The following is a 119,637-nucleotide window of genomic DNA, read 5'->3' as shown; positions in this document are numbered from 1 at the left end:
AAATTTGGATAAACATGTGATGATTTTTTGTGCACTTAGGCAATTTCTAGTGGAACTGTGAAGGTTCCTTTTTTGAACACTGTGCCCTGTGCTTTTAAAATGAACTGTTTGACTTCAAAGAACCGTGCTATTGGAACTTCAAAGAACTGACTCGGACTCTGGGGGAAAGGGTTACACTCTCCTGTAATATTAGGTTAAAATATTTTTTAAAAACCTTTCTTTGAATGTATGTAGAGTGTTGGATATTTACCAGATGCATGTAAGTCATCTGGTAAATATCATCTGGTGGCTGGTGGAGTTTTTTTCAGCTTATGAATGAAGGTGAGCTGTTGTACGTACCCCTCTTGGGGTTCAACAGGTTTCAGCTCTTTGGACCCTAGGCTTTTTCTTCACCTTGACTGAAGATATGGTATGGTGGTGGGTTCTGTTTTGATTGGAGTGTGATTTCAATTACTCCAATATTGACTGGGTAAATGTAACATCAGGGCAAGTTAGGGAGATAAAATTCCTTGATGAAATTAAGAACTGCTTTATGGAGCAGCTGGTTCAACAACCAACAAGAGGCAAAGTAATTATAGACCTACAATATAGACCTTAGTGGAGCTCATGGTTTGGTACAGGAGGTAATGGTGCTGGGCCACTTGATAACATGATCAAATCTGATATAATCCCTGGAGTAAATAAATACACACAGGAAATCCAATACAATAGCATTTAATTTTTTAAAAGGAGACTATGATAACATGAAGAAAAGGGTAAAAAAAAAAAAAAAGAAACTTAGAGGAGTAGCTGCAAAGGTCAAAAATTTACATCAGGCATGGATGTTATTCAATAATAATGTCCTGGAAACCCAGGCCAGATATATTCCATGTAATAACAAAGGAGCAATGAAAGCCCGAATGGCAGCCAAAAGACAGCTATTATCGCTAAAAGAAAATCTTTCAGAAAGTGGAAGAAGGATCCATGTGAAAATAAGGAAGCAGCATAAGGAATGGCAAGTCAAATGCAAGGCGTTGATAATGAAGTAATGGCCAAGTTTTGAGCGAAGAGTCAATGTTGTGCCTGCCTAGTTGAAGCATAATGATGACAGTATGCTATTTGTTGTCCCCTGTTTGATGGCTGGGTGACCATAGAATATTATGGAGTAATTATAGATTCTCATTTAGTTTTCTCTGATCAGGTCTCTGAAGTAGTAAAAAAGGGTTTTTACACACTTAGATCACCTATTCAATAATGTTTATGTTTATTAGTACTTATACACCACCCTTCGCAGTAACAGCAGAGCGGTTTACAAATTTAAAAACAAAAGAAAGGAACTCCATTAACAACAGGAAAGATAAAATAAATATAACCTCCTAAAAAATGAAGATCTGGAATCCCTCCCTAAGTTCCAATCCAAAAAGGTCTTATTACAGTAGGTAATAATAATCTTCTAAGAGTATGCTAAAAGAAAGGTTTTCAAAAGGTTTCTAAATTTAGTATAAGAAAGTTCAGTACGTAATTTGATAGGAAGAGAATTCCATAAATATGGCGTGTTCAAGTCAGTCTTGCCAAGTGATAATTTACATACATTGATACATGAGCTTTTATGTCAAAATTGGACTACTGCAATATTATTTATGCTGGCATTTCTAAATTTAATCTTAGATGTCTTCAAACCCTGCAAAATACAGCAATTAAGTTATTGGGGTTTAAAAATAAATTTGATCATGTCACTCCACTTTACTTGCATTATCATTGGTTACCGATTTTTTATAGAATTCAATTTAAATTCAGTTTAGAAGGCAATTGAAGAGCCATCTCTTTAACAAATTCATAGGCAATTAGATCTATTCATTCGGATTATTTCTGTATCCTTATTACTCTTTTGTGAACCATATAGAACTATTTGGTTATGCGATCTAGAAATTGATTTATTACATTGTATTGTATTAAGATTTTAATGTTGACACATAAATCATTTTATATTATGGAGCGCATTTATCTGAACTCTCTTACTATTCCATATAATCCAACACGAGTACTTAGATCATTTCAAGATAATTGATTTTATCTACAGTGCAGAGGACTAAATGGGAATTTACAAGATCTAAAGTTCTTGTTTTTTTAAAATCTAGCACCAAGTCTGTGGAATCAATTACCGAGTTAGATTCCTTTGGAGGCGAATTTTACTCATTTTTTTTTTTCCAATTATCTTGTGGAATGGAGTCTTCAACTACTGAAAACCAAAAAAAACCCTCTGTGGAGTGACAATGTTTCTAAATGGACTTTATTTGAAATTGTCAAAGTTCCAAAGGTACACTGAAATCATCCACATAAAATAATTCCATCCACATAAAAATAAATCATCCACATAAGAACCTTAAAGGACCTAGTCCACTAGGGATACAGGACCCAACATGGTTTGCGTTTCGACAAAAAGTCTTCTTCAGGGGTCCTATAAATAATGAGGGGTACATTAAAAATGCATGTAAGTTATGAATAGTAGTGGTGATAAAATGTGAACATGTGAATGATATCTGACATGCAAAGAGTATGAAAGACTTTTTGTCGAAACGCGGACCGTGTTGGGTCCTGTATCCCAGGATAGTGGGAAAGTGCCACCATTTAAGTAGTGAGGCTTCATTTCAGAAGTGGACAAAAACTACATGAGATTATGGAGAATGAATAACTCCCTTAATCCCCTATGTAAAGCCCTTGCCAAAAAAGCACTTTTGATACCTATATGTGCCATTGAGTGCGTGTAATACCCAATGTAAAACTTTTTCCCTGTACATTTATTCCCTTTGTGAAATGGGAAACAAACATGTAGATTTTAGTCCCACCCAAATCCTGCGTAAACCATATCCCCTTGAAATCTTTGTAAAGTGGTGATTTCCATGTATACATGGTGACTTTCTGAAATCTGTTTTTACATGTGGAAATTGCAAACAGGGCTTCTACAAATAACCTCCTTAAGGTTCTGTCATCCAGAGGCACTGTTGGTGCTGGTCCCTCCATTTCCTTCCTAGAAGACTAAACATGGCCTAGAGAGGAGGCCCAGCCCTTGGGTAACACTGAAAGCTGAAGAGGCGGCAGGTAAAATACTGTCAACAACCTGACTGACCCCTCACATAGACCATTCCTCTAAACAGGGCATGTGACTATACTATCCAGTGGGTTAGTTGTAGCACCTTGCAAAAATTTCTGTAGCACCTTGCAAAAATCAAGGCCTAAGGGTGAAGTTGGTTTCTTGGGGTCCCTCATAGAAACAGTTATTCCAGTGCTGTAGAACTGGAAGAGATACAAATAAGGGCAACCAAAATAATTAAGGAGATAGGACTCTCATATGAGAAAAGGTTAAAGAGGTTAGGGCTCTTCTGCTTGGAGAAGAGATGGCTGAGAGGAGATATGATAGAGGTCTACAGAATACAGATTGAAGTGAACAGGTAAATGTGAATCAATTGTTTACTCTTTTAAAAAGTACAAAACCTAGGGGACACTCCATGAAATTACATAGCATGTTTAAAACCAATGGAAGAAAATATGTGTTCACTCAGCATATAACTCATAGATAGGTTCTGAAACTTGTTGCCAGAGAATGTGGGAAAAGCAGTTTAGGAAAATTCCTGGAGACAAAGTCTATATACTGTTATTTAGGTAGACTTGGGGAAAGCCCCTGCATTGAATCTTGCTACTTTTGGGGACTTTTCAGTACTTGCAACTTGGATAGGCTACGGAAACAGGATACTGGGCTGGAAGGACCATTGGTTTGACCCAGAATGGCTATTCTTATGAGTTCCGTTCTAAAATATATTTCAACCATACCAGTTTTGTTCCACTTTTGGAATTTTGTCTTGCAATTGTCCAAAAATAGAATAAACCTGATTATTATTACTTTAGTACTTATAGAACACCCTAAAGCAATGTACCTGACAACACATTACATACTGGTACATGGAGTCCCTTCCCCAGAGACCATACAGTCTAATTGAATGCCTGTAGCAAAGAAAGGTAAACCCCTTTCAGATTGTAATTGGAGCTGGTCCAGATCATTATAATTTCAGACTAGAAAGTAAGGACAGAATATGGTAATACAGAGACTGTTGAAGTGTCTGAACTATCCCTCCCTTCCCAGTGTGATCCTTTCTTCCTTGGCTTTTCCAGGCTGATTGATGGCACCTGGAAGATTGCTCCTGGCTCATTCTGAGTCAGAGATTGGGCAACTGGGGCTGTGCTGGATCCATCTGCCTTCATTCTTCTCTCCTTAACAAGCTTGTTTCTCCTTGTCAGATGGACTGGGGTGGAGGCATCTAGTCAACATATCCAGTTTGAGGTGTGAGCTTGAATTCTGGATACTGGAATTCAGGGATAAAGGGAAGGCGAGGAGTGATGAGGAGCCCAATACAACCCTGTCATTAAACTCAATAAAAAGCTACACACAAAAAAATATTGCATGAAACTGAGTTATTAGAAGCCAGCCTATAGATAAACAGCATCATGTCCTATTACCAAAATTGGAACTAGGGGTGGATGAGAGGGGCAAGTGCCACAAATGTGGACTGACAGCAGATGAAGAGCCAGGAAGAGTGAAACTGTCCTCCTACCATCCTGGTTTGGGAGGAGCAGGAGAGAGTGTGTGGAAGGACTGGGATTCAGAATGGAGGAGCAAATACTGGTTAGTGGGTGCAAATACATTACAATTCATTAGTGACATCATTGCGTCACACCCGTGCAAGCTCGGAGGCCCTCCAAACGTGACTCCAAGCTCAAGAAGAGGAGGTTTGGGGACAGGATTGGGGCAGAACAGGGCATGACTTGGGGAGAACAGGGCAGGGCTAGGTGCAACAGGGTGGGGATGAGGGGTGGGGCCACATTTCTGGATTTTACTCATGAAAATCTGGTAACCCTACATGCACTACCTGTCTTGTATCAAATCTACCTCATGCATATTCATTGTGGGTATCCAAAAACCCTACCTGGCAAGGTGTGTCCTGAGAACTGGGTTGAGAATAGGGTTACCAGGTTTGTTCATGCAAAAAAGAGACCCCCGTGGCCCCGCCCATTCTGCCTCCAGTCCCGCCCTGTTCCACCTCCAGCCCTGCCCCCATTCTGCTCCCTGCCCCACCTGTACACAAACCTTGTATCTTCTTCCCTGAGTTGGGGCTGAATCTGGAGGGCCTTCGAGCATGCGTGGCTCTCCAGGTGTGGCCCCGAGCTCAGGGCCTTCCAAAACCCGGATAAACTGCCGGGTTTTGGAAATCTGTCTTTATAGATAGGGTTACCAGACGTCCGGATTTTCCCGGACGGCTTTTCAAAACCCGGCACTTTGTCCGGGTTTTGAAAAGCTTCTGGCAACAAGCAACATCGGGACGGCATACGCGCATGCGTGAATGCATCGCGGTCACATGCATGCATTTGACATTGCATCACACCAGTGCGTGCACGAATGCTGTCCGATGTCGCTCGTTGCTCATGTGGGTCAAGGGTGGCGGGGCGGGGCGTGGGGCGGTGATGCAGCAGAATGGGGTGTGGCTGGCCAGAATGGGGCGGGGCCTGGGCCATGGGTCTGGATTTTCCATTTGGTAAAGCTGGTAACCCTATTTATAGAGGTCTGCCCATGTTTTCCCAGACATCTGGTCACCCTAGTTGAGACCCCTTGGATTAAAGGAGGGGTGGGCAACATTTGACCCACTATTGAATTTTATGCAGCCTGATAGACCATGGGAAGTATATACAGAAAATGTCATTATCTAGAGTTTTGGTGATTTTAAGAAATACTGTATTTTGCAAATATTTTCAGAATAGCCATTCTAGCAGTTTGTTTCTAATGCTTTCAGTTAATTTATCTATCAAAGAAGGTCTATAAAGTTATGTGCATTTCTGGGTCCAGTATTACATAATATTGCAGTCCCTCAGGGATAGCACTGACATTTGTGCAGCATTCGGTGTATAGTGGTTGCCCACCCCTGGATTAAAGTGAGAAGGGACAACTTTTGACTGAGGGGCATCAGGTATGCTGTTTGGATCTGGAAGGTGAGCTCTGGTTACGTAAATTGTTGCTAATCAGCTTTTTCTTGTGAGCTGCTGTTGCCATGAGGAATTTTCATGGAACTAGAATGGGAAATAATCAGTGCAGGCTACAATTCCTGCTTGAGTCCTTCAGATAACAGGAACCAGTAATTCAGTAACCGTCATTAGAAAGCAGTAATTTTTGAAGACCTTCAGGCAAATTAGACCAAATGCAGGGAGGGAGAGGTTTCTGGGCAAGAAAGTCCCTGATCATCCCAGAACTGAAGCAACACGCCACATGTGTTTACACACCATATTCTAGCATCTGTGCTTAAACACCGTGCACTGCATGGTAGTATGCTTATATACTACAAAATGCTGCAAACAAGCAGTGAGACCCAGTTCCACTTTTCCAAAGTTTTTCGTGGCGACTGCTAGTAATATTTCTTCTGAACCTTCCATTAGTATAAATTCAACTCAGTATATAATTCATCTGATTAAAATTTTGGGAGTTATTTTAGACCAGCATTTTACAATGCACGCTCAGATAGATGCTGAAGTGCGTAAATGCCACTTCACGTTATGGAAATTGTGAACAATGAGATCTTATTTTGAATTTATTGCTTTTAGATTACTGGTTCAATTGTTACTACTAAGTCTTCTCGACTATTGTAATATTATCTATCTGACAGTCACCAAGAAAGAATTAGCAAGATTTACAATAATACAGAATACAGCGGTCAGAATAATTTATGGCCTGAAGAAATTTGATCACGTTACACCCTTTTATTGCGAATTGCATTGGCTGCCAATGGAGGCCCGGGTATTGTTTAAACCAGTGTTCTTCAACCACCGGTCCATGGACCAGTGCCGGTCCACAGAAATTTCCTGCCGGTCCACAGGGCCAGTCCATGATGTGATCGGTGCCTTGGCTTCCAGATGAGGCACAGGATGCGCAAGGAGCCACTGCCCACAGCTTTGTGTACTGCATCAGTGAGGAAGAGCGAGCCGGCCTGAAGATTATACCGGGGGCAGCATAAAATGGCCAGGCAGGAGCAGGCCAGAAGGTAAGGCATAGCATGGAAGGAGGGAGACAACAAAGGTAGGGGGAATTGATTTTATTTTTGAATTTAGCGATTGAATTATGTCAATTTTGAGAATTTACATCTGCTGTCACTGTGCTTTGTGTAGTTTAATTTTGTGGTTAACCATTATGTGTTGTTAATAAGATTATATTGTGTGTATCTATGAAAAATGAATGGAAAAATAGTTTACAATTAGTAGTATTATGGAGGCGGGATCTGGGGTGGAGATTGGGTAGAGATGGGCGGGGTCTGGCCCACGACTTAGCCCAGTGTTCTTCTACTGCTGGTCTGCGGACAGATGCCGGTCCACAAAATAATTATTTTATTTCTGCCGGTCCATAGGTGTAAAAAGATTGAAGAACATTGGTTTAAACTAGGCTGTTTCTGTTACAAGGCTGTTTATGGTACAGCTCCTTCTTACTTAGTCAATAGATTTTTTTTAGCATCATACAGACATAGTAGAAGAACTCATCCTTTGTTTAATTTTCCATCTGTCCAGGGTTGCAGGAGTAAGAAATTTCTGAATCATACTTTGGCATCTCAGGCAGCTCTTCATGACAACGAATTCCGAATATTGTTGCTTACTACCCATTCCTATGGCCATTTTAGAAAACTATTGAAGACCTATCTTTTTTTCTAAATATTTGACTGTTTAACAAATCATCTTATTTCATGTAACATGTTTACTTTTATAACTTTTTGTAAACCGCGTTGAACTTCTGGTTACGCGGTCAATAAGCACAATGTTATGTTATGCTGTGCATCAGGACTCGTTCACCTCTTCCGTCTTTCATCTCAGATCCCAGGAGCTCAGCAAGGCTGACAAGTGACCCTGAAAGCAGAGAGCACCAGACAGGTTTTGCTTGAACTGTTTATGATTTTCACATGGACTTTTATTTATTTAGGTATTTATATACCGCCTATCAAGGTTATCTAAGCGGTTTATAATCAGGTACTCAAGCATTTTCCCTATCTGTCCTGGTGGACTCACAATCTATCTAATGTACCTGGGGCAATGGAGGATTCAGTGACTTGCCCAGGGTCACAAGGAGTAGCACTAAATGCTAACATGTACTAAATCGGTTAGCACGCCTTAGTAAAAGAGGGACTGTATTTGCTAAAATCATCTTCGTGCAATTTCCTGCCCAGCTTATGGACTGGATACAATCTTTCAGAGGGTCAGTTTCCTATAGATTTTAGTGAAATAATTATAACTCCTGTATTAAAAGATTCAAAAGCTTCTATAGCATTACATTCTAATTATAGGACAATAGCTTCCATTCCCATTTATACAAAGATCATGGAAGGTTTAGTAGCACTGCATTTATCAAAATACCTGGAAGATCAGACTTTGTTGCATATTTCACAATCAGGGGTTTATGACAAATTATAATGCTGAGACCTTATTAGGGGCTTTGTTAGATACGGCTAGACCAGGTGTTTTAAAATCTGTCCTGGGGGACCCCCAGCCGGTCGAGTTTTCAAGATACCTCTCATGAATATGCATGAGGCAGATTTGCATGCTGCCGCCTCTATTATATGCAAATCTGCCTCATGCATATTCATGAGGGATGTCTTGAAAACCTGACTGGCTGGGGGTTCTCCAGGACAGGTTTACAAACCACTGCACTAGACAACTGTTGAGTGAAGGAAAGAAGATGCTGACACTTCAGTTTGATCTAAGTTCAGCTTTTGATTTGGTAGATCATGTTATTCTATTGCAAATATTAGAAGCAGGTAGGGTTTCTAGATGGTTTCAAGGATTTTTACAGGAGCAATCTTCCAGGTGCCATCCATCAGCCTGGAAAAGCCAAGGAAGAAAGGATCACACTGGGAAGGGAGGGATAGTTCAGACACTTCAACAGTCTCTGTATTACCATATTCTGTCCTTACTTTCTAGTCTGAAATTATAAGGATCTGGACCAGCTCCAATTACAATCTGAAAGGGGTTTACCTTTCTTTGCTACAGGCATTCAATTAGACTGTATGGTCTCTGGGGAAGGGACTCCATGTACCAGTATGTAATGTGTTGTCAGGTACATTGCTTTAGGGTGTTCTATAAGTACTAAAGTAATAATAATCAGGTTTATTCTATTTTTGGACAGTTGCAAGACAAAATTCCAAAAGTGGAACAAAACTGGTATGGTTGAAATATATTTTAGAACGGAACTCATAAGAATAGCCATTCTGGATCAAACCAAAGGTCCTTCCAGCCCAGTATCCTGTTTCCTGTTTCCGTAGCCTATCCAAGTTGCAAGTACTGAAAAGTCCCCAAAAGTAGCAAGATTCAATGCAGGGGCTTTCCCCAAGTCTACCTAAATAACAGTATATAGACTTTGTCTCCAGGAATTTTCCTAAACTGCTTTTCCCACATTCTCTGGCAACAAGTTCTAGAGCCTATCTATGAGTTATATGCTGAGTGAACACATATTTTCTTCCATTGGTTTTAAACATGCTAACTATGTAATTTCATGGAGTGTCCCTTAGGTTTTGTACTTTTTAAAAGAGTAAACAATTGATTCACATTTACCTGTTCATTTCAATCTGGATTCTGTAGACCTCTATCACATCTCCTCTCAGCCATCTCTTCTCCAAGCTGAAGAGCCCTAACCTCTTTAACCTTTTCTCATATGAGAGTTCTATCTCCTTAATTATTTTGGTTGCCCTTATTTGTACCTCTTCCAGTTCTACAGCACTGGAATAACTGTTTCTATGAGGGACCCCAAGAAACCAACTTCACCCTTAGGCCTTGATTTTTGCAAGGTGCTACAGAAATTTTGGGATCAACTAGCCCACTGGATAGTATAGCCACATGCCCTGTTAAGGGTCTATGTGAGGGGTCAGTCAGGTTGTTGGCAGTATTTCACCTGCCGCCTCTTCAGCTTTCAGTGTTACCCAAGAGCTGGGCCTCCTCTCTAGGCCATGTTTAGTCTTCTAGGAAGGAAATGGAGGGACCAGCACCAACAGTGCCTCTGGATGACAGAACCTTAAGGAGGTTATTTGTAGAAGCCCTGTTTGCAATTTCCACAGGTAAAAACAGATTTCAGAAAGTCACCATGTATACATGGAAATCACCATTTTACAAAGATTTCAAGGGGATATGGTTTACACGGGATTTGGGTGGGACTAAAATCTACATGTGTGTTTCCCATTTCACAAAGGGAATACATGTACAGGGAAAAAGTTTTACATTGGGTATTACACGCACTCAATGGCACATATAGGTATCAAAAGTGCTTTTTTGGCAAGGGCTTTACATAGGGGATTAAGGGAGTTATTCATTCTCCATAATCTCATGTAGTTTTTGTCCACTTCTGAAATGAAGCCTCACTACTTAAATGGTGGCACTTTCCCACTATCCTGGGATACAGGACCCAACACGGTCCGCATTTCGACAAAAAGTCTTTCATACTCTTTGCATGTCAGATATCATTCACATGTTCACATTTTATCACCACTACTATTCATAACTTACATGCATTTTTAATGTACCCCTCATTATTTATAGGACCCCTGAAGAAGACTTTTTGTCGAAACGCGGACCGTGTTGGGTCCTGTATCCCTAGTGGACTAGGTCCTTTAAGGCTCTTATGTGGATGATTTATTTTTATGTGGATGGAATTATTTTATGTGGATGATTTCAGTGTGCCTTTGGAACTTTGACACTTTCAAATAAAGTCCATTTACAAACTAGGACTTATCGAGTGAAAACTAAGGAAGAAGCATCAAAGATTTGGTCAAATTCTTGTGGTGTCCCTCAAGGCTCTCTACTATCACCAACGTTATTTAATGTACTGTCAAACCTTGGTTTGCGCTCATAATTCGTTCCAGAAGCATGCTTGTAATCCAAAGCACTCATATATCAAAGCAAATTTCCCCATAGGAAGTAATGGAAAATCAGACGATTCGCTCCACAACCCCAAAACCTTAATACAAAATACTATACATACTTGTATTGCAAGACCTCGCTCATTTAAAACAGTCACTACACTCCTGCAGCATCAGAGATGAAGAACCATCGGCTAAATTGTGACGCATGTATACTGTATGTACTCGTATTGCAAGACTTTGCTTGTTTAGAAAAGTCACTACAGTCTTGCAGTGTCAGAGAGAGAATAACCATTGGCTCAGTTGTGATGATGTGATGTGTATATATTGTATGTACTTGTATTGCAAGACATTGCTTGTATATAAAGTTAAAATTTAATAAAATGTTTTGCTTGACTTGCAAAACACTTGCAAACCAAGTTACTTGCAATCCAAGGTTTTACTGTATATCTAGCCTTCCCTTGGCTGCACCCTAGAGAAAATGGGCATAACTTTATATGACAACTAAGAAATTGCAAGAGATTTTTAAGATAATGCAAGCTTGGATGAAGGCACATGGGGTCGTTTTACTAAGGCTCGCTAGCCATTTTAGTACTCGCTAAATATTAGTGCACGCTAAACGCTAACGCATCCATTATATTCTATGGACGCGTTAGCACTTAGAGCGCGCTACATCGGCTAGCCCGCCTAAGTAAAAGAGGGGGATAGATTAAAATTTAAAACAGAAAAACAAAACTTCTATGGATGGAGGGAGACTGCCAGCCAGCATAGAAATTAATGCTGTAACTTATCCACTGGTGCCCTCATTAACCCCCCTCCCCCATTTATGAAACTGTAGCATGGTTTTTAGCGCTGGCCACAGTGGTAACAGCTCTGACGTTCGTAGAATTTCTATGAGCGTCGAAGCTGTTACTGCCGCGGCCGGTCGCTAAAAAAAATCACACTACAGTTTTTTAAAGGGGGAGGGGGTTAAAATTATCAGGGGTTATGATAGATAGATGTACTTTTCAGTTACAGATTAATAACGTTGAGGAAAAATCTTTTATGATGATGTGTAATGAGATATTTTTGGACGTTTTTCAAAGTGGAACAATTTCGTCTTTTAGTACAGTCTCTAATTCTGGGAATGGTGGGTTGCTGTAATATTGTGTATCTACCTTGTCCTGCGCCTTAAGACTGATTTTATCCTTGAATAAATATGATCGTGAATCTTCTGCTTATTTAAGAACACATTGGCTTCCTGTGCAGGCACAAATTTGATTTAAATTCTATTGCTTCCTATTTAAAATTTTGTATGGATTTGCTCCAATTTACCTGTTATGAAAAGAGTGAAAAGATCAAGGTGGGCTCAGAACCCATTTATATAACACCCCCCCCCCCCAATGAAAGAGATAAAGAGATTAAAAATGCTAGACAGATTGTCTTTTCAGGCAACAATATTAGACACAGATGCTATTAGAATCTTATTAACACACGGCGGCATTTCATCTTTTCTGTTACAGCTCCTCAAACATGGAATTCCCTCCCTATTTACTTAAGGGAAGAAAACAATTTGGATAAATTTAAGAGCAAACTAAAAAGCTTTTTTTTTTAAAGACGCATTTGATAATTAGAAAACTTGACTAGGAGTTTCATTCCAATCTCATAGCTTCTCTGAGGTTCATTGTTCTTTCCCTTCCTATTGTTTTTTTTACCATACACTTCTCCCTCCGGATTCGTGGGGGATAGGGGCAGAGCCGGACCGCGAATGGTGAAAAACCATGAATATCCGGCTCTGACCCACCCCCGCCTCCCTCCCGCCTTCCTGGCCTTACCTGGTGGTCTAGCGGGCTTTCGGGGCAGGAGCGATCTTCCTACACTCCTGCCCCATGCAGATCGCCATTAGGAAATGTCTGCTGTGAGTTCCCGTAGTCTCTCGAGACTACAATGGGAACTCCCTACAGCTATTTCCTAATGGCGATCTGCATGGGGGCAGGTGCGTAGAAAGATCGCTCCTGCCCCAAAAGCCTGCTAGACCACCAGGTAAGGCCGGGATCAATCAAATTTAAAATAAACTTGAAACTGTGTTAGATTATAAAATCTTTTGAAAGGAGATAAAAACTTTGGGGGTCTTTTACTATGGCACGCTAGCTGATTTAGCACGCGCTAAATGCTACTAAGTTCATAGAATATAATGGGTGCATTAGCATTTATTTGTGCGCCGCGAGCTAAATCAGTTAGTGCGCCTTAGTAAAAAGAACCCCCTTTGCTATTTAGGAAATATGTCAAGCTATGTTAATCTGATAACTGTTTGTACATTATGTTTTAGATTGTGAATTCACTGGAAGTGTTCAGTTTAATTTTTCTTATTATAATCCGCCTAGAACTGCAAGGTTGAGGCAGAATAGAAGTTAATAAAAGTAATGTTCTCTCAGGCCTTTTATTGACTTCTGGCCCATGCTCTCTGGGTGGCCTAGTACTTTGTGTATACGTGAGAAGGCTCTCCACAGTTGGGTGAAAGGCTGTGTGATTGTATATTGTTTGTAATTTTTGTGATGAACTGAGAATGTTCTTTATGAATGTCTCTCTGCTTTCCTTTATTTTGTTTGTAGTTCTTTTCTGGCTTTACATTTTTATTGCACATCGCTTTGATTTATGCTGTAAAAAAAAACAAAAAGAAGCAATTTTAACAAATGCAAACAACCATATCCATAAGCATAGCATTTGCTCAGAAATGAGCCTAAACATCTTTCTTCATTAAGAACCTACTTAAGATCTAAGCAAAGACAAGGGGACTGGATAGGCAGCTGCCTACCTAAAGCCTAGATCACTTTTTTTCACCTTCTAACCTCCTTACAGTGGGTCACAAGAAGTATTACACATTCATCTCCAATATGACAGGAATATTCTGCTCAGCCACACACCTCTGCAGGATGGATCTCTTCCCCCAATGTGACTGAGTGCAAACACTGAGGAGCCAGCTTGCTGACAGGCTACTTACTCTTCCTTCAAGGCACTTTGATTTATTGTAGATATTTCAGGAGGCAGGAATGATAATATTGCTAGGGGACAGATTAATCTACAGAGAATGAGCTGCAGGGAAAGCATTTGCTGCTGGTTCCCTGTATCCCTGCATGTATAATCATGCCCCAAAGTTTCACATCAAAGTGACTCTGTCACCCTGTCTCAGAGCAGAAACAGGTATATAGAGCAGTCTGGCAGCTGTTGATCCTTTCTGTCACTCAGACTCAAAGGAAATCAATGTCTTGTCTGTGTTTTCAGTGGAGCTTCCTTCCTTGTCATATGATTTCTTCATACCTTCAAATCCTGTCAGCGGAGAATTATTATATGGGCTGGGTTGTCACTGAAGATGATGAAGAACTGATCCATTTCCTCTTTTCACTTCCAGTCCTAGCTCCGTGATTGATCAAACAGAGATAAGATCTGTAAACTTTCTTCAGGCTTGTCTCTGGCTTTCTATCTTTAGTCTTCTCAATCACTTTTCCTTGTGGAAGGGTGTGATAGTGAAAGGTCACTTGGACACACAAAGTCAGAGGCGTGAAGAAAGTGCAAGAAATTTATTACGGTATACCGGACTCTAGTGGAGTTAATAGCCTGCCTACTAGAGTGTCAGAAACAGGAAATACACGGACTTTTATGCCCTTTTTGCAAACTAATATATGCAAAAACTACAATTTTCATTTGTTACTTCTATAACTTTTCTACAATTATTATTGGTCCTAAACTCACACTAGCAGGTCACTTATCTAACTCTTACAGTTCTAAATGTTGAATGTACAGAAGGGCAGAGTACATCATCTAATCTAATCTAATCTAAACCTTAAGTTTATATACCGCATCATCTCCATGAGAATGGAGCTCGACATGGTTTACAAGAACTTAAAATAGTGGGTAGAGAAGAAGAAAAAGGATTACATGAACTTATGTGTAGAAGGGGGGAGAGAAAGGGGGGTAGGATAGAGCTACAATTTGCTGAAAAGCCAGGTTTTCTGTTGTTTGCGGAATAACTGAAGGGAGCTCAGGTTCCGCAGCGGGGTGGTGAGGTCGTTCCAAAGACCTGTGATTTTGAAGAGAAGGGATTTTCCCAGTTTGCCTGAATAGTGGATGCCGCGTGGAGAGGGGAAGGCTAGTTTAAGCCTTTGGGCAGTTCTGGAGGAGTCGGGACTGGAGGAGTTGAAAGACAGTGGGATAAGAGGAGGCATGATTCCGTGAATGATCTTGAAAGCCAGGCAGGAACATTTGAAATGGATTCTGGAGATTATTGGGAGCCAATGAAGTTTGGCAAGGAGTGGGGAGGCATGGTCAGACTTGCGTTTTGAGAAGATCAGTTTGGCTGCAGTATTCTGGATTAGCTGGCTCAAACTCTTATCTATTCAGCTTACAATGTGGTAAGGTAGGGACATACATTTTAGGCAGATGAAGTCAATAGATTGTACACTTTCTTCAGCTATGTAGACCAGAGCAATATTTTAAACAACAGTTAACCATTTCATGACCCTACAATAGGACCAGAGTCCCTGTGATGTCTTATGAGAAGAAATAGGTTTGCAGATGGCTCCAGGGCTCACTAATGAATCTAAAAACATTTCTTATTTCTTCATTGAGAGGCTGATTCTATAAAGCAAGCATGTCTTCTGCTAATGGATAATTTCTCACTGGATCCTCGGGATCCAGAGTTACTCTAATGCCCAGGATCACTGCCAGGTATGAAGTGCCCTAGGCCAAAATTCAGCCATTTACTTTCAGACCCTAGGCATCTCCACCCCTAAATTTGATAATTAAACTCAACAATTATGATCTTCCTAATACCTCCCCACCCAGAACAATCATAAGAACTGCCATACTGGGACAGAGCGAAAGTCCATCAAGCCCAGTGTCCTGTTTCCAACAGTGGCCAACCCAGATCCCAAGTAGTAAAAATGAATAATTGGGCAACATACTTATAAATATTAAATGTTAACTTTAACTTGCAATTACTAAAATCCATTCATCCAAGCAAATGACCAATATCCAGTAAAATGGACTGTTAAGAACTTCTAGCTCACCCTATGGGCAAAAATACTCACTGAAGGGTCTTTGCATTTATGTGGCTTTTGGGACCTACAGGTACAAGTATTGTTTTGGGTTCTTCAGCGGCTGGCGGACAGAGGAGGCGTTAACTAGAGATCCGGCACCTGACACCCGACACCCGGCACCTGACAGGTACATACCCCTGGGCCACCCCTCGCCACTTCCTCGGCACCTTTTGGGTTCTGGAAAGAATTGTCAGCGTTGTCATTATGGCCTATGGGGAAAGTTGCTTTGATACTTTGGATTACCAGCATGCTTCTGGAATGAATTATGCGTAAACCAAGGTACCACTGTATAATGAATGAGGTCAAGTTAAAATCAGTAAACTGAAACATAATAATAGGACGACTATGAAGCAGCTTCAAATATATACATATAAACAGCACTGAAATTCAAATAAGAGAGATATAATACATATTAAAAGGGAGACATAATACTGTACTTAAGAAGCATCTAATAAATACAAATCAGAACATTCAAATAACATAGATAAGATGCTAAGGCTTTTCTATAATACAGCTTATCCTATAGCCAAGGGGTCAAATACAGATATTAGATGGGGACAAATGGGTTGTACAGTGTGGTTCAATTCTCAGTCTTTGTGAGCAATATGACGGAGGGGTTAGGAGGAAAAGTTTGTCTTTTTGTGACTGCTGCCAAGATCTGCAACAGAGCAGAGGCATCTGAGGGAGGAGGAAGTATAAGAAGTAATTTGAGAAAGGTCGCGAGGGGTCGGTGACTTGACAGCTACATTTCAGTACAAATAAATGCAGTTATGCATTTTGGAGTAATTTTACACTCGGTTGCATAAGTGGATATGGCCGGCATACAGTATGTATAAAAAGCATTTATATAAAGGGAAACTACACACCTCCCTCCTAGCTTAAACTGTATGTGCAATATATACCATACCATACCATATAGTTTCCCATAATTTTCAGCAAGGAATCATTGCAGCTTACAATAAGATTGGGATCAGTTATTACACTAGCAATTAGATTAAAGAGAGTGAGTTGGGTAGAGATCAGTCATTTTGAGGAGAAAAGATAAGTCTTTAACATTCTTCTGAAGCTGTAATAGGAGGGAACTTGACGTAAGTATAGGGGTAGTCTATTCCAGAGTTTAGGGCCCAGGGACTTGAATTGTTATTTTTTTTGTTTAACGTGTTGATATGAGGGGAGAGACAGCTTAAGACGTTGTGTCTTTCTTGTGTTATGGAATGAACGAGGAACCTTGATGTCTGATACTAGTCCGCCAGAGTAGTCACCATAAATCGCTTTATAGCCCATGCAGGCGATCTTGAAAAGAATCCTATTTTTCATTGATAGCCAGTGCAGTTTCCCCAACAGTGGGCTAGCCCTTACGAATTTGACGACTTCTAATATTAATCTGGCCACAGTATTCTGGAGTAGCTGCAATCTCTTGTGTTTCTTCTCAGTGATTGCCATTGGACAAGGAATTACAGTAGTCTATTTCTAAAATTAGCCTGGCTCAGAAGGGATCGTATTATTCTTAGTTGTCTTAGCCTGAAGAAGAATTTTTTGACCAGGGAATTGGTTTGATCATCAAAGGTTAGTTGGATTATACCTAGTATTTTCAAGGTTTTTTCAATTTTGAGAATCTTAGCAGATCTGTGCATGGTAGTGAGTTATAGTCTCCAAACCACAGCACTTTGGTTTGTGTTTATTAAGTTTAAGGAAGTTCTTTTGTGTCCACGTGCTCAGGTCCTCTATGGTCCTCAGGGTGGCCCCAAAAGTGTCTCTTGTTACATAAAGTAGGTATCATCCATGTAAGAAAATGTGTGGGTCTGAAGGGATGAGAATCTTTTTGCCGAGGCTCTTAAGTAGATGTTGAACAAGAAGGGAGACAGCAAGTATCCTTGAGTCACTCTGCAAAAAGCAGTCCATTTTTGGGACCTCTTGTTTCCTTTTCTTACCTTGTAGGTCCTATTTCCTAAAAATTTTGCAAACCATTTTAGGACTAATCCATCTGTTTACACCTACTCCAGAGAAGGCATAATTACATATATGTATGTCTGCTGGGTTTTACACAGTATCTGGGGAAAAAGAAACCCTTTACAAAGTTTCAAAATTTTTTTCAACTTTTTTAAACATTAGTATGTCCTATGAAAATTCATAATTCATCATTTATGTTCAAAGTGTCCTCCTTCAACCTTGACACATTTGTGAGGTCTTTGTTACCACTGAGCAGTTGGCTCAATAAATTCTGGGGTTTCATTAATTAAGAACTCAACTGTTTTGCCAGCTGAATTTGCTGGAGCTCCATCCTGAAGAATAAAGTACTCTGGAATGTCTTGAATTTCAGTCATGAATCCCTCCTCACCAAGAAAGGAGTCCTTCCAGGCACAAGTGCATATGGGCTAAGGATGCTACGGAAGACAGTTGAGGAAGAGGGAGGGCAACTTCTACATCAGCAAGTCCCACCCTCTGGGGCAGGTAACTCCAGCCCTACTTTTATTCCATCTCCACCATGCTGGGCCTGGTGGTCTCACTTTTATAGCTGGCTGGTGTGACTATTGGGGTATGAGTGTAAAGGCTCTGTTCCCTTTTCCCTACTGAACTAGATAACAGAATTGCTGGGAAGAAATCACCCCCACATTCCCCTAGAACAGTGGGGAAAGAGCCCTGGATAGGAATGCAGCGCAGGGCGCAGTAACACACACAGTGCTTAAACAAGGGTATATATCCAAAAACAATATCAGCTATCACGTTGGCCCCAATTCCTAAGGCCTTAGATGCAGAACTAGCTAAAGTTGAAAATTTCAGACCAGTGGCCAGAATACCATGGCCTCAGTGGCATAGTAAGGGAGATTAGACATCTCTCCCGCTTCGGGGTGGGGGGTGGGGTGGGGTGTGTCGGTTGGGTGGGAGAGATTTGGCATCTCTCCCGCTATCAAGGGGAATTGAGGAGGGGGGTGTTGGTTTTGGGGTGAGACACACTGGACATCTCTCCCCCTGCAGTGCAGGGTGTGTCAGCTGTGTGGGTTGTGGTGGTTGGATGGTGGTGGGGTGGGGGGTATTGTTTGGTGGCGGGAGACACTGGGCATCTCTCCCGCTGCTGGGGGGTGGGGGTTGGTCGCTTACGATAGCAGCCTGTCGGTTTTTTGAAAATCTAGGCCTGATTTTTTTTTACAGGTTTCTCTATTGCCTCTGATGTAATGGCAAAGGGGAGGTTGTGATGCATACTGTGTGGACTCCTCCCACTGCCAAGAGTAAAGAGTTACTATTGGCTCATTTGAAAGATTCGGAGTTTTTCAGTCTGAACACGGTGTATAGTTGGAGTTTGAAGGGGAAGGGGGCAGGAAGAAACAGTTGATCTCACTCTGGTTAATAGTTTTATGGGAGCTGGCTACCTCTAAACCAGTGGTCTCAAACTCAAAGCCTTTGCAGGGCCACATTTCGGATTTGTAGGTACTTGGAGGACCTCAGAAAAAAATAGTTAATGTCTTATTAAAGAAATGACAGTTTTGCATGAGGTAAAACAGGTTATAGTTTATAAATCTTTCCTTTTGGCTAAGTCTTAATAATAATATTGTAGTTTATAGCTAAAGAGACATATGATCAAGAAACGGTTTTATTTTACTTTTGTGATTATGATAAACATACTGAGGGCCTCAAAATAGTACCTGGCAGGCCTCATGTGGCCCCCGGGCTGCGGGTATGAGACCACTGCTCTAAACATATAGCTCAGGGAATCAGTGTCCCAGAAGCATTAATATACTTTTAAAAGGGGAATTTCTGTTTGTCCTGTTTACTCTCCTTTTACCTGATAGTATCCTTCTGGCCTGCCTCCTATGCACATAACCAGCCACAGGGTACCACAGGAGGCCAGGGGCTACAAATACACCCAATGGGACTGATCCTTAAGACTCACCCCCCCCTCCCCTCTTCCCTGTACTACCCTGCCCCTATGAATAGGGTTGCCAGACATCAGGATTTACCCGGACATGTCCTCTTTTTAGAGGGCTTTCCAGGCATCCGGACAGCTTTTAAAAACCCGGCACTTTGTTCGGGTTTTGAAAGGCTTCCAGCGCGGGACTGCGTCGGGAGGGCATCTGCACATGCACGGACGCAACGCAGTGATGTCACACATTGACATCATCGTGTCACACCTGCACATGGGCAGATGGCCTCCCAACGCGACTCTGAGCATGACAAGAGGTTTGGGGGCAGGGCTGGGGTAGAACAGGGGTGGGACTGGGGGCGGGGCCATGGGTCTGGCTTTTATGATTTTAACTCGCTGATTGTCCAGCTCTCTTCAATGTAAGCCGCCTAGAAGTCGCACGATTATGGCGGTTTAGAAGAATAAAGTTATTATTATTATTATTAAAGGCAGAGCCTAAGCCTAAGACTGTCCTGCCTATTCCCTGCTCTTTGCTACCATTAGCAAACGTGGAAGGTGGGTTTTTTTTAAAAGGAGACTCAGGCTCCACCCCTTTTCTCATTAATATGGCTTTGTCAGAAAAGTACTGAAATCATGATGCTGATAGAACTGTAGAGACTGAACAAATTACGATCACGTAAGACATACAAAAACTCAACATAAGACCATTGGGCATTCTGGTAAAGCAGAAGAATGGCATGATTAACAGAAGTAACAGTAGAAAGGGACTATTCTGGACATTCAGAAAGATCCTCATCAAGTTGCAAAAAAAGCAGAAGCCAAGAAAAAAAAAAAATTGTCCTGGTTATATTAGAGTGATGAAAAAGAACGTCTAAGTTTGATGGGCTCCTTAAATTGGAAAAGTTGAGATTGTGTCTAGTGTAACCAGCCCTATGAGTAAGGTTCATTTCTTCATGTATGTGCAAAACGAACCTGTTACCCTGAAGGAATTTCCTGAATGGGATTTGATGCATTTGGGCTGCTACTATAGATTTTGTTGATGTACTTGTGGTAGGTTTGGCTCTGTTGGGTTTCTGAGAAACATCCGCTAGACAGGTGGAGCTCAGGATTACAGGCCTTTTCCCCCCTCACATAGGAGCTAATTTTTCCAAACTTTTATCTCCATAGACACAGAATGAGAAAGAGAACCTGGAGTGAATCAGGTTAATGTTGATTATTATTGTTTAACTTTGCTGCTCCAGGAGGAGGAGGAGTAACTGGTTGACATTTGAAGGAAACTCCCAGGTAATTAAGAGAACTTGGAATCTTTATGTTCGCAGGCTCAGGGTGTATCCGCATGGCACGGTACTTTTTTGTCTCTGAATTTCTCACTGCTTTGCAGCTCTCCTGAGGCACCAGATCCCAAGTGTATTTTGAATATGAGAATTTCCTTGACCAAGGTCATTGATTCTGAAGATGGGCACTAGTTGATAAATCTCAATAGTTGAAATGACATTTGAACATCTTTGTCTATTTTAACATGTTTAAAAGTCTGACTAATCTGTGAAGGAACAAATCTGACCTCCAATCCTGGAAGCAGGAAACTCCATTTTCCACGATAAATGGGGGTGGGGCAAGGTTAAATAAGAGTGGTGGTTATAATACAAGTGTATAACTTTGATTCCTCAAAGATGGAATTCAAAATCTGGTAATAAAGTTCACTGAAAGGAGACAGCCAAGGCCAGCAAGAAAAGCTGGTAGATCTCCTGGTAACATGACCAGCTATGAGGAAGAGAGTTCATCGGTGGGGTCAGTCAGGACGTGAATCCTCCGTCCTGCTGTAGTGACATCACCTGTCTTTGTCTTTATTTTTTCTCACTGTTTCCAAGGCTGAGATGCTTTACCTTTAACCTGAGAGCAGACATCAGAAAAGGTACAAAACAGCTCCCCTGGCCTGAACACAGCTTCCAGTCGCAGGTTCTGTGCCTGCTCACGGCACAGTGAGTCATGCACGCCAGGAAGTGCTGTTTCACACTTTTTTTTTTTTGTCACTTGCACTCCATATGGTAATGGAGTGGCTGCTGGTGCTAATTGTGGAGCAGAGCCAGGAGCCCTGAACTCACCACCACAGCACTATGCTCCACTTCTGTCCAAAACAATATCAGCATCTCACTCAGGGCAAGATTCTCAAAACATTAACGCCGTCGCTAAACTGTTTTCCGGTGGTTTAGCCTGCATGCATTTTAGCGGTGGATTATCAAAATGGATTATCTCTGTCTTTAGTGAGGTTTCTAGCAGTCGCCGACAATAGCATGCAAATGTGCTCTTTAACGTTGAAATGAGCCCTCCGGTGGATTCTTAAAAATTGCTGAGGCATTTTCAAAGAGTGGCGTCAGCGTTTGGTGACAAAAAGCAGCGACTGGTCTGGGGGTGCCGTTACAGTGCCAACACTTGTGTTTTGACTGTGGCTAATGATAAAAAAAAATGTGTATCTATATATTTTTAGTGGAGGGTAGTAAAATCGTGCTTCTTTTGAGTTTTGGGGAGAAACAGGCATGTTTCATGCGCGCTTGTTAAAAGCCAACGTTTCTTCTTGAGGGTGTGTATGATACCTTTGTCGTGTGTGTTTCTGGCTGTGGGTCTTGATTAAATTTTACATTTAAAACAAATTACAAGATTTACCTTGAATTATACTCGTTTTTTGGAGAGAAAGGCATGTTTTATGCGCGATTGAAAAAAGTCAACGTTGCTTCTTCCCTCCTCTCCCTTCTATTTGTCCAATAGTGCAGCAGGAGAGTGATTTTTGGTTTGTTTGTTTTTTATGGCGTTTTTCTGCACATGTGTCCATCAGCGATGGGCACATGCAAATGTAAGAAATATTTGCATGTGCGATTTTTAAAGAATGTCTCGGGTTTTTAGATATGGTATCAAAACGGCTGTGGTAGCAGACTGTCACTTTTTAACATAGGTTTTTGAAAATCCTGACCTCAGTTCCAGTCCTGAGGCCCCTGCTGTTCCTTCCTAGGTCCTGTGATTGCACTGCCAACTCTGCCAGTCAGCGCCCCTCTACATTTTACTGCTGCCTGATAGAATTGGTTGTCATATATTTCATTGGTAATGGACAAATTAAAGATGTCATCACAGAGCTAGGAGAGAAGGGACATGGCATTAAGTCCAGTGTGTTTTTGTTGGCCTGGTAACTTATGGAAGGCAGAGAGAGAGGAGACTTTAGGGATTAAAGTAGAAAGACTGAAGGAATTGGTTCAATGGAGCATAGAAATGTGAATAAGGGGTGAAACTGGGTTTTGGAATGATGAGAGAGAAGTGTGGGACAAAAGGGGATTTTGGAAAACAGAGGGGGGTGTTTGCAGTGGCAAGAAAGGAAAAGAGGAGGAGTTAGAAAGAGAGAGGGGAGTAAACATAAAGGGGGAAAGGAGTGAAAGAGAGGGGAGGAATGATGGGTAGGCAAAATGAGGGAAGTTAGGGGCACAAGAAGAGAAGAGCAAAGAGATGGAGTCGGGATCGGAAGAGAAGGCAGTGGGGAGTGTAAGAGGGAAGAGAAAGGAGGTAAAGGGACATCAGGATAAGTAAAACGGGTGTTTGAGGTAAAAAATGGAAAGAAGGACAAAAGGTGAGATAAAGAAGAGGAAACTGATAAGCATAGTGTGAAGAGGGAAAGAGGGTTGGCAAGGGATATGGGTGATGTTTTGGTAGGGGTGGAAGGGGTTTTGTTGTGGGCTGCTGAGACTCTTGTCTCCATGAGGGGTGGGAAGTGTAATGTTAGGGCAGCTGAACTTCTCCGATCTCAATGGGGGAGGGGAGGGAAAATATTGTTGGAGTCGCTGAATCCATTTTGTTGTTTTATTTGGTGTGGGAGGTATGATGTTGAGGCTATTGACCACTCTCTTGTTATTTTAATTGAAGTGGGAGGTGTGGTGTTAGAGGTGATGATTTCCTTATGTTGTATTGGTTGCAGTGGGAAGTGGGATGTTGGGGCCGCCAACCCCCTCTTGTTATTTTAGTTGGACTGGAGGTATGGTATAGGGGCTGTTGAGCCCTTCTTGTCTCAGTTGGAGTCAGAGGTGTGATGTTGGGCCCACCAAACCCTCCGGTTCTTGAGCTGGAGTAGGAGCTGTAGAGTTAAAGCCGCCGATGCCTTCTTGTTAGGGTTACCATGTGGCTCCAGAAAAAGGAGGACGGATTGAGACATCCGGGTTTTACTTCCATTGCTTTCAATAGAAGTAAAGCCCAGGTAGATGTCTCTATCTGTCCTCCTTACTTCCATTGCTTTCAGTAGAAGTAAAATCCGGATGTCTCAATCCATCCTCATTTTTCTGGAGCCATATGGTAACCCTCCTTTCTTGTTATTTTAGCTGATGTGGGAGTTTTGGTGTTGGGGGCTGCTGATCCCCTGGTGGCATGGGAGGTATGATGTTGGGGCCACCCAACTTCTCTTGTTGTACGGTATATTAACTGAATCCCCTATGTTAGTGATTCCCAACCCTGTCCTGGAGGAACACCAGGCCAATCGGGTTTTCAGGCTAGCCCTAATGAATATGCATGAGAGAGATTTGCATATGATGGAAGTGATAGGTATGCAAATTTGCTTCATGCATATTCATTAGGGCTAGCCTGAAAACCCAATTGGCCTGTGTTCCTCCAGGACAGGGTTGGGAAGCACTGCCCTATGTAACTGACGAGAGATTCAGAAGCCCCCCCTCTCCATATAGAAGGGGTCAGGGTACCTGAACAAGTTTGTTTGCTTATTTACTGGAAACCTGCTGTCGGGTTTCTGCCTAGCTGCCCTTCATTTTAATTTCTACAGGGCATGTTCTGCAGCTCCTGCGTGAGGTTCCTCCCAAGCCACTGAAAGCCTGCAATACCCACAGCTAGAAGGCACCTGCAGCCCTTCCCCAGCACATCTTCTCTCCTTTGGAGCTTAATTATCTACCTTTGTTCACAGGGTGGAGGTGGGTCGCACCCTGACAACTGCCGCACACACACACACACACACACACAGAGTTTCTTTCTGTTATTTCTTTTTCCATAGATGGGAAAGACAGTGGGTGGAGTTGGAGCCTGCCTCTGGGTGGAAGGACATTACGATTCCAAAGAAATTCAAAATTCCAAAAGCCAGGATGTGCACTGTAGCTCATCACTCACGTGTGCTACAGTGCATGCACCCCCCTCCCACCCCCCACTAGCCCACTCACCTCGCAGCTTTCATCTAGTTTTCGAGACATCATTCTAGGTGACAATATTTAAGCTTGCTCTCATCTGCCACTGTAGAATGCAGCTCATAAGGTTGTTTATATGGCTTATAATGCCCCCAAACTCAAAGAACCTGAGATTGCTCGTGCAGTTTAAAATGCTAGAGTGCCCAGATTACAGCAGTGTGCTAAAGTTCAGCACCCAGTTGCCTAACACAAGTGGAATGCAAAATTCTCACTCCCCAGTGCTGTAGGCAGATAGTATGCAAGAAACGTGGGAGAGCACAGCGGACACACGCTCCTATGGGCCTGCATTAGGGCAACTGTGTCTTGCATACAAAATAATTGTATTAACACTTGTCAGGTTGCAGCTGCACGTATGCTATTCTTTTGGGGCTCTTTATACTATATTATTAAGACAAATCCTTTATATTTGTGTTCAGTTTTGGAGACCGTATCTGGCGAAAGATGTAAGAAGACTTGAGGCGGTCCAGAGGAGGGCGACGAAAATGATAGGAGGCTTGTGCCAGAAGACGTATGAGGAGAGACTGGAAGCCCTGAATATGTATACCCTAGAGGAAAGGAGAGACAGGGGAGATATGATTCAGACGTTCAAATACTTGAAGGGTATTAACGTAGAACAAAATCTTTTCCAGAGAAAGGAAAATGGTAAAACCAGAGGACATAATTTGAGGTTGAGGGGTGGTAGATTCAGGGGCAATGTTAGGAAATTCTACTTTACGGAGAGGGTAGTGGATGCCTGGAATGCGCTCCCGAGAGAGGTGGTGGAGAGTAAAACTGTGACTGAGTTCAAAGAAGCGTGGGATGAACACAGAAGATTTAGAATCAGAAAATAATATTAAATATTGAACTAGGCCAGTTACTGGGCAGACTTGCACGGTCTGTGTCTGTGTATGGCCGTTTGGTGGAGGATGGGCAGGGGAGGGCTTCAATGGCTGGGAGGGTGTAGATGGGCTGGAGTAAGTCTTAACAGAGATTTCGGCAGTTGGAACCCAAGCACAGAACCGGGTAAAGCTTTGGATTCTTGCCCAGAAATAGCTAAGAAGAAAAAATTAAAAAATTTAAATTGAATCAGGTTGGGCAGACTGGATGGACCATTCGGGTCTTTATCTGCCGTCATCTACAATGTTACTATGTTATTTTTAGGGCTGTGCAACTCATGTTTAAGAGATTATAAATGTGCTTTAAACGCCGCTGTTTATGCATAGAAAAAACTACACCAGTTAGGTGGCTACTATTATAATGAAAGAGCTTTTGCACTTCATTATTCTTGTATTGGTTTAATTTTTACACTACTACGTTTTTTGGAAAGGGCCTTCACCTTGAAAAAGCAATACATTGCGAAACATGTTGGTGATACCCGTCTCTGATTATGACCACATTTGAAAAGCTAAGTTCTAGCAAAGATTTATTGACTATTTAAGAATCTATATGGGCTTATTAATACTTTATATGAGGGTCATTTCATAAATAATGCACACTATTTTTTTTAATTTACATTTTTTTTTCCTAAGTATTTCTTTACAATCCTTCAATATAGTCTCCCTGCTTTGCAATGACCGAGTCCCAACGTCCGGGAAGCTTCATTCTTCCATCCAAGACACCGTTTTTGTTCAGTTGCCGAATGGCTCGGGTACCGGCAGAAAAAAGCTCTTCCACAGATGCAAAACGATGTCCACACATAGGTTGTTTCAACTTTGGAAAAAGGTTGAAGTCTGGTGGACTCATGTCTGGACTGTAGGGAGCATGAGGTAACACTTCCCAGCTTCTTTTGTGTAGTTTTTCAATGAGGAATGGAGAGCTCCATCTTCCCCACGGCCAAAAAAATTTTGACGAGCTCAATCAAAAGTCAAACAAATGATGATTTTTGCTTATGATCATGAAGGCATCATCATTACAAAGTTCTATGTGGAAGAAGTGTCACAGCAGTGTATTATTGTGATTTTTTTGCATAAAACCCAAAAAATGCACAAAATCTGACCTCAGTTGCTCTTGGCTGGCCATTCATTCTTCACGACAACGCTTGCCCACACATAGGGAATGTCGTCATTGAAAAACTACGCGAATAAGGCTGGGAGGTGTTACCTCATGCTCCCTACAGTCCAGACATGAGTCCACCAGACTTCGACCTTTTTCCAAAGTTGAAACAACCTACGCGTGGACATCGTTTTGCCTCTTTGGAAGAGCTTTCTTCCGCCGTTACCCGAGCCATTCGGCAATTGAACCAAAACGGTGTCTTGGATGGAACAATGAAACTTCCCGGACGTTGGGACTCTTGGAGACTATATTGAAAGATTGTAAAGAAATACTTGAAACAAAAAAAAAGTAAATTTAAAAATATAGTGTGCATTATTTATGAAATGACCCTCGTATGAGCTTAAAAAAAACACTTAACAGAGTCCTTTGACTAAGGCGCGCTAGCCGTTTTAGCGCGCTAAACATTAAAGCGTCCATTATATCCTATGGATGCGTTAGCGTTTAGCACACGCTGTAATGTCTAGCGCACCTTAAAGGACCCCTTAATGAAATAAAATTAAAACCAGATCCAGTGAACATGAGAACACCTAAATCTCTGTGCAATTAAATCTTATTGAGCACAGAGTGGCGTTACTGAGGATCGAAGAAGTTTAGAAGGGTGTTTTATCAGTGGGGCTACTTTATTGTAGTATTCTCAGCATTGCAGAAAAGCATTCCAGCAAGTGCGCAGATGGAACCCGACGAGTGCCAACAACCGTTTGTCAACAGTCCAGCGTGCTGCTCTTTCTTAAGCGCACCTCCCCTTCAGCTCTGTCTTTTTTTCTTTTTCGTACACGTGCTCTTCATGGACAGCAGCAAAAAGCTGCAGGGAAGAAGCAGGATGAAACCTTCACTAATGCTACTACAGAAGACCGAGCTAACTTTTTCCTCCTCCTCAGACCTTGTGTTTAAGCCCCAGCACTGCCTGTCTTCCCGTCTTCTCTGTATTCTAATCTAAGCAACATTATTAATAACTTTCATGAGCATGGGCTCAAAACTTTGTCCAAAATAAAAACTTGTTTCTATGTATGGATATTCAGCTTGCATATATTTATTTTTGTAAACAAAATTGTGCCATATGAGGCTTTTTTTTATCGCTGGCCACAGCGGTGTTAGCTCTGATGCTCACTATGAGCATCGGAGCTAATATCGCTGCGGCCGGTGATTTTAAAGGGGCAGGGGGTGTAAAGCTTAGTGAATTTTACTGCATCAGCATTGAGATCTGATGCAGAGATGCCATCCCAAAGAGTGAGATTTACCATGCCAAGGAGTGAGATTGAAGGCCAAAGAGTGAGATTTTTCAGACGATACATCCAGGGCATAAATCTAGAATAAGAACATAAGAATTGCCGCTGCTGGGTCAGTCCAGTGGTCCATCCTGCCCAGCAGTCCGCTCACGCGGCGGCCCCCAGGTCAATGACCAGTGCTCTAAAGGAGTCCAGCCTCACCTGTGTACGTTCCAGTTTTGCAGGAACTTGTCCAACTTTGTCTTGAAATCCTGGAGGGTGTTTTCCCCTATAACAGACTCCGGAAGAGCTTTCCAGTTTTCCACCACTCTCTGGGTGAAGAAGAATTTCCTTATGAATGATTTAAGTGTACTATTGCTTTGTAAATGAATCAAAGCAGCATTAAATCTATTTATTTATTTCTTGGGATTTATTAATTGCCTTTTCTTTGGAGCTTCTGAAAGAATGCAGACAAAGTGGGGAGTAATTTGAGACCTGAAAATGGTCTTCCACCCAGTAGTTAAAAGTATATATACACATCCCCCTCCATATTCGCGGGTTCAGAACTTGTGACTTCAGTTATTCATTTGGGTGACCCACCCCCACATCCTGGACCTCTCTACGTACTTGCTTTTTGAAACCTAGTGGTCTAGCAGTGAAGCAGGGCAGGAGCGATCTTTCTACACTCCTGCCCTGTGCAGAACTGAGAACAAAAATGGCTGCCATGAGTTTCCATGGTCTTGCGGAAGCTCACGGCAGCCATTTTTGTTCCCAGCTCTGCACGGGGCAGGAGCATAGGAAGATCGCTCCTGCCCCACTTCACTGTTATACCACCAGGCTTTAAAAAGTAACTACAGTGGATAGGTCCAGGAGGGAGGCGGGGATGGGTCGGAGTCGGCCCTAAAGTTATTCACAATTTTTCCATATTCGTGGTTCGGTTCTGCCCCTAACCCCCGCAAATATGGAGGGAGAAGTGTATATCAGTTTCAGAGCACATGTACTTGCAGTAAAGGGAAAAGGATAAGAGCAAGGAGGAAAGTGTGTTAGATTTCTTTTTACTGGTTGGAGCACTTGATTTACTTCTCTAAGGTTTCCCTCTGAGGGAAAGCAGTGATGAAGACAGCGCAGCAGTGCACTGGTCCTGAAGCTCTAATGTTTGAGAAATAGGGCTCAAAAAGTGTAAGAGTGAGAAAGTTTTCAAATGAGTGTGTCACTCACATTCTCAATGAGTGAGACTTGGCATCTCTGCTAATATTGCACATATCGTAATACAGAGCCTTATGTCAGCCACTCTGAAAGTCTTCAGCTGTTCGATTTTTCAGGCTGTATGAAATGTGCTCATTTCTTATGCATTTCTTTTCTGTTAATAATGTGACAGACACTTCAGCAAGGAGCCAACTGTGCAGCTTTCTGCCTCCCCAGTCTGAATCTTCTCCCCAGGGAGAATCAAGGCCCTCATACATTCTGGAATTGGGTGACTCAGGGCGTCAGGTGAAATGCAGATTTCAAAAGATCCCTGACCATGTTTTTCGTCTTCCCTTAGAAGAAGCCAGGCAAGGCCTGGCATGTTGAAATGAATTCTTTCAGCCCAATATCAACTTTGCTGCAGATGGGAGCAGTGTCCAGGGGTCTGGTTACCTCTTCCCTGCAGATCTCACGTTCCAGCCTCTGCTTCACTGACTTTGGGATCTGACTTGTAAGTTGGCCTGCTGAGCTCTGAAAGCTCAGGTAACTTTGAATCCCATCGCTCATTCTCGCCTGTTGGGAAACCACCAAGAATTTTTTTTTTTTTTTTGCTGTTATCACTTCTTCCAGATTGAGGAAACTTTAGTGGCCTGACAATTTTGTATATGTGTCACCAAAGTAATATATAATGTGGTTTTAACCCTTTAATTGGCAGATGGTAAAATGACTGCTTTAGGTAACTTGATGTTGAATGAGAGCAACAGTAATAAGTAAACAGGCATTTGGAGATGCAGATCTCTCATAAGAGCCTTAGAAGACACATTGCTTCTGAGCAATAATACCAAATAAAGGGCTACAGGAAGGAAAACCAAAATGAAAAAGTCCATAACAGTAGCAAAAACAGGAAGCGTGATGCCGCTGATATAGTTCATTGTCAAGAACCTGAAGGCTGTAAGGAATATTAAGAAATAACGTGAGGAATGATAGAAAAGCATACCAAACAAAATAAGAAAACAGAGTTTTTATTATATGTGCTCCCAGGACATAAAAATTTGCCCAATGTGGCTGTTATTTTGCCAAGATGGTTGCGTCAGGGGCAAGCGTACCAGCTGGTGAATGACACACTCAGAACCCCAAAGCTGCAAAATAGAAGTGCTGGAGGCCGTTGCAAATGTGTCATTCGCCAGCTGGTAAGCTTGCCCTTGACTCAGCCATCTTGGCGAATCGTGGCCACGTCAGCCATATTTTATGTCCCGGGAGTATGTCTAATGAAGACTATATTTTCTTATTTTGTTTGGTCTGCTCCTCTGTATTTCCTCACGGTTAGGGCTACCAGAAGTCTGGATTTACCCAGTCATGTCCTCTTTTTAGAGGGCATGTCCGGGCATCTAGACGGCTTTTCAAAACCCAGCTCTTTGGCTGGGTTTTGAAAAGCAGATTGCATCGGGAAGGGCATCCGTGCATGCCCTCCCAACTGAGGGGTTGGGGCTAGGGATGAGGCTGGAGCATGGCATGGATGGAAAGGGGTGGGGATGAGTGGAACAGGGTGGGCTTGAGGGCAGGTCTATGGGTCTGGATTTTCCATAAGTGAAATCTGGGAACCCTACTCACGGTGGATCTAGAAGACCGGCTGCCTTCTTGTTTTCTTACATTAAGAGATTTTATTGGACTTTTTTCTTTTCTTTTCTCCTTCGTATGTAAGCAATTGTTTATACAGGTGCTTTAGTCAGATTGTGAGCCCATCGGACAGTTTCCAACCACCTAATATTAGATATTTCATTGTTTGTGAACCGCTGTGAACTTCGAAGAGGTATTGAATGTTAAATGATCTTGGGGTCCTTCCATGCCAAATGCTGTTTATTTATATTTAACCCTGACAAGATCCCTCCCTTTTCCTCTTGTTTTAACCTTAGTTGTTCTTTTTTCTTTAAAAATGATATTTCTCCCTACTATCCCATTGTTTCCATGTAAATAATAATAATTTATTTCTTATATACCGCCAAAGCCGTGGTAGTTCGAGGCGGTTTACAACAAAGAAGGGCTGGACAATCAGCGAATATAGGTACAAACGGCTAGCAAAGATACAATTTGAATAGGTAAGTAGGATACAAGATACAATTTAAGTAGGAAGCAGGATACAGGTACAGTATATAGGGGCCATAATGAAAGGTGAGTAGGGGACAGGGGAGGGTTTAGAGGAATTGGGAAACAGGGTCGGGCATAGAGGTCTAGGTTACCAATCGGTTAAATAGGTTAGTTTTTAATAATTTTCTGAAGTTTAGGTAGGATGAGGGGTGTCAGGTCAAAAGCGCGCTGGGACAAAGGCGTGCGCAGACAATTGAGCCTAGTGCGGAGGCACGCGCCGCAGAAAATTATAGTTTTTACGGCTCTGGGGGGGGGGGCGTGGGGGGAACCCCCCACTTTACTTAATAGAGATCGCGCCGCGTTGTGGGGGTGTTGTGGGAAAAAGTTAAGTTTACAGTAAAATGTGGAGGGTTACAACCCCCCAAACCCCCCACAACGCCGGCGCTATCTCTATTAAGTAAACTGGGGGCCTCCCCAACAAAAACCCCCGTCGGAGCCCCTAAAAACTGTAATTTTCTTCGGCGCGCGCCTCCGTCTTGCGCTCAGTTGTCGGCGCACGCCTTTGTCTTTCGCGGGGTTGTCTATGAACCAGGATGAGGAGCGCGAGATAATAATAGCCAGCCAATCATTTAGTTGCCCAGCTTGGAAGGCAAGTGTTCTATTCAGGTATCTTTTGTAGCGGCAGGCCTTAAGAGTTGGATGGCTAAACAGGTGAGTTCTGCATGTGGGTCTGGATGGACAATCTAAGGTAAAATGGGGAACCAAGTATAAGGGGGTTGAACCAAAGATGGATTTGAAACAGAGACTGGCTTCCACGGGCTGCCAGTGGAGTTTTGGTAGTAGGGGGTTATGTGTTCCCATTTTTTTAAACCAAAGTTCAGACGGATTGCCGAATTTTGGATGATTCGGAGTCTTTGAATGTTTTTTTGAAGGAACCCAGATAGATGATGTTACAATATTCAAGTAAGCTTAGAATGGAGGATTGCACCAGTAAGCGGAATGGGTTGTGTCGAAGTACTTTCTGATGGTTCTTAGTTTCCACAAGGTGGAGAAGCATTTTCTGACCAGAAAGTCGGTGTGTGATTCAAGGGTAAGGTTGCGGTCTAGTGTCACTTCCAGGATTTTTATGGAATATGTGACAGGAAAGACTTGACCATTCAAGTTTGAAGCATCTTTGATTATGTCATTCGGACATGCCAAGAAGAATTTGTTTTTTTCTGATTTATTAATACTGTCGTGTCATTAATGAATCTGTTAATTGTCCCCCTTTTTAAATTTTTTAACTGTTAAACGCGTGAAGGGGCATAATAAAAAAAAAACATCTAAGTCCCTTTTGGCCTAAGGCCTTAAACATTGAAAGTAGAAGCAGGGAAAATGTCCATTATTAAAACAAACGTCCAAAAGAAGGTTTTTTTTAAATAATGGCCTGCCTCTACGTTCAGTTGTTTAAATGCCCAGACCACCACTACGTCTACACTAACACCATATAATCAACCTAAAAAAAGCCTAAGCCCCAAACGTCCAAAACAAGAGTTTTTAGGCGAAGGAAGAGCCAGTCCTTTGCCTAAAAGCTGGATTCTGTAACCGGTGTCTGTCAAAAACAACACTGATTACAGCAACCACCCCCTACAACGATCCGGGCAGGAGGGAGCCCAAGCCCTCCTGCCCCGCGGCACCCCCCGAACCCCCTGACATGATCAGGGTAGGAGGGAGCCCAAGCCCTTCTGCCCTGGTGAACCGTGACCCCCCTCCCCCCCTCCCCGCTGACATTGGGGCAAGAGGGAACCCAAGCCCTCCTGCCCTACTGAAAACCCATCCACCCAACACAATCAGGGCAGGAGGGAGCCCAAGCCCTCCTGTCCTGGCGAACTGCGACTACCCCGCTGACATCGGGGAAGGAGGGAGCCCAAGCCCTCCTGGCACGACCCCCCACCTGCCTGACACAATCGGGGCCAGGAGTGCATAGCCTGGTGACCCCCCTTTCCCCCACCCCTACTAAAATACGAACCCCCCGCCAACCCCACGACCCCCCCCACTCCCCCAACCTTTAAATCATTGGTCGGATGGACGGTTGCCAAGCCCATCCGTCCGACAGGCCAACCATCTGTTGAATGGCTGGCCTTAGGGCCTGATTGGCCCAGGCAGCTCAAATCCCACCCATAGGTGGGGCCTGAGACACCTGGACCAACCGGAATAGGCCCAGTAGACTTAGGCCCCTCCTGTGGGCGCAGCCTTAGGCACATGGGCCCAACCCATCGGGAGGAAACTTTCCATGCCAGTAAGACTGCATTAACGAGTCTTACCAGCACGGAAACCTGTTGGGCATCGGGGCCTTGCTCTTAAGTTTTGATTGGTAATTTATGTATGTTTATCTTATGGAAACCGCTTAGAATATAGGCGGTATATAAATTTTTTTAAATAAAGGCATGTATAGCAAGTTCTGATAAATAAATAATGACAGTTATAAAGCACCTGCATATTAGAATGGCACAGGCAAATGGTCACTCTCAAAGAGCCTAGGCCTTGCAGAATTTCCAGATCAACGTGAGCATAACTGACCACCTGCCGGTTTCTATAAGGCTTCCATTTTCTCCAAAACCAGCCCAAAGCTGTAAACCACTGTCTTTATTTGTATGTTTATAAAATGCAAAAAGCACAACATTTTCCAGAGCCTCAGAAAAGAGAGGACTTTCTGTCATTGAGACCCTGCCCATAACCTGCAATAGGAGGCTTCTGGTCCGAGAGAGAAGCTTAATAAATAGGGGTGGAGCAACCAATGAAGGAAAATCTTTCCTGGCCAGCATTTGGAAGGCCAGCCCTGAGAAGTCATTCACAGGTGTCAACGCACAGGGCAGACATAGAAGAAGGGACCTACAGTATGTTGTTTGTATCGTGCAGTTATTACAATCTTTTCTTGCTTTTGCTGGTCCTTTAAAAGGTGTCACCACCTCCAACGAAAGACACACCTGCACAAACGCTACTCGTGCACACTTGCTCACTGCATTGTGCACAGGTTTTGCGCATGCAGTCAAGAGGCACAAGTTCATGAGTATCCCTGGCATAGAAACAGCATTAACTTGATGTTCTGATTCTCTGCTGTACACAACACCGTGCCAGTGAATCATTGTTTAGATAAAGGGACTAGGAGAAATTAAACATGACAAAATGTGTTCTAAGCAACTCAAAGAATATTAAGGGTTGGGATTCCACCTCACCCATTTCAAGCAAACAGGCTGAGCCAAGCTGATGTGTTATCTCACTTTTCTTATATCTCCGCTCATACAATGGTGCCAGACCAGGACTGTGGTGACTCATTGGGTTGACCTCATTGGGGGCACTGATTTCATGGCCTTTCTGATACCAACTGGGAATGAAGGGTTCAGACCTGCTTGGTGAACTGAAGGTTGACCTGCTCGATGAGCTGACGGTTTTTCGAAGAGCCTGCACCAGTCTTGCTTGCCTCCACTTTGGAATGAATTGGCGTGTGAATTTTCAGAATAGCAGAAGTGGACCCACCTCTGCCATCTGGCCCAAAGCTAGGAATTTCTGCTCTGGTTTTCAGACTTGAGTGGCGGCATTAGAGCTCTAGGACACTCCAAGGAAACGTGCAAAGATGGAAAAGGGGCGTGACCATCTCTGAATGCCCCAAACTGTTCTAGAGACCTGATGATGCCTGCTGAGGGAGCCCTGCGCTCTGCTCAAGTCAATGCCGCTCAACGCGGAAAAATATAACAGAGTCTGAAACGCCTCCACGTGCAGGTTTCTTCATTCCCCCACCAGCAAAGGCGGCTACTCGGGCCACTCATTGTTTCTTGCTATGGTGTCCTAGTGTCATTGGCCCAAGAGGGGTAGGTGCCAAGATCAAACATGGCATATGCCCAGCTGTTGATGGCAAGCGTGATCGTCAGCACCCCAAGAATATTTAGAAGGAAACCTGCTTTAGCCTGCAAATGAAAAACAAGAGACAGAATCAGCACACAGTGGAATGGGTTTTGCTTTTCCTGCTGCACAGATATTTGGACACTTTAACCCCCAGCGGGGAAATGCTGCAGGCAACGAAAAAGGTTGTACTAATGCCTCACTGGTGGCACTGAGAAATGGCCTCTGTCCAAACACATATGGCCTGTGGCACTAGCAGAAAACAGGCACAGACCACAGGATGGTTGTGGCATGGTGGTAGAGGACAGACATTCTGGCATTGTGGTGGGAAATGGGAGCTAACCCAACACAGCAGTAGCAGGAAACAGGCAGAAATCCTAGGACAGGGACAAATAGTACACAATCAACAATATACCTCTCCCGAATCACCTTATTTATTAGATAGTAGAAAAATCCCATTTAATTGTAGACTGCTTGTTTCTGTGGGGAAAGCCTCAGAGCCCCACATGCCACCAGAACAAATCTTGTGGCAGTGCTAGAGAGGGACGTTACTTCATAAGCTCAAAACCTCTTCAGAATGTTGATCTTGAATTTTGGCAAAATGAATACTGTGAAAAATCCTTAACTGAACATTAATTCAAAAAGGAGCAGGAACCAGTGAACTTGTCTGGCTAAGCTGTGCTGCCGGGTACATGCTGCTGTGGTCCGTGCATACGATTTCAATCTCCCTTGCCAAGGAGTAACGGAGCAAGGGAGCCGAAGAGCAAGGGAGATTGAAATCGTATGCACGGACCACAGCAGCGTGTACCTGGCAGCACAACGTAGCCAGATAAGTTCACTGGTTCCTGCTTCTTTTTGAATTAATGTTCAGTGAAAGGTTTTTCACAGTATTCATTTTGCCAAAATTCAAGATTAACATTCTGAAGGGGTTTTGAGCCTATGAAGTAATGTCCCTCTTTAGCACTGCCACAAGATTCGTTCTGGTGGCGTGCGGGGATCTGAGGCTTTCCCCGCAGTAACAGTCTACAATTAAATGGGATTTTTCTACTATCTAATAAGTAAGGTGATTCGGGAGAGGTATATTGTTGAATTAGATTTTTCTCTTCCATTAAGACCTGTTTAAGGAAAGGGCAAATAGGTACACATCCCAGCACAGTACCAGAAAACAGGGACACGCCTTAGCGCAATGCTAGAAAACAAATACACGCTTCAACACAGTGCCAGAAAACCAATCCACACCCCAGTACAGTGCCCGAAAATACCCTGTTTCCCCGAAAATAAGACCTATCCCCAAAATAAGCCCTAGCATGATTTTAAAAGATGCTCCTAATATAAGCCCTACCCCAAAAATAAGCCCTAGTTCAGATCGACCCCCAAAGCCCCCCTAAATGTCCCTGACTCCATCCCTGCCCAATTTGCTGAAAAAAATCAGACTTGTCAATTCAGAGACCCCCCACCCCTGTGAGACCTGGCTTTCTAAAGCGGCAGCAGCTCTCTGAATGGCCTGCATCTCGGCCTTCCTCGCTGGAGTCTTCCCTCTGCTGTGTCACTGATGACATCATCAGTGATGCGGCAGAGGGAAGGCCACAAAGCAGTCCATTGCTGTTGCACTGTTGCTGCTGCTGTTTTTGGAGGCCTCAGAACAGAGGTATGTCAGTCTCACGGTGGGAGGGTCGATGGGGTTCTGCTGCACAGGGAGATGGGAGGGAGGGATAGAAAGGTGCTTCACAAGGGGATGGGTGAGAGGGGAGGAAAGATGCTGCACATAGGAGGGGGGAGAAAGGAAAGAGGAAGAATTAGGGTGGAGGAGAGGAAGGGAGAGATGATTGTTGTACATGAAAAAAATAAGACATCCCCTGAAAATAAGCCCTAATGCATTTTTGGACCCCAAATTAATATAAGACACTGTCTTATTTTCAGAGAAACACAGTAGGTACACACTTCAATGCAGTGCCAGAAAACTGGTGCACATCTCAACATAGTGCCAGAAAACAAGTACACCCTCTAATACCAAAGCAAAATAAAACAAGTGTGCATTCACCACAGTAACCTAAAATAGGTACACGTCCCAACACAGTGCCAGAAGACAGGTACACACCTCAGCACAGTGCCAGCAAAGAGGTACGCACTTTAATACAATGACAACAGGCACAGATCCCAAGCACAGAGGCAGAAAACTGGAACACACCCCATAAAAGTAGCAGCATACAAGTACACAGTTCAGCACAGTGCTAGAAAACAAGAACACACTCCAACATTGTAGCAGAAAACAAGTACACACTCCAACAGCGTAGCAGAAAACAAGTACACATTCCAACATCGTAGCAGAAAACAAGTACACACTCCAACAGCGAAGCAGAAAACAAGTACACACTCCAACATCGTAGCAGAAAACAAGTACACACTCCAACACTGTAGCAGAAAACAAGTACAAACTCCAACAGCGTAGCAGAAAACAAGTACACACTCCAACAGCGAAGCAGAAAACAAGTACACACTCCAACACTGTAGCAGAAAACAAGTACAAACTCCAACATCGTAGCAGAAAATAAGTACACACTCCAACAGCGAAGCAGAAAACAAGTACACACTCCAACACTGTAGCAGAAAACAAGTACAAACTCCAACAGCGTAGCAGAAAACAAGTATACACTCCAACAGCGTAGCAGAAAACAAGTACACACTCCAACAGCGAAGCAGAAAACAAGTACACACTCCAACACTGTAGCAGAAAACAAGTACAAACTCCAACAGCGTAGCAGAAAACAAGTATACACTCCAACAGCGTAGCAGAAAACAAGTACACACTCCAACAGCATAGCAGAAAACATGTACACATTCCAACACCGTAGCAGAAAACAAGTACACACTCCAAAAGCATAGCAGAAAACATGTACACACTCCAACATCGTAGCAGAAAACAAGTACACACTCCAAAAGCATAGCAGAAAACATGTACACACTCCAACATCGTAGCAGAAAACAAGTACACACTCCAACAGCATAGCAGAAAACATGTACACACTCCAACATCGTAGCAGAAAACAAGTACACACTCCAACAGCATAGCAGAAAACAAGTACACACTCCAACAGCATAGCAGAAAACATGTACACACTCCAACACCGTAGCAGAAAACAAGTACACACTCCAACAGCATAGCAGAAAACAGCACAGTGTCAGAAGATAGGTACAGATCTTAGCAGAGCAGCGGCAGGAAGTGGACAGAAACCCCAAAATAGTGGCATCAGAAATATCCTCAATGGTCATAGATCCCAGCAAGGTGGCAAGAAACCAGCATAGATACCAATATGGTGGCCCTGGGTAGAAATCCTGGTATGACGGGAGGAATGGGCACACACCCCAGTATGATGACAGCTTGCATTAGATGCGCTAGAGCTTACCATGTCAATGACCTTCAGTTGTCCAGAGGAGAAGACAATGGCGTTGGGTGGCGTGGCAACGGGCAGCATGAAAGCCAAGGATGCAGACAGCGTGCATGGCAGCATGATGTAGAGCGGATGCAGCTTTATGGCCTTAGCCTGCAAATCAGGGAACACAGGAAAGAGGAGAATGACTTCCTATGGAAAATAAGCATTTCTTTAATAAAATAAGGTGTTCGTGGAAACTTGCCACGCGTATTCATGGAGGCATAATTCAAAATAGCCACCTTGAAGTCGGTTCTCAATGCCATTAACCTGGGGAAATTGGTCTGTTTGCCTGCAAAATGCCCTCCTCAATCTGGTTAAATGTCCATGAAGTTGCCCATAACACAGGTGCTTTCAGTTAGACCAATGGCTTCAAACTTGCGGCCCGCCAGGTACTATTTTGAGGCCCTCGGTAAGTTTATCATAATCACAAAAGTAAAATAAAACAGTTTCTTGATCATATGTCTCTTTAGCTATAAATTACAATATTATTATTATTAAGATTTAGCCAAAAGGAAAGATTTATAAACTATAAAGAGTTTTACCTCATGCAAAATTGTCATTTCTTTAATAAGACATTAACTATTTTTTCCGAGGCCCTCCAAGTACCTACAAATCCAAAATGTGGCCCTGCAAAGGGTTTGAGTTGGAGACCACTGGCTTAACTGTAACCATGACATCCTGTTTGTCTTTGGGAAGCAGAGCTGAGCTTGTGATGTCATAATGCCTCATTCCACCAATAAGAGCCAACCTCATCAGTGATGTCACAATGGCTTGATTGTCCTGTTCTCCCCTCTGGCCTCCAACCCAGCCAGCAAATTAACCATTCCCCTTAACTCAGTGGTCTCAAACTCTTTAAAAAGACATTAACTATTTTTTCTACGGCCCTCCAAGTACCTACAAATCCAAAATGTGGCCCTGCAGAGGGTTTGAGTTTGAGACCACTGAGCTAGACTATGGAGAAGCTTTCCCAGACGTGCTTAGATTGGGGAGAGGGAGGTAGGGGAGAACAAAAGAATAGCCTTACCGGGTCAGACCAACGGTCCATCAAGCCCAGTAGCCTGTTCTCACGGTGGCCAATCCAGGTCACTAGTACCTGGCCAAAACCCAAGGAGTAGCAATATTCCATGCTACCGATCCAGGGCAAGCAGGAACACACAGTCCAAGCAGACTGGATTTTACAATGTATGCCTGTCATTTTCCACATCTCTTATGTTTTATTTCTTTCCTTTATTTATCACCACATTATTAGACTTGCTGTATATGGTTTAGCCATAGCCTCTATGTGATTATATATTACAATTGTCCTCCTCAACTTTTACTTATTTTAATGTATCTTTTTAGTGTAATATTTATTTTATTATAAGTTTTTTTATTATTATATGTATTTTTTATGGTTTTATATTTTTATGTATTTTTTATGGTTTTATATTTTTATGATTTATTAGACTCTTGATAAAGGCATAATTGCCAAAACACTGTCAGTGTCGCGTCCACATTCTGCTGCTACTGAAGAAAGGGGTCCTTTTACTAAGGCGTGCTAGCCGTTGCAGCGCACGCTAAACACTAATGCGTTCATAGACTATAATGGACACGTTAGCGTTTAGCGCACGCCAAAATGACAAGTGCGCCTTAGTAAAAGGACGCCAAGGTGTATCCTGAATAGTCCACTGCTGAGTGATCGACATGTTTTCCTCACGAGTCACGACTCCTTCATTTGGATTGTTGCTCCCATCGTAGAGGCCTTTCGGGCTTTCTCTTCAGTGCCTGTTAGTTTCACCAGAACAAAAATAAGATGCAAAGCCTGTAAGTACTTTGCAGCAGCGGATTGTTTTCTAAAGGAAGGTATGTATGGGCTGATTGAAAATGGCCTTCATTTTGTGCATAGTTTTCCTCAAAGGATTATTAAATTTGCATACTAATACTGGCTGGCCGGTCCGGAGTCTCATTGTTTTGAGTTCACTAGATATCAAGACTAGGGGCTCCTTTTAATAAGGTTCACTAGCGTTTTTAGCGCACGCAGCAGATTAGAATGCGCTAACCCCATGCTATGCGGCTAGAAGTAACGCCAGCTTAATGCTGTCGTTAGCGTCCAGTGCGCGGGGCATTGTAGCGTGTGCTATTCCGCGCATTAAAGCCCTAACGCAGGTTAGTAAAAGGAGCTCTAGAAGTATTACAGAGATAAAGTGTGCAAAGATAAGAAATATGCTACTCTGGCGTCCTCTGCTGGCCAAAGAGTGACACTAAGGGTGTGTCACAAAGAAGATGCTTTGTACAGCCCTGGGACCGGCAAAGATACCCTGAATCACCTGGATGCACTGTTTGGGGAGAGATATTGCCAAACGGTGAAAAATCAAAACAACAAAATAAAAGTGGCATTTATTCAGCCTGACATACTCTGTTTCCAGGAACTGAGATACTTTCCAAACTTTGGCTACCCTGCGGCTAGGGCTCTTCAGCTTGGAGAAGAGATGGCTCAGTGGTGATATATGATGAGTGGAGTAGAAAGGGTAGATGTGAATCGCTTGTTCACTCGTTCCAAAAATACTAGAACTAGGGGCATGCATGTAGTAGATTTAAAATAAACCAGAGAAGATATTTCTTTAGACAACATGTAATTAAACTCTGGAATTCGTTGCCAGAGAATGTGGTGAAATCAGTTCGCTTAGCGGGGTATTTAAAAAGTATGGATCATTTCCTAAAAGAGAAGTCCATAGACCATTACTGAGGTGGCTTGGGGAAATCCACTGCTTATTCCTCGGATATGCAGCTTCAGAAAGGATTGGGACAAATCTCACAGGATTACTTCTCAACCTTTCCGAAGCTGGAGAGGAGTGAGAAAAGCTCAGGATCGCCTCCTTGCTTCAGGAGACAAAAAGAGTGTGAGAGGTGATCTTGTCTTCCGGGATGTTTGCAGAATAATGGTTGTGCGCTATTAGTCCCCTGAAGAAGGCATCCATGGATGCTGAAACTGGGTTCCTAGTCGGGACCTTTTAAGAATGTGTGATTTTCTACTACAATAACGTAACTGTTTGGTGAATTTTGACATCTCGCGTGCCTCCTTTCTTTGTCTATCCTACAGGCTGGTATGTACTGTTTCATTCACATTTTGGAGGGTTGGAGGGGAGTCAGTGACCACTGGGAGAGTGTGTGTTGGGGGGTCATGTTTACATCCCTCCAGTGGTCATCTACGGTAGTCCAGTGGTTCCCAACCCTGTCCTGGAGGACCACCAGGCCAATCGGGTTTTCAGGATAGCCCTAATGAATATGCAAGGAGCGGATTTGCATGCCTCTCACTTCCATTATATGCAAATCTCTCTCAAGCATATTCATTAAGGCTAGCCTGAAAACCCAATTGGCCTTGTGGTCCTCCAGGACAGGGTTGGGAACCACTGATCTAGTCAGTCTGGGTACCTTTTTGGTACTTATTCATTATTAAAACAGGTCTAGCCCCAAATGTCCAAATTATGCCCTGGACGTATCCGTAAGTGTTTGATTATAGCAGAAAAATGTTCAACTCATAAAAGCACCCTAGTCCCACCCACACCACACCTCTAATACGCCTCCTTGAGACTTAGACCAGGGGTCTCAAAGTCCCTCCTTGAGGGCCGCAATCCAGTTGGGTTTTCAGGATTTCCCCAATGAATATGCATGAGATCTATGTGCATGCGCTGCTTTCATTGTATGCTAATAGATCGCATGCATATTCATTGGGGAAATCCTGAAAACCCGACTGGATTGCGGCCCTCAAGGAGGAACTTTGAGATCCCTGGTTTAGACGAACTACTGATCATCAGCATCGATATCTACCATCCCTAGGTTTTAAAAATAAGGCATTGGAAGGGGTTGGCAGGAAAAACATCCATCTGCCCCTTTATGCCACCTTTTGGAAGTTTTTCTCTTTTGAAAATGAGCCCCAAAACTGTGGCTATGGCACTTTGCAACTGTGCAGGTAGAATGAACTTTACTCCTCTTTTGTTTCCTGTAGTTATCCACTTTGTGGCTCTAGCAATAAAGTAGAAAATCTATAAGAACATAAGCAATGTCTCTGCTGGGTCAGACCTGAGGTCCATCGTGCCCAGCAGTCCACTCACGCGGCAGCCCAACAGGTCCAGGACCTGTGCAGTAATCCTCTATCTATACCCCTCTATCCCCTTTTCCAGCAGGAAATTGTCCAATCCTTTCTTGAACCCCAGTACCGTAATCTGCCCTATTACGCTCTCTGGAAGCGCATTCCAGGTGTCCACCACCCGTTGGGTAAAGAAGAACTTCCTAGCATTCGTTTTGAATCTGGAATAGAGACATGAATTGCGGATTGCAGAGCACATATTCGGGTGCATTACCTTATGACAGGGTGGTAGCCTGCAAGGACTTACCATTGAAGCCAGGATCGGCAGGAACAGAGTAGTAGTTGCTACGTTGCTGGTGCATTCAGTGAACGTGGCCACCAAGAGACACAATATTAAGGCGATAGCTGGTGGTGGGATACTTTCCAGTGGGGCCAGCTTCTCCCCCAGCCACTTAGACAAGCCTGATTCCTGGAGAGAGATTATGCCAGTAAGTTTTGCATTTTTGTCACTGCAAAACAACGAAGCTGTTCCATACATTTTAATAAGACTTCTATATAAGCACGTGACTTATTTATAATTTTCTAAATGAGCTCTTGGGGTATTGACTCCAAATGGGTTAGCTTTGTGTGTCACTAGAAAACTAATAAAAATAACAATGAACAAATCAACTATCAATCAAAAAATGTTATTAGCCGAGTGGTGGAAATGCTCACTGAAAAACCATTTCATTTAAAGTGGAGAAAAAGTCTCAACTTATTTAATATGCAGACGGCAACCCAATGAGTTTTTCAGCCGTTCTTATGGGCAAACAACTCCACTATTTTCCAAAATGTAATTTGGGACCAAATTAATAATTTATTAGAGAACCCAGTGGCATTATCCTATGATACTGTGATATTTGGTATGGATATGAGAGCATAAAGTCAGATTTCTGCGAATAACAATAAATTATTACTAATAATGACAGGGGTTGCCATTCAACAAATCACATATAATTGGAAAGACTGGAGGAGATTAAATTATAACTTTTGGTGGAATTCTTTATGCCATATCTATAAAATGGAAAGATTTACTGCGTTACAAAAGGGATATTTTAAGAAATCTCAAGATGTATGGAAACCATTAACAAAATATTGTCAGGATTGACAATTATTTCCCTTATGTTTATTAATTTATGAGGTAGGGAGGGGGTATTTTATTATTACATATATCATACAATAATGGAGTATATGGTTGAGGGGGATGGGCGAGGGATAGGGATAAGAATATATGTAATATACCAATGATTGTTTATAAGTGATGTATTTATTGTTACTGTGAATGAAAATATTAACACTTAATGTAATTTGTGAAAATGAATAAAGAATTATAAAAAAAAAAAAAATGTAATCTTTCAAAATGGGGACATATCCCACCACTGTGCACAGGGAACAGGAAAAAGAACCTAGGGAACTCCCTGAAGAAACCACTTGCTGGTGAAACAAGAGCCTTGTTGGACCTGGACACCGGTTTCCTATCTTCATTCTACTGCCGAGCAAGCAGGAAGATCACTGTGTTGGATCGCGATCCTGGCGTTGTTAACAGCTGTGAAGATAAGTGAAACCTTTCCCTTGGTTCTTTTTCCTGTTCCCGGTGCACAGTGGTGGGATATGTCCCCTTTTTGAAAGATTACATTTTGGAAAATAGTGGAGTTGTTTGCCCATGATACCGAATAAGAACGGCTGAAAAACTCATTGGGTTGCCGTCTGCATATTAAATAAGTTGAGGCTTTTTCTCCACATTTTTTGATTGATAGTTGATTAGCTTTGTGTGTCACATAACAATAATCACTGCATAGTAACTAGAGAATGACACGGGGAAAAAATCTGTCCCCGTCACCGCCCCGTCACCGGCCCACCATCCTCTGCACCGCCCCGTCACCGCCGATCCCTTCACTGCCCCGTCACCGTCACCGCCATCCCTTTCACCGCCCCGTCACCGCCACTGCCATCCCATTCACCGCCCCGTCACCGTCCCCGCTGCATCCATATAAGCCTTTTTCCTTTCACTCCCTCCTTCCAATTTGAGCCGGGAACACTAGCGATCGCACGGTCCCCGCGGCCACTACCTGCCTGCCCGGTCGATCCTGGTGTTTGGCCGGCTCTCTCCCTTCTCCTCACCTTGGTTTGTGGGTTTTCTTTTTCGGCAACCTGCGTGCTTTCCCAGGGAGCCGCACACGCGCGGCTGCTCAGTGTTCGATCTTCTGCTCTGCTGCAACTTCCTGTTTCCGGTTGCGTCAGAGCAGAAGATCGAGGCTGAGCAGCGGCGGGTGTGCGCGGCTCTCTGGTAGCGTGCGGGTCGCCGAGGAGGAGGATCTGCAGACTGGGGTGAGGAGAGGGGAGAGAGCTGGCTGGACACTGGAATCGATTGGGCGGGCGGGTGTGAGCTGCGGGGACCGCACGATCCTTCATGCCTCACTGCGGGGGACAAGACCATTCACCGCCCCGCGGGCGGTGAATGGCCTTGTCCCCGTCGCCGCAGCGACTGCTAGTTTTCTTCCCCGTTTTCGGCGGGTGACCCGCGGCTAAAATGCGGTGGCCGCGGGTAAACCGCCACCGTGTCATTCTCTAATAGTAACTAAAGGCGTTACAATATTTATGCTCTAAAAAAGTTACTATGCCAAAAGTGGGAGAACACTGAGGAGTATGTGGCATCTTTAACACATTTTTGTGTGTACCATGACAGCATTGGACCTTAGAGTAAGCCAGGGAATGTCAGATATGATCTCAGTCCCTTAGATTTAGGGCTCCTGTTACGAAGGCGCGTTAGCGGGTTTAACGCACGTGACTTTTCATCACGCGCTAACCAGAAAACTACCGCCTGCTCAAGAGGAGGCGGTAGCGACTAGCGCGGCTGGCGGTTTAGCGTGCAAGTTCAAGTTCAAGTTCATTAGGATTTTATATACCGCCTATCAAGGTTATCTAAGCAGTTTTTACAATCAGATACTCAAGCATTTTCCCTCTCTGTCCCGGTGGGCTCACAATCTATCTAACGTACCTGGGGCTATTACACGTGTTAAACCGCTACCGTACTTTCATAAAAGGAGCCCTTACTGTTTAATATCTGCACTGCATGACCGAGCCACCTCCTGTATCTTATAGGGTGTAACAAAAAAAAAAAAAAAAAAAGGAGCAACCTCAATCAAAACTAAATTTAGATTTTTCAACTCAAAAGATATTTCAACATAAGATAAATCTCACTAAGCGAAAATTTTTTAGTGAAGTGCTCAGTATTATAGACCAGCCAAGCAAGCATTGGTATATTTATCACATCATAGCACCAGCCCAAAGGTTAGGGAAAGATTGTCAAAGAGTATATCAAACCCAAGTTCATAAAAGAGAAAAGTACTTATCTCAGGGTTGATACCAATGTTCCAACTCTTATCTGGTTCATGGCAGAGGGTAGTTGTAATTGCAAAGCTTGACTCATTTACATCCCCAAGTGAAAACGCGAGGAAAAAAATGAAGAAAAATCCACAATGCAAAATCAGTCCACAATTCAAACACTTTGAATCTTCCTTATCAAAGTGTTTGAATTATGGACTGATTTTGCATTGTGGATTTTTTTCTTCATTTTTTTTCACGTGTTTTCACTTGAGGATTTAAATGAGCCAAGCTTTGCAATTGCAACTACCATGAACCAGATAAGAGTTGGAGCATTTGTATCAACCCTGAGATAAGTACTTTTCTCTTTTATGAACTTGGGTTTGATATACTTTTTGATAATCTTTCCCTAACCTTTGGGCTGGTGCAATGATGTGATAAATATACCAATGCTTGCTTGGCTCGTCTATAATATTGAGCACTTCACTAAAAATGTTATTGATTACTTATGTTGTTATACTATTAGGGTGTAAGATATATTTGAGTGACCAATGGGGAAAGTGGGTGGGACTTGTATACTTTTATGTGGTTACACATTCAAAGTGGTTTACATATATAGACAGGTACTTATTTTGTACCTGAGACAATAGAGGATTAGATGACTTGCCCAGAGTCACATGGGAATGAATCCAACAACCTCATTCTGAGGCAGCAGCTCTACCACTAGGCCACTCCTCACCTCCAATAAGGGTATGTGTGGAATTCTTTCTTATAATCAGAACTGGGACTATTTTTGCATCTTTCTGCCACATTTTCCTGGGTTCTGATTACATCTCTGGGTGTTTCGTGAATTTTTGTCTCATCATATGTACTACAGAATAGTAGCTTAGATCTGATACTTTAGCCAACGAGATGGAATTTGCAATCACAAACTTTTAGGCCTGCTTTGCCTCATATTGGTCACCTGAGGGCGATGTGGCATTAAATATTAAGTGAACAGCTTGCAGAGGGAAGAACATTTGTGCTAGTGCTTGGAGTCCTGGGCATGGTTACCAGGTCTGCAATTTTCTTGGCTGCTTTGGAACGCTGATTGCGGGAAATTTTGAGTAGCTGCGGGTTGCAGTTTATTGGGCTGGTTTTAGAATTTTTGTGCTGTAATTTGGGCTTCATTATGGGCACAGTATTTTCAAGTCGGCTCGGCATTCAGCAAATCAGCACTTAGTGCAGACCAGGTGCTCAGTATCCTACCAACGACAGCCCTTGCCCGCCCTCTCCCCACAGCCAATCATAATCAGAGCCTAGCCTTCTCCCACGCTGTCCCTATCTCTAACGCTGTCAGCACTCAGCCAGGCAGCACATGAGCTGCGCTATTGGGAAAGAGACAGGCAGACCAGGAAGTGCACTTTGAGAGAAAGACGGGGACAGGCAGCATGCGATTTGTACGTTATGAGAGAAAGTCCAGGAATTGCACATGGAGACAGAGAAGGGACAAACAGGCTAGGAGCTGCACAATGAAGGAAAGAGACAGGCACCACATGCAGATTGTGCAAAAGAGAAACAAAGTTCTCAGCCCATCCAGCAAAGTACCGAATGAAAAAAGTGCAAACTGGCTGGACTAAGTGTATAGCCCTCAATGGAGACTGTTCCAAATTAAGGTAGTAGTGTAGGGTCATGAAATGGTTAACTGTTGTTTAAAATATTGCTCTGGTCTACATAGCTGAAGAAAGTGTACAATCTATTGACTTCATCTGCCTAAAATGTATGTCCCTACCTTACCACATTGTAAGCTGAATAGATAAGAGTTTGAGCCATGATGTGCCCTGCCCTTCTGTACATGTAACATTTAGACCTGTAAGATTTAGATAAGCAGAGAAATGAGCTAGTTTCCTATAGGACTATAAGTTGTACCCCTGAACCTATCATAAGTGCTGGCTTAGGACCAATAATAATTGTAGAAAGTTATAGAAGTAACAAATGAAAATTGTAGTTTTTGCATATATTAGTTTGCAAAAAGGGCATAAAAGTCCGTATATTTCCTGTTTCTGACACTCTAGTAGGTAGGCTATTAATTGCACTAGAGTCCGGTATACCGTAATAAATTTCTTGTACTTTCTTCACGCCTCTGACTTTGTGTGTCCTTTCAGTAGAGCTGAGACCTTTTCAGCACCCCCTTGTACATGGGGCTGTTTGGGGGCTGCTTTTTCAAGGTTATCGGGTGGGATTAGAAAAAAGTTTCTGGCAACACTGGTCCTGGGGATGGGGGGAATGCTGAGCTGGGGGTTGGGGATGTGGGAGAGAGAGAATTAGGAATTTTAATAATCAAGCGTTTATATAAGGTGGTCAAATGAGTACAAATTTGAAACGCGTGAGCTTTCTCTTTCTTGATCCACAGAACACTCAATTCATATTTAGATCTTTCATTCAAAATCTCCACAGCTGACCTTTCTGCTCAGTTCTCCACAGGAATTCCTACCTAAGGGATCTTCAGTCTTCCCTGCTCACAAGTTTCAAACTGGTACCAATTTCATCACCTCAGACTGAGCACAAGAAATGAAAAAAAAATACCTCACTGCCTTTAGCCAGGGCAAATCCTCCCCCCAGTAGAAGCACAATGTTCCAGGGCATCTTCTGATGGACAACTTTCCAATCCAGGAGAGCAGGAGGTGCCACGATCTTCCTCTTGTCCCCTTCTGGTGTCAGAAAAAAAGTCAGTCAGGTACAAATATCTATCTCTAAAAGACTTAGGCGCCTTTAATGCCTGGCCTTCATTAAAGGTGCTTAAGTTTTAAGTTAGGTATGATCCTATAATAGGCGCCTAATTGTGATTAAACGTCATGTACCGAATTTCCCCCTTTTTGTTAGTACCAGATCTTCCAAATGTGGGATGGAAAAGAAAACTGTGGGGATGGTGATGGTAGCAATATGATTGGGAGAGGGGGGACCAGATTATGTCCCCCAGGCACACCTGTAGTAACCAGTCAGAAGATGAGTTTGCCACCACAGTACCTTGAGGTAAGCGATGAGCTCTTCAGCCTGATGGGCCACTTGCTGGGTTGTGATCAGCTCTGCATTACCAGTCACAATGAAGCAAAGTATCGTCCATCATAGTGGATGGCTACAGAGTACCTCTATGTACATATTGGCCTTTCTAACCCGTCCATGGTAATGGCGAAGGGTGTCTGCTAAAATGTTGCAGGCTTTTGCCTGTCTCCTGACTCAAGCTCTATACATGGTTTTTGTCGTTGCTGGGTTTGGGGTTGGTTTGTTTGTTGTTTTGTGAGTTTTTTGTTTTGGGTTTTTTTTGGGGGGGGTGTTTTTGCATTGTGGGCAGCATGATTGGTCTTTCTTTAATCAGGAAACTTAACCTACTCATAGTTCATTTTCTAGCTCATCTCATTCTGTTACTTACTTAAATTCACATTATTAAATACAACTTCAAAACTGATTGCAAGGGGCTACGTAAATACATATTACTACCATTTAGTTTAAATCATTTTTATTGTTGAACAAGGAACAAATCATATAGCACAAATATTGAAATCATACTTGAAGGATCAACAATTACATTTTACATTTTCTTCCCCCACCCCACTCCCCACCTCCCCTGAACCCTCCCTCCTCCCAGCAGAATACAAGTATGAAGCAGAAAGCTATTTTCTTATACTTTCCAACCAGCTCTTAACAAGAACTATCCCCCCCCCCCCACAGCAGGAAAGCAAACCCCTATCAAAACAAACCCTCCCACTCCCCAAAACATCAGACACACCAGCCACTCATACCATTCCACACACTATTACTACCATTGAATAATTCCTTTTCCGTCCTTATTCCCCTTAAAATTTGTCTCTTCTTTTTCTCTTACTGTGCTTGAAATCTTCTTTCCCTATATTTGATTGACTAATCATTTATACCTTTAGTATTAGAAACCAGTGATCCAAGATGCCATGGTTTAGACCAGTGGTTCCCAACCCTGTCCTGGAGGACCACCAGGCCAATCGGGTTTTCAGGCTAGCCCTAATGAATATGCATGAGAGAGATTTGCATATAATGGAAGTGACAGGCATGCAAATCTGCTTCATGCATATTCATTAGGGCTAGCCTGAAAACCCGATTGGCCTAGTGGTCCTCCAGGACTGGGTTGGGAACCACTGGTTTAGGCATCCTGATACTTAAGAGTGAAATAACAAATGAAAGTTCTAAACAACCGTAACAATGAAATGTTTAGTGGGTAAGGAGGAAGGGAAGGTGATGGTGCGCCGTAACAAAGACCAAGAAACAAGCGAGACGCTGATAGCAGGGTGAGAGAACCAAATACATTGTTTATCGTGTCCCTTGGTGGGTGGTAGAGATAGCGAGTCCTGACACAGCTGTGTTTCGGCAAAGGAAAGCCTGCGTCAGGGGTTCACTTGCGCAAACTGTTTGAAAAACATTCACTTCACGCAACAGCAAAAGAAATCTGTCACAGGGTAACGTAGGGTCCAGATATCGATCCTTAAAATCGCCACTGAAGCAGCTGCAGCTCCCTCATAGTTAGGGTTACTAGACATCTGGGAAACCCCAGACAGTTCCTCTTTTGTAGAGGACTGTCAGGGCTCCCAGACAGTTTCCAAAACCCGGCATTTGTCCAGGTTTTGGATAACCTTGATGAGCTCCGGCCACATCTGGAGGGCCTCTGAGCATGCACAGATGATGTCACACACATCTGCGCATACTCCAGGCCCTCCAGACATGGCTGGAGCTTGTCCGGAAGAAGAGAAGAGGCTCTGTGGGGAAAGGTGGGGGCAGAAAGGGGTGGGGCTGAAGGCGGGACTGGGCAGGACTGGAGCAGAACAGGGTGGGGCTGGAAGCAGAACAGGGTCATGTGTCTAGGGTTTCCCAGAGAAAAATATGGTAACCCTACTCATAGTCGATGTTCCTGCATCATTCCCTACAGCACATCCTGCTGGACAGCCTGGAACTGAAGGAGCAGTAAGTTGTCCTCTTCCACATAGAGCCAGTGATCCTGTACCATTCCTTACAGTGCCTCATGTTGAGAGAACCTGGGACTCTAGAAGGTTCTGTTGCAAATTTCTGTCTATCTAGCTACTTACAGTATATTCAATCCAATGTACCATATTCTCAGCAGATAGCAGGGTGTGAAACAAAAATAATCCGCTATAATAAAACCCTTAGTGTGCATACGCACTTAAATCTCCATGGTTCCGTGCCTCCGTGTGGCCGTGCCGCGCATGCACAGTGCCTGTCTCAGCTGATTTCCTGCCTTCTGCCCCACTCTCCAACGCCGGCTGACTTCCTGCCTTCTGACTACACTGCTGCTGCCAGAACGCCTCTTCTTTTCACCCCCGGACCAGCAGCAGCAGCAGCCATGGTTTTGAGCAGCAGCGGGGCATTTGCTAGGCCGACCCACTTCGATAATGCAAGACGGGCCGGCCTAGTAAAAGCTCTGAGGCTGCCCTGGCTAGAGGATGCTGGACAGGGGGAGCAGGGAAGGGAGAAGGGGTACTACTGGACAGGGGGGAGGTAAAAGGAAGGGAGAAGGGCTACTGCTGGACAGGGGGAGCAGAGAAGGGGTGCTGCTGGACAGGGGGGAGGTAAAAGGAAGGGAGAAGGGCTACAGCTGGACAGGGGGAGCATGGAAGGGGTACTGCTGGACAGGGGGGATGTAAAAGAAAGGGAGAAGGTCTACTGCTGGACAGGGGGAGCAGGAAGCAAAGAAAGAAAGGCCTCAGCGCCCCATTGTGCTAAAGGTTTACACATCTATTCTAGCACCCTTTACTATAACGGCTGAAACACTAGTAATACATAAAATTATACATACAAACCAGCAAGACAAACAGACTTTCAAGCACGACAAAAAGCCAGCTGCTTTATTTCCTACAGTGCCTCCTGCTGGAAGAGGCTGGAACAACAGTATTATGATCTCCCTTCTCAAGTGATGCTATTGCACTGTCCCCTACAGTACCTCCTGCTGGTAAAGGCTGAGTGTGCAAATGTTTCATGGACCTGCAATCACCAATCGTTTGTAGACGCCAATGTGAGGAAATTGTAATGTATTTCCTTATAAATGAGGAGGCTGAGATTGAATTTTTACCTGTTTGTTCTGTACTTGAAGAGCTACAAATGGGGATATTTGAAGGGACGATGAATAACACAATGGCTATGAAGATGGCGACTGTAGCATCTGTGACGTATCTGAAAAAGACGCACAAGACTATGAATTGATGGCATGATGTGTTCCTCTGGTGCACCTGCTTGGCTATGTGGAGGGTAATTCTATAAGGGGCACTTAGGGCTGGCACCTACTTGGGCACCTACTTTCCTTTATAGAGTACTAGTTTAACAGGGCAAATAAATTTGCATATTTTAGGCACAACTACTTACACTAGCCATAGAGCTAAAAAAAAAAAAAACAACCCATGTAAATTATAGTATTCTATAATTTATGTACTTAGTTGTGCATTCCACTGATGCTCCGCCCTGACTCTGCCCACAGGTATGGCTACCTTCAAACATGTGGAGTCTATCTAGAAATTCTGAAGAGTTTGTGGCACGTCTTTTAAATGTCAGAAGCAGGAGTTTATATGTGATTCTATGGGATACTGGGAGCCAATGGGCCTTGATTAGAAGAGGTGTTACATGATCAAATTTTCTTATGTTTTCAATAAGCTTTGTGGTGGTGTTTTGGATGATCTGCAGGCCTCTGAGCTCTTTTTGAGTGATTCCTTTGTAAAGGGTGTTGCAGTAATCCAACCTGGAGATAACGAGGGAATGAACGGTGCTAATTTGTTGCTGATATGTTAACTTGCTATCTAATATGACGCTCAAGAGTCTCAGGGATGTTACGATTTGAAACGGGGAAGAGTCGAGACAAATGGGATTTTTTTTTAATGGATTCCGTCTTTACAAAGGAATAGCATTGTTGAGGATTTTGCAATATCCAATGCCAACATGTTGTCGCTTGGCCATTCACCTATTTTTTCCACTTTTTGATTGATGCTGTTTATCTCGTTTGGGTCATTTGGGTCTAATGGGTGAAGGAGCTGGATGTCATCAGCATAATAAACCGGCTGGAACTGTCTTTGTGACCATCGTTAAAGACATGGTAAGTTTTGAGAATCCAGCCCATAGTTTGAAGGGCAAACTGGATGGGCCATTTAGCCTTTACCTGTTGTCATGTTTCTATGTTTCTATGACCTCACAATGCAAGTGTTAAGAGCCCTAGCCTATAACCAAAGAGCTCTAGGACTTCACAATACAGGTGTAAAGAGCCTTAGACTATAGGAAGAGGGGGAGATAGTGGATGCTGCAGATGGGCAGACTGGATCAGCCATTTGGCCTTTATCTGCCATCGTGTTTCGATGAGCGTCGGAGCAGTGTTGGAGCATTTAGTACTCTGGGCTGTGGTACAAACCTCTACCACAGCTTAGTAAAAGAAGGCCTAAGTGGGCCTCATAGAAAAAAGATGCACTCCATTGAGTGAATGACTTAATTGCCTTTGGAGAAGGAAATTGGAGACAGAATTGTTTCCGTAAAGCATGACCCGATCTACCCACTAATAATGTTATCATTTCCACTAGATAAAGGGGCACCTGGCCATATAAAATACACAAAGCTTAAAGTAAATCCTTGCATTTGCTAGTAACCAGTGTAATGTGATAATTATATGGTATAATTCTATCATATTTAGAAATGGAAAAAAATTACCTCAACTGCAGTTGGACACCCAGAATACTAGTTTGCATATCAAATGTATAGTTACTTTTACCCAGAGAAGCCAAAAGAATAAATCTAGCCACATTTTGTGGGTCCAACCAGAGAAATATAGTTTTATCTCTGTTTATCTTCAATTTATGGGCTGTTACCTGATGTTCCACAGTATCAAGAACTGACTTTAATACATTCCAATCTGTATCATTATTACAGAGGGGTAAAATAATACTAATATTATCTGCATAGATATAGTTAAATATGCTATAATCTGCTAATTCATTACCCAAGGATTGCATCATAACTTTAAACAACACAGGGGATAGGAGTGAACCCTGTGGGACCCCAGAACCTATTTTCCAACTAGAAGTTTCAAGTTTAATATTTTTCTTGATTGATCGTTTAATTGAATTCTAAGCGATGAACAGTTTAAAATACATTCGAATAGAGACAAAACAGTACAAACTTTAAATAATAACATTGGGTAGATAACTAGTACATTATTCTCATTACATAAGGTAAGATAGGGGTTTGAAATACAATTAATAAAGAAAAGCAAAACAAAGGAAAAGCACAGTAGGGAAACAAATAACAACAAAACATAATAAAATAAAATCACTGGTCTAAGAATTGTTAAATTAAATATTAAAAGCATCTTTAAAAAGAAATGTTTTTAGATTACTTTTAAATTTTCCTAAGTCCTGCTCATTTCGTAAGTAAATTGGGAGAGCGTTCCAAGTCTGAGGAGCAATTACCGAAAAGATAAACTACTGTCTAGTATTAATAACCTTAAGTGAAGGAATGGTCAACAAATTTTGCTCATTAGATCTCAAGGTTCTGCTTGGGTGATATGGTATTAGTAGTCTATATATGAATGCTGGAGTCTTGTAGAAAAGAGACTTAAAAACAAGCAAACAAAGTTTATATGTTATCCGATGGATAACTGGAAGCCAATGTGCATTTTTTTAAAAAGGGTGTAACATGATCAAATTTTCTAGACTTAGTGATGAGTTTAATGGAAACGTTCTGGATAATTTGAAGACGTAGACCATTCATTTTAACTCAATAAAATCGTTGAGATAGAAACCCATCTATCCAATTTAGTACTTGACACTCTAGACCTCAATTTTATAAAATTTGTTTGTGCAGATAATGATCAACGAGGTCGAAAGCACTAGATAGATCAAATTGTATAAGTGTAGCATTCTGACCCTGGCCAAGCATGGATTGCCTTTGTCCACCAAAGAGCAGATCAAGATTTCAGTACTGTATTGGGCGTAACAAATCAAATTGTTCTAAGTGCTCCATCAGTTTGATTGTAACCCACCCTTCCATTATTTTAATTAATAGTGGAATAGATGCCACCTGTCTAATGGGCAGACCGAATGGCCATTTGGCCTTTATCTGTCATCATGTTTCTATAATTGGTGACATCTTGTATCTTCACTTTTTGATTTTTTTAATTAATGGAGTTAATATAATATTACCACCTGATACATACATTATATAATTTCAATTTTATCTACACACTCACTCTTTGCCTCCACGGTTGAAGCTGTTGGTTGCCCAACCTGGCATGAACCCAGGATCCCGACTGAACCACAGCAGGATCAGTAAAATAAACAGGATTAAGACGTTAATCTCTGCAGCATTCATGGATCCTAGTTTCCTGTGCTCCCCCTGGATGACCTGGTAAGCCTTTTTCTCCTTCTCTTTCTGTTTGGGGCTTATACCACATCCAAAATTCTTCCGAAAGCTGCAGAATAAATAAATAAATAAAAAGATCCTTTTAGCTTTTGTCCATATTTTCAGGAGCTTGATCTTTCATATAGAGCGGTGTCCCGCAAACTTTTTGGCCTGATGGCACTCTAAACCATGCGCCCCGGCTGGAAGGTACCCAGAAGTGTGGGGATGCCACATGCATGCATGTGCGGAGGCCCTCCGGCCGCGACCATGAACCTGTCACTTCACCGGTGGGGGATCCAGGAGGAGGAGAGATGCCAGTGAGGAGGAGAGTCATCAGCGCTGGCTGACTGCCCACAGGATGTGCCTCTCACTGCAAGAGGCATGTCCTGTAAGCAGTCGGTGCTGGCGCCTCTCCTTACCGGCATCTCAAATCTGCACCTGGAATCTGCTGTGGCACACAGTTTGCGGTACACTGATATAGAGTCTTTACAAAATGTACTAACTTGATTCCCAGGAACATGATCTGCAACCAGATCCAGGCCAACATGAGCAATACAAGCATGGTAGGGAAAGCAAAGCCAAACCAAGAGGCAAAATTAATGACATTGTTATTGTCTGGAAAAAGCCTGCAGAGTAAAAGAAACACAGTGGTTATAGTTGGCCCTTCAGAGGTATCACAGATCTGAACTCTTTATATTGAAATTAACTTAAGGAACAGCTGTCTGTAAAGGACCTGGGTCTATTTAGAAACCCAGAACATGATGGAAGATACGGACCATGAGGCTATCCAGCATGACAGATCTCCAGATTAGGTTACAACTCTCTTCTGCTGGAGAGGAAAGATGCCCAGCCTCCAAACTACTTATAGTGGAGAAAAAAGACCTCAAAATCAAACGGGAGCATCGTAGAACAGCATACCAGTGTGTAATAGCAAGTCATCATCGGTCAAAAAAACTCCACATACTGCCACTAGACAGTCTTCCTCACCAGCAGGCAAACAACATTCAATACTGCGGACTAGAGGTCTGCACGGGAACGGGGATCGCGGGAATCCACCCTAACCCACGGGGACCCCCCCTCTGGCCCACGGGACTCCACGGGGTCCCCCCTCTAGCCAACGGGACTCCCACGGGGATGGAAGGCTTTGGAAGCAGGTTCGTCCATATAATATAATGGACACGTCAGCCTTAGTAAAAGAAGGGGTTTATAAGTTAATTACCTGAACAGAAAACAAAAAAAGGGTTCCACCAAAGAGATTCCACAAGGAAAACAGCAGCGCAAACACAAAAGAAACTGTGGAATTGATGATCCTGTCAGAAGTAATTGCTGCTTTTTATGGGGACGGGCGGGGATGGAGATAATTCCTTGCGGGTATGGGTGGGGACGGAGAGGATCCTGGCAGGGACGGGTGGGGACAGAGAGGATCCTGACGGGAAAGGGTGGGGACGGAAAGGATCCTGGCGGGGATGGGTGGGATTTCTGTCCCCGCGCAACTCTCTACTGAGGACAGTCTGTCAGTTGGGAACAATGCATGAAAAGTGTCTACAACGATTTCTTCTATACTCCACAAATGATTCGCTTATCTCTCACTGCCATTAAGTAACTTACTTAACAGTGTTAACGATATTCACAAGCCAATGAAACAACTTTCACATACCTAGAAGGAATTGGATCAAGGCAACATGTTGTACGGTAATATCTGTGGCTGAATTTATAACATTATGGACCTAATTTCCCACAGCTCCACATTTAATTATTTACTTTTTTTTAATGGTGAAGCTCTGGAATAATCTGGTTGAACAATTGAGAATAAATAATAACTTTCAGAGTTTAAAAAAAAAATTATTTAAAACATTTCTTTTTCTAGAACCTTTTTAAGTGGTTAAGAAGCAGTGACTGAAGGAGTGAAGTGATTAATGGAAATGTTTTGTTTTATTGCGCTTTAACTGGGTTTTTGTGGTGTTTTTATCTTATGATTATGTTTGTTTCGTAATGTGCATAGGCATAAACGGAATATAACAGTGGTCTCCAACTCAAACCCTTTGCAGGGCCCCATTTTGGATTTGTAGGTACTTGGAGGGCCTCAGAAAAAAATAGTTAATGTCTTATTAAAGAAATGACAATTTTGCATGAGGTAAAACTCTTTATAGTTTATAAATCTTTCCTTTAGGCTAAGTCTTAATAATAATATTGTCATTTACAGCTAAAGAAACATATGATCAACAAAGTGTTTTATTTTACTTTTGTGATTATGATAAACATATCAAGGGCCTCAAAATAGTACCTGGCAGGCCGCATGTGGCCCCCGAGCCGTGAGTTTGAGACCACTGGAATATAACTTTTTTTTAAATAAATAAAATACCTTTATGAAGAGAAGAGATTTTCGAGGTCCTTAGACAAAATGGGCCAAAATACTTAGGCCTTCTTTTCCTAAGGTGCGCTAACTGCTAATGCATGCATGTTAGTCTATGGACGCGTTAGCGTTTAGCGCACTCTAATCGGTTAGCACACCTTAGTAAAAGAGGGGGCAAGGGTCTCTTTTACAAAGCTTGTTTAGCGCCGGGCTGCTGCGGTAACTGCCCTAAAGCCCATAAGGATTGTAAGAGAGCCTTGGGGCCGTTGCCACATGGCAGCAACTAGCGTGACTTTTGTAAAAAAGAGAGGGGAGGGGGTGTTAAAGAATAAGTTAACCCTTTATACATCTTTGAGACCTCTGAGTTCTTCAAAACAATGGCCAATCAGGGACTTCCTTAGACTCCTCCCTAAGGAAGGCCCTGATTGGCTGAGGTGCCCCGGCCCCTCCAAAGGGGAGGAGCCTGAGGCGCCTCAGCCAATCAGTGCCTTAGGGCTTTCCCTGTGTATCATGATGATGCGCTGGGGGCGGGGCCTAAGGCCGCTATTGGGAAAGCGGCTGGCTGGAGAGCAGGAACAGTAGGACTTTCCTCCTGCTTCCGAAGATTTTGAGCAGCGTAGGAGCAGGGTAGGAGCAGCGTAGGGGACCGGGCACCCCTCCTGTTCCCAACAATTGTAAAGGTACCAGGGTGGGTGGGCCTGGCCGACCGCCTGGGCTGACCAGGGGTGGGCCGAGGGGTGGGAGGCCTAGGAGCAGGAGGGACTGAGTCACCCCTCCTGCTCACAACTTTTTACTACATGGAGGTGGGCTGTGCCAGTCAGCTTGGGGGGAGGGGGCGAGGGTCAGGGGGGAGGGGGCGAGGGTTGTGCTGCAAGCATGCAGCTTTTTTTTTTTTTTTAATGCTGATAGCTGGAGGGAATTGACATCCTTCCTGCTTTTTTCTCCAGGGGGGGCGTGGCATGGCACGGCAGAGCAGAGCAGGGCAGGCAGGAGAGATCAGGGCCTGGGGGGGTGTCAGGCAGATCTCTCTTGCCTGCTCCCGGACTATCCTGCTCTCTGCCGCTGTTCTCTGCAGTGCAGGCCTGCTTTAAAACCACAGGCTTGCACTGCAGGGAATGGCGGCAGAGAGCAGGAGAGTCCGGGAGCAGGCAAGAGAGATCTGGGCTGGGCTGAGTCCTGACAGCAGTGACAGGAGGCTACTTCTCCTGTCACTACTGTCAGGGTGTACGCATGAGTGGGGATCGCTCTGGCCGTGGGTAGGGGTGGGTGGGGCGTGTTAATGATCGTCCCCATTTGCATGCAGGCCTTTACTGAATTGGTCGGCTGACATGCAAACAGAAACGGATCGCACACGGTTTGGAAGTTTAGTGAATCCCTGCCCTAGCTTGCTACACAAACTGTAACTAAATCAGTTCCTATACCCAGTAATGAGGCACATACAGCAATATTTGAGATTAATTGGGTATTCCATAAAAATAGCAATGGTAACATAGCAGATGATGGCAAATAAGGACCTGCGACGGTCCATCTAGTCTGCCCAATAAGATAAACTGATAGCATGTGTTGTAATATAACTTATATATTCTTGATTTTGATCCTTCCTTGTCCTATTTCAAGTCACAGACTGTAGAAGTCTGCACAGGACAGAGGCAGGATGAGAATCGGAGCTCTCAGGCTCCTGACTGTGGGAAAGGTTTCTGACTAGCAGCTGGCATTTAGAGCGAACAGAACTTACTCATCGATCTGCCCTTTCAGCACCAGATTGGGCGTGGTGCCAGTCAGCGTTGCAATGCCACCAATGCTGGCAGAATAGCACACACACAAGCTCATTGCCTTACAGAGTCGCAGATGCTTCTCCTGTCGTTGACTGTCCTTCTCTTCCTGCAGAGCTAAATCCACCGCAACCGTGGACTCGTTCTCTGAAAACGGAGTGCGAGACAAGAGAGAGTTAGTTGCCGTTCAGGTTCAGACCCGGAATCAGAAATATATAAGAGCTTCAGAGACCAGGCTGGACAGAGAAATCAGAACCACTAAGGGGCCCTTCTACCGAATAGCAGTAAAAAGTGGCCTTAGTGTGCCCTTATGCAAGTCATTGCTGTGCACTAAGGCCATTGCTAAGGTCATTGCTGTGCGCTAAGGGACCTACATCATCCCTTTCTACCACAGAACTCCACTGGCTCCCACTAGAATCCAGAATCATATTCAAATTGTGCCTGTTTTTGCTACAAAATCAATATTATGGTTATCCCCAAGCTACATCACCCCTCACTTTACCCTAAACCACAACTATAAGAACTCCCGCAAAATTCAACTCTTCGCCTTCCCCTCCCTAAAACTATGCCACTCAAAAAAATTCCTCGAAAAAACCTACGCCTTCCAAGCCGCCAAACTAAACCCTTGGCTGGCCCAAATGGTCCTCAAAGCCCACGACTACCTTGACTTCAGAAAAGTACTTAAAACTCACCTTTTCCGAGACCAAGACCCCTAATGCCCCTCCTTCAATCCTCCTCCTCACCCCTACCGAAATTTCCCCCCTTCCCCGTCTCCCTCCTCTCTCCCTCCTTCTCCTCCTTGCTGTTCGCAATTCTATGATCAAATTTGGTACGTTAACACTTGTAAACTTTGTCTAACTAATGTGAACCGCCTAGAACTCTTCTGGGTATGGCGGTATACAAAAATAAAGTTATATTATTATTATTTTCCCACTGGGGTAAAATGGCCAATTTCCTTTTTTTTTTATGTCCTTGCGCTAATTTTCTCATTTTATTTTTTAGCACATGGGTAGCACATGCACTTCCCTAATTACCATGGGATGCCTCAGTGTACCCCATGGGTAAGCTATTTTTTTTATGCAGTAAGCTTTGTAAAAGGGCCCCTAAGAACCTCAGAGGGCACAACTTACTTTCCTGTTCCTCGATGCATCTCAACAATCAGAGCGTGTCTTTTCTTGCAGTTCAAAGCCGTGGTTCACATAGTTATTCTCTTCCTTAATGTTATCTTCTTCCTATATAACAACATAAGAACAGCTGAACTGGGTCAGACCAAAGTCCATTTTACCCAGTGTCCTGTCTCTGACAGTGACACACAGCTCAGGGGCAGTGTATGAAATACATTAGTGACAATTCTATAAAGTGTATCAAAGGTTAGCGTAAAAATGCTGGGCGCTAAGAATGGATTATATAACCCAAATTCCATTACACAATACTAGTAGGCGTGAGCATGCAGGCCTAAATGCTGCACTTTGGCATTTAAATAACAAATCTATGCCATATTTGGTATACCGATCCACTGGAATCAACTGCCCCCGCAGATCAGATCCCTTGAAGATCTCCTCAACTTTAGGAAAGGAATAAAAACATAGCTCTTCACCTAACACCAAAGACCACCTTGCCAAATACATTACACCGAACACTAGAAACAGTAGCAACCTGGATGAAAGATTACAACTCAACACAGACAAAACTCAGATGAACACAGACAACACAGATGAAAACTCAACACAGACAAAACTAAATTCATCCTCCTCGAAAATGACAAAGTCCCAACTATAACCAATATAGAAATTAACACAATCAGCTATCCCATTCATAAAACTACTAGGAATAACTATAGACCGATGCTGCACCATGCAACCGCAAATAAATAAAACAATACAGAAATCCTTCGCAGTGATGAGAAATCTAAGACAAGTCAGGAAATTCTTCGATAAAACATAATTCCAGTTTATAGTACAATCCCTAATCCTAAATCTATTAGATTACTGCAACATCCTCTACCTCCCCTGCCCTGCTACAATGACTAAACAACTACAAACAATCCAAAATACAGCTCTGAGACTCATCTACTCATTGAGAAAACACGACCATATTACAGAAGCATACATCAACTCACATTGGCTACCAATCCAAGAAAGAATACTATTTAAATTCTACTGCATGTTATTTAAAGCCTTAAACGGAGACAGCCCAACCTACCTGAACAACCGCCTCATCCAAACCACCTCAATCAGACATAGAAAAACACACACCCCATTCACACACCCCTCGATCAAAGAAGTAGAATGGAAAAAACTATACGATGGCCTCCTGGACACTCAATCAGCTAAACTAGATAACCAAATCTTCAATCTACTGATAACGACACCAGACTACAAGACGTTCAGAAAAGAAATAAAAACTATACTCTTCGAGAAATTCCTGAAACAGCCCTAACTTCATACTTACCGTCCTTCCCCCATCCCTCTTCCTGCCATACAGAAACTACATAACCTACTCATTACCTCTCTAGAAAGGACAAATGTTCTTCCATTGTAACCCTCCGTTTTTTATCTCTTTTGTAATCCGCCTTGAACCGCAAGGTAATGGCGGAATAGAAATCTCTAATGTAATGTAATGTAACACCACTGCCCATGACCGATAGATTACAAAGAAATGTATATGGGTACAAGATCCCAGTACGTGTTATGTTAGGGTAAAAACTGAATTGAAATTCTTCCATGGTAACTATGGAAAATTTAACCTGTAAATTGTATATTATGGGGCTCATAATCGAAAGAGTAAAACGTCCAAAAACCGGCCTAAGTCGGCACTTGGATGAACATTGTCAAAATACGCCCAAGTGTCGATAATAAAAATGGGTTTTAGACGTATTTCTAAACGATCTAGGCCTTCATAGTGCTGCTGAACGACCATAGTTAAATGGAGTGTTTCAGGAGGAGTGTCGAGGGTGGGATTTGGGCGGGACGTGGGTGTCAACCTAGAGGCCTCTGGGAGATTATATCAATCTGACCCTGGCATGGGAAGGCAGATAGACCCTTAGTGCAGGGAAACTGTTTTAAGTAGCCCTGATTGATATATTTTAAGTTTCAAGTAGCCCTGATTGAATCATGGCTAGCTAAAAGGTGTTAATGTCTGATTAAGAGGGTGCTTAGGACAATGGTGCACAGATCAAGCCAGAGACTTAATCCCATCACCATGCTTACAGGTATCTCACCCTCCTTAGCAATTAAATTAACCATTGTTTCAAACAGTTTGCAAGTTCTAAACAGAAAGATACTGGGAGATACAATATTTTCTCTATTCAGAATAAGATTCCAAGGTATAAAAGCCTGCTCTCTGCTCTATCAAGTTATCTCTCTCTTTTTCTATGGAGCTATCAGGAGAGGGGTCTTGGCCCTCTCTCTCTCTTTCTATCTAGCTATCTCTTGGCTCTTGGCTTGGCACTCTGGCTCCCCCTCTCTCTGTCTATCCTTCCCTTTATCTATGGAACACGAAGCTTCCTAGAACTGCAAGCTTCTATGTCCCTCTCTGTCTCTGACCTCTGTAAGGCAGTGAGACTGCTTGCTCTCTGCTTAAGTGTAATGCTCTCTGCTTAATTGTAATGCTTATAAATATTACTTTTCTGTAAGACTATTTCTATAATATATTCTTTATATAATCACCCCTGGCTGTGCTTCTTATTTGATTCTATCCCTAATGAAACTTCTGTGAAGGAACTGAACCTGGGACCTGGCGTCTGTCAGTGCGCATTTCACTTAACCCCTACCACCTAATATTGTGGGGGCCACTTTCAAACTGACAGTGGGCAGGCTTAGACTTAGTCGTACTGCATGTATAACCGAAAGTTTAACAACAGAGCCTAGACAGAACTTAGACGTTATGACTTAGACCATTTAAAACATGGTCTAAGTCACAAAAACCCACCTAAAGTGACCAGATAAGCACTGCAAACACATAATACAGACCCCCACACACTACCCCAGTGATCACCGATCCCCCCCCACCTCCATAAAAATATTAATCACACAACTTGAAAATTGTGCCTCCAGAACATCATCACCTGGCAGCTTGGCATAGGAAAGTCTAGTCATGCGTCTTAAGCTGTCTTGGGGGTGGGTTAGGGACCCATGGAGAGGAGGACCATACCCATAAGCCCCTGTAATCACTGCATTGATACTGAAACATGTGCTCTCCCCTATACACTGTCCTAGACTTAGTCATATTGCATGTATAATCGAAAGTTTTACAACACTGCCTAGATGGAACTTGGACGTTGTGACTTAGGCCATCTATAACCAGGTCTAAGTCACAAGAAGATATCCAAAGTGACCAGATAACCACTGCAGATGCAAAGTACAGACCCCCATATACTGCCCCAGTGATCACTCACCCCACCCCCATAAAAATTATAATATCAACTTTACATATCTGCCTCCAGAACATCAGCACCTGGCAGCCTGGCATAGGAAAGCCTAGTAGAGCTGCACAGAGGTGGCTTAAGTGGTCTTGGGGGTGGGTTAGTGAACCATGGAGAGGAGGACCCAGGCCCATAAGCCACTGTAATCACTGCATTCATGTTGAAATATGTGGATCCCCCCCAAACCCCTCAAACCCTTTTGTACTGCCATATAAGTGGCACCTGCAGCCATCAGGGTTATTGGGGTGGTAGATAAGTGGGTCTAGTAGGTTCTGGGTTTTTTTTTTTTGGGGGGGGGAGGGGCGCACCATGACCTATAAGAGAGTTGTGAGATGTTTATTTGGCACCCTTTCTGTGAAATTCACAGCAGTGCCCTGTAAGGTACCACACTACTATGGTGCCATGTCTGGGTGTCCAGTCCCTCACTTTTCTGGCCCCTCCCATCCCCAAAAGTTCTTTTTCCATGCATTTTTGACTTGGATGAAGAAAATGGGGTATAAAGAAAGACGACTTAGCAGTCTGGACAATCAGACGGCTGGATGTACAGTTAGACGATTTTCGAAAAAAAAATATTTTGGACGTATTTTTCGAAAATGGAATTTTTACATGTCCGACTTTGGGCAACTAGCAACTTAGGCCCTAAATGGACTTACACGTTTCTTTTGATTATGCCCCTCTAAGTATATTGGCATTAGACCCCTAGTATATAACAAGCTAGAATTAAAAAAACAAAACAAAAACTTGTCTCATAAACTGTACTGTAATTATGGCAAATCATAACCTGCTAACTGTCTCTTTTATATATGTTCAACCTGTAACCCTTTCTGAGCTCTTTGGGGATAACAGGATAGAAAACAAATATATGTGCGTAATTGTGGGAGACACCCATGCCCTGCCCATGTAAACGCTCTTTTCCGTTTAGATACTATGTTGATTGTGCACCAAGATGATATAATCTGTAATGTTCATGTGCTTAAGTGCCAGTATTCTACAACCTGAGTATGGAAATGGCACTTATATTACTTATATAAATATATATAAATATATGTTACTAGGGTTACCAGACGTCTGGATTTACCCAGACATGTTCTCTTATTGTTGTCTGGGTTTTGAAGAGTAGATCGCGTTGGGAGGGGCATCCGCGCATGCGCGGATGCCTTCCTGACCGATGAGCAGGCTGAGGGGAGCGGGGCTAGGGGCAAGGCTGGGGTATGGCGGGGGCATAACGGGGCGGGGAAGGGTAGAACATAAAATAAAAGAAGGGGATTGTGCATACAGTTGGCCATGACATCTCTGACTTGTAAAGACCTGTTGACTAGCTACTCACTGGCTCCAAAAACCACGTAGATGTGAGTGTATTACCAGTCAAAACAATATTTTATTTGAGCAGAGTATAAAAGTATAACAGCAAAAGCGTATTAACAAAATATATTGTCTCAATGGGAATACATTGGAGAGATCATACAGGTAGATGCCCAAGCAAAAATATCTAGCTGCAGTAGCGTACCAAGGGGGGGCAGTCCGCCCCGGGTGCACGCCCCAAGGGGATGCACAGCTGGCTACCCTCCCTATTCTGCCGCTGCTGCTTTCCTTAATCAGCAGCAGCGGCAGTAAACAGTGGTTCTTTAGCTTCTGTCCGGCTCCCCTGCTCAAAGCCATGGGCGTCGGCTCCTCGCGCGATCCGCGGCTGCATCGGAAGCGTTCCCTCTGATGTCACGACGTCAGAGAGTAGGTTTCCGACGCAGCCATGGATTGTGTGAGGTATAGACATCCGCGGCTTTGAGCAGGGGAACCGGCCAGAAATGCTGGGCAGGGAAGAGAAATGTTGCTGCACAGGGAAGGAGGGGGGGGCGTAAAAATGTTGCTGCTGCACAGGGAAGGGGGAGGGTAGAAATGCTGCACAGGCAAGGGGGGGTGGAGAAATGCTGCTGCTGAACAGGGAAGGGGGTAGAAATGCTGCACACACAAGGGGGGGGGGGTGAAATGCTGCTGCTGCTGCACAGGGAAGGGGGAGAAATGCTGCTGCTGATGGGCAGCCTAGATGGGCCATTTGGCATTTATCTGCAATTATGGTTCTATGTTTTTGCGCTCCTCTCCCATTGAAGATATTTGTAAAGCAGCTACTTGGTCCTCAATTCATACATTCACATCTCACTTCTGTCTTGAATTGTATTCCAGATGAGATGGTTGTTTCAGCCAAGCAGTTTTACAGAATTTATTTTCTACCTAATGGCCAACTCCTACCATCCCATTCAGTAAGCAAGAGATTCCCACATGTGAGAATATGCTGCCTGCGTGTCCAACGATAAAGAATTACTTATCGTGTAACAGGTACATATTCTCACATCCCTCCCACCTCCCCTGGTTGGCTTCTTAGTTGTTTACGGAAATGAGGAACCGTGAGCCAACATGCTTGCTGTCCCCAGATAATACCTGTTATGGTAAGTAACTGTGCTTTCCCAGGTGGTCTCCTATCCAGGTACAAGCCAAGCCTGACCCCACCTAGCTTCTGATACTAACAGCGGGCCAATTCAGGGTGGCCAAGCCATAAGCATAAAATATAATACACCGAACTAAATAGAGATAAGCAATAGCACTATGTTTTATTTATAAAATATAAGTTGGAAACGGACATTCAGTAATTTTGACATGTAACTGATATTTGCTTCTTTGCAAGTCATACTACTGAGTGAGCTCAAACATCTCAAGGATAGCATTAGCATGTAATTACTACACATCTGTCTCTGATCCAGTGAGATTTTAAAAAATTATTTTGAATCCAAAATAAACTTGCTTACTTTTTTTGTATTTCTTTTAGTTACTGTTAACCGAGTCGAGCTCCATTTTGGTTGAAGATCCGGTATACAAAGCTAAGTTTTAGTTTAATTTAGAGTAAAACTCTGTTCAAACAATTCACGTGTGTAACTGTGTCCCAATTTTTTTTTTTTTTTTAAATATGTTTCTCAACAAATCAAATCACTTAGCTGTTTTGTATGGTACAGGCCAGCTCCAGGCAGGCTGTAGTCTGGCGAGGTGCTCCGTTTTGCCATCTGCTTCAGGGACTAAAGATACTAAAATCACCACAATGATAGGCCTTCACTTTAACTTTAAATCAGCTGCATGTCAAAATTTCTGAACGTCTCTGTTTCCAGCATATATTTATACAGTACATAAAATATAGTCAGCATGATTTTTAGCCGGCTGTGGGCTTTAATTGTGCTGTCCACTGCAAGCCCTGAATTTGGATATTCTGGTGTCTGGCACTGAATATCCAGTTTCATTTTTGGCCGCCAGCTGATAACTTTTTAAGTGGGTATTCAGCATTAATGGCCATTGGCTAGCGCATAGAGGCCACCTTTTATCAAGCTGCATTAGGGTTTTTAAGATATCAATGGCCACTGCGGTAAAAGCTCTGACGCTTATACAATTCCTATGAATGTCAGAGCTTATACCGCAGTGGCCAGCAATTTAAAAAAAAACAACCCTAACAAAGCTTGATAAAAGGGGGCCAAAGATAGGTTAGCCATTTATGTGGTCTTATTTTTGTGCTAACCTTGCCTGGTTAACACTGAATATTGGGACTTAAGTGTGTCCCATGCACGAAACGTCCTTGGAATACTCCCGAGATAAGTGACTCCCGGCTAAGTACTAACTGTAAATATTCAGTGGGGATATTCACAGATAGCCAGTTATACATGATTTAACTAGTCAGCGTCAGTTTGTGACAAGTTAAAGCACTTTAAATATCAGGACCCGTGTTATTGTTTTACTCTATATAGTTGGGTTCATTGTGTATTGCTATAACATTCTGATTTTCTCCTTGTGGAATTTTTTGAGCAGTAGAAGAAATTTGAATTTTGTTCCCTTTACATATGTCATGTAACATTGACTCTTTCCTAATATATCATATACTGTACTAGTGTTTAAGCCCATTAAATTAACGGGTGCTAGAGTAGATGTCTGTCTGTCTGGGTTTTTTTTTTTTCTTTGTCTTTCTCTCCTTGCATGCTGCCTGTCTGTCTGTGTCTCTCCCTATGTCCTTAGTGCCCTCAGTGCCTCCTTCCTATGTTCTTAGTATCCCTTCCTACGTCCTTAGTGCCCCAGTACCTCCTTCCTGTGTCCTTAGTGCCCCCAGTGTCTCTGTCCTGCTTAGTGCCCTCAGTGCATCCTATGTCCTTAGTGCCCTCAGTGCCCCTTTCTATGTCCTTAGTGCCCCTAGTGCCTCCTTCCTATGTCCCCATCATTATCTTCCAGACTTTGTCCCACTCCCACCCCCCGATGCCAGCCTGCCTGCCTGCCTCCCATCCCCCTGAGCAGCATGTTTCCATTTAAACTCCCCCCACCCCACGAAGCCAGCCTGCCTGCCTCCTTACAATCGCCCTGAGCAGCATGTTTCCATTTAAACACCCCCCCCGGCGCTGACCCTATCCTGCACACCCGAAACCCCTGTTGACCCTCCCAGCCAACCCTCCCAGCGCTAGACGGCCGACAAACCTCCCAGCTCCAGCAGCGTCCGAGACACAGTACACACGCTGCTTCGCGATCTTCTACTGCCCTAATTTCCTCTGCTGTGTCTCTGATGATGTCATCAGGGACGTGGCAGAGGAAATCAGGCCAGTAGAAGGATGCGAAGCAGCATGTTTACTGTGCCTCGGACGCTGCTGGAGCTGGGAGGTTTGTGTTCGTCTCGCGGTGGAAAGGGTCGGCTGGGAGGGTCAACGGGGGTTTCGGGTGTGCCGGGTAGGGTCGGCGCCGGTGGGGGGGGAGTCGCGGCGTGTTACCTGCTGCTGGTCCTTATAATAGAACAACAACACGCATATGTGTACTCTTACCTGCCACAGACCTACAGATCAGGGATCAGGGAACACGGCGGTAAGAGTGCGCATGCGCGCTTAGCGTTTTATTATAGTAGATACCTTCTTCTCTTCAGTATCTTCATTTTCCTCCTGTGACGTTTTGGAGCTGTGGAGTTGTTCCAGGACGGCCTGTGCAATGGGCACCATCATAGCTGTGGTGGCTGTGTTACTGATCCACATAGAGAGGAAAGCGGTGACCATCATGAACCCCAGAATCAGGCTGTACAGACAGAAGGAGAGGTATGGAACATAAGAACATAAGAATTGCCATAATGGGACAAGCCAAAGGTCCATCAAGCCCAGTGTCCTGTTTCCAAGAGTGGCCAACCCAGGTCCCAAGTACCTGGCAGAAACCCAAAGAGTAGCAACGTTCCAGAGCTGAGATTGTGATGTCATAATGCCTCATTCCACCAATGCCTAAGAGCCAACCTCATCAGGTCCCAAGTAGTAAAACAGGTTTTATTCTTCTTATCCTAGGAATAAGCAGTGAATTTCTCCAAACCATCTCAATAGTGGTCTATGCACTTCTGTTTCAGGAAATTATCCAAACCTTTTTTAAACCCTGCTAGGTTAATTTCACCACGTTGTCTAGCAACAAATTTCAGAGTTTAATTACATGTTACGTGAAGAAATATTTTTTCCATTTTGTTTTAAATCTACTGCTTAGTAGCTTCATCGCATGCCCCTTAGTCCTAGTATTTTTGGAAAGAGTAAAAAAGCAATTCACATCTACCCTTTCCATCAGACTCAGTGTTTTATGGATGTCTATCATATCACCCCGAGCCATCTCTTCTCCAAGCTGAAGAGCTCTAGCCCTAGCCTTTACTCATAGAGAAGTCATCCCATCCCTTTTATCATTTTCATTGCCCTTCTCTGTACCTTTTCTAATTCTGCTATATCTTTTTTGAGATATGACGACCAGAATTGCAAATAGGGGTCCTTTTATCAAGCTGCGGTAGGGGTTTAACATGCGTAATACTACGCGTTAAACCACCTGCCACGCTAGCTGCTAATGCCTGCATTGAGCAGGCATTAGATTTTTAGCTAGCCGCGGGGGTTAGCGCATGATGAAATGTCAGACGCGCTAACCCCCCTAGCGTGGCTTGATAAAAGGAGCCATTGTATTTGAGGTGTGGCCATAACATAGAATGATACAAGGGCATTATAACATTTTCAGCTTTGTTTTCTATTCCTTTCCTGATAATTCCTAATATTCTATTTGCTTTCTTAGCCAACACTGCATACTGAGCTGAGGGTTTCAATGTAGGGTTACCATTTTCCAGGCAGCAAAAATCTGGATACATGGCCCTATCCTGTTTCGCCCTGGCCCTACCCAGTTCTGCTTTCGGCTCCACCTGCCCCAGCCCTTCCCAGTTCAGCCTCCAGCCCTGCCCCCACAAAACTCCTCTCTTCTTCCCTGACAAGCTCCAGCCGCGTCTGGAGGGCCTGGAGCATGCGCAGATGTGTGTGACGTCATCTGCCCATGCTCAGATGCCCTCCAGATGCTGCCAGAGCTCGTTGGGGCTTTCCAAATTCTGGATAAACTGATGGGTTTTGGAAAGTCTGTCCAGGACCCCAGACAGTCCTCTAAAAAGAGGACATGTCCAGGTTTTCCTGGACATCTGGTAACCCTATTTTAACGTATCTTCAACAATGACACCTAGATCCTTTCCTTGTTGGGTAGTGACTCCTAACGTGGAACCTTGGATCACGTAGCTATAGTTTGGGTTCCTCTTTCCCACATGCATCATTTTGAATTGCTCACACAAAATGTCATCTGCCATTTTGACTCCTAGTATCCCAGTCTCACAAGGTCCTCTTTCAATTTTTCACAATCCTCTTACAAATTTGAACAACTGTGTCTTCAGCAAATTTAGTTATCTCATTAGTTATTCCCATCTCTAGATCATTGATAAATATGTTAAAAAGCAGCGGTCCTGGAGGTAGCATGCTGTCCCTCTCCTGTAACAGGAGAGCTTGGGATCAGGCTGTGGAAATGTAAAGACAGGTCGCTGAAAATCCAGGTACAGTATGCTTTCCACCTCCTTTAACTAGAAACCGCACAAAGGGAAGGACACAATGCTAACGATCAGTAGGGACTTGCGAAGAGGTGGATGAGGAAGAAGGCTGTACCATATTTGACATTCTAACATTTACATAAAATTCTAAATTATTGGGGAGACTTCTTTCTGTTCACTGCTAGACCTCAATAGGATCAAGGAAGATGGGATTCTGTCAAACCCTTTCGCAATAGGGTTATCAGAAAAAAATGATGGCAGCAATATATTCGGAAAGCTGTAAGCACCAAAACCTGGGAATTGTTCTTATGGGACTTTCTATATCCTGCAGTTTTTTTTACTTTTAGTTTTAATCATTTGGTGAGTAATTTTATAACAGATTGCTTATGTGTGAAGGCCAGATAGGTCTAGCTTGTTTGATAAAGACACATGGAGGGGCGTTGTCCAAAGGACGCACAAAACAGAACAGAGACGTGCACATCAGAATATTGCAAATGGGTGTCCATCTCTCAGGTTATTTTCAAACCGAAAACACATCAAAATTTCCTGTTCGAAAATAAATGAGATGAGCATTCTTGGACTGGAGACATTCAACATGAACAGCCCTTTTACAAACTAGAATGCCCAAATTATGAATGGCAGAAAACAAGGAACATGGACGTCTGTATGCCAGCATTCTTAGAAAATGGCTACAAAGACATCCATGGAGAGCAGAGGGGCAGCCTAGTGGTTAGTGCAGCCAAATGTGACCCAAGGGACTCTAACTCCTTTTGTTTTTGTAATTGTTAGCCCTCTAGGAACAGAAAAAAAACCTACTATACCTCAATGTACACCACCGCAAAAGGCAATGGTGTGGTAAAGGGGGGGGGGCTGGGGCAGACCGCCCCAGGCGCCATCTTGTGGGGATGTCGGCACCTCTCCGCTCCCCCACACCACGCTCACGGTCTCCCTTCCCCACCCCCAGGGACCTCTTTAAAAATGTTCGCCAGCACAAGCAACTATTCTAGCCTACTGCCCGAGCTGGCCTGGCTCCATCTGAAATTACTTCCGGGTCACAGGACCCGGAAGTGACATCAGAGGGAATGCCAGCACAAGCAGCAAGCCGAAGAAGCTGCTCACGCAGACGAAGATTTAGAGGTATAGGGGTGGGAAGGGAGGGTGCAAGTATGACAGGCGGGGGCATGGAAGGAGCGGAGGGAAAGTGGAGAGGAGGGCACAGGGGGGCGCCTCTATCCTGGGCACCTCTTATCCATGCACCATTTTAGTAGCCTTCCTCTGGACCAACTCCATTCTTTTTATATCTCCAGAATTGTACACAATATTCTAAATGAGGTCTCACCTGAGTCTTATACAGAAGCATCAATACCTCTCCCTATGCAACCGAGCATCCTTCTAGCTTTCGCCATCACCTTTTCAACTTGTTTGGCCACCTTAAGATCATCACATACAATCACAACCAAGCCCTGCTCTTCTGTCACGCACATAAGTTCTTCACCCCCTAAACTTGTACATATGTAAAAATGCTTCAAAAGATGTCATTCGTTATTAAAAATCCAATATTACCATGCTTTGTCCTCAGGTTGCATCAGGGGTACAAAGATACAGCAAATCCTATTGTCAATCACAAGGTTATTTCAGTTATAGAATAAAACAGCAATATCAAACTGCTCTCCTAATGTCTCTCATATAGCATGAGCCAGTCTTATCAAAAAAAATATTATAACCTTGTGTTTGACCCTGGGGTTTGCTGTATCTTTGTACCTCTGACGCAGCCTGAGGGCAAAACATGGCCCCCATCAGCTTTTTAATAAAGAATTACATCCTTCAGGAATCCTGTTTATCTATGGTAATAATGTTCTTTGTCTACTGGCATTCTGTATTACCAGGTTCTGTGGTTTTCTTCTGTAAAAATGCCTTTACATGCCAATTATCCTTTATAAAATTATCCCCTTGATGTATTATTTGGCAACACATGTCCAATTGTTGTGCCAATAAAGTTATTAAAATCTGTCATAAAAGGAAGAAGCCCAAACCAAACAAGACAGAAGGAGCAGCTGTTACTTTATCTTAAATGGGTAGAATTTATTGTTATGATACATTAATTTATAGTGGTAGGCATAGGGCTCTCAGACATATAATTCTGTAAATAAAACTGAGCATATGTGGAAGATGTGGTCCGTAAATCTAAACAGAAAAAATACATGGAGGAGCATAATCAAAAACAACATCTAAGTCCCCTTTTGGCCTAAGGCCCTATAAGCACAAAGTAGGCAGCAGGGAAATGTCCATTCTCGAAAAAACCCATCCAAAATGTGGGTTTTTTTTTTTAAAGAATGGCCTACCTGTACGTTCAGCAGTTTAATCACCCAGACTGCCATTACGTGTATATTTAGAACACATTCCCGACCAAAAAAATCACCCAAGTCCCAAACGCCCAAAACAAGACCTTTTAGGCGAAGGAGGGGTCAGTCCTTCTCCTAAAAGCACGATTCTCTAATTGGCGTCTGTCATAAACAACACCGGTTAAAGAATCCTGGAACTGTCCCCCCTCCTCTCCCCTATAACGATCACGGAAGGAGGGATGCCCAGTCCCTCCTGCCTAAAGCCACCACGCACCCCTCCCGAATGTTCCCCGGCAGGAGAGCTGCCCAATCCCTCCTGCTGACCACCTCCCCACCCCCACCGATCAGCTCGCATGCGATGCATTCTTCACCGGCAGGAAAGATGCCCAATCCCTCTTGCTGGCCACCTTCCCTGAACACCCCACATGCAATGATACTCTTCACCGGCAGGAGGAATGCCCAATCCCGCCAACCCTCCCCCCCCCCCGCTGCGATTGTTACGGGTGGGGGGGAGATGGGTTGCCTGGGCTGCTGAGCTGATCATGGGAGCCGTGATCAGCTCAGCTGCCCGATTCGGAACTTATACCTGTTTTGACTTAGTCTGGCAACCTGTCACAGTTTTTGGGTTATGGTTGCTGGATGACTAAGTCTAGGATGACTCACATCCCGCCCACCTCAAAGCCCTAGCCACTCCTCCAAAAACGCCCCTTTTCGCTCTAGGCCAGGGGTGAGCAACTCCAGTCCTCGAGGGCCGGAAACCAGTTGGGTTTCCAGGATTTCCCCAATGAATATGCATTGAAAGCAATGCATGCAGATAGATCTCATACATATTCATTGGGGAAATCCTGAAAACCCGACTGGATTCCAGCCTCGAGGACCAGAGTTGCCCACCCCTGCTCTAGGCGTACAGAGGCAGGATAAAGGCCTAAGCTAGTATTAGATACATCTAAAATCAGTTTTGATTATCGGTACTTGGATGACCTGTCTTTTTGATTGTCCAAGTGCCGACTTAGGCTGGTTTTTGGACTTTTTTTATTTTTTTATTTTAATTATGAGTCCCATATTGTATATTTAAAATCCTTTTGTGCTCTATGGAACAACCTTTTGTAAGGTAGCTCTGCTTGTTTTATTAGATTGTATGAGAGCAATTAATGATATGTATTAGATTGTATGAGAGGAATTAATGATAACATCTAGAAAAGGAGAATGATGCACCAGCCTTCTAGTCTGAAATGTATGAGCACTGCTTATAAACTGCACTATATGTATGGCAGGAATAAGGTACACAGATAATTTGATGTGCATTCTGCCTTTATTAATTTTCAAAGAGAAAAAGAAACAGACAGTGTTGTACAGTAATTAACCCCCCCCCCCCCCAAGCGCCAGCTGTGATGGTAACAGCTCCAATGCTCATAGAATTCCTATGAGCATTGGAGCTGTTACCACCGCAGCTGGCGCTAAAAAACGTGCTACAGTTTTGTAAAAGGGATGGGGGAGGGGTATATGTTTCAAGTTTTGTTAAAATTTGATAAAACGCTAATCATAAATACTAAGGGTCTCATAATCGAAAGAGAAAAATGTCCAAAAACCAGCCTAAGTCGGCACTTGGACGAACATTTCCCAAATACATCCAAGTGCCGATACTAAAAACGGGTTTTGGAATGTATTTCTAAACAACCTAGGCCTTCATAGTGCCGCTGAATGACCAAAGCTAAACGGGGCATTTCAGGAGGAGTGTCGAGGGCGGGAGTTGGGCGGGGCGTAGGCCGGCGTAGACTTAGTCGTACAGCATGTATAACTGAAAGTTTTACAACAGAGTCTAGACGGAACTTGGACGTTGTGACTTAGACCATGTAAAAGATGGTCTAAGTCACAAAAACTCACCTAAACTTACCAGATAAGCACTGAAAACACATAATATAGACCCACACACACTACCACAGTGTTCACCGACCCCCCCCCCCCCCCTCTATAAAAATATTAATCACACCTTTAAAATTCAGCCTCCAGACCATCATCAACTGGCCACCTGGCATAGGAAAGCCTAGTCGTCCAGCACAGAGGCAGCTTAAGCCGTCTTGGGGGTGGGTTAGGGACCCATGGAGAGGAGGACCCATGCCCATAAGCCCCTGTTATCACTGCATTGATACATAAACATGTGCACTCCCCTATACACCCCGCAAATCCTTTTTTACTGGCATATAAGTGGCTCCTGAAGCCATACGGGCTATTGGGGTGGTAGATAAGTGGGTCTAGGGGATTCTGGAGGTGGTTTGGGGGACTCACCATAACCTATAAAGGAGCTGTAGGGAGGAGAAGACATGGCACCCTTGTTGTGAAGTTCACAGCAGTGCCCTGTAAGGTACCCCACTATTTAAGTGGCATGTCTGGGTTTGCAGTCCATCATTTTGCAGACCCCTCCCACGTCCAACAGGGTTTGTTCTAGGCGTTTTGGACTTGGACGGAAAGTTGGACGAAAATGTGGTATAAAGATGGACAATTTAGCAGCTTGGACGATCAGATCGGCAGGATGTATAATTAGATGATTTTCGAAACGAAAAAAAAGTTGGACGTAATTTTCGAAAATGTGTCTTAAGCTGTTTTCTACTTTGGACAACTTGTGAGATGGATGTAAACGGACTTAGACGTCCTTCCACGCGTCTGACAATTAAAATGGGGAACAATCAACGGACTTATTAAGACACAACTTTACTTACATGAAAACAATAGGAAAGTGGGGAGAAATACAATTTTTAAAAGGAGAGAATAAAATTAAGTTTAAAACAAAAAGGAAATGGGAGAAATCATCTTGATGTTGAATATGAGTAGGAACAGAATGTGGCAAGGGAGGAGCCAGAGATCTATTAGTAGTCATAAGCGTCTTTAAGTAAGAAGCTTTTAAGGTTGCCCTTAAATTTATCTAGATTATGCTCCGCCCTTAAATATGATGGTAATGAATTCCATATTGTAGGGGCTTAAGTTACAAATGTAAATGTAACTAATTACTATACTTAAGTAAAAAGATTTGATACTTTTACTTGTAAAGGAGTTTGAGACAACATTTGTTACTTTTACTGAAGTAATAATTTTGCCAGGTTTGGGTTTTTGTTTTTTTTTAACTACTTTTACCTCACAGTTAAAAGTAAATGTGGAAGAGAGAGAGATGTAAATGACAATTCCTCAGTCAAATGAAACAAATCTCATCAAAGATCATTTCATCTTAAATTTTGCTGTTCTGTGAATATAGCCTACAAGAACAATGGCGTTGCCTGTGTTTGAACTGGTTAGGTGAGTTTGAACTGGTTAGGTGAGTTGGTAGCAATTCCTCATGAACAGACATTGAACTGTAGTTGCATTGCTTTTACTTTTTACTCAAAAAGTATTATTTTAGGTACTTAGGGCCAGATTCTATAAACAGAATTGTTATTGGCAGCCACCTAATAAATGGCCACCCAATTGCATATAAATCAGGGGCAGTGGAATGCTGTCTTGTTGGGGGGGGGGGGGGGAGACCAAGGCGCTCCACCCTAGCCCCGGCAAAATCGTGCAGCAACTTCAAGTTTAAAGGATTGGACAGCCGCTGCGCAGCATCAAGAAGAAGGCCTTTCCCCGGAAGTCTTCATTCTACTTCCAGGGGCAGGTCTGCTCCTTGAAGCTGCATGGTGGCGGCTGCCCAATCATTTTAAGTTAAACCCTCGGAGTCAGGAGGGGGGGGGCACCAGTTTTTGGGGAGGCCATGGCCCATGTGGCCTTCCCTGTTCCAACGCCTATGATATAAATTGCGGCTTTCACCAAAGGTAGGCACTGGAAATGCAGGCCAGAGGTTTAGAGGCCTACATTTCCAGTGCCTACCTTTGATGAGAATCGAATCTACGGAGGCACCTTAGAATCCCTAAGGTTGTTTCTGGCGTTAACCATGTCTACTTTGATCTTAGGCATTCTAAGGTGCCTCCATAGATGCCATTTTTAAAAATGATATTATAACAGTTTTTAAATGACTTTTTACCACTTAAGTTAGGTGGCATTTATAAAATATGGGCCTTAGGGCCAGATTTTATAAATGGCGCCAAGCAGCGCCTATATTGTAGGTGCTGTTCGGCATGGTTGTCAATCCAAAAAACAACACCGTTTATAGAATCATGCCTAGTGGTGCCTAGGCGAACTTAGACATCGCTAGACATCCTAGCCATAGGCACCGCCCCATTAGGCCCACAGTAGCTAAATGCAGTGCGTAAAGAATATTTAAGTGCAAAAAAAAAAAAAAAAAGCTGCTAAAGCCCTTTGACTGAATCAAAGAAGGGAGGGGACATAACTGTATATTAAAAAGAACAGGAGAGAGAGGATTGAGTACTGCAGGACTTCATACAACCGACACTCTCGATTTTGTTTGACCATGCCTGCTTACCATGATACTCAGGGGAACGGTACAGTTTAGGGGATGAAGAACTTTTGTGCATGAAAAGAGGTGGATGTGGGTGTGAATGTGATGATCTTAAGGTGGCCAAACAGGTTGAAAAAGGTGATGGCAAAAGCTAGAAGGATTCTAGGGTGCAAAGGGAGAGGTATGGCTAGTAGGAAAAGGGAGGTATTGATGCCCCTGTATAGTACTGTTTTGAAACCTCATTTAGAATATTGTGTATAATTTTGGAGTCCACACCTTCAAGAAGATATAAAAAGGATGGAGTCGGTCCAGAGGAAGGCTACTAAAATGGTGCATGGTCTTCATCATAAGGCGTATGGGGACAAACTTAAATATCTCAATATGTATACTTTGGAGGGGAGAAGGGAGATATGATAAGAGACGTTTAAATACCTATGTGATGTAAATACGCATGAATCGAGTCTCTTTCATTTGAAAGGAAGCTCAGAAATGAGAGGTCATAGGATGAAGTTAAGAGGTGATAGGCTCAGGAGTAGGAAATACTTTTTTACAGAAACGGTGATAGATGTGTGCAACTGTCTCCCGGTAGAGGAGGTGGATACAGAGACTATGTCTGATTTCAAGAAAGCTTGGGATAGTCACATGGGATCTCTTAGAGAGAGGAAGAGATAATGGATGATGCGGATGGGCAGACTGGATGAGCCATCTAGCCTTTATCTGCCATTATGTTTCTCTGTTTCTGCATATGTGTCTGGCATGCACCCCCCTTTCATTAACCACAAGTTTTCTGTGCATAAAATGTGCATGCCATCAGCTTTATGCTGTACAGTATTTCATTTGCAGTAGAAGTCAAACTCAGACATCCATGTGGCTTTATTGTGAGCCACTGAGTGTTTGTCAGCTGCTTCTTCTTGACTGGAAACCCTTGTTTAAAGCGCGATCCCCTAAAGCAAAGTCCCTCCTTGAGGGCCAAATCCAGTCAGGTTTTCAGGATTTCCCCAATGAATATGCATTGAAAGCAGTGCATGCACATAGATCTCATGCATATTCATTGGGGAAATCCTGAAAACCCGACTGGATTCGGCCCTCAAGGAGGGACTTTGGGGACCCCTGCCCTAAAGCCATCAACACCTGCTCTCCTATGCTTTCCCTCTGGTTACTTCACACAGAACCTTAGGGTTTATTTGTGGTGGTCATTTTTCATTTCAAGCCCAGATATGGTCGATAATTAGGTCCAGTTTTGGGTTGCTTTGGTCTATTAAGGTTATTAGGAGTAATCACTGGTTACACTGGTGTTTGCTCTCCTAATTAGCGGATTAGATTATTGTGATGCTATTTATGATGGCTTATGTCAAGTATAATTGCATCGCCTTTAGATGGTTCATGATATGTCTGTAAAATTGACTCCTAATTCATGGTACACCATTGGTTACCAAACCAATCCTATGTAAAATTTAACATTTTGATGTTGGTGCATTTGGCCTTCTAGTAGGAGACTGCTAGTTATTTGTCCAACCTCTTTCTACCGTATGTTTGTCTCACACTCTGCGATCTCAGTCTTTTAATAAAAACTTTCATTGCCTCTTTTGTCTAAAGCTCATTTAGAGGTTGTATTTTTTTATTTTTAATCTGGCTTTAACACAAAAGAAACAAAAATGATCCATAGCCAGTAGTAGTAAAAGGAGAGAAAGGATCATGATAGATAAAATTATTAAAATTAGCTCACAGTAGCAGTGCTTTGCCTATTGCAGGCTGTTTCAGGGGCAGCAACTAAAGGGCAGTTTCTGACAACACACTGCCCCTCAGTGGAGGAACAGAATGCCGGCAACTTTTCTTTGAGAAGTCTGCAGCCGGCAACCTGTAGGAATCAATTTTCTTTGAGCAGAAGGGAGAGTTTATCCTGAAAACTTGGCCTCTAGCTTCTAAACTCCGCCCTTCCGCTCTATCTTCATGACTGCTGTCAGCCATTTTAGGGGCAGAGTTTGGAGCTAGAGAACAAGGGGCCAGAATAAACTCGGTTACTTTTGCTACTACTGCTGATTGTAATTTTATAAAAGTGATCCACCCTATCTATCGTGATCCATTGACTTTTTTGTATCTGACACTAGCATTATGGAATTCTCTTCCACAATATCTTAGAGCTGAAACACTAAGAAGTTAAAAAGAGATTTGAAGACGTGTTATCATTCACTGGTATTTGAAGCTTTGTGATTGTTTATGTAAAGTGGCTGGACTGATGGATAGTAGGTTGGGTTTTTGGGGGTTTTTTTTATTTTCTCTTTCTTATGCTTGTGAGTTTTGTAAACTGCTCTGTTTTTGTCGAAGAATGGTATAGAAAGTTTACCAATAAGCATAGAGAGAAAAATATCTGATTCCCAATGCCCTGTTAAGCAGCATGACACCCGTTGTCTCTCTGCTTCTCTTGGTGTAGGTGTAACTCACAGGGCTGGTTTGACGCCAACAATCAGTAGGACACGTAGAGCTATCCGCTTGTGCAAATCCCAGTGCTCCACAGCAATGGCCATCAGCAGCCCCCCAATGAAAAGCATGTTGGTGTCTTTCAAATACTGCATACACACCTAGAGAGGAGGAGAAAATGAGCCTCGTGAAACTACAGTTAATTTGGAGCCCTCTCCCTGTGTGACTGAGGGACCACAGGCTGAGGTGATTCCTCTTCATGTGTGACACTGCTGCAGACTGAGGGAGTCCTTCTTTCTGTGTGAAACTACCACAAGATGAGAGAGTTCTTCTCATATCAGAGACTGAGGAAGTCCTTCCTCCTGTGTGACACACTGCAGACTGAGTCCCTCTCCCTTGTGACACTACCGTAAACTGAGGGAGTTCCTCTTCCTGTGTGACACCACTGCAGACTGAGTGAGTCCCTCTCCCTGTTTGACACTATCGCAGACTGAGGGAGTCCCTCTCCCTGTGTGACACTACCACAGACTGAGGGTGTCCCTCTTCCTGAGTGACACTACCGCAGACTGAGGGAGTCCCTCTCCCTGTGTGATACCGCAGACTGAGGAAGTCCCTCTCCCTGTGTGATACCACTGCAGACTGAGTGAGTCCCTCTCCCTGTGTGACACTACCACAAACTGAGTCCCTCTCCCTGTGTGACTCTACCATAGACTGAGGCAGTCCCTTTTCATATGCGAGTCCTTCTCCCTGTGTGACAATAGCATTGATTAAGTCTTTCTCCTTGTGTGAGTACTTGTCCCTGAGTGATACTAACAACGACTGAGGGAGTCCTTCTCTTTGTGTGACATTACCACTGACTGAACAAGTCCTTCTCCTCTCTTTATGACACTACCACAAACTGAGGGAGTCTTTTTCCCTGTGTGATACCACAACAGATTGAGGGAGTCCTTTTTTTTTTTTAGTGAGTCGCTTCAGACTATGTGAATCCCTCTCTGGTATCACACAGACTGAGGATGCCTCTCTCTGGTTTTTATTCATTTAGGGCAGAAGCACACAAATTCAGGGCAAGATTCTCAAAACTTTAATGCTGTCGCTAAACTGTTTTCCGGCAGTTTAGCGACGGATTATCAAAAGGGATTATATCCGTCTTTAGCGAGGTTTCTAGCAGTCTCCGACACTGACATGCAAATGGGCTCTTCAACATTGAAATGAGCCCTTCAGTAGATTCTTAAAAATCGCCGAGGCATTTTCGAAGAGCGGCGTCGGCTTTAGGCGCCAAAAAGCAGCGACTGGTCCGGGGGTGCCGTTACAGTGCCAGCACTTGTGTTTTGACTGTGGCTAATGGAAAAAAAATATGTGGAGGGTATTAAAATCACGCTTCTTTTGAGTTTTTGAGAGAGATAGGCATGTTTTATGCTCGCTTGTTAAAAGCCGACATTGCTTCTTAAGTGCGTATATGATACCCTTGTCTTGTGTATTTCTGGCTGTGGGTCATGATTACATTTTACATTAAAAACAAATGACAAGATGTACCTGAATTATAGTAGTTTTGGGAGAGAAAGGCATGTTTTATGCACCACTGATAAAATTTGATGTTGCTTCTCCCCTCCTTTCCCTTCCATTCATCCAATAGCTCTGGCATGCCTATGATTGACACACCGCTTATGCCTTATATGGTGCCACTAATGCTTCACGGCAGGGAAACTTAGTAAAACATGGCAGGATTTGTCCCGTGATTCCAGAATTCGAACGCCCTTGGTTTAGAAGCATTTCTGAGCTGCATGTGTTTTATGTTAAAATAAGGATGGTGGTTCATATCTTCACGCTTTTCATGTTGTCTTGAAAATAAGATATGCAAGACCCAAGGATGATGATGGTGATAATGGTGGAAGGAGGGAGATACAGCGGGACATGTGCACATTCACGCTTCCTTCCTTGTATATTCTGCGCATGTGCCAGTCACTAGCACCAGCGACTCGATGCATGTAAATTTAGCGAGTATTCGCTGCTGTCTGCTGACATCATTTGCATGCGTGATTTTTGGAGACTATCTCACTTTTTAAAAATTCGCTATCACAACGGCTGCGTTAGCAGACCATCACTTTTTTAAGGCGGTTTTCTGAGAATCTTGCCCTCAGTTCTTCAGGATCATAATATCAGGGTAGGTTTTCAATATATCCTTAATGAATATGCATGAGAGATTTGCATGTGTGCTGCCTCCCTTGAATGCAGATCCATCTAATTCATATTCATTAGGGATATCTGAAAACCTGACCTCTCTGAACTTGTGCACCCTGATTTAGGGAGTAATTTTATAAAAGGTCACCTAGATTGAGAGGGCAAAAAGATGCCTAGTGTATCTTTTATAAAGGTACACACAGATGTCTGTGTGTCTTTCTACAGTCACCCCACAAAAGAAGCATAAATCAAGGTTAAAATGAATCTGTAAACATTTACTTCTACTCAGGAGCTAATGCAAATGCACACGTATACAAAATGCATGGCTGCGTACAGTGGCATAGCGAGGGAGGTTGGCGCTCAGGATGGTGGCACCCGGCATCACTGTGCCATGTACCTCCTACTCTTTCCTACCACTTGAGTGCCCCCCCCCCACTCTTACCCATCGCTTGAGCACCCCCTGCCCCGTCCACCTCTTGAAATGTTCACCAGCGTGAGTGGCATCTTCCACCTGCTGCTTGCACTGGCCTCAGCTCCCTCTGCATCATGTCCTGGTCCCACAACCAGGAAGTGATGTCAGAAAGGAGCCGAGGCCGGTGTGAGCAGCAAGTGGAAGATGCTTCTCGTGCTGGTGAACATTTAAAGAGGTACAAAGGGGGACAGAGAGGAGGAGAAGCGCCGATGTCCCCTGAAAATAGGGCACCCAGGGCAGTCCACCCCACCCCACCCTTACAATGCCACTGGCTGCATACAGTTAATAATAAACAGCACTTTAGAAAGGACGCCCAACTCAGAATATGGAGGTCTAAGTCGGTACATCACAAATACCTGTGAGATGGACATTCGTGTACTAGAAACGTCCAGTATGAACATCCATTTTACAAAGTGAAATATCCAAATTATGAATGGGGCAAAACAAGGGGCGTGGATGTTTGCTTGGTAGCATGGGGGAATCTGTCTTTTAAAATGGCCAAGCAGATATCCATGCGGAGCAGAGGGGTAACCTAATGGTTAGAGCAGGTGGTTGATAATCAAGGGACCCAGGTTCAAATCCCACATCAGCCATTCGTGATTTTAAAAAAAAATATTATGAGCCCTAGAGGGAACAGAAAAATACAACTATATCTGAATGTATACCACTTCAATAATCTTCAGGCTTCAAGTACAGTAGGTAGTTTTCTGTCTCTGGAGAGTTCACAATTTAAAAACAATATGCATAAGTGGGATTGGCTCACAGTTCTCTGCACTAATCATTAAGCTACTCCTCAGACCTACATGCTGCTCTGTTAAGCATGTCCGTGGTACCTGAAGTTCTCGTATATTCTGGCAACCCTTGCCTTCTTCACATTTGGGATAGAGGAAGGGGGACAGCAATCACTGGGGGAGGGGTGTTAAGGAGATGTCATGCCTTAATCCCTCCAGTGGACAGCTGCTCAGTCAGAGGACCTTTCTGTAACCTGGCCATTACAAGGACTAGGTCTAAATAACAACATCCATCTTCATAGATGTGGGAACGGTATAGTTTAGGAGGTGAAGAACTTTTGTGCACAAAAGAAGAGCAGGACTTGGATGTGATAGTATGTGATGGTCTTAAGATCGAAAAGGTGATGGTGAAAGCTAGAAAGATGCTAGGGTACATAGGAAGAGGAATGGCCAATTGGAAAAGGAGGCCTTGATGCCCCTGTATAATAGCTTTCAAATTCTTTCATTATGTAAGATTGTATTGCAGACTTTGATTGTAACCTCTTCGCTGATTGTCCATTGCTTCTTACTGTAAACCGCCTCGAACTTCTATGGCTTTGGCGGTATATAAGAATAACATTATTATTATTATTTAGAATATTGTGTACAATTCTAGAGCCCAAACCTTCAAAAAGATATAAAAAGGATGGAGTCGGTCCAGAGGAAGGCAACTAAAATGGTTGATGGTCTACATCCTAAGGTGTATGGGACAGACGTAAAGATCTCAATGTGTATACTTTGGAGGAAAGGCGGGAGAGGGGATAGAGATATTTACATACCTACGTGGCATAAATGTGCATGAAGTGAGTCTCTTTCATTTGAAAGGAAGCTCTGGAGTGAGAGAATGAAATTAAAAGGTGATAGGCTCAGGAGTAATCTAAGGAAATATGTTTGGAATATTATCCTAGTGCAGGTGGTGGAAACAAAGACTGCGTTTGAATTCTACAAAACGTGGTAGGAGCACATGGGATCTCATAGGGAGAGGAGGCGATAGTAGATGCTATGGACGGATAGACTGGATGGGCCATTTGGCCTTTATCTGCCATCATGTTTCTATGTTCCTATAGATGTTTCCTCCCCTTATCATATTTTGACCCCTCCCTAGTCTCACCCCAAACATACCCAAATCACACCCCCTCGCCATATGAATATACTGCAATGTTGTATGTCCACATCTATATTTAGACCTCCATGCAATATTGATGTCAATGTGTGCAATTTATGACTCCACCCATGCTCTGCCCAAACCTTGTCCTGAACATGCATTCACCATCATTTGCAACTGTACTTGATACGTGTGGGTAATTGTATAAGCAGCATTTTATGCATGTAAACAACTATATACACATGAAAAGCCATTAATCACCCACTGTGCATGTCCATGGTCACAGAGTCAAACAATAACCTTATCAGAGGCTACTCTGAGTTCTAGAAGCCCTGCCTCAGTGATGCGGGCCATAGTTTAAATAGTACGGGTGATCCACTAGACCTAGCTTCTGCTGATTGGCCAGAGACCTTGACTAGATTGAGAATGATTTTGGATGATGAAATGTGATCCTGAAGGATCACAAGCTGGCCAGGTTTATGTGATAACTTTACTGAACATGCACGAGGCATATTTGCATACAGTGGAAATACTGTAGTGCACAGAAATTATGTCATGCATATTCATTAGGGATAAACTGCAAACCTAACTAGTATTGAACTATCCAGGATTGCAGTGTGACACCCCTGATTTAGTAGAACCCACTAACTGTGGAAACCTGAAACAAGGAAGCAAATGAAGAGGTCTGAGATTATGTTGTGGTTGGGGAGGGCTGTGGGAATAGGATGGGATGTAGGGCCATATGGAAAAACCTGGAATGTCCCAAGCCAGAATGGTGGCCTGTACGACTTGCCTCCTAGCACCTCTGCCCAATGCACCATGACCAAAGCAAGGAGATAGTAGATGGGGAGTGATTTATGTTTCCCATCTCCATGAGTTCTGTTTGGTCTCACCGCTCACATAGCCCTTGAAACGGTCCTAGCAGAAACTCTTTGCATGGCTGAAACACTGGGCCGGAAAATGAGGCTGAATTCAGGCAACACATTTGCTCAGTGACTGAGCCAGCACTGAGTAAATGGTCATTTTGCCTGTCCTTCTTCCCATCACTGCTCCTCTGCAAAAGGAAAATTCCTGGAGCCAGTCTACCCATTCAAGCAGGCCTTTATTCAATGTCTTCTCAGCTCTCTGGCAGTACATCTTCCCTCATGCCACCTGTATGGCTGTGTTTACCATGTCAAGAAGCAACAGCTTTTGATTTTGAGGGGGGAGGGCCAAAGAGCAATTTATTTATATTTATTGTATTGTATTTATTATTTTTTGTATTGTATGTATTATCTTTTGTATTTATTATTTATTGTATATATTATTGTATTGTATTTATTTGGAGCTATTTATTTATTGCATAGTTTGCCCCCACAGTTAAAATTTAATTACTATAGGACTTGAATTCAAAGTCCACTAACCAGTCTAATTTGTTTAATGTTTTTTAACATATGTATATTGATCTATAGAACATTTTTTGATTATTTACCACATAGCTGTATCATATAACGCATCAACTGATTTTAAGGCCAAATGGGATAGACACGTGGGATCTATTCACAGAGAAAGGTAGGGGAGGGTCATTGGGGTGGGCAGACTAGATGGGCCGTGGCCCTTATCTGCCGTCTATTTCTATGTTTCTATGTTTACTGATAACTGTAAGGCATTCATGCCTGATGAACTCCCCAACCCCCTACTTGTCATGTTTGTCTGTTGAGTAGATTGTAAGCTCTTCTGAGCAGGGACCGTGTTTTGAATGTTCTAATGTACAGCACTGCGTACGTCTATCAGCACTATAGAAATGATACATTTTAGTAGAAGTAGTAGTAATATTCTATAGAAAAGAATATACCATCCCCCTGATATTCAAACTGCAGGTGACCGACATTGACTGTTCAGGTTATTTTGGCCAGCCAGGATATAGCTTGCTAAGCTGATATTCATCATCTGGCTGACTAAGTCATAGCGGCCAAGGATAGCACTGTCTGGCTGCTGAACTGAGTCGCCAGCTGCTAAATATTATCGGTGACCAGTTATGTCACGTGCCATAGCCGGTCACCGGGCTATCTGCCAAATAGGATATTCAGCAGGAGACAGCTGGTGATTGCCCGGTGAATATTGGCAGATAGCTGTGAATATGTTATTTAGCTGGCCAGGAGCTGTTCCAGCTGGCTAAATAGCACTGGATTTCAGGACCCATGTCTCTAGCATAGACCAAGAGGCTATTTCTAGTCTAACACTGATAGGAAATGAAAGAGGAATGGGTGGGGGTGGGGTGGGACTTATAAACATTAAATACAATGAAACACCCCACTAATTCAAATAATCAATGTGAAAATCATAGTGAAATTTCCATTATTACCTTGTTATCTTTTATTCTTATTTGTGTAAACCTGAAGTGGAGGAAAAAACCTCAGAGTCTTCAATGTGCAACCATCATGTGCTGCCTATAATCATCACTGACATACAAAACCTTTTCCATCCAGTCAACAACTGATGGGGCCAGACTGAGTAAATGGTGCTGAAATTTAGGCAAATAAATATGGGGGAAATACATTCTGAGAAAGACACAAAGTGGTATTGGGAAAACAATCTCAATCTTGATCGTGAATCAAGTAATCCCAGATATATCGCTTAGAATTATGATTAAGCGATTAATCAAATCTCCATTATAGACCAAATTTGCAGTCAATTTTTAATTTGCAATATTTAGTTGAAAAAGTAAATGCTCAGAGTCTTGAAGACCAATGGAGGAAATATCCCCATTTATAAAAGCATTGTTTTAAAAGGAATATGCAATGATTGGATGGTGAGATCTAATATGTGGGGATGTTTCCTCCGTACACCTTATGATGAAGACCATTTTAGTAGCCTTCCTCTGGACCGACTCCATCCTTTTAATATCTTTTTGAAGGTGCGGCCTCCAGAATTGTACACAGTATTCTAAATGAGGTCTCACCAGGGGCATCAACATCTCCTTTTTCCTACTGGCCATACCTCTTCTTATGCAACCTAGCATCCTTCTAGCTTTCACCGTCACCTTTTCAACCTGTTTGGCTTCCTTAAGATCATCACATACAATCACACCCAAGTCCTGCTCTTCTGTCGTGCACATAAGTTCTTCACCCCCTAATCTGTACCATTCCTTTGGGTTGGCCCAAAAGCATGATATTGATTGTTGGCACCTTATTAACTCATTCATTTCTGGGAGATGGTGTCACAGGGGTGTGTTCAGGGTTATGGGGTTGGTTCACTGCTAGGGTGGAGCAAAATATACAGAGCAGCCGTAGATCGAGTGACAAGAGGTTAAAGCTACAGCCTCAGCCCCTGAGGATGTGGGTTCAAACCCACACTGTTCCTTGTGACCCTAGGCAAATCACTTAAGCCCAAATTCTGTAACCGACGCCTAATGATAGGCATCTCACCGCTGTGGAATCCATAATCCCCATCATAGGGAAGAGCAGGACAGGAAAGAGCGCTGTGACGGCCAACGGCAGAGCCTCGGTGCACCAGAAGAGAGCCATCAAAATGATGACAAAGCCGCAGCTCGCCTCCTGGGGACAGAAGCACAAGGAGACAAAGGAGTTAATACAAGAGGTCAAAGCGAATGAGAGATGGCCATCAGAAAGTGTCAAGGAGAACCAGAGCCTAGATAGGACTGAAGATCCAGAATGACTTTTCTACTTTTTACAATTCTTTATTTAGAAAAATGAACACTCCACGTATTCATCAGTACAAGAAACACCAAAATACAATACTACTAACAATACCCAAGATGAAGAATAACAATCTGCATAACATTTTAGAAAGAACTCCCCCCCTCCCCCTAACAGCAGGTGAATAGTCACTGAACCAAACTTCCCTGTAACCCCCTAATATCCAAAGACAGTCAACCAAGTAAGGTACTATATAAGCATTTTCTACTTTTTGTACTACCTCAGTGGATCTTTGCAATATGACGTGATTTACAAGAAGGACAGGACATAAAAGCAACATATACACCTCTGTGTCTTTATAGAATTACTCGAAGGAAAGAAGGTTTACAAAATCACAGCTAACGGTGCCTACCACAAAACTTAAAACTACAAAAAAAATCACTCTCCTATAAAACATTCAAACCTTAAAATGCTAGAAATAGCTTCATATATAGTCAAAAAATATAGAAACATAGAAAAAAGCAGCAGAAAAGGGCTCTAGCCCACCAAGTCTGCCCATTCCAAGTATCCCCTCCCCTGAATTTACTCCCTTAAAGATCCCACGTGAGTATCCCATTTTCTCTTAAAATCCGTCACGCTGCTGGCCTTTATCACCTGGAGTGGGAGTCTGTTCCAATGATCCACTACTCTTTCGGTGAAGAAGTACTTCCTGGAGTCGCCATGAAACTTCCCTCCCCTGATTTTCAGCGGATGCCCTCTGGTGGTCGAGGATCCCATGAGCCAGAAGATATCATCTTCTGACTCGATGCGTCCCGTGATGTACTTATATGTTTCAATCATATCTCCCCGTTCTCTTCTTTCCTCAAGTGAGTACAGCCGCAATGTTTTTTTTTAAATTTTTTTATGCTCAGAGACATAGGGACAAAATCAGCTCCTTCAAAAGTGCAGGCCGTTTTGAGCACAGTGGCCTGCATTTTTGAAGGAGCTGATTAGATTGTTTTTGAGATAGACGCCGCCTTTAAAATCTTTGTTTGAATCTTGCTTATCGGTTCCCTGATGCAGGAATGAAACGGGCCACGTTAGGCGTGGGCGTGGCTACATGTTAGGCGCCTTGTTGCAGAATCGCTGCTCTTAAGCGGACTTAAGTGCTCAGCTAGGCGCCTAATTTTTAGTTGTACCTAGAGCTGGCCTATTTCTTGGGCGCCTCCAAAATAGGTTCCGCTCAGCGTGAGTCATTAAACAGCACCCAATTTTACTTGAATCGCGCTGAACAGTGCCTAATTAGGCACCCAACTTTTGGGCGCTTCTTATAGAATTTGCCCTTTAATCCCCCCATTGCCCCAGCTACATTAGTTATATTGTGAGTTCACTGGGACAGAGAGGGAAAATAAATTCATGTAAACCATTCTGCGTTCCCCTGGGAGAACAGTGTAGAAAATTGAATAAATAAATTAATGTAATATACAGTGGTACCTTGGATTACGAGTATAATCCGTTCCAGGAGCATGCTCGTAATCCAAAATGCTCATTTATCAAAGCGAGTTTCCCCATAGGAAATAATGGAAACTCGCTTTGATGCGTTCCCCCCACCCCGAGAACCGGCATTGCTCCCCTCGAAGGCCCCCCTGCCTCAAACCGGCACCCCCCCGCCACGATCTGACCCCCCCCGACACGATTGGGCACCCCCCCCCGCCACGATCCGACCTCCCCCCGAACGTGAACTCGCAGGCCTTGAGCATGCTCAGATGCTCAAGGCCCAGCAGACGAGGAGGCCGATTTTCAAGAGTGCCCAGATGAGGGTAAGAAGTGGCGGGGGGGTGCCCAATCATGTCGGGGGGGGGTCGGATCGTGGCGGGGGGTGCCGGTTCGAGGCAGGGGGGGTGCCGGATCGCAGGGGGGGGGGTGCCGGATTGCGGGGGGGGGGGGGGGGTGTGCTCGTAAATCGAGCCATGCTCGGTTTCCGAGGCACCGATTTTGCAAATGTTTTGCTTGTCTTGCAAAACACTCGCAAACCGGTGCACTCGTAAACTGAGGTACCACTGTACTTTGATGGACTACTGTCTACTGGCAAGCTCTATGAAGCTATGCATCTGTGATTTTTTTTTTTTTAGGTGTTTTAATTTATTTTTCTTAAATATTTTACTCTGTTTTAATTTATTTTTCTTAAATATTTTACTCTAGCCTGTTTTGGGGGTCTTTATATTTTGTTGTATGGTCAATGTAATATTTTGGTTTTGATTATTAACATCCATTGTTCTATTTTCGCTCTGTCATATCAGAAAATATAAGTGAAACACAAAAAGCATTCTAATGATAGTCAAAGTAAAGGTCATTAACCCAGTTGTAGGTGATCATAGTTTTATTGGATTAACTTAATGTACATTTGACAAGCTTTTGAGAGTTATTATCTTACAATAAAATAGTATCAACTCTAAACTGGTTATTGACTCTGATTTCCACATATCTAAGTGGCCTAACATGGCAATCACAATTTCCTGCTCTGTGATAGTCCAAAGGGGAAAGGGAAGGGAAGTTTAATGTGTGATTAGAAGGTGACAGCTAGTAGAAAGTTATGGTTTATTAAAAGTTGAAAAGCTTTTTATGAGCCATTGCAGATTACACTGCCTGCCACCCTCCCAGTTCCAAATGCTTTTCATAATTCACTTACATTTCTTCTCCCTTTTTCTGTTGTGATCTGAGGAAGGGCTAGTTCAAAATGTATTGCGAGTCCCAGAGCTGATATTAGGGGTGGGCAAACAGGGCAATTGCCCTGGGTCTCCCATGTCACCGGGGCCCCCTAACCTGCTTGAAGTTGAAAGAAGGAAACCCTACAAGCAAGCTTTGGGGCCTCCTCCCTAGCACCTGCCCTGGGCTCCATCATGTCTAGCACCGGCCCTGTTTTCGTTCAATTAAAACAAAACAATATATGGTGATACCTTTTAATTAACAAAACAAAACTGCAGGAAGATGTACAGGAATTTATTAAAATAACAAAAACCTTAAAACAAACGCATAAAATATATCCAAAGAACTGGTCCTAAGATTCATGTGGACCGGGTCCGTGTTTCGAAGAAACACTTCTTCCTCAGGGGTCCCGAATGTTGTTAATTAGAGTATCAGAAAACCAGATTGGATGAAATAAACAAAATTGAAAGTAAACAGGTGTGAGAAACTCCTGTGTTAGGCGCTGTACTATGAAACACGGACCCTGTCGGGTCCGGTCCACATGAATCTTAGGACCAGTTCTTTGGATATATTTTATGTATTTTATGCATTTTTTTTAAAGATTTGTGTTATTTTAATAAATTCCTGTACCCTGTACATCTTCTTGCAGTTTTGTTTTGTTTTCTTGTTGTGCACCTTCACTGAAGGTCTGGTTGGTTTTTTTTGTTTTAGATTTTAAATTTTTATTAAAGTTTTCAACAAAATATAATCACAACATATCAGACAACAGAAGAAACAAAGCATGACGTTCCAGTACCCCCACAAGCACTACCTAATACAGGAAAATCCTGACTAAACAAGGGAACATCACCCCAACACAAAACCCCCAAAACCAAAATACAATCTAAACCCCAATAACACAGCAACCCCCCTCCCCCCACCCAAACTCCTCAGAATTGCAGAAAGGGGGCACGCTATGTTTTTTTCCTTGTTTTGCTTTTGGGCCTTTTAATTGTTAACCTTTATCTCTGTGCATTCAGCAGTCACATCACTGTACATAGACAGACATAATATTGCCCCCATTATGTCTTTACATTAAGGAGCAAATAGTCAGCTTTTAGGGACACACAGAGCATCTTTCTTCCCTGATGTAGATTCTTACAGGCAAACAAACAAGTCGGAAAGAAGAGATGAAAGAAGAGATCTTTATTGGGAATAGCAGTACTATATAATCAGTGGTGGAGTAAAGGGGGCGTAGGGGGTGGGGGCCGCCGCCCTGGACGTAGGCACCCGTCCTCCTTTCAAAATTTTGATATAATATAAAGATAATTTAAAGGAAAAAAAAGATGGTTTACTCTATCCCCCCTTTTTTCTTTTTGATATAACTAGTTATGTCATATAAAGGCAACATGGACTAGTTATGGGCCAGCCCATAACCAATTATCTTTGCGACTTTAGAAACAACCAGTTATTGTCCTGATAGTGTCCCATTGATACTTTCCCTTGCCACTTTGGCATGGGCATGGGGGGGGGGGGCGTATAATACCCACAAAAGATGCAGACAATCTCAGTCACACACTATTAGTGATACTAAAATCTCCAACAAGGCCTAAGGTCAGGTATTGCTAGGCATCTACATTGAGGAGGCCAAGTGTGCCTAACTTAGGGCCTCTTTTATCAAGCTGTGCTAGAGATTTTTAGCACACGCCAGCGAAGTAAATACTCTGATGCTCATAGAATTCCTAAGAGCATTGAAGCGCCTTACATTGCTGCCCCATGCTAAAAACCTCTAGCGCAGCTTGTTAAAAGGAAGGGGGGGAGATTAAATCCATGCCTAAGTTAATTGTTTTTTTAATGGGTTAAATGACACGGTAATTGACCACCTGGGAGGGGCCTTGGGTGTCTGAGCCAATCAGGGCCTTAGGCCACTCCCTGTGCATCACATGTGATACAGGGGGATGAACCCAAGGCCCTGATTGGCTCAAATGCCTAAGGCCCCTCCACTTGGGAGGGGCCATATGCGTCCAAGCCAATCAGGGTCTTAGGCCCCTCCCCATGCATCACATGATGCACCGAGGAGGGAAGGCTCTGCAGCTAGGATCATTGGACCTTGAAGGAGGAGGGACTGTGCTTCCCTCCTCCTTCCAATGCACAAAGGTACCAGGGTGGGAGGGGGGGGTTTAGGGGAGCATCCGGTGGCAGGAGGGAGTAGGCATCCCTCCTGACTTTTTTAGGGGGGGGCAAGTGGAAGGGGGAGGGTCTCCATTGGCAGGAGGGAGTGGGCTTCCCTCCTGCCAATTTTCTTTTGCTGGGGAGGGGGGTTCGGCATGGCAGGAGGATGTGGGCATTTCTCCTGCCAATTTTCTTTCATGGGGTCCTGCTGCTTTCATGGCCACTGGGGGGGGGGTGTCATTTTGTGGTGGCGGTTCGTGGGGAGGGCGGGAAGGTGGGCTTTTTCTTTTTTAAAATGGGGCAGATATTGTGCATGTGTAACACGCACAGCATCTGTGCCCATTAAAAAAAAAAGAAAGGTTTCCTGCCCAAAACAGCTGAGTGGCAGGAGGCTGCTTTCAAGGCTTTCCCTGTCTCTTAGCTGTTTGGGCTTTCCTTATCGGCTCTGCGCATATGTGAGAGTTGCTCTCATAGCGGTGACGGGACTAAATTGCGCGATACAATGGCGCGCCGATAACTGAGCGCAAGGTTGACAGCGCGCCGAAGAAAAGCACTATTTTAAAGGGTTCCGACGGGGGGTGTTGGTGGGGAACCCCCCTATTTTACTTAACAGACATTGCGCTGGCGTTGTGGGGGGTTTGGGGGGTTGTAACCCCCCACATTATACTTAAAACTGAACTTTTTCCCTGGGGGTTACAACCCCCCAAACCCCCCACAACGCCAGCGTGATGTCTGTTAAGTAAAATAGGGGGGGTTCCCCACCAACACCCCCCGTCGGAATTCTTTAAAATAGTGCTTTTCTTTGGCGTGCCATCAACCTTGTGCTCAGTTGTCTGCGCTCAGTTGTCTCGCGCGATTTTGTCTATGAACCTCTCAGAGCACTGAGTTGGAGGCTGAGTCGGGGATTATGACGAACATCCGCGTGAATCATTTACATGCAAACTTTTTAGTGCATCAATAGCTCTTTTTGAATCAGCCCAAAAATTGGATCGGAGAGACCCACATGGTCTTTCCGATCCTCTTTAGTGCATCTAGGCCTAAGTCTGCTTAGGTGCTGCTAAGCATGATTCTATAAAGGGCATCTAGCGGTTGATTGACAACCATTCGGAGTGATTAGGGTTACCAGACGTCTGGATTTACCCAGACATGTCCTCTTTTCAGAGGAATGTCTGGGTGTCCAGATGGATTCTTGAAAAGTGGCAGTTCATCTGGGTTTTCAAGCTTGGGGCTGCATCTGGAGGGCCTCCGAGCATGTACAGGTGTTACGTATGCATCTGATGTCATTGCATCTCATCTGTGCACGCTTGGAGGCCCTCAGGACACAGCCTCGAGCAGGAGGAAAGAGGAGAAGAGGTTTGGGAGGGGTTGTGTTGGGACAGAACGGGGCATGACTTTGGCAGAATGAAGCAGGGCTGGAGTGTGGGTCACATGTCCAGGTTTTATCAGACCAAAATCTGGTAACCCTAGGAGTGATGCCTACAAGTGTCGCTAAGCACCATTTTTAGATTCACGCCCTAAGAGTCAATATAGTTGAATTTTTATTTTCACATCATGTTATTAAAGGAGAAAAAGACCTCAGAAAACTCAAGACAAAAATGCCTTTTCTATTACCTCTAAAGGGGCAAATAGAGTAGAATGAAAACCTGGCTTTTCTCAAAAAATGTAAGTCTCCCTCCAACTTAGGAATCAAGGAAACTCTTATATCGGTTCATAGACAAAATCGCGCGAGACAACAGTGCGCCAACAACTGAGCGCAAGGTTGACGGCGTGCCGAAGAAAAGCACTATTTTAAAGGGTTCCGACGGGGGGTGTTGGTGGGGAACCCCCCTATTTTACTTAACAGACATCGCGCTGGCGTTGTGGGGGGTTTGGGGGGTTGTAACCCCCCTCATTATACTTGAAACCAAACTTTTTGTCTGTTTTTTAGGGAAAAAGTTCAGTTTTAAGTATAATGTGAGGGGTTACAACCACCCAAACCCCCCACAACGCCAGCGCAATGTGTGTTAAGTATAGTGGGGGGGTTCCCCCCCACACTCCCCGTCGGAGCCCTTTAAAATAGTGCTTTTCTTCGGCGCGCCGTCAACCTTGCGCTCAGTTGTCTGCGCTCAGTTGTCGGCACGCCGTTGTCTCGCACGATTTAGACCCATCACCCTTATATCTTGGCATCCCAAGTCCTCTAAATTTTCTTTACACTTCTACCTCTAACCCTCTGTTGTAGTTCCTTCCTATTTCTCCTACTGTAAACCGCGTCGAGCTCTATGAACGTGGAGATGATGCGGTATACAAACCTAAGGATTAGATTAGATTAGAATGGAGTGCTTTCTTCTGAACTTGGCTCTTTGGAGCCTTTCAGTATCTTTGAGACATGAGTGCCATAGGGAACCGAGTCAGTTTTCTCTGGCAGCCAAGTTCCAGGAAATGAGTCTTTAACCTGAGGCATTTGTATAATCAGGCCACCAGCCTAGAAAGAGCTCTATGAGGAATCCTGACAGCAGTCTTCCTAAACATTAAGTTGAGTTTGCCTGTAGAATTTTAGATTAGGCTGAATGAAATATTAATTTAGTTTTGTCGTGTTTTGTAGAGGAATAGAGCTGCTTGCTTGAACATTTGATGCATGTAGCTAAAACCTTTGAGGAAGCCAGAAAGCATGGTGAAACAGTAGTCCTTGTAGGGTTTGAAATGAGAAAAGAGTTTAGCCAGCTCACAGCTAATCCTTTGGTGAGTTTTATAAATCTGAAATTGATTTGCACGGATCTCAAAAAGTTACAAATAAGACTGTTTAAATGTTATAAAAACATAACTCACTTTTGGCATCACATCATGAAAAATACATGAAAAGTTTTAAGACTAATGAAAGAAACTTGACCCCAAAAACTGCGAGATTAAAAATGCCTTCTTTATTTTTCTTCCTTATTAACATCTGAAGATTAACATTACACTACAGTATATTGATTCTCAATCCTTTTTAGGGATTAGGAGGCAACCTCCCTAATCCCTCCAGCTGTTTACCAACTCCTAAATGTGCTTGTTAGGAGGTATAACTCCTGACATTGATCTATGGGAGGGGCTTTAGGTATCCAGGCCAATCAGAGTTTTTAGCCCCCTCCAACTGCGCCTAGGATGCACTGATAAGGGACAGCCCCGCCATTTTGCAGAGGTGGATCCTGCCGGCAGGAGAGAGTGAGCATCCCTCTTGACAGATTTCTACGACAAAGCCTACCAAAAGGTACAGGGGGATGGGGTGTCCTTGAGCTGGGGGAGTCTGATCTGACTCCCCCTCCCCAGTCCACCAGGGCCTTCTTTTGGAGACTTTGATGCGGTAGTGGGAGGGTTCGGAAGGTAGGCCTTCGTGTTGTAGGGGCCAGGATGCACTAAAATGTGGTGCTGAGGCAGGGAGTGGGCATCGTTCCTGCCTCTCTCATTTTTGGGGGCCATCTCTGGGGAGATGGCTGTTGTCGGGGGGTGGGGGGTGGCATGACTTTTTTTTTTAATGGGGACAGGTACCATGCATATGTAAAATATGCATATCTGTGCCATTCAAAAAAAAGACTTCCTGCCCCAAACAGCTGAGTGGCAGGAGACTGCTTTGGGGCTTCCCCTGCCTTTCAGCTGTTCAGGCTTCCCCTGCCAGCTCTGTGAAAGTCACTTTTTCAGTGATTGGTGGGGTGGGATTACAGCAGACGTCCACAAAACTAATTTGCATGGGAAGCTGTTTGACATCAACTGTTGTTTTGGAATCAGCCAAGAAATTGGCTCACAATGACCCACACCGTCTTAACGATGATTTTTAGTGCATTCGGCCCTTAGTCCCTTTCTGAAATGGGGAAGAAACATCTATGAACTTGCCACACCCGGACCACAGTACCTTGCCATTTGCATGCACTTGGGTTTCATATGGGCTTATCCCAGCTTTGTAAGATCAATGTTTAAGTACCAGTATATGCATGTATAAAATATAAATAGGGATTGTAAAATGACAACAACACATCTCATGATGTTCCCAGAAGGGTCAAAGGACAGCAGGCCCAGCCTTTTGGCTGTATGACTGACACGGCTGAACAATGTGCATGGTTTTAAGGGTAATAATATTCTTTCAAGGGACCTCCTGATTCCCACTCTTTGGGACCTCTGAAGAAGGGAATTCTCATTTGAACCTCACAGGGCACTATCGGGCCAATGGCCAACATTGCTTGGCAGGATGTTGCCACATTTCAGGGTCAGCCAAAAAGTCAAGGAGGTGCTGCCCTTAGCTCACAGCTCTGATTTGCACGCAGGCTTTAGTCTAAAGGTTAAAATAAGAGAAGCCTTTATCAGAGGGTTCTTCAGTTTCATGCAAGCTCTATAACTGCTGTACTGTACCTGGAACATAGAGCAGTAGGTTCTGAAAGAGTGCCAGGGTTTGGAGTTGAACTCCTCTCACTTGCTTCAAATCCCTTCAAATTATTGCTCTATTTGCATACTGCATACTGTCTCAATGAAAACAACAAAGATTTGTGACCAGAGTAAGGCAAGAGGGGAAAACCTAGACAACTCTTCCTTGGCAACAAAATCAGATCTAAAGGAGACTCTCTGTAGTGAGTTTTAATAAGGGGAAGAAGAGACTTAGGTAGAACAGGAACTCTAACCCAATGGCTTTCCTCAGTATCACTTATTGTTATTCTATAAACCAATCTTCTTTCTGTATTTCGTTAGAGCTCAAGGGATGCCTGACATGTTCCATTTTGCTGGCTGGTTCCATTGTGTTCTGCAGACACTGGTCACAGCTCTTACTGAAACCTTGATAGGTTGAGGATTTCTCTGGAGAATATGAGTCAGCCCTAATTTAGAAGACAAGCTCAGCTGGAATTTCTTCAGAGGTGTTTAATCAGAACCAAAATGCAACATAACTTATTTCCAAGTAGGGATAATATAAGCATAGGCCAAAATCCAGTGCTGGTCAATTAATCCAGTTGTATCAATCCTCTATGTATTTGACACTAGAACTTCCAAACAGTGCTGTGGCCAGCCCTGTCATTTTGGGTGGATCCTGAGGGTGCCAAAACTACCTCTCTACCTTTTTCCAGCATTTTTTCCCTCTCTTCCACCCCCTAATTAGGGATGTGCCTCCCCCCCCCCCCCATGCCTATTGCCTGGCAACTTTCCCTCTCTTGAACTCCTCCTTACTAGAGAGTTGTGTGGGATAGAAATCCCACCCATCTCCATCTGTATCCTGCCTGTCCCCACCCATCCCACCACTCCTCCAAAAATGCCCCTTCCAGTTCTGAGAACACAGTGGCATTCAGAGGCCTAAAATGTCCTTAGATACGTCTAAAAAGCCATTTTGATTATCAGCACTTGGACGGCCTGACTTTTAGATCGGCCAAGTGCCAGCTTGGGTGGGTTTTTAGATGTATTTCTGTTTCGATTATGAGCCCTCAAGGTGTTTCGGTAGAGAATTCCACTTGACTGTTGCTAAATAAAAGAATGCTCTTTTTTGGGTACTTTCTAACATCTTTTACCTCAGGAACTATGAGAAGATTAGCCTGGCTCAAATGAAGCTGCCTTGCAGGAGTATGTTTTTAATAATTTTAAACAATGTGACAGGTAATCTGTTACGCAAAATTTTAAATACAAGAAAAGGTATTTTCAATCTGATACAATAGTAGACTGGTAGCCAATGATTACATGTCAACAAAGGGGGTCACATGATCATACTTTTTACAACAAGTGATCATTCAAATTGCTACATTTTGAAGTGATTGTAATTTAGTCACATTTATTTTAGTAATTCCAGTTAATATTAAATTTGAATAGTCAATTATAGACATGAACAAAGAATGCAAGATGCAAGACAGATGCCTTAAATCAGGGGTATTCAACCTTTTGGCTTCCCTGGGCCACACTGGAAGAAAAAATATTGTTTGGAGCTGCACAAACACTAATGCTAGCTGATGAGCAAAAGAAAGGTTGAGTAGGTCCTAAATTTGCAATCACTAATAAAGAAATTGTACGTATCTAATATTATATCTTCATTAAAGGGGCACTGGTGGAGAGGAATCCAAAAGAGAAGTAATACAGGGATGCCTTGGAATCCAAACTTATTCCGTTCCAGAACCCCATTCAAGTTCCAAGACAATTTTTCCCATTGAAAATAATAGAAACTGGATTAATCCGTTCCTGGGTCCCACAAACTCAAATTTTAACAGTAAATACACTGGATTTTATGGTAAAATATTAACAAATGTTCCAAAGCAGCATTCAGATTCTGGGGCAGAAACACACACGTCCAATGCGCAGGGCATTCGGATTCCAAAGCGTTCGAGTTCTGGGGCGTTCGAATTCCGAACTACCACTGTACTTACCCTGACTGAGCAATCCTCCACATGTGCCGCACCTACAGGCTTCTGCATTCCTGCTGATTAGCAGGGATACGCGCTCCTGGTTCTCCCATTCACTTCTATTACAGCTATGGTGAGCCTCTTCAGAGGGGGGATGCGAAAGCCTGTGGCTGCTCATGCTGTCAGCGGCGCATGTGGAGGATCGCTCAGTTAGGGTATTACTGCTTTTGTGAGTTCCTCTCCAGTGTCCTTTAAAATTGTTTTAGATTTTTTTTTTTTTTTAGTAATGTCTTCTTTAAAACCAGATATAACATACATAACTGAGGTGCAAGCCAATTGACAATTTCATGTTATTAAAAATTACCTTTCCTTCTCAGACTACAGCCATCCAAAATGTGGAAAATGAACCACCCACACTCAGGCCGCACACCACAGGCCATACATGTGCAATACAGGCAGTCCCTGGGTTAAGAATGGGTTCCGTTTTTTAAACCATTCTTAAGTTGAATTTGTATGTAACTCGGATCCTAGTATTCTTCCCACCTTCTCCACCTCCTTGAGGCCCCTCTTGTATCTTTTTCCATCCATCCCACATCTAACATTACTCCAATAATTCTCTCTCCCTTCCTATGCCCAAAAATTCTCTTTCTTCATCTCCCCATGTGCACCATCTATCTTTCCCTCTCTCAGACATACAATTCTCCCTTTCTGTTTCCTTCCTCACCTCAGCATCTCTTTCCCTCAATCCTTCCATTCTTCCATCCTATGGCTCATGCTCCCATCCCTCCTTCCCTTTATTCAGTGTCCCAAGTTCTTGCCCCCTCACTCCTTCCCTCCATCATTTGTCTGAAGTTTGTGCTCCCTCCCTCTTGAGTCCCAACATGCCCCTCCCCTTCCCTCCATTCTGTGCCTCAAGTACGTGCTTCCCTCCAGCGGGTGTTTACCTTCTGGCCTGTTCCCTCCTCCTTCCTGCTGCAGTCATTTCTCTGCACAAAACCGTGGGTGGCAGCTCCTACACATGTCCTGCGGCTGAGCCAGAAGCCTTCTCTCTGATGTCGGAGGAGTAACATCAGAGGGAAGGCTTATGGCTCAGCCGTGGGATGCCCATAGGAGCCGCCGCCCCTGACTTTGTGCAAAGAAATGACTACTGCAAGAAGGAAAAGGGAGCCGGCCAGAAGGTAAACACCTGGGGGTGGCATGTCACATTTCAAGCCAGGCTGCACAAAACACCTTGCTGGGCTATGGGTTGGACACCCCTGCCTTAAATTTAGAGCTGCAAAATGCTGGCCTACATTACGGTTGTCTGACCAGGACTGTAGATGTGATTCTTTTTTGGATGCCAACATGTGACTGACACGCGATCACGTCCAAAAGAGAATTTCTTTAAAACTGGATTTACTATTAAATTCTTTCATGATTTTAGGACCCTTCCTTCCAGAAAACTCTGATTAATCATAGATGTTAAAAGAGGAATTAAACCATGTTTGGGGATTAATAACCATTTTGATGGAATAACATCACAAAAAATTTTATGAATCTCTAATTTTGTTCAATTTTTTGTCCACTCTAATGAGGTTCATTCATTCTTTTGAAATAAGTGTTTTCATGAATACTGACAATTTACTACATGCAGAGGTTGGAAGGAGACATACAATTTATTTCTCTAAATGTATTTTCCCTCTAGGTTTAAAAGTAGGTGGAATGATGGACCTGCGTAGCTTGATGATGATGGTGAAATTAATCCAGTTTATTATTTTGTGGCTGGTAAACAACCTTTTCAGAGCATGAAAACATGGAACCTTTCACTGAAAATATTCATTTTGATTCCAATCTTTATTGCTCTTTTTAATCATCATTGGTGCTGACTGTCGAGATAATTCCTCCACTTTCATGTTTCTTATCTGGTCTTCTTCCTGATTCTCAAGGTCCTCTAGGCCCCTTAGGTTAGGAAGAAACGCTCAAGGCAGAGAAGAAGATCCAAGTTCATAAAAACTAGAGTACACTGATAATAAGCCAACCTTTGAGCAAGGCAGATCACACTTGACTATTTTTGGCTGGGATCCACATGTAGAATCTGAGCAAAAAGCAGAAAACCATTGAGGCATAGGCAAACCTGGCTAAGGCCTAAAGGTTTAGAAGGGGCTCAGCTGCCTAAGGTTGTCAACTGTCTAGATTTTTTTCAGGATTCTACAAATTCATACATGTATAAATCTCTCCAGACTAGAATAAAGGCTTAAGTGTATTTTTCAGTGTTTAGCCCTATAGCTCGCCAATCTTCTCCCCTTCCAATGCAAAGTCTGTGGTACAATCCAACCAACGGCAAGCTTCTAGTCATAGGGAGGAAAGGCTAAGCTGCAAGAGCTATGAGGGAACCTGAGATCTGCCTAGGGTCTTGGAGAGAATCAGTGGAACAAGTTAGGGTCTGATATTCAGCCCGTGGTGGTAAGTGGCTTGTAAGGCGTGGGCTAAATTAACTCCAGATAGTTCATGCTGAGGCATGTCTAGTCTCCAGTATTGAATATCTGGTTTACCCCCCCCCCCCCTTTACAAAAGCGTAGCGTGGTTTTTAGTGCCAACCATGGCGGTAACAGCTCAGACGCTCAACCCAAAAGCTAACCTGGCACTGGCCAAAATTCAGCTTGGTTACCTCAGTGGAAGTTAGGACAGCGTTTTTGCTGTCCTAACTTTATCTGCTTAGCTCAGGGATGGGGAACGAGGGCTGCCATCCAGTCAGGTTTTCCCCAATGAATATGCATGAGTTCTACACTTCTCCCTCTGTATTCGCGGTTTCAGCATTTGCGGTTTTGATTATTCACAGTTTTTAGCTTGCTGGCTCCTCCCCCCAAATTACATCAGCTTGCATAGAGAAATCGCTGATTCCAGGTGTTTACAGAGAAAATTGCTGATTCCCAGCACTTTCTTCATCGTGTTTTGCCTCTCCTTCAGGAACAGGCCAGGTCTCCCACCATGTTATTCACTGTTTCACTATATTCACGATGGTTTTTAATAGAAAACAGCGAATAACATATGAAAAAGTTATTTGCGTTTTTTCTGTATTTGCGGGTCTGTTAATCCCCTATCACAGCGAATACGGAGGGAGAAGTGTGTTTGCATACAATGGAGGCAGTGCATGCATATAGATCTTATGCATATTTGTTGGGAGAATTCCTGAAACGCGACTGGATTGCGGCCCTCGTTCCCCACCCCTGGCTTAGCCGGTTAGCAGTGTGACTATCAACCCTAGTTTGCTAAGTAATGGCACCATCCAAACTCTGTCCTCAGACTGTCTCTAACATGGCTGGTTAGAAAAAATATTCAGCAGCATCACCCAATTAAGTGCCACTGAATATTGTCAGGTGGCCAGCTTAATGGAGTTTAACAAGACACAGGAATCTCTGCTGTCCAGTTAAATCCTTTGAATATTGACCTCTTAGAGTCGGGGGGGGGGGGGGGGGGGAGGGGAAGTGAATGGGATTGTGAAGAAGGGCTAAAAATTTAAGAGAAATGGGGTAAACTGTGAGGGGGCTGTTGCAGACTGAGAAAAAGAACTGGCAGCAAATGCAAGAATGTTACCTGATGATGGGCAGAGCTGGTTGGGGTAGGGAGCAGTGGCGTAGTGGGAGGGGGGGGGTGGACCACTTCTGGTGCCATCTCGGTGGGAATGCCGGCACCTCTACACCCTCCCTTTCTCCCATCGTACCTTTTTAAATCTTTGTCAGCGCAAGCAACTTCTCTGGCCTGCTGCTCGCGCCGGCCTAGCTCCCCTCTGAAATCGCGTCTGGGTTGCTGGTCCAGGAAGTGATGTCAGAGGGAAAACCAATGCTGGTGCAAGCAGCAGGCCTGAGGAAGCTGCTTGTGCTGGTGGGGGGAAGGGAGGGTGCGAGGGTGGAATGGGGGCAGGGAAGGAGCAGGGGGCGGTAACTATCACTCCAGGCGCCTCCTACCCTCGCTACATCACTGGTAGGGAGGGCACTAACTGAATGAGCACATGAGTAGTAGAAGCCGCACAGCACCAGCAGTTGTTTGTATGTATGTGTGTGTGTGTTTCTGTGTCTCTATGGAGAAGCAACTAGTGTGAATGCATCTATGTACTTACTAAGGGAAAGGAAGTTTTCAGCCTGGGGTATTTGCCCAACTAAGTATTAAGTTATCAGGGCAAAGTCCTTTGAAATGTGTCCTAATATTGCCTCCACTCTGTCAATATCCTTTCAGTAGCACCACAGAAACCTAAATGCAATATGTCATTTTGGCTTCTTCCATTCCTGAAACTTTTTCACAAATATATTTTTATAAATTTATACCTCAGACACATTAAGACAGGAGTGTCAAAGTCCCTCCTCGAGGGCCGCAATCCAGTCGGGATTTCCCCAATGAATATGCATGAGATCTATTATCATACAATAAAAGCAGTGCGTGCAGATAGATTTCATGCATATTCATTGGGGAAATCCTGAAAACCCGACTGGATTGCCGCCCTCGAGGAGGGACTTTGACACCCCTGCATTAAGGGCAATTGTAGAAGTGGGCAACTGCATGTAGGCACCCTGATGATGCATGGTATGAGCCTATTTTATAACTTCATCTGGGCTCCCAGAGTCCATTCTAGAATATCGGCTTAACCAGGTAAGTTACGTGTGTTCAGTGGCAACCAAACCCATTGCCTGTCCACGCTCTGCCCCCGGGTACATGAATTTACATGCTATGCCAATTATTTGTGCCCTCAAAGAAAAAAAAAATACCACTTGGGCACCCTGTCTGCATTTGCACGGTAAGTGCTAGAGCTGGTATTAAGTAATTTTGTGCCCCAAGGAGAGAATAAATATGGACACCTAATTACAAAATTGCTTGTACTGTCTGTAACTTTCACTTTATGGAACAGTCTATTCTTGGCATCTCCTGTCTGTACTAGAAGCAATGGAGTGAAAAAATGACTTGATCACTTTCCTGATTCTGTAGAGCTGGCATGTTCCAGGAGGAAGTTCCAGGAGGAAGAGATTTTGGCTAATCTGATCGTTGAACTTTTCTCCGTCCCAATTCAATGTGCTATTTGTGATTCCTGATTCTGCTAATCTAATCTAATGCTTGGCTTTATATACCGAGACATCAGTCTGAGAAAGCTCTACCTGGTTTACAATAATTAACTTAACGAATAAAAACCATAAAGAATAAGACTAAGTTTTGGAAGATTAATTTTCAAAGTGTTTAGCAAATAAAATGGTTTTTAAAGATTTACGAAAAAGTTGAAATGAACCGGAACTCCTTAAAAGGAGTGGAAGATCATTCCAAAGTTGAGAAAGCTTAAAAATCAGAGATTGACTCCTTTTATCCCTTTCTTGGAAGGAAGAGATAATTTAAATTGTTGATTACCTCTTGCAAATGAAAATCTGTAAACGTTCCAAGATAAAGGAAGGAAAGAAGTAAAGATGCCATATAGGATTTTAAAAACAACACAAGCACATTTGAATTGAACTCTAAAATAAACCGGGAGCCAATGGAGACCCTGGAGCAATTTCGCAGTAGTTGAATCAGTTGCAATCTATGAAGACAAGTTTTTGTGATACTGAGGTAGCTAACATTGCAGTAATCAAGACGAGATAATATAATTGACTGAACTAATATGGAAAAATGTCAATGATGAAAGAGATGTCTAACCTTCCTCAATAAACGCAGGTTAAAGAAGCATTTTTTGACCACAGAGCTGATTTGATCCTTAAAAGAGAGTGAGGAGTCAAAGAGGACTCCCAAAACCTTAGCAGAAAATTCAATCTGCTCTTTAAAATCAGGTCCCATGATGCACCAGGATTGAGTTGTTAAAACCCAGGACTGTCTTATAATGGAACTGGGCAACTTGGGAGCTCTCCAGCTCTAACCTTTAAGCTACTCCATTCGAAGTACTTGCTTACCTAATCCCCATGGTCACTCAGAAACTATTTTCGCCTCCGTGCCCACAGTTAGGCTCCACAGTTTTCCCAACTACTTTTGATGAGATTAAATATGAAAAGAATAAAGATACCATGGAAGGGTGTGTGTGTGTGTAAATGTATGGTTGCATAGGACCCAGTATGATATTAATCCAGCACTGAGGGATATAATAGAGGCCTGCACAAAATGTGAATCGATTGTACTGTCTGAAAAAGTAAATAAAGACTACCGTGTTTCCTCAAAAATAAGACAGTGTCTTATATTAATTTTGGGTCCAATAAACACACTAGGGCTTATTTTGGGGGATATCTCATTTTTTTCATGTACAACAATCATCTCTCCCTTCTTCTCCTCTACCCCAAGTCTTTCTCTTTCCTTTCTCCCCCCCCCCCATGTGCAGCATCATTCTTCCCCTCACCCATCCCCTTGTACAGCAGAACCTCACCAACCCTCCCACCATGAGACTGACATACCTCTGCTCCGAGGCCTCCTAGCAGGAGTGGGGTTGCTGAATTGACGAGTCTGATTTTTTCAGCAAATAAGGCAGCACTAATGTCAGGGATGGAGTCAGGGAGTGTTGGGGACATTTGGGAGTAGATCTTAACTAAGGCGTATTTTTGGGATAGGGCTTATATTAGGAACATTTTTAAAAATCATGCTAGGGCTTATTTTCGGGTTAGGTCTTATTTTCAGGGAAACAGAGTAGGAGATAGACCATAAGTGTGGGTCCTGCCCATATGTGTGCCCTCTACAAAATCCAGGTTAAGCAGGTATTAATAGAATAGTGCTTAAGTGGAGGTTTGGGAGATATGAGAATATGTGCACATCAGTGGCATGGTGAGGGAAGTTGGCGCCCGGGTGGTGGCACCCTTCATTGTTGTGCTGTGTGCCCCCACTCTTCCCCACCACTCACACCTCTTGAAATGTTTGTCAGTGCAAACAGCATCTTCCATTTGCAGCTCACGCCGGCTTCAACTCCCTTCTGACATTACGTCCAGGTCCCATGACCAGGAAATGATGTCAGAAGGGAGCCAAGGCCGGCGCAAGCAGCAAGTGGAAGATGCTGCTCGTGCCGGCCAATGTTTAAATAGGTACAAAGAAAGGCGGCAAGGAGGAGAGACACCGGCGCCCTCCCAAAGACAGCACCTGGGGTGGTTGCCCTCCCCCCGCTCCTCCCTACTATTCTAACCATTTATGCACAAAATCATTTTGTAAGTACTAGAACCTCTGTGTTATATAGCATTTGCTCCAAAAACCACATGCACACTTTTTTGTCTGTCTGATTTACATTTTTTTGCCTCTGATTTGAGTACTGCTGGAACTGGATCTGGGAGCCTGTTTTATGAAGGCACATAGACATGTGTTTGCCTTTACGTAGTGAGTTTATATAGAGACTTTTGGTCAATGATTTTATCCGATTTATACAGGCTCATGTTTATTCTTTTTGCGGTTTAATTTGATACCTTGTCAACCATGGACCCCTGATGAAGGCGTGTTAACCGAAACACGGACCGTGTCGGGTCCCTCGGTTTGTAAAAAGGTGGTAACATTACGTAACCACATGATCAAATAATAAACCTAGCCTGCATCTTGTACGCTTGTCGGCAGTTTTTCCTATGTTCTTTGTGCTGTACCCTCTTCACTGCAGATTGTGTTGGATTTTCTTGTTGTTTTTCATTTTGCCTTTATAAAATAGGTGCCTTTTCAACATTTTGTACTGTTACAAATTACTCCCCACAAACAATGCAGCGCCAGATAAATAAACCACTCTTCCTGCTTGTATTGTGCAAAATGCAAAGGCATTAGGAGATAGACAGTGCCAAAATTGACAGAGTCCATTCACTAACCTGAAAATAAAATGCTTTTTTTTCTACTTTAATGGTCTTATATGCTTTAATGGTCTTATATGCTTTTTTCTGCTTTTTTCTTGTTAGTCTTCTAACTAGGGCCTTCTGTCTGTTTTCTGTTTCTTGTCTCAGAGCAGGGGTTCTTAACCTTTTTTTTTTTTTCTTCTGATCCTGTACCCCTTTAATTGATCAGTGAAACCCTCACACCCCCTTCTTAAACCACATGTCCACTAGTGACCACTGACAGCTACATACATAGCCATTAGCCATTAACTACTACAATTACTATTAACTATTTCTAGAGCGCTACCAGATGGCAATGCCACCTGCTAACACGTTGCATAAATTATGGTAGTACACAGCTATACTGTACTACCAAAGAAATCATCAAATTGTACATAATTGCTGAATAAAATTACCATTTAAAATGATATGTACCTAAGCACTGACTGTATGTTTCTTGCATCTTGTATCTCAAGCACTGACCGCATGTCTCTCTCACCTTGTATCTAATGTACTGACAAAATGTATCTTTATTGTAAAAACCGCTTTGAACTTCACGGTATAGCGGTATATAAGAAATAAATTATTATTATTATTATAAGTACTAGGAACCATTTCATTCCTAACCATTGCAACAACAGTTCAGAAAGTTCAATCATTAGGTCACAGACTTTGTCATGAAAACATTATCGTGCAATGTGAAGAAGTGTACAAATGAGGTTCTGAAAATGGGAACGTTCACCATTAGTGAAAATGCTACTGCCGTTTACCTTTTCCACTTAAACAGCTTAATACAAGGATTCCTAGGTTTCAGTCGTGTTAGACTGCATTCAAACATTAACCAGGGCAAAACAAGTGCTAATCAACTGCTCCTCCACAGGCAAAAAGAATCGGAATGTCATCGGAACAACGGTAATGATCAAAAACAACCTGCCATGTGATGGAACCTAAAGGCTGGACAAAAATGTTAGACAAAATAGTTGAGAGGAACCTCAACAGATCTTATCTGTGCCTGCGGTTCCTGAGCATATGTCAGTGAAAGCGCATAAGAATCAATATTTCACCCTGTCTCTGATTCCCAGTGAGCCTAATCTGTTTAACAGAAGAGCACGTTCATCCCAACCAAAGTCCAGCTGCACCAGAAAGCCAGCAGACCACTTAATAATAAGCAGCTGCAGAGCTGGAATCCTGCTTAAAGCCTGATTGAGCTTAATCTAAAAGATGGCACTGCTCTAGTCTGTCCTGAAACTGACTTAGTTTGCCCCAAAAAATTAAATTTGATAAGGGTATGCATTCGTGAGTGTGCATTCAGTTTAAGGGAGAATTCAATAAAAAATGCTCAAAAACTGGCATCGTTATAAAAATATTGGCATTAAGTAATATACTATAAAGCAGTGTTTCCCAAGTCGGCCCCTTGCCAGTTAGGTTTTCAGGATAGCCATCATGAATATGCATGAAAGAGATTTGCATACAATGAAGGCAGAGTATGCAAATCTCTTTCATGCCTATTCAGTGTGCGGTGGTGGCTAAGAAAGTAAATAGAATGTTAGGAATTACATTTCCCCCCTCCGTATTCGCGAATTCTGTATCTACGGATTCGCTTATTCACGGTTTTAAAACAATTTTTTTTTTCATTTTTCAGGCTATTTTAAGCCCTGTAAGCTCCCCCCCCTTAAGCCTTACCTGGTGGTCTAGCGGGTTTTTGGGGCAGGAGCAATCTTCCCACGCTCCTACCCCATGCAGATCGCTCACAGGAAATGGCTCGAGAGACTACGGGACCTCAAGGCAGCCATTTCCTGTGAGCGATCTGCACGGGGCAGGAGCGTGGGAAGATCGCTCCTGCCCTGAAAACTTGCTAGACCACCAGGTAAGGCTTAAGGGGGGGGGGCTTTCAGGGCTTAAAATAGACAGGGGAAGCGGGGTTTAGGGGCAGAACTGGCCTGAATATTATTCGCAGTTTTTTAATATTCACGGGCCGGCTCTGCCCCTACCTCCGCGAATACAGAGGGGGAAGTATATTAGGAAAGGAATTAAAAACAACAATGAGAATGTTATAATGCCCTTGTATCGCTCCATGGTGTGGCTGCACCTCGAACACTGTATGCAAGTCTGGTCACCACATCTCAAAAAAGATATAGAGGAATTAGAAAAGGTACAGAGAAGGACAACAAAAATGATAAAAAGAATGGGATGACTTCCTTGTTAGAGGTCTGCATGTGAACGGGGATCGCGGGGGTCCTGCGGGGTTCCCGCGGGAATCCCCCCCTAACCCATGGGACTCCCACGGGGACCTCCCTCTGGCCCACGGGACTCCTACGGGGACCACCCTCTAGCCAACGGGACTCCCACGGGGATGGAAGGCTTTGGAAGAAGGGTTTGTCAATATAATATAATTGACACGTCAGCCTTAGTAAAAGAGGGGGTTTATAAGTTAATTACCTGAACAGAAAACAAAAAAAGGGTTCCACCAAAGAGATTCCATAAGGAAAACAGCAGCGCAAACACAAAAGAAACTGTGGAATTGATGATCCTGTCAGAAGTAATTGCTGCTTTTTATGGGGACGGGCGGGGTGGAGATAATTCCTTGCAGGAACAGGTGGGGACGGAGAGGATCCTGACGGGGATGGGTGGGATTTCTGTTCCCATGCAACTCTCTATTCCCTTTGAGGAAAGGCTAAAGCTGCTAAGGCCCTTTAGCCTGGAGAAGCGACAGCTCAGGGGTGATAGTGTTCTATAAAATACAAGTGGCGTGAATCACTTGTTTACTCTTTCCAAAAATACTAGGACTAGAGGGCATGCGATGAAGCTACTAAGTAGTAAATTTAAAACAAACTGGAGAAAATATTTCTTCAGTCAGGGTTTTCCGGGCCTACATTTCAGCTGCTTATCTTAGCTGTTTAGGCACAATTCTGTAACCGGTGCTGCCACATGAATGACACGCGATCGGTGGCCGCTTTTAAGGCGGCCACTGACATGGGCGCCAGTTACAAAATCTGGGGGTTAGAGCCGATTCCCGTGCTGAAAACTGAGCTCCATTATTTATGCCAGCTGAAACATTGTGTAAATGCCAGCATGGTATTTTGGCACATAACTGGCGCTATTCTGTAACTCCTTGTATAAGTTTTTGGCATGCCCTTGACCCACCCAGGTCCCTCTTATGGTTATGTCCCCTTTTAAGTTGAGCACTATGGACCAGATTCTGCAAGTGGCGCTGTACTTGGCAGCCGCCTACAGAAATGGGGTCAATTGCATGTCAATTGCAGGTTACGGCGCTGTTTGAAGAATCACAGATCCTGTTAAAAGTAGGCGCTGGTAATGTAGGGCCAGGGTTTTAAAGGCCTACCTACCTTAAGGTCATTTCTGGCTCAAACCAAGCCTCCTTTGACCTTAGGCGCCCTTTCTGTAGACACCTGTGGGTGCCTACATTTTTTTTTAAATGAGATTTTAATTGTTGTTTTAAATTGGCGCAGGCAATTAGTGTGCCAATTAAAACCAATTAAATTAGGTGGAGGTAGGGAGTCTACCGCCGCCTAACTTACAGCGCCTTTTGTAGAATCTGCCCCTTTGGGATTTAGAGTCTTGGTGTGATAGAATAGTTACGCGGGCACAGTGGCGTAGCAAGGGAGGCTGGTGCCTGGGGTGATAGTGACCGGCATCGTTGTGTCATGCCCCCCCCCCCCCCACCACTTGTCCCTGCTGCTTGAGCATCCTACTGCCCTTTGTGTACCTCTGGAAATGTTTGCTGGTGCAAGCAGCGCCTTCCACCTGCTGCTCGTGCTGCCCTCAGCACACTTCTGACGTCACCTTAAGCCACTTCATTAGCTCCCTATCCATTTCCGCACACAGTTCAGACTCCTCTTATTGACTTACAAGTGCATTCACTCTGCAGCTCATCAATATCTCTCCTCTCCCTATACTCCTCCCCTGGAACTCTGTTCATCAGGTAAGTCTCTCTTATCTGTATCCTTCTCCTCTACTGCAAATTCTAGTTCAGTGGTGCCCAAGTCTGGTCCTCAAGATCTACTGGCAGGCCAGGTTTTCAGGATATCCACAATGAATATGCATGAGAGAGAGATTTGCATACCAAGAAGGCAGTGCAGGCAAATCTCTCTCATGCATATTCATGGTGGATATCCTGAAAACCTTGCCTGCAGGTAGATCTCGAGGACCAGATTTGGGCAGCCCTGCTCTAGGTCATGTCCCTTCTCTTTTGTTGCACCATACGCCTGGAATAGACTGCCTGAGTCAATATTCAAATCCAGGTTAAAAGACCACTTTTTTGAGGTTGCTTTTAACTCCTAACCCCCCACTCACCCATGCCTGAAAAACTCCCTAACCCCCTACTTGTCCTGTTTACCTTTTTAGATTGTAAGCTCTACTGAGCAGGGGCTGTCTTGAATATTTTACTGTACTGTGCTATGTACATCTAACGGCGCTATAGAAATGCTAAGAATAGTAGTATGATATCTGAACAATTATTCTTCAAAAGGGAAAGGATAATGGCGATAACCAGAGGCCAATGATGAATTTCAAAATGCAATCATTCCAATTTACTCATACGTAATTATTAACCAATGTATCATAAAGGGGGCAGCATATATGTGGGGGGCTTCCATCTAGGCACATAATGCTGCATAATGAAAGTCTATTCTCTTATAATGACATCTGGGCAGCTATCAGTGTGCCTAACTTTTAGGCACCCACAGTTACACTAGCTATAAACCTGGCATAACTGTGATCATATTAATGTGGCGGAGACACAGACGGACTCCAGTATAATCTACCTTCATTGCCTGCCCGTGCTCAGTGTATGTGAAAAGTCCCCCTTGCATTTATGTGCTACAGAAGCTTTTGCAGAAAAGTTCTTAGGAGCCCTGCTGGCATTTTCACAAGTAAGTGTAGACTCGCATTCTGGTCTTTTGTATATGCCGGGCCTGGGTAAATGTGGGCACCCAGTTATAGAATTGCTCTTGAATTGTTCTATATAGATGCAGGCTCTTTAGGATAGAGACCTGGTATGCTTTGGACCTTTGCTCAGGGTCTACCTTTTAGGTTTCCTTCTGCTTCTTTTTTTTTTTTTTTTAGTTTCTGGATTTTATGGCTTTATTTTATTGTTTCTTTTTACCTTTTTTTATAAGCTTTGTTACTTTTATATGTTTGTTTTATTTTATGAACTTTTATTGTGTCTCTCTGTTTACTGATGTATATCACTCTTAGCATGCCAAACAGTGAGCAAATAAGTAAGTGGAAATAAATAACCACATTTTCTTGGCTGTGACTGTGACCATTAATATTCCTTTTTAAGAAACCACACTAATAAAATCCACAATGGTGCAAATGATGCCCAGTGGTTGTCTCCTAACATTACCACTAATGGTCAACCTTCCAAATATGAGAATTTCTGAAATGTAGTCTCATGATAATACTACATGGTATTTGCTATGCAGGCAAACTGGGAAAATCCCTTCTCTTCAGAATCACAGGTCTTTGGAACGACCTTAATACCCCGCTGCGGAACCTGGGCTCCCTCCAAGCTCCAAGCTCCCCAAGCAACTGAAAACCTGGCTTTTCACTAAAATGTAATTCTATCCCCCCTTTACTCTTCTCTTCTATATATAAGTTCATGTAAACCTTTTTTTTTCCTTCTCTTCCTATATTTTAAGTTCTTGTAAACCGTGCCGAGCTCCACATCCGTGGAGATGATGCGGTATATAAACTTAAGGTTTAGTTTAGTTTAGGGGTCTTCCTTCTAAATGTGGAGATTCACTCTGTATATGGAAGGATAACTCCTTAGCAATGATACCATAAGACTACTGCTAGGGGTCATTAGTGCTATTCTAGATTTGAGTGTTGACCTGGGACCTCTTAACTACCAAAGCTTACTCCCAGGTAAGTCCCGGGGAGGGTTGGGGTTGTGGAAAGAGTAGGATTCTGGCAGAGAGTGTCTGCTAAGGGTTTGGGTAAGGGGATGGACTGATTGTGCCGGTGCCCCGATGCTAATTGGGGTTGGTGCTGTCATGTCAGTCGGGTTTTTGGGATAGCCCTAATGAATATGCATGAGAGAGATTTGCATAAAATGGAGGTGGCAGGTATGCAAATCTGAATCTCTTTAATTTGTGCATTTTTAAATTTATAACGCAAGTCTCCTCCAGCATGGTTTGAGAAGGTGACTGATAAACCTGCATATATAATTTTTTTTATAACTTGCATTATTAATAATAATAATAATAATAATAATAACTTTATTCTTGTATACCGCATTACCATGGAAGTTCTATGCGGTTAACAGATGAAGAGACTGTACATTTACAGCAAAGTTACAATTTCGTTAATGTTACATTTACATTTTAGACGATACATATTCGGTCAAGTTACCTTTACATTTTAGACAATAAATATACGGTGAAGTTATTTTGGCAGCTAGGTTATATGTTCAGAGTAGTTACATTTGCTATAAGTTCGATACAGCGGCGTTACAAATAGCAGTGTTACATGATGCGGTAAGGGTCCAGGGGGGAGAGGTCAGAAGAGAAGGGAGGAGGAGGGAGGAAAATCAGAGGAATTTGTCAAAAAGGTAGGTTTTAGTTAACTTCCTGAATGTTTGATAGTGGGGGGAATTGGAGATGAGAGTAGAGAGGCATTTGTTCCATTTGCCCGCTTGGAATGCTAGGGATCGGTCAAGGAATTTTTTGTAGAGGAGGCCTCACACAATGTTCAGGGATCACTGCAAAAGGGGGAAAGGGATTGGTACTTGTATATTGCCTTTTTATAATTATATAAGCACACTCAAAGCAGTTTACATACAGGTACTTCAAGCATTTTCCCTATCTGTCCCGGTGAGCTCAGTCTATCTAATGTTCCTGGTGCAGTGGAGGATTAAGTGACTTTCCCAGGGTCACAGGGAGCAGTGCGGGGTTTGAACCCACATCCTCAGGGTGCTGAGGCTGCTGTAGCTCTAACCACACTCTCCTAGAAATAGCACAAAGAGGACAAATAGGTCTTCAGTTCTGCCTATACCATATGGGTTAAGTTTACCTCCTTTATTTCTGACCTTACCCTTGCTAGCTTTGGATTTTCTAACAGCTCTGTAACCTCAGAAGTTCAATAAGTTGCAAAGTCCTCTGCAATTCATAACTTCTTTAGGACAGCTCAGCCTACCAACTGCTTTGCTATTTAGATACTGTAGGGAAATGCAAGAGCTCATTTTAAGGACAATTACCAGTAAAGCATACAATCTTCGCTGTTTCCAACAAATCATATTATTCCTGTCTAAAAAAGCAACTTGTTTATGGACTCTTGCAGCCTTTGCAGCTGGACATTTTATATTCATTTTCAGTTACTAGTCCCCACAATTTTTTTGCATAATAACTAGGTGCATTTTAATACTACACTGAAAACTGATCTTAGGAAGAAGTCCTTTCTTTAACAGTCTCTGAAGGAGTTGCTCCTGCTTATTGCTTTTAATCTGAGGGCCAGATTCTCAAAACGTTGCGGTAAAAAACGATGGGCCGCTGTCGCAGCTGCTATTGTAGTGAGTTCAAAAAGGCGAGTCACTCTCCAAAAATACGCACGCAAACGAGGTTGGCGGAGAGTAGCAAAGTTCGCTAAATGTAAATGAGATGGGTCATTGGCGATAGTGATCGGCACATGCGCAGAATACACCACGAAAGAGGCATAAATTTGCGCATGTTCCGGGAAAAGCAATGCCGTAAGCGGTGTGTCAATCATAGGTGTGCCAGAGCTACTGGATGAAGGGAGGGGAAATCCAACATCAGCTTTCAACAAGTGTGCGTAATACATGCCTTTTCTCCCCCCCCCACCCAAACTGCTATAATTCATATAAATCTTGTAATTTGTTTTTAATGTCAAATTTTATCATGATCAAACTCCTACTTTATAAAAGTCTCCGACTAACTACTCATCAAATAGTAGATGGACGATGCTTGAAAGTATTCTTCCTTAGGATTATTAGTGTTATACATTGATCATTCAACAACCAGCTACTACAAGCTCGTTACACGCCACAAAACGCTAAACGTGATAATAAGGAATATTGTGTTTAAGTCAGCAGTTACAATTCTCCTGAAGAAGCTCTATCTATACAGAGTGAAATGGAGAAGCTCCGTTGAGCACTTGAGCACTTTCAAGCCAACACTTGAGCACTTTAAGGCTTTTGTCTGATTCAACTGGAAGATTATACCATCAGCCACCTATATTTGCTGTGAAACTAATTTACAAAGCTAAAAAATATGATCATGTTACCCCACTGTTGATTAAATCCCATTGGCTTCCTATAAGCCATCGTATCACCTTTAAATTACTGCTTTTGGTGTTCAAAGCTTTAAACTTTAATGAACCCCAATTCATTAACAGATGGCTTATCCCATATAGTACAACACGATCACTTCGTTCATCTTCATTTAATCTTCTTACAGTGCCTTCTATTAAAATGATAGGAACCAGAAGACAAGACATGTTCTCAGTTATGGCCCCACATTCTTGGAATCTTTTACCACAATACATTAGAGAACTAAAAGACCTAACACTGTTTAAAAAAATGTTAAAAACCTTTCTCTTTAAAGATGCGTATGGATCTTAGGACAAAGAAAAATCGATTATCTTTAAACCGTTACCGAGTTTTCTAGTTGTTTTTATTTTTTTAAAACAGCCATTATAACCTCCCTTTTTGTTTTTCCCTTTTATGTTTTTTCTTCTCTTCTATCAAAAATTGTAACTATTCCCCCTCTTAACCACACATGTCTTGTATGTTTTACCCACAAATTATTTTAAACTTATGTTTACACTCAGTTTGTTAAGTGTGTTAAATTTTAACTAACAACAAATTTGTTTTTATGTCACCATTAATATTGTACTTGTTTCATTCATTAATATATGTTATTATTATTGTACATCGCCTAGCAATTTAAATAGGCGATTCATCAAGAATAAATAAACTTGAAACTTGAAGAAAACAAAGCTAAGTGCAAAAGTTAAATTAAAAGTCTGCTAACGTTAATATATTGGAAATTTGGTATTTACAGTGGTGCCTCACACAACGAACTTAATTCGTTCCAGGAGCAAGTTTGTTATGCGAAAAGTTCGTTATGTGAAACGCGTTTTCCCATAACAATACATGTTAAAAAAAATAATTCGTTCTGCAGCATAAAATATGCTAAGATGACATAAAAAAAGATAAATTTGTCAAAATGGTGAAAATGGTGGTCTTGCTGAGGCCAAACTCTTTGACGAGGTCACACTGTTTTACCCCACATTCACTCCTTCTAATTATTTCCCGTTTCATTTCAACAGAAATCACCTTCCTGCTTTTTTTAGAAGCCATGATATATAAAAAATATTGAGTTTATCTTAAAAGGACGACTGTATACAGTGAGAGAGGGCAGTTAAGCGCAGTGACTAACGACTGCCTGCAGTGCCTGCGCGGAAGGATGCAATACATCGGCAGCTCGGGCGACTTCGTTGTGTGAAACGAAGTTCGTTGTGTGAAACGAAGTTCGTTGTGTGAAGTTCGTTGTGTGAAACGAAGTTCGTTGTGTGAATCAAGACATGAAGTTCGTTGTGTGCAGCGTTCGTTGTGCGAGGCGTTCGTTATGCGAGGCACCACTGTATAAGCAAAGTAATAAACATATAACATAAATTAATAAGGAAGGAAAATTTAAAGGGACCAATGATAGCTTGCATTAAGGCTATATTGACAAGACTAGTTCTAAAGTCAAAAATAGCCACAGGCACTTGGTATCCCTTCTTCAACATCAAAGGATCTACCAAAATGGTTGTTGAATGATGAATGTATAACACTAATAATCATAAGGAAGAATACTCTCAAATTTGATCATGAACCACAGCCAGAAACGCATAAGACATGGCTATAATACACGTGCTCATGAAGCATGCGTTTCTCTACCCCCACCCCCCCCAAAAAGAAAAGACTATGGGCTCCTTTTATCAAGCTGCGCTAGCGGTTTAACGTGCGTAATAGCGCTAGCCGCTACTGCCTCCTCTTGAACAGGCGGTAGTTTTTGGCCAGCACGAGGGTTAGCGCGTGATGAAACGTCATGCGCGTTAACCCCGCTAGCGCGGCTTGATAAAAGGAGCCCTATCATTTATGTGACTCATGTAGTTTTTTTTTTTTTTTTTTTCATGAGCCACAGTCAAAACACACACCAGAGATGCGCTTTTCACAGTACCGGCACCCTGGACCAGTCACTGATTTTTGGTCGCCAAAACCCGATGCTGCGTTTGAAGACTCACTCGGCGAGGTTGAAGAATCCACCGGAGTGCTCATTTAAATAATGATAAGCCCATTTGTAGGGCAGAATCGGAGACTACTAGGAAGCTTGGAAAAGACCACGGTAAGCCGTTTTGATAATCCGCCGCTAAAATACACGCGCGCTAAACCGGCTGGAACCGGTTTAGCGATTGCAGTAAAGGCAACCTTGAATCTGGCCCTCAGGATCTGACCGATTTAGAGACCCTTCTTACCTTAGTAGGAATGACTAGAGGTAGAGGTAGGAGGAGTAGCGGAGTCAGAAAAATAAAAAGGTATTTTCTGTAAGCCCACAGTCCTCTCCAAAAGGAAGCCATCCTATTCCCCCGATGCTGCTTCACTCTGGAGGTAAAAGTAGTGTGGGAAGAGAGAGTGAGATCGCTTCCTCAAAACTATTTAAATAGTAGTAGGTAATTAACTATTGACCTAAGCAATTATGCGATTTGGCATTAAGTCAACAAATTCTGCCAAGGTAAGCAACAAACAAGGAGGAGACGGAGAGGCCAAGAAGGAAAGAGATGTTGAGCAGGTCGAGTCTATTACTTTATGGTTCAAGTGAAACTCAGCAGAATTAACCCTTTCAGTCCATTTTTGTGCTATCTCACTGGCTTAGACCTTGGAAAAGGCACAGCTGCAGCCTGCAGGCGTGAATGTTTCCAAGATCAAAATCAACCAGGTCTTCTTTAAGATCATTTCCAAATGTGTTGTGATCAAGAAATGGAGTGGAACAAACTTTCTTATCAGACCCAGCAGGGGCTGTGTTTCAGCAAGTTTGCCAGCGTCAGGGGCAGGGCCGGATTTTCCTATAGGCTAACTAGGCTTCAGCCTAGGGCCTCAAGATCAAGAGGGGCCTACATTCAAATTGTTAGCAAAATTAAAATTACACTAGTCTAAAAACAGTGAACACTAAAACACTGAACCGAAAATAAGGAGAAATTCTACGCTTTGGGATCGGAACCGGCTCCGGCCGCAACGGGGCGCTGACTCGGCTTCTCCCTTTCTTTTTCTCGCCCTGGGAGGAGGATCGGGGAGGGAAAGACGTCAGTCCGGAAACAGCTGGGCAAAGCCCAGCCCCGCGGGGAGAGAGGCAAAATGTGGATCCGTCAGGAGAGGGCAGCCCAGACTGGCATCAGGGGGGGAGGGGGGTTTCAGTGGAAGGGGGATGGGAGGCAGGCAGGCTGGCATCGGAGGGGGGTGGGGGGGTTTAATGGAAGGCAGGCAGGCAGGATGGCATGGGGGGGTGTTCAATGGAAGGGGGATGGGAGGCTGGCGGGCATCGGAGGGGGGGGTGAGGTGAGGAAGGACGCACTGGGGGCACTATGGACATAGGAAGGGGCAATGTTGTGTGTTATGTTTGATTAGTTATTGTTACAAGTACTATATATGGTGCTGAGAATAAATGTCCAAATAAGTGTTCTCGATTTTTTTATTTATTTATTATCCGTGTCACATTTTTTATAAAAGTTAGTACCAATAACAACATGTTTCATTTAACATATTGATATATATCACAGTAATGATGTATTTTATTATCTCTCATGTAATTTACAAACTTAAAAATGGGAGGTGAAAGGGCCTCATAAGTGGAATAGCCTAGGGCCTCTTTTCATCTAAATCCGGCCCTGGTCAGGGGTCACACATGCTAATGTTCCAACTCGCAAACACGACAATGGAAGATAATGTTTTGTAAAACTTTCAGCTACTTTTTTAAAACAAACTGAATCTGCAACTCCATGTGGCTCAGAAGCTATGACTTAAAAAGAACAAAAATTAAAAAAGGATAGAATAGGAAATGCAGTACATCATATTTTAAAATTCAGCATTCAAAATAGCCCTTTCATTTGCACCTCTAAAAAAATTGGGAGGGGGATTTTCCGTTTACTTAACAAAACCATGTCAAAGGGACCAATCAAACAGAGCATATATTCCCAGGAAACTCAGATGTGCCTTCTATGTGTTTTTTTAGAGCTGGGGGGGGGGAGTAAAGGATTAGAGCAGTGGTTCCCAAA

General features: G+C 43.3%; 1 protein-coding gene across 1 annotated transcript; it reads right to left on the bottom strand.

Moving 5' to 3' along the window:
* Window positions 1–34,152: 34,152 nt before the first annotated feature.
* On the bottom strand, window positions 34,153–117,977 carry SLC13A2 (solute carrier family 13 member 2). Its single transcript, XM_033922438.1, has 12 exons — window positions 117,844–117,977; window positions 88,188–88,316; window positions 80,280–80,416; window positions 69,157–69,316; window positions 59,781–59,962; window positions 56,196–56,318; window positions 55,541–55,762; window positions 52,391–52,491; window positions 48,865–48,989; window positions 43,244–43,405; window positions 38,844–38,981; window positions 34,153–35,504 (listed from the first exon to the last, which is right to left on the bottom strand). The coding sequence occupies exons 1-12, from the start codon at window positions 117,943–117,945 to the stop codon at window positions 35,376–35,378; spliced, it is 1,710 nt and encodes a 569-aa protein (XP_033778329.1). The 5' UTR covers window positions 117,946–117,977; the 3' UTR covers window positions 34,153–35,375.
* Between the last annotated feature and the right edge of the window lie 1,660 nt (window positions 117,978–119,637).

Source organism: Geotrypetes seraphini, chromosome 15 (assembly GCF_902459505.1).
Source record: "Geotrypetes seraphini chromosome 15, aGeoSer1.1, whole genome shotgun sequence".
NCBI classification, from domain to species: domain Eukaryota; kingdom Metazoa; phylum Chordata; class Amphibia; order Gymnophiona; family Dermophiidae; genus Geotrypetes; species Geotrypetes seraphini.
Note: the sequence above shows the minus strand (reverse complement) of the source record. Positions and strands in the feature narration are given on the sequence as shown.

Bases quoted from the DNA above. Each gene is read 5' to 3' on its own strand.
- SLC13A2 (XM_033922438.1), bottom strand. From the start codon at position 117,945: ATGGCTTCCTTTTGGAGAGGACTGTGGGCTTACAGAAAATACCTTTTT. The intron at 56,319-59,780 runs GTAAGTTCTGTT...TTTACTCTGCAG, and splicing joins CTGAAAGGGCAGATCGATGA to GCTTTTTCCAGACAATAACA. The intron at 38,982-43,243 runs GTAAGTCCTTGC...CCTGATTTGCAG, and splicing joins TGCCGATCCTGGCTTCAATG to GCTAAGGCCATAAAGCTGCA.